This window comes from Pongo pygmaeus, chromosome 20, assembly GCF_028885625.2.
Source record: "Pongo pygmaeus isolate AG05252 chromosome 20, NHGRI_mPonPyg2-v2.0_pri, whole genome shotgun sequence".
Classification (NCBI taxonomy): Eukaryota; Metazoa; Chordata; class Mammalia; order Primates; family Hominidae; genus Pongo; species Pongo pygmaeus.
The window spans coordinates 40,233,279-40,372,335 of record NC_072393.2 but is presented as its reverse complement, the minus strand read 5'-3'; the positions used below and the strand labels follow the sequence as shown (position 1 = coordinate 40,372,335).

The 139,057-nt window shown below is 51.4% G+C and overlaps 4 protein-coding genes across 11 annotated transcripts; 1 reads left to right on the top strand and 3 right to left on the bottom strand.

Annotated features, from left to right (window-relative positions):
* Positions 1-20,771: 20,771 nt before the first annotated feature.
* HPN (hepsin) lies at positions 20,772-45,383 on the bottom strand. Of its 6 annotated transcripts, none has more exons than XM_054464722.2 (13): positions 45,218-45,378; positions 44,570-44,784; positions 37,842-37,943; positions 37,717-37,758; positions 27,557-27,686; positions 27,363-27,485; positions 27,190-27,230; positions 26,848-27,013; positions 26,547-26,737; positions 22,003-22,098; positions 21,667-21,809; positions 21,317-21,481; positions 20,772-21,096 (listed from the first exon to the last, which is right to left on the bottom strand). In XM_054464722.2, exons 2-13 carry the CDS (start codon positions 44,583-44,585, stop codon positions 21,058-21,060), a joined length of 1,254 nt encoding a protein of 417 aa, XP_054320697.1. In that variant the 5' UTR covers positions 44,586-44,784; positions 45,218-45,378; the 3' UTR covers positions 20,772-21,057. The 6 variants fall into 6 exon arrangements, with proteins under 6 accessions (XP_054320697.1, XP_054320700.1, XP_063514988.1 ...); XM_054464725.2 differs by having other exon boundaries at positions 44,570-44,639; XM_063658918.1 differs by having other exon boundaries at positions 20,774-21,035; positions 22,003-22,071; positions 44,570-44,639; positions 45,218-45,383.
* Positions 45,384-46,639: 1,256 nt separating this feature from the next.
* Positions 46,640-56,641, bottom strand: SCN1B (sodium voltage-gated channel beta subunit 1). The gene is made up of 6 exons (XM_054464719.2): positions 56,243-56,641; positions 54,410-54,576; positions 53,364-53,604; positions 47,834-47,975; positions 47,386-47,457; positions 46,640-47,295 (listed from the first exon to the last, which is right to left on the bottom strand). Exons 1-5 carry the CDS (start codon positions 56,280-56,282, stop codon positions 47,391-47,393), a joined length of 657 nt encoding a protein of 218 aa, XP_054320694.1. The 5' UTR covers positions 56,283-56,641; the 3' UTR covers positions 46,640-47,295; positions 47,386-47,390.
* A 3,939-nt stretch (positions 56,642-60,580) lies between these two features.
* On the bottom strand, positions 60,581-86,697 carry GRAMD1A (GRAM domain containing 1A). Of its 2 annotated transcripts, XM_054463253.2 has the most exons (19): positions 86,513-86,697; positions 77,722-77,932; positions 77,607-77,627; positions 77,078-77,162; positions 76,854-76,957; positions 76,670-76,765; positions 75,504-75,584; positions 73,690-73,802; positions 73,367-73,517; positions 72,670-72,868; positions 71,079-71,222; positions 67,706-67,824; positions 67,482-67,624; positions 65,427-65,530; positions 65,170-65,343; positions 64,996-65,083; positions 63,693-63,800; positions 63,489-63,609; positions 60,581-61,001 (listed from the first exon to the last, which is right to left on the bottom strand). In XM_054463253.2, exons 1-19 carry the CDS (start codon positions 86,518-86,520, stop codon positions 60,909-60,911), a joined length of 2,163 nt encoding a protein of 720 aa, XP_054319228.1. In that variant the 5' UTR covers positions 86,521-86,697; the 3' UTR covers positions 60,581-60,908. The 2 variants fall into 2 exon arrangements, with proteins under 2 accessions (XP_054319228.1, XP_054319229.1); XM_054463254.2 differs by lacking the exons at positions 77,607-77,627; positions 77,722-77,932; positions 86,513-86,697 and adding an exon at positions 77,449-77,573.
* Positions 86,698-126,105: 39,408 nt separating this feature from the next.
* ZNF792 (zinc finger protein 792) lies at positions 126,106-134,139 on the top strand. Of its 2 annotated transcripts, XM_054465628.2 has the most exons (4): positions 126,106-126,799; positions 129,434-129,560; positions 130,140-130,262; positions 130,926-134,139. In XM_054465628.2, the coding sequence occupies exons 1-4, from the start codon at positions 126,767-126,769 to the stop codon at positions 132,539-132,541; spliced, it is 1,899 nt and encodes a 632-aa protein (XP_054321603.2). In that variant the 5' UTR covers positions 126,106-126,766; the 3' UTR covers positions 132,542-134,139. The 2 variants fall into 2 exon arrangements, with proteins under 2 accessions (XP_054321603.2, XP_063513396.1); XM_063657326.1 differs by lacking the exon at positions 126,106-126,799 and having other exon boundaries at positions 129,445-129,560; positions 130,156-130,262.
* The last annotated feature ends 4,918 nt before the right edge of the window (positions 134,140-139,057 follow it).

The window sequence follows — 139,057 nt, the reverse complement described above, 5'->3', positions numbered from 1 at the left end:
TGGGGTTCCTAGAAATGACATGTCCCCAAAGCTGGTGCTTATCTGAGCCATGCCTGGGCTGTCCCTCCGCAAGTGGACCTGGGTCCCATTAACCTGGACGGACACCTCCGAGATGAGCGTGAGGGGGCTGCTGGATCTGTTCTCCTTTCCCAGCTGTACCCTGAAGAATGGCAGTGAGCTGGAGGAGCCACAGGATTCGGCAAAGACAGACACACAGGTACCCAAGAGCTCAACAGTTTTCCCATCAAAGGTGATGATGTGTGAGTGCCCAGCTGCTTAGCAGGTGCCAGGGGAGAGCGGGTGGCACCCAAAGACGCCCCTGAGGGTCCCACGTCTCTGCCCCGGCCCACAGGAGGAGGGGGAGCAGCACATGGTGTGGGTGGAAGCCTCGCCGTGGCAGAATTGCTCACAGTGCTCCCCAGCCCAGAATGCCTCCCCGGCCAGGTGGTACCTGCCCCCCATGGAGCAGCCGCACTGGATTGGGGGGACGCAGTCCATGCCACTGAGCACAAATCCTGGGTTACACAGGCAGCCATCCTGGCATGGTGTCAGACAGCTGTCGGGCAGGGCAGGCTCGGTGCAGGAGCTGGGACAGGAGAAGCCACACAGCTCATAGTGGCTATCGGGGGGACAGGTCAGCTCTGAAGGAACACAAGTCATTTAATGCAAGGATGTCAACTCACTGCCCCACGTTCAAATTATGTTCCCTGCTATCTCCCCAGAGCCCAGCTCACAGCAAACCTCAATGGATATTTGTTGGAAGAATTAATGAATGTGCCGAAGCCTTTTCTATAGCACATATTTGTTCAACTTTGGCATCCACTACATGCCAGGAACATCCCAGGGCCTGGGGACACAGCAATGACCAAGACAGAGATCCCTGACCTCATGAAACAGATGTTCTAGGGCAGACATTGACAAGCTTCACCCAGGGCCCAAAGCTGGCCCTCCACCTGTTTTGGCACAGCCTACAATCTGAATAGTCTTTACATGTTTAAGTGGTTAGAAAAAAAGAAACCAAAAGAGGAAATTTTGTGAGGTGTGAAAATCATGTAAAATTCAAATTCCGGTGTCTATAAATAATGTCTTCATAGAAGCCAGCTCGTCGGTTCGTGTATTGTCTGTGACTGTTCTTGTGTTACAACAGAAGCTTTGAGTAGTTGTGGCAGAGTGTGGCCCTGAGAGCCTAAAATATTCATTATCTGGCCTTTTATCATAAAAGTATGCTGACCTATTCTAGAGGGGGGAAATGGGCGACAAACTAGCAATAAATAAAAGATAATTTCGGATTGAGAAACTGGGTCAGATCTGTGTTACCCAGCTTTAGGTAGCGCAGAGTGGCCGAGCCCCATGGGCTGATTTGAGGACAGTGGCTAGGGAGGCCTCTCTGCAGAGGTGACATTGGAGCCGAGGCCTCAATAACGGAAGGAGCCAGCCGTGTGTACGTCTGGGAAAGAGCATTCTAGGTCGGGGGGAGAGCAGATGCAAAGACCCAGGGGTGGGAAGGCATCTGGCATGGTCCAGGGACAGCAGAGAGGCCAGTGTGGCTGGACCCTCAGTGTGGAGTGAGCTAGACAAAGCCAGTGTAGGAGGTGGCAGGGTGAGCAGGGAGAGGCCGCTGTGGGCGCCTCTTAGGAGGAGGCTTGGAAGTCAGCTTTCATCCCAGAGGCAAAAGTGGGACCCAGGGATGCTTTTAATCAGGAATCTGATGAGATCTGACCTATGCTTTTTCATTTTTTTTATTTTTTTGAGACAGAGTCTTGCTCTGTCACCCAGGCTGGAGTGTAGTGGCACCATCTTGGCTGACTGCAGCCTCCACCTCCACCTGGGTTCAAGCGATCCTCCTGCCGCAGCCGGCGCACACCACCACACCCAGCTAACTTTTTATTTTTATTTTTTGTATTTTCAGTAGAGACGAGGTTTCACCATGTTGGTCAGGCTGATCTTGAGCTCCTGACCTCAAGTGATCCACCCACTTCGGCCTCCCAAAGTACTGGAATTACAGGTGTGAGCCACTGTGCCCAGCCCTGACCTATGCTTTTAAATGCCTTATGGTAGGTTCTGGTGACACACTGGTGACCAAGAGAGACCCCATCCCCAACTCTTGTCTTTGAGGGTTTCACAGATCAGGGGAAAAACATACTGGAGGAGAAATTGCTGGGGAGGGTTTTGTGTGTGTGTGTGTGTGTGTGTGTGTGTGTGTGTGTGTGTGTGTGTGTATGTGCTGGCTGCGGGGGTGTCCCCCAGTCTCAAGATTAATAAAGTCAGAAAAGGAGAAATGTCCTGGGGTGGGACGTGGGAGATTTTCCAGCTCAAAGTTCATCTTGATTTGGGCACCCAGAGTCTGGGGGCTGTGGGAGACGCCTGCACCCTTCCTGGATGGATTTCCTGGATTCCCGCTGCCTGGAATGTCCCCCTAGCTCCCCCAGCCAGCTCAGCTCCCTTTACGACCCCCTTCAGTCTCCACTCCCAGGGCACCTCCCTGCACCCCAGGGAACCCTGACCCCCCCGTTTAATACTGCATGCCCCTTCTCCAGCACTCCCCAGCCCTGCCCCACCTGACTTGCTGTTTAATCACTTACTTATTGGCACTCTTTCTGTCTTCTCCACTGGAATGTCGCCTCCATGAGGGCAAGGTTTTGTCTGTTTGGGTCACTGCTGTGTCTGCAGTGCCTAGAATGCTGCCTGGCGCTTAGTAGGTGTTCAGTTAACCTTAGTCAAAGTGTGTGATGCCCCTGGGGCTTGTCTCTGGCTTTGGGAGGAGGGGTGGGCCAGGCAGGCCAGAGGCCAGAGCACCCACCACCAGTCCCCTGTGTTGGCCTTCAGAGCTTGCAATGGGCTGTTTCCTTTGGATAAAGAGAGGTTTTGTTTGCAGGATGCTGAACTTGCTTCCTGCTCTGAGAGGAGTGAGGAACTAGGGGCAGAGAAAAGGAGTTGCGCCTCGGGGTTCTGGAAGTTAGGGGCCCAGTCCTTCAGGATAAAGTCCTCACTTCTTGCCTGCCATTCAAGGTCCCACAGACACAGCCCAGGACCACGTCTCTCTCCAGGCTCCCCCACCTCTGGCTCAACTCTACACAGCTCTGAGTTTCTGAAAACCTTGTTCCTTCTCCCTAGAACATTTGGCTTCTCCTTGCTTACCTATTGGCTTTGACTTGTCATTCAGGCCTCAGCTCTCGTGGCCCTTCCTCTGGGAAACTTGGCCTGACTTTCCAGGCTGGGCCAGCCCCTCCCCTGCGCTCCCATGTGGTCCTACGCGTCCCTCATCTGAGCCCTGATCACTCTGCCGTGGCTACCCCACCACAGACCCGGCCACCCTGGCAGCGTGTGGGCCCTATGAGGTCAGAGACCCGGCACTTCTCAGTCCTGCCCTGGCCCCTACATCACCCAGGGCAAGATCAGGCCCGGGGGGACCCCTCCCTGCCACTCCCCAGCTGTGCGGCTCTGTGTCTGCTCTTCATCTGTGAAATGGTCCCATTGTCCCATTCACACCAAAGGGATAAAAAGATGGCTCAGGACCCATCTCAGCTGCCTGCTGGACTGGAGAGGGTGTGGGCAGGGCTGATCCCAGGCCCTCCCCAGGACAGGCTGACCCAGACTCTGGGACAAGGCCTGCCAACAGCAGAGCCCTGTGGTTTTGATCTCGGGACAGAGTGATGTTAACACAGGTTAAAAATCAATTTCAGGCTGAGCACGGTGGCTCACCAGCACTTTGGGAGGCAGAGGCAGGTGGATCACTTGAGGTCAGGAGTTCAAGACCAGCCTGGCCAACATGGCAAAATCCCATCTCTACTGAAAATACAGAAATTAGCTGGGCATGGTGGCGTGCTCCTGTACTCCCAGACACTTGGGAGTCTGAGGCATGAGAATTGCTTAAACTCGGGAGGTGAATTTTGCAGTGAGCCAAGATTACACCACTGTGCTCCAGTCTGCATGACAGAGTGAGGCTCCATCTCCCCCCCCTCAAAAAAAAAAACGATTTCATAATGACAGCTAATACTTGTAGAGCATTCACTATATTCACTATATTGCCAGCTACTGTTTATTTGTTTGGCTCTCACAACAACCCCACAAGAGAAGTGTTATTTTCACCATTCTTTCTCTTGTTAGAGGGGAAACTGAGGCACGGAGAGGTTAAGTGACTTCCCCAAGAGCATACAGCTGAAAGTGGTGGTACTGGCATCCTAACAAAGGCACCCTGACTTTGGGATCTGTGTTCTCAATCTCAATGCTATACAGATCACTGGGAGCATTCCCTGCTTTGAAAAACAAAATAGAATAGAAAAGAATGTAATGCAAAGTATTGAGTGCATTTTCCTATTTGGTGACACTTTGTGTGCTGTGTATGCATATATTGGTGTGGTCAGCTGAAGAACAGCCCCTCAAAGATGTCCACAGTCTAATTGCTGTATCCTGTGTTACGTTACATGGCAAAATTGACTTTGTAGATGTGATTAAGGTTCTAGACCTTGGGAAGGGAGAGATTAACCTGGATTATCTGGCTGGGCCCAGTGTAATCACGTGGGCTCTTAAAAGTGGAAGACAGAAGCCAGAGAGTCCGTCAGAAAGAGGCAGGGCATTTCGAAGCATGATGGGGACTTGACCTGCCATTAGTGGCCTTGAAAATGACAGAAGGGGCCATGAGCCAAGGAATGTGGGTGGCCTTCAGTCCTATAACCATCAGAAACTGAATTTGGCCAACAATTTAAATAATTAAGGAAACAGTTCTCCCCTAGGGCCTCCAGAAAGAAATGCACTCCTGCAGACACCTTGATTTTTAGGCCAGTGAGAACTGTGTTGGAATTGTAAGAAAAAATTTGACATAGCAAGACACCATCTGTACAAAACATTTTCAAAAAATTAGCTGGAGTTGGGCTGGGAGGGGTGGCTCATGCCTGTAATCCTAGCACTTTGGGAGGCCAAGGTGGGCAGGTCATGAGGTCAGGAGATCGAGACCATCTGGCTAACATGGTGAAACCCCATCTCTACTGAAAATACAAAATATTAGCCAGCCGTGGTGGCGGGTGCCTGTAGTCCCAGCTACTCGGGAGGCTGAGGCAGGAGAATTGCTTGAACCCAGGAGGTGGAGGTTGCAGTGAGCTGAGGTCGCTCCATTGCACTCCAGCCTGGGTGACAGAGTGAGACTCCATCTCAAAATAAATAAATAAATAAAAATTAGCTGGGTGCAGTGGCTCACACCTGTCGTCCCAGCACCTTGGGAGGCTGAGCAGGAGGATCGCTTGACACTAGGAGTTTGAGAACTGCTTGGGCAACATAGCAAGACTCTGTCTCTACAAAAAAAGTTTTAAAAATAGCCAGGTGTGGTGGTGTGTGCCTGTAGTCCCAGCTACTCAGGAGGCTGAGGCAGAAAGAGCACTTGAGCCAAGAGTTGGAGGCTGCAGTGAGCCATGATTGCACCACTGCACTGCAGCCTGGGTAACAGAGCGAGATCCTGTCTCAAAAAAAAAAAAAAAAAAAAAAGTGTTATTTTAAGCTGCTGAGTTTGTTGCAATTTGTTACAGCAGCAAGAGATAGAAAACTAATAGAATTAGATCCTGAAATGAACTATATTTTGTACTGTGGGTCTCCAACAAAAACGTTTGAAAGACTGCTTAATGCTCTTGACAAAGATCGCTTGGCAGCAGAACAAGGATGAGAGGCAGCAGACATTTGTCCTTTGGGCACCAGCCAGTACTAGTGCCCACTGCTAACCTCATCCCAACTTCTGCCTGGGCAGTCTCCCCAAGGGCAGAGCCCGCGGTCAGGCAGAAGTCAATCGGAGACTCACATTCCCCTGGCCACAGTGAGAGGTTCAAGAAGGAGTCAGTTGAAGCCACAGAGATGCAGTGCAAATCGTGCTGGAGCTTCTGAGACCCACGGAGCTCTCTTTCCTGCTGGGCTGAGGAACCTGAGTGGCTGCAAGGTGTGGAGCCACTGTGGTCAGGGTGAGCCTGTCTGGATGTGGAGCCAATCTGGTGGGAAGCATGAAACTGAGGCCAGTGATGTCGAGCGCCTCACTGGGCCAGGCCTGAAGTAGCAACTCTGAGATCATTAATTATGCAACCCCACAAAATGGGCGGAACTGGTTTTCTGGACCTGGCCAGCAGAACGTGCTGGCTGGCACGGAGAGGATGCCACTCACCGCAGTCCACCAGGTGTCTCCAGGGCTTCACTAGGAGGCCATGCCGCTGGCACTGCTGGGCATAGCTCCCCAGAGACTCGCACAGGATCTGCCGCGAACCCCTTGTGGCACAGAGGTCGTGGATGCAGTTCTCCATGTGGACTTGGGCCTGGGCCAGCTCATCACAGGCCTGGAAGGGCCCGTCATGGGCACCCAGCAGTCCACAGAAAGCCAGTGACTGGTACCGGCCCTCTTGGTCGTGGGGGCACAGAGGGGCGGTGCCCACGATAGAGCAGCTGGCTGGGGAATCCAGGTCCTTCAAGCTGAGTGCAAATGCCTCCGGGTCGGGCAGGAGGGAGCCATCGGGGCATGGAAGTCATCATGGGGGTCCCCGTTGAAGTCCCCACACAGGCTGCAGAGGGTGACAGCGTAGGTCGCAGGCACCATAATGGATACCTGGTGGCTCCAGTCGTAGGAAACCAAGAGGCCAGCATCAGTCTCCAGCATGGCCCCAGAATCACTGAAATAGACGTGCACTTGGCCGCCAGCCAGGCGTAGGGGCAGGTGGGCCTGGGTCCTGTTAACTTGGAGACACACCTGGGGCCCTGTCCACATCAAACACCACTAGGTGGGTCTGGGAATCCCTGAGAACCTTTGGGGTGAGGCTGTGTCCCCTCAAGTCTTCCTAGGATGTGACTTGGTCCTCCCCGGACTCCTGAGTCTAAGCCCACCCTTCTGGGGCCCGATCCCAGCCCCTGCCCAAGCTTACCTGTACCCTCCCGGGGGTCTGAGCCTCCATCATCACCTTCACCCCTTGCACGTCCACCTCGATCCACCGAGTCCCAGTCATGAGGGCCGTGGGGCTTAGGTACTCATTGTCCACCCACACTGTGAAAGCTGGTGCCCCCAGGCCGGCCTGACAGGTGCGGCTCAGCACATAGTGACGGGCACCCTGAGCTGTGAATTCAGACTGCGCTGTTGAAGGTGCGGTAGTGGGGGTCACCTGACGCCCACCTGCTACCTCTCCGGACCCCACAGTACCAGGCCCCAGTGAGCAGGAGGCAGGCCTCCCCATCCTCACACGCCTGGGGGCTGCAGTGGGGTGGCTGCCCAGCCTCCTTGCATTCACACAGCTCACGGCAGTTGGGGCTCAGCTCTTGTGGCCCTAGGTGCAGAATGTGGCCCTGCTGTGGGGTCGGGGCCTTGGCATGGGGTGAGTGTGATGGCGCAGGCTTCCAGCGAGAGGCATTCAGATAAAAATGCACTTGTCAGCAAGAAGGAGAAGATGCCATGAGGCTCCTAAACGTAGCTGGGACTACAGGTACAGGCCACCACACCTGGCTAATTTTAAAATTTTTGTAGAAATGGATTCTCACTATGTTGCCCAGGCTGGTCTGGAACTCCTAGACTCAAGCGATCCTCCCACCTCAGCCTCTCAAAGCACTGAGATTACAGACATGAGCCACCGCACCCGATCAGGCAAAATTCTTAAGAGGAAAAGTAGGAGCAGATTGGGGTGTTTCCAGCAGAAAGCCTGGGTGAGTGCCCAGGAATGGGGGAAGGTGGGGAGGAGAGGAGGGCAGGCTGAGCCCTGGGCACTGCAGTGTTTAGCGTGTGGACCGATGGGGAGGCACAGCTGGAGGAAAATGGGGAGAGTGTGGGGTCTTGCAAGTTGGGAATAGTGTCTCATGGAGAAGGGAGGGACAGGGCTGTGTCAGACATAACTGGCGGTCGATCAGGATGTGGCCTGAAGATTGACCACTGTCCTGGGGGGACCTCATCGAGAGTGGTTTTGGCTTCATGAAGTTGAAGGCGGAAAGAGCCTGACTAGAGAGGGTCCGAAAGAGAGAATGAAAAGAGAGGAACTGATAGCCCTCCGTGGTGATGTGTGCCTGTGGTCCCAGCTACTCAGGAGGCTGAGGTGGGAGGATCAATTGAGCCTTGGAGGTCAAGGCTGCAGTGAGCCATGACTGCACTACTGCATTCCATCCTGGGCCATGGAGTGAGACCCTGTCTCTCAAAGAAAGAAAAGAGAGGAATTGGAGGCAGTGAGCCTGACAACTCTTCTGTGTGCTTTTCTTGTACAGGGTATCTAAGAAACGAGGCAGTGGCTAGAGGCGGAGGAAGGACTGAGGAGAAAGGTTTTTGAAGATGGCACAAATTGTAGCCTATTGGAATGCAGTGAGAAGGATCTGGTAGAAAAGGGCAAATTGGCCAGGCACAGGGTCTCACGTCTGTAATCCCAACACTTTGGGAGGCCGAGGTGGGCAGATCACTTGAAGTCAGGAGTTTGAGACCAGCCTGGCCAACATGGTGAAACCCCGTCTCTACTAAAAATACAAAAATTATCCGGGCGTGGTGGCACACGCCTGTAATCCCAGCTACTTGGGAGGCCGAAGCAGGAGAACCGCTTGAACCTGGGAGGCGGAGGTTGCAGCAAACCGAGATTGCACGACTGCACTTCAGCAGAGTGAGACTCTGTCTCAAAAAAAAAAAAAAAAAAAAAAAGAGCAAATTGATGGTGAAGCTCATTGGATCTCAGCATGCATCAGAATCCCCAGAAGGGCTGGCAAAAACAGACTGCAGGCCGGGAGTGCTGGCCTGCACTCCCTGTAATCCCAGTATTCTGGGAAGCCAAGGCAGGCGGTTGCAGTGAGCCAAAATCGTGCCACTGCACTCCAGCCTGAGTGGCGGAGACCCTGTCTCAAAAAAAAAAAAAAAAAAAAAAAAAAATCCAGATTGCATGTCCCCACCCAGAGTGGTGGTCTGGGGTGGGACCCAAGAATTTGCATTTCAAACACATTCTTAGGTGCTACCGATGCTACTGGCCTAATAGCTGCACTTTGAGAAGCACGGATATAGAGGAGAGGAAGAGGAAGCATTGCTGGGAGATGCAGGAACTGTCACAGAGGTGGTCCAGCCAGGAAGGAGCACAGACCGCCCTCCATCATGGCAGCCTGGACTGTAGGGGGAGGGTTGGGGAGTGCCTGGCAGGTTCCAGCTGATGCTACCAGTGAAGTAGGAAGCGATCTCATGGGCTGAGAATGAGTTCCAGGGAGGAGGTTTGGTCTAAAGGGAGAGGAGACAGTGTGAACAGGTGGCCAGGGAGAGGAGGTGAGTGAGGGTGCCAGGGGGGTGGAAGGACGGGCCCTTCAAGTTCACAGCCACAGGTGCGACACCAGCCCAGGTGTGTTCTGCTGCCTACATGCAGGGGTGAGTGCAAGTGGAGAGGTGTGGTTCACCTGTGGGGTATTGGAGGAAGAGGCACAGGAGGAATGAGTGTAGACAAGCAGGGATTCAAGAGGGAGCCTGATGTCTCAGAAAGTAAGAAGTGGGGAAGCACCGTAGGCTCAGTAGGCTCAGCAGATGGGGCGGCCAGTGAGGTCAACCAGTCAGGAAACCAGAGGGTAGGGGGCAGAAACTGGGTCGTGTAACAGAGAAAGGTGGGGTCAAGGGGACAGGTGGCGCTGAGGCCCCGGAGGGCTGCATCGGTGGGCAATGCGAGGTCCATGGCTAGGATGAGAGCCCGGGACGCTCTGTCTGCCTGCGACCATCTGTCGGCCTCAGCGAGTCCAGCAAGTGCTTCTCCATCTGCTCGCCATGTGTCCTTCTGTCCATCCAGCCCCCTTCTGCCGTCTGTCTCGCCACCTGCTCTGGTCATCCCAACATCACTCTGTCTGTCTTTCCATCAACCTGTCCATCTGTCCAACCCTCCTATCTTCCTGTCCATCGGCCAGCTGGTCTGTCTTCTTGTCCATCTCTCTGCCTGTTATTCATTTTGTCTGTCTGTCTGCCTGCCCATCCATTTAACATTTGACTCTGCCCGCCAGTCTCTGTGGCAGTCTCTGGGGCTGTGGGTACTTAGTGTGTCTGCGACTCCACGGCTGTCCGGGTTCCATCCTCCAGCCCGGCTCCCAGCCCCACTCACCAGCACGTGTTCTATTGGGCTATGCGATCTCACTACCGCATCCCAGCCGTGGATGACCAGCTGCACCAGGGTCTCTGCCACCAGGCCTCCCCTCCTCAACTCCACCTCCACGTGGATGCCAGGAAGCAGGGCCAGGACGAAGTGGCAGGGCTGGAGCCGCAGCTGCCATCTGGACAGTGTGTGCAGGTGGCCCTGGGGACCCAGGTGGCAGGAGGGGCCATGAGGGGCCCGGCAGTGTGGGAAGGGGTGTGCAGGCATACCCTGCTGCCCCACCTGACAGCCCTTTGGCCAACACCACACCCAGCCTTCCTGCCCACAGTGGCAATGGTGGCTGCAGGCACTGCTGTTCCAAAAAGAGGCACCGAGGGGCAGGAACTGGGCTGTGGAGAGAGTGGGGCTGCGGTGGGGGTGTCTGGGGTTGAGGCTTGAACCTCAGGTCCTGCGGAAGGTGGGGACTGGGGGTTCTGACTCCCGGATCTTTTTTTTTTTTTTTTTTTTTTTAAATTTGAGACAGAGTTTCGCTCTTGTTGCCCAGGCTAGAGTGCAATGGCGTGACCTCGGCTCACCGCAACCTCTGCCTCCTGCGTTCAAGCAATTCTCCTGCCTCAGTCTCCCAGGTAGCTGAGATTACAGGCATGTGCCACCATGCCCGGCTAATTTTGTATTTTTAACAGAGATGGGGTTTCTCCATGTTGGTCAAGCCTCGAACCCCCGACCTGAGGTGATCTGCCTGCCTCAGCCTCCCAAAGTGCTGGGATTACAGGCATGAGCCACCCCGCCCGGCCTCTGATTCCTGGATCTAAGGATGGAATGGACTGAGGGCTGCCTGGACTCCTGGGTCTTGGAGGAGGAGAGGGTGGGGCCTGGGCTTCTTGGCTCTGTGGCTGGGCCCTGGGAGCAGGCAGGTCTGGGGCAGGTTCTCCACCCCTCACCATTGTAGGTGCAGCCGTTGGGGACTGCAAAGCTATTGATGCAGAAGGCCTAGTGCCTGGGGAAGCCCACATTGCTGGTGTCTGCCACATTCAGGATGCCTGAGGTCCTGGAGCCAGGAAGCGTGAAGTAGTCCCTCTGTCGGCCGCTGTTGAAGCCCGCCTGGGTGGCGTCATTTGGAACAGGGTCAGCCCAGCTGCGTCCTCACCCTCCCTGAGGACCCAGGGAAGCCCCTGTGGGTTCCCCACTCACCTGGGCCACAATGCCCCCCAGGCCATCATGGGGGCTCACACTGCTGGCCACCCCCATGGTCCACTGGATGTCCTTGTAGTGAAACAGCACCCAGGAGGGGCTGCTGCCCAGGGCCAGCACCACCTGGAAGGTGTTCACCTGCAGGGCAAGCGCCAGGAGCCAGGGTGTCGTGGGCTGGTCCAGGGGTATCCAGGGCCCCTCCTCACTGCCCAGTCCTCAACTGAGCTCCATCTGCACCACTAAGCTGGCTGCTTCCAGCTGTGCCACCTCCTGGGCCCCTGTCCATGCCACATCCCGGGCCCCTGTCCACGCCACCTCCCGGGCCCCTACCCATGCCACATCCCAGACCCCCATCCACGCCACCTCCCAGGCCCCCGTCCACACCATGTCCACAGCTGCCTCTGTTGGCACCTGTGCCAGCCTCCCTTTCGCATCCCCCAGTCTCAATTTTTCTGCTCTGCTGTCATCCCCTCTCTCTCTCCGTCTCTCTCTCCTTTTCCTATCCTCTGTCTCTCCATCTGATCATCTCACTCCTCTCGCTTGCTGTCTTGCCTCCTCTCTCTCGCCATTTCTCTCCCTGTTCGTGTCTTCCCTCCTCTTTCTCACTTGTTTTCTCTACCTCGCTGCATCTCCATGCTTCCCTCTGTCTCTCTCTCTCTTCTCTCCCCCTTTCTATCTCTCCCTCGTTCCCCCATCTCCGTCTCTCCTCTGTGGTGTCTCCTCCTTGCCCAGGAATCCAAGCCCTTCTTCTCAAGGGGTTGGGCCAAACAGCCTCAGCCTGGGCCCTTCTCTGCCACCCGCTTCCTCACCTGGGGATCAAGTGCCCCGTAAAAGGGAATTTGGTCCCACATGGCCGCCAGCAGGGCGCAAGGGGTGGGCGGGGCATGGGGGAAGGCCGGTCTTGGGCCACCTGCTGCAGCAGCTCTGGCTGGCAGCTCTGCCGGTACCAGACCCAGCCCCTGCTCAGCGTGGACCCATTGGCCCAGAACGGGACTGCAAAGGTCTGGCCCACCTCCCGGGGAAACGCCTCCGGTGTGAACAGAGCCACAGGCTCCCCGAAGGACACCAGCCCATTGGTGCAGAACTGGGGGAAGTGAGGAAGGACAAGACCAATGGGGGGTGTTGGCAGGGCGGGGGGCAGAAAAGGGACAGGGCCCACCCCAGGAAGACAGAGGACGAAGCCAGAAGGAGCCAGGAGCTATAGATATAGACAGGCTCCGAGTCAAGAGTGGGGTGGGGAGAAGGGAGAGAGCCCAGGGGCCGCACGGTCAGGGCCAGGGCACTCACATAGGCTGTCCTGTGTGTGGCCTCGAAGAGCATGAAGGGCTCCAGCAGCCGCAGCTCCTCGGAGAAGTCATCATCCTCTGCAGGGAGGGCCTGATCCCCATGCTCCAGCCCGTAGGGGTACAGGAGCGAGGCTGGGGACACGAGACCACTGAGGCTCCCCTCAGAGCCCCAGGGCAGGGCTGTGTCCCCTCAGTCCCCAAGAGAAAGTTCCAGGTCCCCTGAGGGACTCCAGGGTGGGGCCATGGCTCCTCAGACCCCTAGAGCCCTCCCTGCCTGTCCCCATGGCCCTGTCCTCTCTCCAGGTTAGGGAGCACGTCCATCCTCACCTCTGATCTCTTCGCTCCAAGTCACTTGGTTCTGTAGGACTGAGGGGAAGGATGTTAGCTAAGGGCTGGGGCCCACGTGCCACAGTCGACCCCCTTCCGGAGCCCCTACTCCTACTCACCCACCAGCAGAAGCCACAGCATCCCCGTGGTGGCTGCAGGTGCTGCGGGCCAGGCGGGCTTATACCAGGGCAGAGGTGGGGCCAGGGTGGGGACGGGGCAGCTGGAGCTCAGCTTCCATTGTTCGAGGGTCCGGGGGCCCGAGGCTGGGCCAGGTCTGGGGGTGGCGGGCAGGGCAAGGGAGGAAAGAGGGGATGGAAATCTTCCAGGGCTTTCCCAGGGGGCCGGGTTGCCAGACCCTGGAGGAACCCCCCACCCATTAGCAGGGCTGGGCACAAGTCAAGCAACCCACAGTGGGGAAGTTGAGCCACTGCTTGGTGAGGGGCCGCTGCTGACAGACAGCTGAACAAGCAGGGAGCCTCTTCCCATGGGGCCCTGCTGGTTCTCTTGGAGCAGGTTAGAGATGAGCGCACAGCGTCTGGGAACGGAGTGTGTGTGCATCAAGCAGGGCCAAGATGTGCGGCTGATGAGACTCATAGGCTGCAGGCCAGCCCCGGGGGCCCAGGGGTGGGCATCTGCAGGGCATGGCTGGGGCTGCCATGGTGGATACTCAAGGTCGGGCATTTAGGAGTGTTACTGGACCCAGAAGGGAAGATTCGCCTGGAGAGGTGAATGGGGAGAGGGGGAGGAGGAGCCTACAGGCAAGGGGGCTCGGTACTGTGCACCTGTGAGATTCACGGGCCACCCTGGTGGAGGAGGCTCAGAGTTAGGCACTGGTGACTCCATCTTCAAAGCAGTGTCCCAAAGGGGTGCTCCAGACCTTCAAACCCCAGACAGCCCTTCACCTGGTCAAACCAGATGGGACAGAGGGTCATCTGTGTTCCTGGACCAAACTGAGGATTAGGCTGCTATTTCTCATGGCCCAGTAATGAGATGCAGATGAACTGGGAGAAAAGGGAGTTTGTATTGTTTTTGTTTTTGGAGATGGAGTCTCGCCCTATTGCCCAGGCTGGAGTGCAATGGCGCTATCTCGGCTCACTGCAACCTCTGCCTCCCGGGTTCAAGCAATTCTCCTGCCTCAGCCTCCCAAGTAGTTGGGATTACCAGCACCCACCACCATGCCTGACTAATTTTTGTATTAGTAGTAGAGACAGAGTTTCTCCATGTTGGTCAGGCTGGTCTCGAACTCCTGACCTCAGGTGATCCGCCCACCTCGGCCTCCCAAAGTGCTGGGATTACAGGCATGAGCCACCACACCCGGCAAAAAGGGAGTTTTTATTTCTGTAACTGGTTACAGGGCAAAAGCCTGGAAATTGTCCCCAGACCAACTCAAAATTACAAAGTTTTCCAGAGCTTATATACCTTCTAAACTATATGTCTGCGTGTAAGTGTGCATTCATCTAAAGACGTAAGTGATCAACTTCTTGTAATCTATTACTAAGATCTGAGTCCTGATGACCTTCCTCTGGAGCCTCAGTAAATTTACTGAAGCTAAATGGGTCCAGGTGCTGGGGTGATTACCCTTATTTTGTTTCCTGCTAACTCATGGAGGTTTAGGGAGCTCCTTCAGACTCCCAATGAACTTGTTTGTGGAGGCCTGTGGAGTTTCTTCAGACCCCCAATTAAACTTGTTTAATCCTAAAAGGGTCCTGTTAAGAATTCCTTCTTTATCTTGTCATGCTTTAAAGCCCAGGAAAGGCCTGAGCAAAACTCTTGGTAGGCTTTTGTTACATTCCAGCTTTTGTATAGGGCACTGGCTCTATCAGCTTTTAATATTTAACTTAGCCACTCAGTCGGTGCTGAAACAGTTGTTATGGAGGCCTGCGTTAGTGAGACCTGGCCTGCCACACCTGGGCCCAGTCATGATTCGAAGGCTCCTTTTTGCACCACCAGTCCAAGGAGTGTTTGGGTTAAGGCATGCCATCTTTTTCCCCAGAACACCCCCAGCATCTGGACACATGTACTTCCCTAGGGGCCCAGGGACCCCCTACCACCCTGCCAGGGAGAAAGTGTCCGAACCTGCTCAACAGAGAAAGGCTGGGAATGAGAGCTCAGTGCCATATCCCGAGCTGTTCCAGCCCCGGGCCCCAGCGCCAGCCCTGCCCCTCGGATGTGGACCTTGGACAGGCTATGCAGCCCCTCTGTAGGACAGCAAACCCCACAGACCCTCCTTCCCAGCTTGCATGGGGATGAAACAAGTGTTTCCCAAAGGGCGGCACATGGGCTGCTGGCGGGAAACCCCGGGAGAGTACAGGATGGCAGTGAAGAAGGAATTGTTATTATTTCACTAGTATGTGTTTATTTAATACATTTGTTTTGATTTATATTGAAAAACATATATCTGCCACCACCACATCAAACCCACAGTTTCTTTTCTTTTTTTTTTTTTGAGACAGAGTCTCGCTCTGTCGCCCAGGCTGGAGTGCAGTGGCGCGAACTTGGCTCACTGCAAGCTCCGCCTCCCGGCTTCATGCCATTCTCCTGTCTCAGCCTCCCGAGTAGCTGGGACTACAGGTGACTGCCACCATGCCCGGCTAATTTTTTTGTATTTTTAATAGAGATGGGGTTTCACCGTGTTAGCCAGGATGGTCTTGATCTCCTGACCTCGTGATCCACCCGCCTCGGCCTCCCAAAGTGCTGGGATTACAGGCGTGAGCCACCGCACCCGGCCTCAAACCCACAGTTTCATAAACATTATTGTTAAAGTCAAGGCTGGCAGGGCACAGTGGCTCATGCCTGTAATCCTAGCACTTTGGGAGGCCAAGGCAGGTGGATCGCTTGAGCCCAGGAGTCTAAGACCAGCCTGGGCAGCATAGTGAGACCCCATCACTACCAAAAATACAAAAATTAGCCAGTCTCATAACTCGGTCTCAAAATAAATCAATAAAAATAATACATAAATAAAGTCAAGGCTAAGTTAAAAAAAAGACACACACACACAAAAGGTAAAGGGATACTTTGAATAAAATAATACAAGTAGCACCAGTGGTATTTGTTCATTGTCTGTTTGCCCCTAAGCTCCATAAGGGCAGGGATGTTGGTTTGTCCTGTCCCCTTTATTTCTCCAATTCCTAGAACAGTGTCTGGCACATAATAGGTGGTTAATAAATAGTATTTGAATGAATGAATAGCAAAAATTAAGACAGCCACCTTCAAACGTCTGAATTTGGGGAAATACTGAAGTAACATGCATAAAACTCTCAGTACAATACCTGTCACATAGGAAGTGCTCAAAAACATGCATGGATATGTTTATTAATATAAATTATTATTATTATTTAGAAGTGAAACAGGCATTGTGGCCAAATGCTGATTAGTGAAGTATTAAATTAAAGATTTGCCCAAAGCTGACTATCTCTTTCTTAGAATGAACTTCTGTAATGTAAGAACAAATGTGAAATTGTTTTAAAAAGTTATTACTATCATAATTTTATTATCCACAGTTTTAGCAGGGAAATATTTCAGGTTGAACACCTTACTGAGGGATCATTTCTCTGCTTTGTCAGCTGTTAATTTGCTCTGATAGTCCATAAGCTCCTAGGGCAGTTTTAAGATGTGGCCCCAAATTTTTTGATCTGCCTTCCACCACCAAAGGGTGGGGTCTCCATCTCCTCCTCTAGAGTCTGGACAGGTTTGTGATTGCTTCAGCTGACAGAGTGCAGCAGAAATGAGGCTGGGGTGTAAAGGGCAGTGTGTGCTGGAATGCTCACTCTGGAGCCATGAGCCACCACGTGAGAAGTTCAAATGTCCTTGGGTAGCCATATTGGAAGGAAGCCCAAGTTAGCCAGACAGACAATGAGCCCAGAGTACCAGCTGAGCCCAGCTTTTGAGTGATCCCAGCCCAGATACTAGACTTGTGAGTAAAGAGCCTTCTTTTGGGATACCGAGGCAGGAGGGTCACATGAGCCCAGGAGTTCAAGACCAGCCTGGGCAACCAGTCCCATCTCTACCAAAAAAAAAAAAAAATTAGTTGGGTATGGTGTCACACACCCGTAGTCCCAGTTACTTGGGAGGCTAAGTTGGGAGGATCGATTGAGCCCAGGTGGTAGAGGTTTTAGTGAGCCATGATCACGCCACTGCACTCCAGCCTGGGCAACAGAGTGGGACCCTGTTTCAAAACAAACAAAAGAAGCCTCCCTATTCCAGTCCCTGTTCCTTTAGGCTTTCTAGCTAAGGACCTGGTCATCATGGAGCAGAGACAAGCTGTGCCTGCTGTTCCCTGTCCAACTTTCTGAGCTGCAGAATCCATGAGCATTTACTGTACCCACTAGCTTTGGGTGGTTTGTCATGCAGCAAGAGCCAAAACAGCTCCTCGCTTCATAACTGCAGGATTGAAACAGTGTTACTTTTTATGCAGAAACTAAAGTCCATCTCCCTACTTATGCTGCTATCTGCATGTTCACAATAATTATTTCTGAATATAAAATGAATAGCCTTCACCATCATTGCTAATCATGGCTGTGATTTTATGTATGAAATAACTGTTGTGGCAGAGTAGCTGTACATTTCTCCTTCAACCCGGCTGGGAGAATGCCAACTTATAACCACATATGGAGCTATCTGTTCCAAGTAACATCCAGAAAGCTTTTCTATATTTGAAAAGGACTATGTAGATATAAATGCTAAATAGGAATGCAAAACTTGGCTTGGGTTCCTGATGTAGTTGCACTAATTCTGTAAGATGGGTCAAATATTTCTGATTCTGAGCGGCACCGCAATGACATGGAAGTCATTTTCATATTCAGCTTTTCTGAAGACTGAGACCCTGGCAGGACCTGAAAGCAACCTTGTGACTGTTATTATTCTTTTTAAATATCTTCCTGGCTCCTTGGGGTGAGTGGCAAGGTTGCTGGGAGCAGGAGGAGAAACTGAGGCTCACTGACCCCTGGCATAAAGGGAAACTACTGAATGGCTGTTGAGTGAATCACAATCTCCCCAGCCTCTCCACTCCTCCAACAAAGCAATGATGCAGACAGAACTCAGAATGGCTGTCAGAGACGTTTGAACCAGAGCAACTCCATCTTGAATAGGACCTGGGTAAAGTTAAGGCTGAGACCTGCTGGGCCACATTCCCGGTAAATTAAGGCATTCTAAGTCAGAGGATGAGATAGGAGGTCGGCACAAGATACAGGTCATAAAGACCCTTCTGATAAAACAGACTGCAGTAAAGAAGTCGGGAAAACCCACCAAAACCAAGATGGCCACGAAAGTGACCTTTGGTTGTCCTCACTGCTACACCCCCACCAGCGCTATGACAATTTACAAATGCCATGGCAACGTTGGGAAGTTACCCTATATGATCTAAAAAGGGGAGGCGTCAATAATCCACCCCTTGTTTAGCATAACTAAACAATAAATCAAGACTAAATCAAGAAATAACCATAACAATGGGCAACCAGCAACCCTCGGGGCTGCTCTGTCTATGGAGTAGCCATTCTTTTATTCCTTTACTTTCTTAATCAACTTGCTTTCACTTTACTCTGTGGACTTACCCTGAATTCTTTCTTGCATGAGATCCAAGAACCCCTGGGGTCTGGATTGGGACCCCTTTCCAGTAACATGGCCACCTGGTTTTTGTTTTCCCAGCAGGCTGCCTGTTGGCTTTTAATGACCAAATTTCCATCAGATCCCCTAGAATAAGGCCACATTCCCCCAGACTTCCCAGGGCAGGGCCATGCCTTCTTCAGTGCCCCTCACACCCGCCCTTCTCCTCACCAGAGCGAACTGTGTCCCTCCAGGACATGGTCACCTCGGTTCAGAACCCCCAGGGTGGACCACGTTCTCTCAGAGTCCCCAAACTTCCTAAAACACAGGTACAGTACATTTCTCAGCTGGCAATTACAAAGGAAAACTCAGTCACTCCCTGTTGTAACTCAATACGTTTCTAACAAAGCAAGCCGTAGGTCAGGTCTCAAATTACATCCCACATGCCATGGGTAGAACACCACAGCCAGAGGTAGACGTTTGGGGAAACTGCACTGAGGCTCTGCTAACACGATGTGGGCCTGGGGGCTCCTGACCAACAAAGCAGTGGTGGGGCTCAACCTCGCCAGGGGTGTGGGGATCGGGGAGTGACGCTGGGATCGTTTTCCAAATGCACAGTTTGTCAGTTTCTCAAAGGAGCTCTTGTAGATCGTCTACATTTTAGGAAGCTGGGCTGGGTGCAGTGGCTTAGGCTTGTAATCCCAGCACTTTGGGAGGCCAAGGTGGGCGGATTACCTGAGGTCAGGAGTTCGAGACCAGCCTGCCAACATGGTGAAACCCCGTCTCTACTAAAAATACAAAAATTAGCCGGGTGTGGCGTAAGACATCTGTAATCCCAGTGTCAGGCCTCTGAGCCCAAGCCTGCACGTATACATCCAGATGGCCTGAAGTAACTGAAGAATCACAAAAGAAGTGAAAATGGCCGGTTCCTGCCTTAACTGATGACATTACCTTGTGAAATTCCTTCTGCTGGCTCAGAAGCTCCCCCACTGAGCACCTTGTGACCCCCACCCCTGCCCGCCAGAGAACAACCCCCTTTGACTGTAATTTTCCACTACCTATCCAAATCCCATAAAACGGCCCCACCCCTCTCTCCCTTCACTGACTCTCTTTTCAGACTCAGCCCGCCTGCACCCAAGTGATTAAAAAGCTTTATTGCTCACACAAAGCCTGTTTGGTGGTCTCTTCACATGGATTCGCATGACACCCAGCACTTTGGGAGGCCGAGGCAGGTGGATCACCTGAGGTCAGGAGTTTGAGACCAGCCTGGCCAACCAACATGGTGACAGCCGGTCTCTACTAAAAATACAAAAATCAGCTGGGCGTGGTGGGGCACGCCTGTAATCCCAGCTACTCGGGAGGCCGAGGCAGGAGAATCGCTTGAACCCAGGAGGCAGAGGTTGCAGTGAGCTAAGATCACGCCACTGCACTCCAACCTGGGAGACAAGAATGAAACTCTGTCTCAAAAAAAAAAAAAAAAAAGGAAATTGCTTGGGAGCTGTGGTCCATGGGTAATGTATTATAATTGTTATTATTTAAAGTCATGGTGAACAGGCTCCCCCGCTGAGCCTTTCTTCAGCAGAACAGCAGGTTTTCAGCAACACGTGGCTGACTCCAGGCAGGAAACCCCTTAATGTGTCACAATGTTGGGGCAGCAGCGCCCCCTGGTGGCCATCGGGGCTGCATGAGGCTCTACAGAGGCTCTAGAGAAGGGGGTTCCCTCCCCAGAAGCTGCCCAGATGGAGAAAGGGGTGGCGGGGAGGGTCTCAGGCTGTGTTCCCAGCATCTCCCTGTCTCCACTTTACAGGACGCCGTTTTCCGTGTTGGTTCAAGGTAGATGTCTTTTTTGCTCACTGAGCATCTATTTCCACTTCTGGAAATAGCACCCTATTTCCTTTGGGACTCCCACACTCAGGTCACACGATTCTTGAAGGCCTAGCTCCTCCCACTCCACCCTGCTCCACCCCTACCCCATACATCCGGTGCACAGTGATTTGCCAAGGGATGAGGACGTGACCCAAATCTGTACAACGGGAGCTGGGCCTGGGGTTTTTTTTTTGTTGTTGCCTGGGACTTTTCCTGCAGTGATTGGGAAAGAGTTTGTGTGGAAGGGGACATCTCTCTCTCTGGTTGTAGGAGAGGCTGCTTGGAAATGAAGCTAACACAGAGTAACGCAGATTTGAGAGAGCAGCTGGATCCAGCTGTACCTGAAGCCAATTTGCTCCAGGAAAATTCCAGTGAAGTGAACCAATTAAAATCTTAAATCTCAAATCAGTGGGAACTGAGGGACCCACACTCTCTGTCTGATTTGTGCCAGGTCCTAATTCTTCTCTTCGCTCCTGCCAAAATGTCCTCATTGCTGTGTACATTGATAAGCTCAGAGGACGCATTAATCAAAACCATCTTTATTACTTAAAGAGCATCCCGTCATCAGGGGCACCTAGACAGGAGTCCCAGACAGCAGAACAATATTTACATGGGGGTCAGGAGGATGAGGTTGGGTGGTCTCGGGGCTGAGTGGGCCCGCCACTGTGGAAGAGAGGACCCTGGAGGGAGGGTGTCCTTGGACCTGTGGACCAGGCCCAAGAAGAAAAACGTCCCATCCTAGGCCTGGCATGGATCCCACCACCAAGATCACCTCGGGCCCTGGAGGCTGCGCAGCGAGAAGCCACCGGTCAGAGCTGGGTCACCATGCCGCTGGCTTCGGAGTGAGTCTGGGGAAAGACAGCTGGGGGCTCCCGAGGTCTGAGAGGCTTCCACGTCCCACCACTAGCTTCCCCTCCCCAGGAACCCTTCAAAGTCCATCTGTTTCCAAGGGGGGCCCTCTTCTAGGCCTGAGCGTAGGTCTCCTAAAACAAATCTCTGCCTCCCTTCCCCCATTAGAGGCCCAAACATCCCCACCCACCCTGGCTCCCATCTGGGCCCAACTTTCACCTTTATGGCCTGGAAGATCCACTCCCGGAAGTCACTGACTTTGGTGTAGACGCCTGGCTTCTGGGCCAGGGCACAGCCAGTGCCCCAGCTCACAATGCCACACAGCCGCCAACGTGGCGTCCGAGAGATGCTGTCCTCACACACAAAGGGACCACCGCTGTCGCCCTGGGAGGGGAGAGGGAGGTCTGGCTGGAGGCCAAGGTGGTTGGACAGGAGGCCCCCACCGGCATGACATGGGCTGTGGCCCCAGAGCCCTCAGGCTTTTAGATGGGGAGCCCGACCACCCACTCCCCTGTGTCTCCATCCCTGGGGCGGCAGCGGCCGGGGGCTGCCCCTACAGAGTCCCTCACCTGGCAGGCATCAATGCCACCCTCGGGGTAGCCGGCACAGAACATCTTGGGCTTGATCTGGTTTCCATAGAAGTCAGCGCCGTTGCAGACATCATTGCTGATTATGGGGACTCGAGCCTCCTGGAGTACCCCGGCCTGTTGGCCTGGGGGTGTGCGGGCAAGGCTGGCCAGAGCTGGGGGGTGTACACACCCCCCTTCCCTCCTGGTGCCCACCCCATTCCCCTCAGCATCCCTACTCCTCGTGGTCAAGACTCATCCAACCAGCCAGACTGCCCATCCCCAGCCCAGTTCAGAGTCTCCCAAACGGTGGCATCAGAGGCAGAGGACAGGACTCACCATAGTACTGCGTGTTGCCCCAGCCCGTCACGGTACAGATCTTGCCATCCACCAGGGCCTGGCCGGCAGCTGGGAGGCACACAGGCTGGATGTATTCTGTGAGAGACCATGCTGGTCCAGCCCCCGCTGGCCTGCCCCACCTGGTACAAACCTCTGTCCAGCTGCTACCATGGCCCCTAACACACTCTGCCCTCCGTTCTTTTAAAACAACCACAACAGGCCGGGCACAGTGGCTCATGCCTGTAATCCCAGCGCTTTGGGAGGCCGAGGCAGGAGGATCACTTGATGTCAGGAGTTTGAGACCAGTCTGGCCAACATGGCGAAACCTCATCTCTACTAAAAATACAAAAATTAGCCGGGCATGGTGGCACGCACCTGTAATCCCAGCTACTCGGGAGACTGAGGCAGGAGAATCACTTGAACCCAGGAGGTGGAGGTTGCAGTGAGCCGAGATCACGCCTTTGCACTCCAGCCTGGGTGACAGAGCAAGACTCTGTCTCAAAAACAAACAAACAAAAAAGCCACAACAGAAGTCGCCATGCACCGAGAGCTCATCGCATACTAGGCGCTTTCCTGCACCATTTTCTTTAATGTTTCATCAGCCCAGAGAGGTAGAGTCTACATTATTCCATTTTACAGAGGGGGAAAATGAGGCCAAGTCACGTGTCCAACGTTTCATAACAAGTATGTTTTAACACAGCTTGTTTTCATTTCTAAGCCTGCAGTGTCACCCAGGCCAGAGTGCAGTGGCAGGAACATGGCTCACTGCAGCCTCAACCTCCTGGGCTCAAGCAATCCTCCTGCCTCAGTCTCCCAAAGCACTGGTATTATAGGTGGCAGGCGCCTGTAATCCCAGCTACTCAGGAGGCTGAGGCAGGAGAATCACTTGAACCTGGAAGGCAGAGGTTGCAGGGAGCCGAGATTGCGCCGTTGCACTCCAGCCTGGGTTACAGAGCAAGACTCTGTCTCAAAAAAAAAAGAAAGAGAGAGAGAAGAAAGAAGGAGAGAGAGAGAGAAGAAATAAAGAGAGAGAGAGAGAAAGAAAGAAAGAGAGAGAGAGACACTCCTATCTTGAGACATTTGACTTCCACCTGGCAGAAAATCATAATAATACACACACAGGTCTACAGAGAGAATGGTAACCCTGAGATGTGGTGTCCTTTGTGCAGTGCACAACCTATGCAACGGTTCCTGGCAGCCCTGCCTGTTGCCTGCTGCCTGCTGCCCGCTGATGACATCACCTGCCTGAGTCTTAGAGCTCTCAGATGTAGAATGGAAATAATAATCACTTATCCCCAGAAGTTGTAGTGAGAAATTGGTGAGTCATTGAGTTGCATGCCAGGCAAACAGCAAATGTTCATATAACTAGTAAAAGTATTAAACAACAACAGTAGCAATTGCTGCTAACATTTACCAGTGTTCACTATGTGCTGGCAGTTCTCTAAGCTCTTTACTCATATTAACCCTTTTAATTGTCTCAATAAACCCTAGGAAGTCATTTTACAGATAAGGGAAACTGAGGCACGGTGAGGTGAAGCCATGTGTCCAAGATCACACAGTTGGCAAATACCTGAATCTGACCCCAAAGCCCATGCTGTGAGCCCCTCAGCCCTGTGTCTGAAACCCCAGCCGCTTCCACCTGTCTACCTGTCCTCAAAGATGCATCCTTACTCCAATATTAACTCTCTCACTCTTTTCACTAAGGAGAAGGGTGTGGCAATGATCTTGGCTCACTGCAACCTTCACCTCCTGGGTTCGAGTGATTCTCCTGCCTCTGCCTCCAGAGTAGCTGAGACTACAGGCGCCTGCCACTACACCTGGCTAATTTTTGTGTTTTTAGTAGAGATGGGGTTTCACCACGTTGGCCAGGCTGGTCTCGAACTCCTGACCTCAACTGATCTGCCCGCCTCAGCCTCTCAAAGTGCTGGGATTACAGGCGTGAGCCACCGTGTCAGGGCAGGGTTTGGTTTTAAAGAAAAGCATGTATCACTCCCTTCAATGGGAAACCAGTACCACAGATCATGAAAAATAAAATAAACATAAAAATAAACATAATGCGAACCCCAACATGGCCCTGGATTCTCCGTCACCACAGCGTGGGGGCCACAAGCACAGATCCCAGTGCCAGTCCACCTGGGCACAAATCTTTGCCGTTCACCAGCTGTACGAATTTGGGGCATTGTTTGCCTTCTTTGGGTTGGGACCTTTTCCCGGGTGGAAAACAGGATCTTAAGAGAATCCTCCTTACCAGGGTGTGCTGGGGTTGCTGTGAGAACTAAGTGAGTCCATACACAGGACATATTTGGAATGGTGCCTGGCACACAGGAGGCTGCATGCCAGCATTGGTGTTCACTGCTATGTTTACCAGATTATTTTACTGTGTTGAGTACACTCATCATGTACTCCCTTACTCCCTTTTACTACTTCATTATCATGAACTCGCTATACTTGAATACTCGATCACGAACTCGAATACTACTCGCTATTACTACTTCATGATCATCATTATCATCGTTATTATTATTATGTTTTGAGACAGGGTCTCGCTCTATCACCCAGGCTAGAATGCAGTGGTGCGATCATGGCTCACTGCAGCCTTGATCTCCTGGGTGATCAGGTGATTCTCCTGCCTCCGCCTCCCAAGTAGCTGGGACCACAGGCGTGCATCACCACGGCCAGTTAATTTTTTTTATTGTTTGTAGAGATGGGGTTTTGCCATGTTGCCCAGGCGAGTCTTGAACTCCTGAGCTCAAGCGATACCCCCGCCTTGACCTGGGATTACATGCCCAGCCTATTTTTATTATTATTATTACACTGTGGCCTGCTGAATCTGAAGCCCAGGGCCTGCTTTTAATCCAAAAGGAAGATGTATGTGTTGGAGAGGTGTTAAGGACACGTTGGCACCCAAGTGAGTCTCAGTAAGACCAAGGGAATACTCCAGGGAATTGCAGAGGGAATGACTCCTAACTTACTTTATAAATCTGATTCATTCATTTTTTTAACACATTTTCTTTTCATTTTATGAGTTTTTTGGTAACGGCTTGATTGAACTATTATTCACATATTACACAATTCCTTTTAAAGGCACAAGTCACTGGCTTTTTGTACAGTCACAGACAAGTGCAACCATCATCATGATCAACTTAGAATCTTTCATCACCTAGCCAAGAAACCCTGTGTCCTTCACCAGTCACCTCCCAATCTCCCATCCCCACCTCCCACCCTGCCACCATCAATCAACTTTCTATCTCTACTGATGTGCCTATTCTAGACATCTTTCTTTCCTTTTCTTTTCTTCTTTTCTTCCTTCCTTCCTTTCTTTTCTTTCTCTTTCTTTCTTTCTTCTTCTTTTTTTTAACAGACAAGGTTTTGCTCTGTTACCCAGGCTGGAGTGCAGTGGCACAATCCTAGCTCACTGCAGCCTCAAACTCCTGGGCTCAGGTGATCCTCCTGCCTTAGCCTCCTGAGTAACTGGAACTACAGGCATCCGCCACCACACCTAGCTCATTTTTTTAAGTGATGGGGTCTTGCTATGTTGCCTAGGCTGATCTTAAACTCCTGAGCACAAACAATCCCCCCATTGCAGCTGCCCAGAGTGCCGGGATTACAGGCATGAGCCACAATGCCCAGCCTTGGACATTTCATACAAGTGGCATCCTACAGTATGTGGCCTCTGCGGCTGGCTTGTCTCATTCAGCACTGTTCTCAAGTTTCATCCTTGTGGTAGCATGAATCAGCACCTCATTCATTTCTAAGGTCCAATATTCTCCCATTGTATGGATATACCACATTTTTTTTGTTATTTATTTATTTATTTTCGAGATGACAGAGCCTTGCTCTGTCAGCCAGGCTGGAGTGCAGTGGTGTGATCTCGGCTCACTGCAATCTCCACCTCCCGGGTTCAAGCGATTCTCCTGCCTCATCCTCCCGAGTACCTGGGATTACAGGCATATGCCACCACGCCAGGCTAATTTTTGTATTTTTAGTAGAGATGGAGTTTCACCATGTTGGCCAGGCTAATTTTTGTATTTTTAGTAGAGATGGAGTTTCACCATGTTGGTCAGGCTGGTTTCAAACTCCTGACCTCGTGATCCACCCACCTCGGCCTCCCAAAGATTACAGGCATGAGCCACCGCACCCGGCCAATATACCACATTTTCTTTATGCATATGTCCGATGAAACACTCTTGGGCTGTTTCCATCTTTGGGCTATTATGAATAATGCTGCTATGAACATTGATGTACGAGTTTTGGTGCAGACACAGCTTCCATTCATCTTAGGTATATATACCTCCTGTCCTGGGAGTGGAAGTGTTGGGTCCAACGGTAACTTTATGTATACTTCTTGGGGAAATGCTGGCAAGTTTTCCAAATTGGCTGCACTGATTGTTGATAGTTAAGGCCCACTTTGTGCTCCCTCGAGATCATTTCCCTTATTGCCAAGGATGCCTGAACCATAAGTTGATTGCCCTGTGCCCCTGGTCCCCTCCTCTGTCCTCCTGGCCTCAGGTCCTCAAGCCCCAAGGCTCAGCCCTTAGACTTACCTGTGAGGGGCAGGGGGCTGGAGAGGTGGACCAGGGCAATATCGTTGCTGTTCTCCTCGCTGTTGGGGTCCCGAAAGGGAAGATAGCCCCCATGGTAGACCACAGCCTGCACCGCCAGCTGCAGGCCGTGGGGAGAGGCCTGGGCCACGGCACCGGCAAACACTCGCCATCGGGACAGGACCCGGTTCCGCCTACCAGGGAAAGGGGTGGAGGGTCACCTGCCTGGGCACAATCCGCCCCCCTCCCCACCGTCTCTCCGCTCCTCTGCCTCCCTATCATCAGCGCCATGGGGGGCACTCACTCTGGGAAGCAGTGGGCGGCTGTCAGCACCCAGTCCCCGGAGAGCAGTGACCCCCCACAAAGGTGTGCTCCATCATAGCGAAGGCTGACTTGCCACGGCCACCGGCCCAAGCTGGTGTCCCGGCCTCCCACGATGCGGTCCACGGGCAGCTTCCTGCGGCCACAGTCTGTGGGACAGGGGTCAGCCGGGGCCGCGACAGGGGACTGGAGCCCAGGTCCCCAGAGCCCAGGCTTGGCCCTGCCCTAGGGGGTCTGAAAGTACACGGCCCCATCCTGGGGAGCTTGAGGGGATGTGGCCTCCCCAAGGGCCTAAAGGAAAGGGTTCTGAGTTTTAGGGTCTCACCTTGGCAGATGGTGGCCAAGAAACGGCCTCTGGGGCAATCACTGGGAGAGATGGGATTGGAGACACAGAAAGAAAGGAAATAGAGACCAGTTAAGACAGGTGGAAGGAAAACGGGGAGAGGGAGTGCCTTGGGGGTCTGAGGTGTTGCCCCACCTGCCTGCTGCCCTCCTCACCACACGGAGATGACCTCCAGCAGCCTCTGGGTGTGGGGCAGCCTCCCCTCGTCCACACAGAAGAAGCCCGACGTGCCGTTCGCGCCCGCCGTTCGCACGTCCAGCTCGGAGTGGGTCAGCGCCCTGGGCGGGGCAGGGGTTAGGCCTGCTCCCCAGCCCCTCCCGGCTCCCACCCCTCCGAGGGCCCCCAGTACCTGAGGAAGCCCATCTCCTCGCAGCTGAGTCCGGCTACCCTGGCGTTGGAGCGCGAGGAGCACAGCAGCCGCCACGTCCCTTCCGTCTTGTCAAAGACCATGAGCCGAGCGTCCGCAGAGCTGACCTGCACTGCAGGGCGACAGGGCCCGGGGCCGCCTGGGTCCCACAGCCAGGCTCCCCACGCGCTTCCCCAGCCAGAGCCCCTCCTGGCCTGTGCTCCAGCCATGTGGTCTAGACGTGAACCCCAGCCCATCGGAGGGTTGCAGCCCCCACATCTGCGATTGCATCTGGAATAATGACTCAAGGACTTTTTTTTTTTTTTTTTTTAAGACAGGGTCTCGCTCTGTTGCCCAGGCTGGAGTGTAGTGGTGTGATCTTGGCTCACTGTAGCCTTGACCTCCCAGACTCAAGAAATCCTCCTACCTCAACCTCCTGAGTAGCTGGGACCACAGGCGTGCACCACCACACCTGGCTAATTTTTGTATTTTTTTTTTTTGTAGAGACGGGTCTTGCCATGTTGCCCAGGCTGGTCTTGAACTCCTGGGCTCAAGCATTCTTCCTGCCTCAGCCTCCTAAAATGCTGGGATTACAGGTGGAATTACAGAGCACCATGGCACTCTGCCAGACTCAAGGACTCAGGTCGGACCAATCAACAGCAGCCTTGGGGCTGTGGCCGGCCCCTCGGCGAACCAGGGGAACTTCACTCTCCATTAGAAGTCCTAAGTTGGCTGCTCAGGAGCTGCAGGTCTGGAAGGTGACTTGGACATTCGGGAAGAAAAAAAACCATTTAACCAAGTTCCCAAGAGAATCCAGCACATGAGGCTGGATCTGTTAAGGGTCATCTTCACCCTCTTGAGGGAAAAAGTAAGCTAACGTGGAGGAGAGCCAAGAGATTTCCGACATTTTATTTTATTATTGTATTTTTTGTGGAGAAACTGAAGCTCTTTATTAGTACGTTTGTCATTTGTCTTTTTCCATTTGTCTTTGGCCACACCCTTAACTCATATAAAAAGACCTCTCACTTTATATGTACACAGACAGCATATGGAAAATAGAAGAACAAGTTTGTTGCCAGTTTGTAGATCATAGCCTGGTTTCTTCATATGAACTTTTCCATAGCTATATGGAGTATTATTATTATTATTATATAATATAATATTAATATATTATTATTATATCGAACAGATTAACTCTCCTTCCAGAGTGATTTCTATCTTTTAAAATATGTATTTATTTGGGAGGCCGAGATGGGTGGATCACAAGGTCAGGAGTTCAAGACCAGCCTGGCCAAGATGATGAAACCTCGTCTCTACGAAAACTACAAAAATTAGCCAGGCGTGGTGGCAGGTGCCTGTAATCCCAGCTACTCGGGAGGCTGAGGCAGGAGAATTGCTTGAACCTGGGCAGCAGAGGTTGCAGTAAGCCGAGATTGTGCCACTGCACTCCAGTTTGGGCGACAGAGTGAGACTCCATCTCAAAAAAATATATATATATGTATTTATTTTATTTTTATTTATTTATTTTTTTGAGACAGAGTCTCACTCTGTTGTCCAGGCTGGTGTGCAATGGTGCAATCTCAGCTCACTGCAACCTCTGCCTCCCGGGTTCAAGCGATTCTTCTGCCTCAGCCTCCCAAGTGGCTGGGATTACAGGCATGCACCACCATGCCCAGCTAATTTTTTTGTATTTTAAGTAGAGATGGGGTTTCACCATGTGGGCCAGGCTAGTCTCAAACTCCTGACCTCAGGTGATCTGCCTGCCTCAGCCTCCCAAAGTGCTGGGATTATAGGTGTGAGCCACTGCACCCAGCCTTAAAATATGTATTTATTTTAATTGACAAAATTATATACATTGATGGTGTACAAGATGATGTGAAATATGTATACGTTGTGGAACAGCTATATCAAGCTAATTAACACATGCACTACCCCTTTGTGTGTGGTGAGAACACTTAAAATATCTTTTAGCAATGTTCAAGTATATAATATATTGTTATTAACTATAATCACCATGTTGTTCAATATATCTCTTGAACTTATTTTTCCTGTCTAATGGAAATTTTGAATTATTTGTCCAACAAGACATTTATATGTTTAAATTAAATAATATTTAATCATTTTGGTATAAATACTTCTCATTTCTTAAACTTACCCTTCTATGTTTTATGAAAAATAACTTTAATAATATAGTATAAATAAACATCAATTTTTAATATCAGAATTCATTTCCCATCTGATAACTTTTTTTTTTTTTTTGAGACAGAGTCTCGCTCTGTCACCCAGGCTGGAATGCACTGGTGCAATCTTGGGTCACTGTAACCTCCGCCTCCCGGATTCAAGCCGTTCTCCTGCCTCAGCCTCCCGAGTAGCTGGAGCTACAGACATGTGCCACCACACCTGGCTAATTTTTTGTATTTTTAGTAGAGACGGGGTTTCGTCATGTTGGCCAGGCTGGTCTCGAACTCCTGACCTCAAGTGATCTGCCTGTCTTGGCCTCCTAAAGTGCTGGGATGACAGGTGTGAGCCACTGCACCTGGCCCCCATCTGATAACATTTTAAAGGGCCTTGATACAGCCAGGTTTGAAGAACCTCTGTGATTATTGGTTAAGCGAGTTAATCATATCCCCTTTTGTTTTTAGCCAGTTTATTTTTTCTTTTTGTTTTTTGTAGGCTGAAAACCTTTGACTAATACACCAGATTGCCAATCTTGACTATTGCCAGATTGATAATCAATATCCTACAGTCAGAAAGAAAAGAAGAAGAAAAGAAGGAAAGAAAGAAAGAAAACAATAATGATCTTTTATGAAGGACTTGTCAGAGCCTTGAATATGCTAAAGTGCATAATTCTCCAAGCAGAGGATGGAGTATTCATTCATTCACTCAGCAAGCGTTAACTGGACACATACTCCATGCCCAGTGAGGGGTGATGCTGGAGACACAGATGGCCGAGACAGTCCTGGGCTTTGCTTTTGGCAAACCACATTATGGGGGATAGGGAGACAGATGGCCATAAAATGTCACCCAGCCAAATACATCATTACAAATTGTGACATGGGGCAGGGCTGGGATATACGAGAAGGCTAGAGGGAGCTCACGGGAGACTGTTCATGTCTGGGGCTGGTTGGGGGGCAATTTGTGGTGAGAACGGATGTCCCCTGAAACCCCTCAGTCTGTTCCCCACACACCTCAGAGGAACCTGTTAACACCTAAGTCAGGTCACAGACCCTGGGGTATTGATTTCTATTTACCAAACACTTTGTACCTGCCAGGCTCTATTTTAGGCAGTGAACGAATCACCACTGCAATGAACAAATCAGACAAAAACCCCGACCTCTGTGGAGCTCAAAGCTCAGTAGGTGAGACAAATCGAGAAAGGGACAAATAAGTAGGATATATTATGTGTCACAAGATAGGAAGGGGCCACAGAGAAAAATAAAATGCCACCGAGGGAGGGGAGTGCTGGCGTGGAGGGTAGGGTGAGGTTGCACTCTTCAATCGCTGCAAGGAGAGCGTCCCTGGGAAGGTGGTGCAGGAACAAAGAACTGCAGGAGGTGAGAAAGTGTCAGGAGGTGTGTGAGATCAGCACGGAGACAGAGGGACTTGCAGGTGCAAAGATCCCAAGGCTGGTGTGGGGGACTGGGGGGAATGCTCCAGGAACAGTGGGAGGCCGGAGCAGAGTGAGCCAGGGAGGGGCAGATCAGATGGGAGCTAGAAATAGAGCAACATCAGGGCTTTGCTGGTACCTGGTGTGAGGTGCATCCAGGGGAGGGCCCTGACCTGACTCAGGTGGTCACCAGCTCCCTCTGGCTGCAAGTGGGGAACCAGCATGAGCCACTGTACCCGGCCCCCATCTGATAACATTTTAAAGCCTTTTGAGGCAGCCAGGTTTTAAGACCCTCCAGAGTTGCCGGTTAAGTGAGTGAGTCACATCCCCTTTGTGGGATATGATTAGGGGGCAGGGATGGGAGCAGGGAGGCCAGGGAGGAGGCTCTGGGATGTTCAGAGGGGAGGGGAAGGGGGCTGGAGCAGGGTGGGGGCAGTGGAGGGGGAGAAGAGTTCAGATTTTGGAGAGGTTCTGTAGGTGGAGCTGACAGGGTTTCCTGCAAGATCTGATTCATGGGTGACTGGAGGAACTGGGAGGGTAACCGAGGGGTTTGGCCTGAGCCTGAAAAGATGGGGCTGACAGAGATGGGGATGGAGGGAGCAGGTTCAGGGAGAGATCAGCTGTGAACCTCTTTGTCCTTTCCTTTCCTTCTCCCTGCCACCTTTTTTTTTTCTTTTTTGAGACAGGGTCTCGCTCCACCACCCAGGCTGGAGTGCAGTGGCACGATCATAGCTCATTGCAGCCTCAACCTCCCGGGCTCAAACGATCCTCCCGCCTCAACCTCCCAAGTAGCTAGGACCACAGGGGCATACCACCACACCCTGCTAATTTGTTTACTTTTTTATGTTAGGATAAAGCTGAGTGACAATAGCCAGGTTAGAACCCAGCAAAGCCTAAGCTAAAAACGCCTTTTAAATTTATTTTTTTCTGTAGAGACAGGGTATTGCTATATTGTCCAGGCTGGTCTCAAACTCCTGGCCTCAAGCAATCCTCCCACCTTGGCCTCCCAAAGTGCTGGGATGGCAGGTGTGAGCCACCGTGCCCAGCCTTTTTCTCCTTTTCTCAGGAGCCTCCTGCCTGGCCTGGGTTCTGAGAGTGCATTCTGGGAAACTGAGTCAAACGAAAACTTGCTTTTGCATCCTCTTAGAAGGAACCTGGTGAGGCCACACACCAGCTGAGGGGTCTTCCCACAGCCCCGCAGGTCAGCACAAGGAGAAGCAGGACTTCCAAGTAGAACTCTCCCCAGCTGAAGACCTACTGTGTGCCCGGGGCTAGGCTACCTCTGCCCCACCATCAACCAAGGCCTCGTCGCATGCCCCAGGAGCCACAAAGATCATCCCCAATTTCCAGACGGGGAACCTGAAGCTCAGAGACGTGGGGTGGCTTCCCCAACATCACCAAGTGCACGAAAAGCAGGGAGAGAGGATTCGAAATCAGGTCTGAGTGACTTCAAACCCCAAGCTTTTAACATTGCCTGGGACAGCCTCTCAAGAGGCTTCCCCTCTGGAGTGTTAAACAACAGCATAGTAATAATAGCACTGGCTATGTTTACTGGGGAGTGTCAGTGGGCTGGCCCCATGCTATGCATCCTATCCAGGTGGCTCTCTGAATCCCACAACCATCCTCGGAGATAGTGACCACTTCAGTTTTGTTTGTTTGTTTGTTTTTGAGACATAATCTCGCTCTGTTGCTCAGGCTGGAGTGCAGTGGCGTGATCTCGGCTCACTGCAACCTCTGCCTCCCGGGTTCAAGCGATCCTCCTGCCTCAGCCTCCCGAGTAGCTGGGACTACAGGCGCATGCTACCACGCCCGGCTAACTTTTGTGTTCGTAGTAGAAACAGGGTTTCACCATGTTGGCCAGGCTGGTCTCGAACTCCTGGCCTCAGGTGATCCACCTGACTCGGCCTCCCAAAGTGTTGGGATTACAGGCATGAGCCACCGTGCCCAGCCAATAGTGACCACTTCTATGCCCATCTTACAGATGGGAAAACTAAGCCTCAGAGGAATAAACCTGCCCAGGGGCACACGGCTAACCAGCAAAACCGGGACTTGAACCCAGACCTGCATATTCCCTGTTCCTTCTGTGGGTCTCATACAAACCCTTGCCTGTCTCCCTGCCTAATATATTCAGCTACGGCCAGCACTGAAAAGCCACCTGGCTGGCCTGCCTTAATGATGGCCTCCTGCTCTGGGGTTAGGGCAGGGAACGCCTGGCACCTCTGGCTGTGGGGTCCTCATCACCCCATGAATTCCAAGGCCAAGGCTCAGGGTTTGAAACACCAACTGGGGCGAGGAGGGGGGTGGATTCTTATTTTATTTTATTCTATTTTAAGTTTGTTTTGAGATGGAGTCTTGCTCTGTCTCCCAGGCTAGAGTGCAGTGGCACGATCTCAGCTCACTGCAACTTCTGCCTCCTGAGTTCAAGCGATTCTCATGCCTCAGCCTCCCAAATAGCTGGGATTACAGGCACCAGCCACCACGCCCGGCTAATTTTTGTATTTTTAGTAGAGATGGGGTTTTGCCATGTTGGCCAGGCTGGTCTCCTGACCTCAAGCGATCTGCCCATTTGGGCCTCCCAAAGTGCTGGGATTACAGGTGTGAGCCGCCGCACCGGCCTGGCCTGCCTTAATTACGGTCTCCTGCTCTGGGGTTGGCGCAGGGAATGCCTGGCACCTCTAGCTGGGGGGTCCTCATCACCCCCATGAAAGCCAAGTTTGGAGTTTGAAACACCAGCTGGGGCAGGGAGAGGGGTGGATTCTTATTTTAAAATGACTGTTAACTGCTCTGGAAATGTGATTTCCAGAAAGTGTGAGGTTTTAGGGGGGAAAAATCACTTTATAGATGTGTGTTGGGGGAGATGGGAGTGGGGAGAGAACATCAAATGTCCCCTCTGGCTATTTTTAAAGTCACACTCTCTGCTGCTGTTTCTCACTTTTAAATTCTTTATTCATGTTCCTATCATTTCAGGCAACACAAAAAGGATGTTCTGGGTCACCTGGTGTGCCTGCCAAGTTGTTGGATATATTTAGAAGTGTGAAAATCCCAGGAAAAAAAAAAGCGAGGTGGGGATACAAGCTTGGGGTTGTTTTTGTTTGTTTGTTTGTTTCATCATTTCCCTGAGTTGTTGAAAAACCCAAGTACCTCTGCAGGGCGGGGGCGTGGCGCTGGCCAGAGCCGGGTGTGAGTGGTGGCCTCACTCCTTTCCAGCTGGAGGCCCATGACTCTCTAGTTCATCTCAGTGTTTTGGCTTTGGGTGCATTCATAACTCAAGGATTTCCTGAGTACCTACTATGTGCCAGGCACCGTCTGACCACAAAAGGTCCCTGCCCTCCTGGAGTTCGCCAGGAGTAAATAATTCACAATGAGTGAGGAAGGTTTTACTGGGGTGGCAGGGACACCACCATAGGGTCTGGAAGTCCAGGAAGATCTTGCTCAAGAAATTTCAAGAAAGAATTTCAAGAGTGAGATACAAAAGCCAATGTCCATTGTGCTGGCTAAGAGACAAGTACTGCACAGCTTTTTTTAATTAATTAATTTTTTTTTTTTTTGAGACAGAGTCTTACTCTGTCGCCCAGGCTGGAGTGCAGTGGCGTGATCTCAGTTCACTGCAACCTGCAACCTGCGCCTCCTGGGTTCAAACAGTTCTCCTGCCTCAGCCTCCTGAGTAGCTGGGATTACAGGCGCCTGCCACCATGCCTGACCAATTTTTGTGTTTTTATTAGAGATGAGGTTTCACCATGTTGGCCAAGCTGGTCTCGAACTCCTGACCTCAGGTGATCTGCCCGCCTCGGCCTCCCAAAGTGCTGGGATTACAGGGGTGAGCCACCGCACCCCGTCCAAGTACTGCACAGATTTTTATCTCCTCTTATTCTCACTGATTCTTCTTACCCCCATCTCACAGATGAGGAAACTGAGGCTCGGAGAGGGTAGGGACTGGTGGGAGGCCCCACAGCTCAGAAGGAACTGTGCAGAACTGAAATCTGCCTCTAGGTGTGAGCTAGAAAGAAGTGGGTGAGTAGAGACTTCTGTGTGAGCAGGTCATTTGAGCGAGGGACTGGGCCCCGAGGGTGCTAGAAGCCAGTGTGAGGTGGGGGTGGAGAGGGGCATCCACACTAGGAGCCTTGGAGCCTGTGATGGGTTGGGATTTTATCTCAATGCCACGTGTTGTCACGGAGGGGCTTTTGGCAGGGGCGTGATCCCTTCGCTCTGTCTCTTATCTGATGTGTGGTCGGCCTCGGGCAAGTCAGTTTGTTTCACTGGGACTCAATTTCCCCCAAATGCAAAATGTTGGGATGTAACAGCCCTAACTTCATAGGCCTACTGGGTAAAGGCTGCCGCCAGGGCCTGGCATATGTTAGTCTTTACTATGGCAATGAATTCAGCTGTTCTTTTTTTTTTTTCTTTTAACAAGCAATCAAGTGTAGACATTATATACAGTTACTACGCAGGCTGCCTGGGTTCAAATCCCAGCCCTGACACTGACTAGCTCCATGACCCAGGGCAAGTCACTCAGCCTTTCTGTGCCTCAGCGTCCCCATAGGAAAATGGGTTGTGGTGGTGTGCACCTGTAATCCCTGCACTTTGGGAGGCTGATCTGAGAGGACTTCTTTGAGCTCAGGAGTTCAAGATCAGACTGGGCAACATAGCAAGATCCCATCTCTACTAAAAATTTAAAAAATGAGGTTGGGTGTGGTGGCTCATGCCTGTAGTCCCAGCACTTTGGGAGGCCGAGACGGGTTGATCACCTGAGGTCAGGAGTTTGAGACCATCCCGGCCAACATGGTGAAACCCCGTCTCTACTAAAAATACAAAAGTCAGCTGGGCATAGTGGCACATGACTGTAGTCCCAGCTACTCAGGAGGCTGAGGCAGGAGAATCGCTTGAACCTGGGAGATGGAGATTGCAGTGAGCCGAGATTGCACCACAGCACTCCTGCCTGGGCGACAGAGCGAGACTCCAGCTCAAAAAGATAAAAATAACAATAATTTTGTTATTGACAAAATAATTTTGTGTAGGCATGGTGGCATTAGCCTATAGTCCCAGCTACTCAGAAGGCTGAGATGGGAGGATTGCTTGAGCCCGGGAGATGTAGGTTACAATGAGCTAAGATCGTGCCACTGCACTCCAGCCTGGGCGACAGAGCAAGACCCTATCTCAAAAAAAAAAAAAAAAGAAAGAAAAAAAAGAAAATTAAAAAACAGGTTATTGTGAAGACTTAATGAGTTGATACCATAAGGTCCCAAGGCCTTGCCTGGTGCATACAAATGCTAAGTGCTGGTAATGATGATTAATGTTGATGTTGGCTTTTCTTGTCTGGATTTTCATTTCTGATTTTAGTGTGAACTGAATCCTTTATGGAATTAGATGAGGCTCACAGACATGAAAAATACATCCTACTACCCAACTTCCCCTTTTTTCCTGCTGTCCTGCATCAGGGAATGGCAGCTTGAAGTTGGCATTTGGGAAGATTCATTCATTCATCCCACAGTTAGTTTCTTTATCTATTTATTTGTGTGGCCATTCATTCCACATGCCTGCAGACACACTTACAGTGGATAAGTCTAAGAGCTGTTCCTGGCCCCTCGTTCCCCAGCTGCATGTCCTCTCTGGTCCTCATTTTGCACATCTGTAAAATGGAGCTAATACCAGGGACAGGCGCGGTGGCTCACGTCTGTAATCCCAGCACTTTGGGAGGCCGAGGCGGGTGGATCACAAGGTCAGGAGATCGAGACCGTCCTGGCCAACATGGTGAAACCCCATCTCTACTAAAAATACAAAAAATTAGCCGGGCATGGTGGCACACGCCTGTATTCCCAGGTACTTGGGAAGCTGAAGCAGGAGAATCGCTTGAACCTGGGAGGCGGAGGTTGCAGTGAGCTGAGACCGCACCATTGCACTCTAGCCTGGGTGACAGAGCAAGACTTTTTTTTTTTTTTAAACAAACAAACAAACAAAAAACTACCTCCTAGGAGAGTTAGAAGGGCCCACTGAATTTATACCATGCCTCCCCAAGATGTTTTCACCATGCCCCGCAGTAAGAAACACACTTTTATATCCTGATGTAGCCCATAGCTCTGTGGTCTGGGGCAAACTACCACATTGCTCAAAGCCTCAGTTTCCCCATCTGTAAAACAGGGAGAATAACAGTCCCACCCTCACAGTGTGGGGATGCAGTGGAATTACATGTATATGGATGCAAAAAACAAACAAACAAACAAAAATTAGCATAACCTTTAGTTACTGAGAGATGCACTGTGATAGTCTGTAATGTAATCTATTTCATACTTTAAAAAAAAGCATGGTTTTCCAACTCACTAATTTAATTTTATGAGGCACTCATGAGTAATACACTGGTGTCTGAAAAAGTCTGGGTTAGACATGTGGAGTGCTTAGAATAGTGCCTGGTACATAGCAGGCACTCGATACAAATGCACTATTATGATTAGCATTTCTGCATGCATTTGTACATTTATTCAACAAATACGCTTGTTGAGCTCCCGCCAGATACATGTGTCCTCCAGGGCTCCCCCAGAGGGTCCCAGCCTGCTCCACTCACCTGGGTACAGCGGCTCCTGGTCACTCCTGAGGAGAACAGCCACTGCAGAGAAGGGAGGGGTGAGGGCAGGCAGGCTGGAGGCTGCAGGGGCCAGGGGAGGTCAGAGGTACAGGAACCGCTCTCACCAATGGCCCAGGATGCCGCCCCGATGGCTGTCAGAAGTAGCAGGGTCCCCGCAGTGAGAGCTGCCACCTTGGGTCTGGAGCAGCATGGCACAGTCCGGCCACCTGCAACAGACACCATGCTGGGGCCACAGCCAGGCCTGTCCTCATTGCGGCAGGGTCTGGGCCCGAGGCCAGCTCTGCCCTGCCCCCAGGGCTAACTTAGTATGCCCAAGCATGCCCTCCCCAGGCCCAGTTTCCCGGGGCTGGCAGTTGACAGGGCTGTTCCTCCCCTGCCGTGTGAACAACCAGGTGCCCAGCTTCCCCAGGGTTCCAGCTGGGAGGGGGGCATGGCCGGGCCACCTGCCACGGTCTCCACCTCCACCCTGCACTTTCCTGGCACTTAGGGAATGTCTCCTCCCCAGTGACACTGTGCTTTTGTATTTCTGTCTTTGCTTTGGGCCATCTCTTCTTGGGACTGTGACCCCCAACCTTTGCCCTCTTGGTAGCTCTCTTCCCTGCCGCTGGCATTTCCTCGCTGCCTCAGTTGTTTCTGCTGTTCTAGACGCTTTGCCCCTAGATACCCCCTAAATCAGACCTCTCTCATGGTACCCAGTTGCAAGATCAAATTTGCCCCTCCACTTGAAAATCTGCCAGCCTCATTTTATTTTATGTATTAATTTTTTTAGCGACGTGGTCTTGCTGTGTTGCCCAGGCTGGTCTCAAACTCCTGGGCTGAAGCGATCTTCCTTCCTCAGCCTCCCAAAGGGCTGAGATTACAGGAGTGGGCCACTGCGTCTGGCCAGCCTCATTTAAAAATATTGACCCTACCCCTTCCTAGCTGGAACCTAAGGCAGGTGCCATCATATCTTTGAGCCTCAACTTTCTTATCTATTAAATGGGCATCCACTGAGCACCTACTTCTAAAAATAATAATTTAAAGTTATTTTCAAGAAGAAGAAGAATAGCTCAAATTGTATTGATGCCTCCTAGGTGCTAAGCACCGCTCTAAATACATTAGTTCACTTAGTCCTTATTTCAGTCCCACAACTATGATTCCTGTTTTTCGGATAGCTCAGAGAAGTGGGGTCACGTGCCCACAGTGACAGCCTGGAAGAGGCAGAGCAGCGTCCAGAACCCTGGGCAGGTTTGATGCCAGGTCCCCTGTGTACAGCCACGAAGCCATCCTGGCTCTCACTGTGCGGAAGTGCCTGGCACATAGGAAGTTCTCTATAAATGCTTTATAAATCATTAGAGCTGTGTGGGCCTGAGCAACTCCCCTCCCCTCTCTGAGCCTCAGCCTCAGTTTTTTTTTTCTTTTCTTTCTCTCTTTCTTTCTTTTTTTTTTTTTTTTTTGAGACAGGGTCTCACTGTGCTGCCCAGGCTGGAGTGCAGTGGCGCGATCATGGCACACTGCAGTCTCAAGCGCTCAGGCTCAGGTAATTCTGAGCCTCCTGAGTAGCTGGGATTATAGGCACACACCACCACACCTGGCTAATTTTTGTATTTTTTATAGAGACGGAGTTTGCCATGTTGGCCAGGCTGGTCGTGAACTCCTAGACTCAAGCTATCTGCTTGCCTCAGCCTCCCAAACAAAGTGTTGGGTTTGCAGGCGTGAGCCACCGCGCCTGACCCTCAGTTTTTTCATCAGCCTAAAGAAGCTTTATTTGTTTACCATCCTACTGAACATCCGCTGTGTGCCTAGCACCTTTCTAGGTTCTGGGAACATAACCCAAAGAAGACATAGAAGGTTACGGCTCTCAGGGGTTCACGTTCTCATGCGTGTAGGTGGGGAGTGGGAGACATTAACAAGTAAACAAGTAAATGAACCTGATAATTTCCAGATTGTGGCAGAGGCTGTGAAGAAAACCGTGCAGGCTGGGGCAGCAGGTGGGCTTCTGCAAGGGGATCAGGGATCACAGGGCCTCCCATAGAGGAGACTTCTAAGCTAAGCTCTGAAAGGTGAGGTGCCAGCCATGCACAGACCGCAAGGAAGGGCACTGTGGGCAGAGGGAACAGCACAGGCAAAGGCCTTGAGGCAAGAATAAGCAGGCTCTGTTATGTCAGAGGCTGGAGAGGCCATCGAGACGGCCAGATGGCTGGAGCTTGGGGGAGGTAGTGGAAACCAAGGCTGGGGCCAGCTGGGGAGGCCTGGTGACACAAGAAAAGGGATTTTATTCCCAGGGCAAAGAGGTCCTGGAGATTAAAAGTCAACTCCTAGCCGGGCTCGGTGGCTCACACCTGTAATCCCAGCACTTTGGGAGGCCGAGGCGGGCGGATCACGAGGTCAGGAGATCGAGACCATCCTGGCTAACACGGTGAAACCCTGTCTCTACTAAGAATATGAAAAATTAGCCAGGTGCAGTGGCAGGCACCTGTAGTCCCAGCTACTCGGGAGGCTGAGGCAGGAGAATGGCGTGAACCCAGGAGGCAGAGCTTGCAGTGAGCCAAGATCGCGCCACTGCACTTCAGCTTGGGCGACAGAGCGAGACTCCGTCTCAAAAAATAAATAAATAAATACATAAATAAATAAAAGCCAACCCCTTCACTAGGGATTATAAGAGGGCCAAAGAGTAAAGGCTGCTGAAAGCCTTCAGCTGGGCCTGGCTTGGGCTCAACTGCCCTTGGCAGCTGCAAAGCACCCCCAAGGCGGCAGGAGCTCCCAGCTCGCCCATCTGCACCCATGGCGGTGTGGCTGGTTAGCCCGGCACCAGGCCAGCACCCAGAACAGAGCAGGGAGTGGTCTAGGACCTTCCTGGTGTGGCCATTATCTGGGTGTCTTAAGAATTTGAGAGCTCAGACTGGGCAGGCACGGTGGCTCATGCCTGTAATCCCGGCCCTTTGGGAGGCTGAGGCAGGTGGATCACTTGAGGTCAGGAGCTCCAGACCAGCCTGGCCAACATGGTGAAACCCAATATCTACTAAAAATACAAAAATTAGCTGGGTGTGGTGGCGGGCACCTGTAGTCCCAGCTACTCGGGAAGCTGAGGCAGGAGAATCGCTTGAACCCGGGAGGTGGAGGTTGCAGTGAACCAAGATTGCACCACTGTACTCTAGCCTGGGCAACAGAGCGAGACTCTGTCTAAAAAAAAAAAAAAAAATTGAAAGCTCAGTGGCTCCCATCAAGGCATGAGGAAACACTCTCCTCCCCAAAAGAGGCCCCAGTGGGCCAGACCAGCCCAACTACTGCCGGCTGACCCCTGCCTGTCCTGCGAGGGGCTCTCAGGCCTGCCCCCCAACTCTGCCCAGGACCACTCTCCAGGTTCCAGCAGGAGGTCTTGGCTCCTGACAGCCACTGGGCTGGTCTTGCTTCCTTTGTTTTCAGCTGTGCCTGCCAGGGCTCTAGGCCACGCAGAATACAGCTTAGAGGCCTTGGCACATCTGGTGGGACAGGAAGCAATGCCACTATGTATGTGTCTCCTAGGGTGAGAGGAAGAACCTCCTTCCATGCTGTGTGGTTCAGAGGACTTCAGCGCCTCCAGTGGGACAGGAAGCATCTGCATCCTGGGGTTCCCCCAGTATGAGAGGTACCCTCCCTGCATGTCTCTATTGGGACAGGCAGCATCCTCATCTGGCCCGGGGTGTGGGACGCATCCTCATCCTCCCTGCGTGTCTCTACTGGGATAGGCAGCATGTCATCATCAATTCTTTGATCCCAGCAGCAGGGCCATGTCCCTTGGTAAGCCAGACCTCCCCCACCCCCATGTCTCCCTGAGACTCTCTGCCCCTGCTTCTCCAGGCCCCTCCGGATGCCTCGGGTCTTCTCATAGGTCAGTTCTTCCGCCTCCACCATTTGGGTGTGAAGACCCCCACACGTGACACCTTTGGCTCTCTGGCTCTGAAAATCCACTCAACTGGTGGCTCCGTGTCTCGGGCCTCATCTTACATGACTGCAGCTTCCTGAATAAATGCTCTCCTCTTTGGACTTCTGGAACACCACGCACACCTGATTTTCCTTCCCGTCTCTGAGGCTGCTGTCTCCACCCACCCTCTACCTACTCCGTAAAATCCGGAGTTTGTAGGGCTGGCCGCAGCCTCCCCCTACTCCTCCCTGCCCCTAAGTCTGTCTCACCCACCTCTGTGGACTCAGTTTCCCCTCTGTCCCCAGCCCTAGACCCTCTTCCAGGTCCCAGGTCAGGGCTCCTGCAGTCCTTTAAATACCTTTTAAATACCTTTCCCTGGGACCTCCTAGTCCCTTTGCCCCTACCAGGTCCCAGAATGGCCTCAATGTCTCCCCAAGTATATTCTTCCTCCCAGGTCCTGTCTCAGAGGCCCTCACTCCTAGGACCATCCCCATCTGCATAACATTCCCCTCCCCCCACAGCCTGCCAATCCTCCTGAGTGACTCTCCTTCCCCCGGTTCCTTCTTTCCCTCCATCTGCACCTTGCTCCGGCCCCATCCAACCGCTGGGCTCAGTCTCCCTTCTAGCGCACCCTCCACACGGAGGCTTGGGGAACCTACTGAGACACGAAATCCAACCTGTCCCCTCTTTACCTATAGAACCCTCTGTGACTCCCTAGTACCCCCCGGACAGCTTAAGTCCCTCAGCCTGGCATTTCCAGCCCCACTAGGGTATAAGCATGGCTTTTAGAGATTTGGGAGTATGTTTCCCCCCAATTCCCAGACAACCATGTGGGTCATTATCAGGCACCAGAGAGAGCTTCCAAAAAGCAACCCAAACAGTAGAACTTGTAAAATACAAGTTAGACAAGAGAAGCAGGGACTAACCACTGGCGCCACCTTGTGGAGAGACCTGGCACTGCGAGGAATTGGCCGGCTCTTCCCCAAAACAGTCCCACCCCTGCCTGGTCCAGCTTGCACACCTCTTCTCCCACCCAGCTCCACTTCCAACTTCACCTCCAGAAATACCACAACTGGCTATGTGCACACCAGCGCTGTGTCACCTTCCAGCTTCCCAGAGAAGAGCAAGAGCCTTGCTCTTCCCTCTGCCTGGCATCCTTGGAATTGCAACTCCAGTATCACCTCCTCCAATTCCAAGTTCCCAGGCAGCACCAAGAAGACAGCAGCAATAACAGTGACACCAACAACAGCAGCCGCTGCAGCCACAACGGCTCTCCAAATCACACACGGACGCACCGCCCTACCCTAACCCCGTCCAGTCCTGCACAGCATCCTTAAATCCTTGCAGCTGTTCACGAGGAAGGCCCCATCGCCATCACCCCCAGTTTACAGATGAGAAAAGGAGGCCCAAAGTCTGGCAGCCACCAAACCCGGGTCATCCGGCAAGTAAGCGCAGAATCGGAACCCTTCAGCATCTGTGTCCAGGTTCGACCCCCACACCCCTAGCCCTGACAGCAGGACTCCCCTCCGAGACCAGCCCGGAGCTGCCAGGGAGGCACCAGAGCCCACTTTGTGTCTGTTTCTCTTTGTACCCAGGCCATCTCTGTCCATCCGGGCATTTTCTGCTTTTCTTCCCTGGCTCATTCACCCTTGGGCCCAAGCCCTGGTGCTGTCCTTCCAGCAGCTCCAGGAAAGAGATTGTCCCCAAGGTGGACTCTGTCATCCACCTGCTAGGCTAGGGTGCAATGCCTTCTCCTGAGTAACTGGGAGCCTGGGTTCCTTCTGGACCGCAGCTGAATGATTTGGGGTCTGAATTGCCAGCTGTGCCGAGACCCAAGGAGGCCAGAGATCGGAACTAATCATTTCAGCCAACACGCTCAGTGCTTCCTGCCCATCCTGGCATTTCAGGCCTCGCCCCACGCTGTTGGACATGCACTGTCACCCTCTCCATTTCACAGATGAGAGAATGGAGGCCCAGGGAGAACACGCCATCTGTCCAGAGCCACACAGCTAGAAAGTGCTACTGCCCAGGAATGAGCCCGGCTAGCCTGGTTGCAGGAAGAAGAGAGGGAGTCAGCCCCAGCTAGGGGAAGGTAGAAAGAACAAGCCACCCCTCCATACGCCCCTCCAGCTGGGTATCATGTGTGAGAGGTAGAAAGGAAGCCAGGCTAGCCGGGGGCTGCCCAGAGACTCCCAAGGGCCAGCAACTCCATGATGCAGTCTCTCTCTATCATCCATATGGTGGTTTCTCTGCCGTCTCTCCCCTCTCCATCCATCCAGGCCCAGTCCAAAGTCCTCCCTCTGCTCTTTTGCCCACAGAGCCAGGAGGTGGAGGAATGTCTGGAATCGGTGGGGGTCCTGGGTCTCTGGGACTCTGAGTCTGCCAACCTTTGTCATGACAGCTCTGCTTGATGGCATGCGTCTTATATGCAGAGCCCCAGACCAGTGCCTGGTGTGTGTCATGCACTCAACAACCTCACAGAGGGAGGACTCGGATCCATGCTTGACCCAGAGGGAGACCAAAGCCCTGAGAATAATGTCACTTGCAGAAGATCACACAGCAAAAAAGGTGGCAAGAGCAAATTCAAATGCAAGCCTGTGTGTTTGACTTCAAAACTGTGTCCTTAACTATGACAGCTACAGCCTCCCTGCCTCAGCCCCAGTAGAGGACAAGTCCTGAGTCAGCTGAGAAATCACTGGGGGATGAGGGGAAACTGAGGCAGTGTGCCAGGAAGGTCATATAGGGTAGAAGAGAGGCTGGTGGTGGCACAGCTGCACAGAAAATGTGGTTAATAGTTAATCAGGTGCAGGAGGACTAAGAGGGGGTGGGGATGCATCTGGGAGGGGTGCCCAGAGAGATGGGGCTCCGAAGAGTAGAGGGTAGAGAAGAGAGCACAGAGGGTGGGGCGCCAGGCAGAGCCAAAGCTGGGGCTCAGGGAAGGGGACTCACCCTCCTTCTGCGCCATGTCACCGCCTCTTGTTAATGATTCCCTGGCTGACCTCCTGGGCCAGGGTGGGACCTGTGAGGAGATGGACGGGGAGGCAGGGCCTGGGGGAGCCCAGCCCAGCCCAGTCCTGGCGCCCCCAGTCCCAGGCGTCCATCCAGGCAGGCTGTAGGGACTGGGCCTTGGCCAGAGCACGCCGTGATCACGGACGCAGATTGGGCTGGGTTCAAGGATGGGGTCAGTGTCTGACCAGCAGCGGGGGGACGCCTGGATTTGCAGGGATGGGGACCCCCATGCCTGAACCCGGTGGAGCAGGGGACTGAGGATCCGGGTTTGAGGGAGGAGACAGCTGAGGACCTGAAATCATGTCTTGGGAAAGGAGGAATTTGGGGGCCAGGACTCCTTAGTATGAGGGAGGAGGGGCCTGAGGGCTGGAACTCCTGGGTCTGGGGAGGAAAGGACTGGGGTCCAACCGCTGAGTCTGAAGGAAGAGCAGGCCAGAACACCTAGGTGCTTGGGGGGACGTCATAGTGCCCCCTCTTCAGGTCCCCAGGAACCCCTCTATTAGGAGGTGGGCATTAGGCTGGGTGGGGGGATGAGGGAACCCCTGTCCTCAGGGCTGGAACTGTGAGTCTGGGGACCCTTGTCCTTACCCTGGGGTCCAGCAGGTGGGGGCGGAGCCTCGAGGTGGTGCCGGGGTCGGGTCAGTCTCCAGGCCTGGGCAGGAGCATGGTGGCCCCGCAGCAGCGGGCGGCCTGGAGGCAGAGGCGGTGGCGTGGGGCCTGCTAGGCCAGGCTGCCTCACCTGAGGAGGAGGGGGCTGGGCGAGGGGCGGGCGAAGGGGCGTGGAGGGGCGGACCATTCGATTGGCAGCGCTGGAGGCCACCTGGCTGATGGGGCCGGGCTTACGGGGGCTGGACCAGGCGGGCCCAGCTACGGGGCTCGCCTTGGACCTCCAGGGGGACCCAGGTGTGCCTGTCTGCGGGGATGTGGGAACAGGGACAGGCCTGGCTGGAGGCTGGGGGTTTAGGGAGAAAGTGCAGGCTGAAGGGTGGGGGTCTGACCAGAAGAGATCAGATGGAGGGCCCCAGTTGCCCTAAGCCCACTCCACCCTAGCCCAGTGACCCCTTCCCCCCGGCCCTTTCTGCGTCCTCCAGCCCCAGGTCCTGGCTGTGCCCGCCACTTGCTGCACCTCTGCCTAATTCCTGCCCAATTCCTGGGCCCCAACCCCAGCCCCAGCCTCTCCCGCCTGCCCTGCTCATCCTGCCCCGGCCCCTCCCCCGCTGGCTTCCTACAAGTCACGGGGCTGGTTTGCTTTGGCAGCCTCCGCCCGGCCGCGGTGACCTCTGGAGCCAGAAAGTCCTAGCACTAGATAGGGGGGATGGGGGGCTTGGCCCGGAAAACACAGCGCTAAGGGCAGAGGCCCAGGCCAAGTGGCCGGAAGCGTCCGCGGGCAGATAACACACTGTCCCGCCAGCAGCCAGGCGCGGTCTAGGTCAGACCCAGGGCCAGGTAAACACCAGACGTGCAGGGTCACCGCCAGACACCTGCCCGTGCTCAACCACACGCTGGACACAGTCGGCCTCGGCTGCTTGCCCCAGATAGGCCTCCCGCACAACCGGCTCCACCCGCTTACCCACACGTGCCCGCTGTGCCCAGCCAAACCCACCTCCACCGCACCCATTTCCTCCACTCAGCCCAGGGCCCCTCATTGGGACACGCTGGTTTAGCCTGGCTTCCTCTGTCTTTCCATCCATACCCGTCTCTCCTTCCCTCTCCTTCTCCCCAGCGCCCACCTCTCCAGAGACCCACACTGCTGGGCACATCGCACACCCCATGCCACCCCTGCACCCCAGCATCAGCCTCGATTCTCTTCCCTCCACGGCATGCCCCCCCTTCCTGGCTCCGTTCCACTCTCCCTCACCCCTGAGCGAATGGCTCCCCCAACCCCGACACAGATCAGGCACTAAGTGGCTTCACCTGTGGGCCCTCAGGTAGGGTCCCTGGAAAGCCGGCTCTAAGATTCGGGGACGGGAATGGGGGGAAGGTGACGGGGCTCAGAATCGAAACTATGCATCAAGTCCAAGAGTCTTTATTTCATGAACAAAACTACTTCTGTAAAGAGAGACGAGGCTGAATGGGCCCCTTTCTAGGGGGCCACAGTTCAAGGCTGGTGAGAGAGGGCGAGGTTGGGCCGGGGCAGGAGTGCATTACAGGGACGGGGGACCCCAGGTCCAGCCGGAGGAAGCGGAAGGGGAAATGATGCCGGGGAGGGGGAGTCGGAGTGGGTCCCAGATCCCCCTGCCCCAAACTGCTCCAGCCCATCATCGCGACCCCTGCCGCCAGGCAGGGGGGAGGCGGGGAGGGGCTGGCCCCAGAAGTGCGTGTCTGAAGGGGCCAATGTGTGCAAATCAGCAAGGAGGAGGGGTGCGGGGCCGCTGCCCCCACCTCACCGCCCCCCTCCCCAAACAGGCAGCAGAAGCAGGGTGGGGGCAGCGGCAGTATTGCTTTACCCATCATGCATGGCGGTGCGCGGCCGGCGGGGCAGGAGCTGGAGGAGGCGAAAGTGGGGGGTGCGAGCCAAGCCCCCCGCCCCCTCCCACCCCAGCGGCTCCGTCGGCAGGACTCTGAGGCTTTCTGGGGCCCAGGAGTGGCCACCCCCACACTGGGGGCAGGCGGTGCCTGGAGAGTCCCCATTAGGGCTGGCTCTTCCTTGAGGCGGGGCCCAGGGCCTGAAGGGGAGCAAGAGAGGGGGAATTAGGGACCTGGGGGACTTCGGCCCCTCCCAATCCCCTCCTCCTCTGCCCGCCCATCTGCCTTACCAGGGCTATTCGGCCACCTGGACGCCCGTACAGTTCTCTTTGCTTTCGGAGGTGATGGCCAGGTATTCCGAGCTGTGGGGGAAAGGCCAGGTATACAGTGACCCCATCATCAGACCGACCCAACCCCCAGGGGATGGGGGAAGATAGCGGTCTCCACCCCAGGTACACAGGGCTCCTTAGTTAGAGAGAGAAGGAGTCTATGGGTGGACTCCTCAGGGTCTTTGAGGAATCTGGCTGGGAGCCTGGGCTCCTGAGTTTGAGGGAGGAAGGGGCTGGGTCTGACAACCCCTATCCTGTGTCTGACAGGGAGCGCTCCCCTCTGGGTAGTACTGAGAGATGGCGCCCTGGGCCGCTCCGCTGCCTCCTCCCTGCCCGGGCTCCGGAGTTCCTCTCTGGCAAGTGTGACGGTGCCCTGGGTGCCCTCCCGCCTCCCAGCCACCCTACTCACGCGTTCTCTTGTGCAGCAGTCTCCGTGGCGGCAGCGATCTTCTTGTAGCAGTAAATCATCTCTGCCACGAGCCATATGGTCAACACCACAATGAGCACATACATCATGATCTCAGACACGATGGATGCCATGTCTCTGTTGGCTGCAGGGGCCAGGCAGGGTTAAGGGGGTGGCCCAGGCTGCATGACAGCCTGAGTGTGCTGTGAGCTTGCTGTGTGAACTTGGACAAGTGGCTCAACCTCCCTGGGCCTGGTGTATGCACTGTGATTATTAACACCCAGCCTTGGGTAGGCCTGGTGGGGGTCACCCTCAACCTGCCTCCCTGTGTAACTCGAGGGCACATCTGTGTCATTCTGGAGGCCCTCAGCACAGTTCCTAAAAGCCGTAGCTCTGCAACCAGAAGGCTCAGGTTCAAAGGCCGGCTCTGCCACTGGCCAGCTGTGTGACCTTGCGCAAGTGACTCAATGTCTCTAGGCCTCTGTTTCTTCAATTGTAAAATGAATACCTCCTTCATCAGAGTGCTGTGAGAATTAAATATGCTTTAAAATCCTTAGAATAGTGCTTGATCTATAAATAGCACTCAATGAAGATTCACTTTTATTAGTAGTAGTATTATTGTTATAACTGGGGCAGTAAAGCCTAACGGTTAACAGCCGGGGGCTCTAGGGCCAGACTGCCAGGGTTCGAATCCCGGCTCTGCCTCTTACTAGCTGTGTGACCTCAGGCAAAGGACTGCACCTCTCTGAGCCTCTGTAAAATGGAGATGGGAACACTCAGACCCTCTCACAGGGTTGCTGGAGAGGAAATGAGTTAACATCCGTAACATGCTTGGATGAGCACACAGCCAGCACTGCTGAAGTGTTGGCTATTTCCCGGAAACCCTACATCCTCTCTACAGCACTGGCCCTGCCAATTGCCAGCTTCTTCTCCTTGAGCCTAAATTTAAACTGTAAAGGGAACGCGTTCAGCCAGGGGACCAGAGTCAAAAGCCACTCTGGTGTCCTCGGCTGGATTTCCTAGGTGTCCATCCCACATCTCTGGCCCCCTCGTAGATGGCTGAGATCCCATTTTCCCTGCTGTCCTCAAATGGCCTCCCTCTGCTGTGAGTGGGGCACTTACTTTGGCTCCACCCTGTGCAGATGGCACCAGTGCTTTCTGGGCCAGAGTAAGGGAGGGAGTGGGGCCGGATGCTCCCCCTGCCTGCCCTGCCCCAGCTTCCCTGCTGGAGGAGCAGAGACAGGGTTTCCTTCTCATTCCTTCCTTCCTTCCTTCATTCATTCTTTTCAAGAGACTTTATTTTTTTAAGAGACAGGGTCTTGCTCTATTGCCCAGACTGGAGTGCAGTGATGCAATCATAGCTCACTGCAGCCTGGAACTCCTGAGCTCAAGCAATCCTCCTGCCTCAGCCTCCTGAGTAGCGGAGACTACAAGTGTGCACCACCAGGCCAGGTGAATTTTTTCCTTTTTTTTTTTGGTAGAGATGAGGTCTCGCTGTGTTGCCCAGGCTGGTCTTGAACTCCTGGCCTCAAGAAATCTTCCCACCTCTGCCTCCCAAAGTGCTGGGGTGACAGGCATGAACCACTGCACCTGGCCTCCACAGACATTACTAATGTGTCTCATGTAGAGGGCGCCTGCCGTCAGTCAAGCTCTGTGCTAAATTCTTTATCCAACCGTCTCCTTGATGCCTCAGAAAGCCTCAAGGACGAGCACATCCTGGCTGCCCATAGTGGCTGATCTCAGGAACCACTCTGAGCTGGATGCGCACCGGATAAAGCCCCGTCATCAGAATTCTTGCCCCCACTCCTGGAACTCAGTGCCCAAACGGATTTAGGTAACACGGCATCTCACAGGCAGCCCGCAGATCTGAAGGCCAGCCGCGACTCTGCAGGCCGGATTTCTCACCCGCCTCAGACGCTGCTGTGCCTTAAGGCATTTTCCACTCATGTTGTGTGGATCCAAAATAGTATTACTGTCCCCATGGGTCCCCATCTGCCTGCTCCTACCACAGGTGGGCAGCCCCCAGCAGCTTCCCAGCATCTTCTCCACCTCTTCCAGGTCAGTGAAGTTCTCACCACCATGACCTGTCGCCTCCACTTATGGAAATGGCATGGCTCATTCCTCAGGGGTCATTACCAGGAGGCAATATAGGTCGATGGGCAATACTGAAACTGCAGCGAGATGGTGGATAAAAATAATAAAAAGGTCGGTGTGGTGGTTCATACGTGTCATTCCAGCACTCTGGGAGGCCGAGGTGGGTGAATCACTGGAGGCCAGGAGTGCGAGACCAGCCTGGTCTACATAGTGAAACCCTGTCTCTACTAAAAATACAAAAGAATTAGCCGGGCGTGGTGGCAGGCGCCTGTAATCCCAGCTACTTCGGAGGCTGAGGCAGGAGAATCGCTTGAACCCGGGAGGTGGAGGCTGCAGTGAGCCAAGATCGTGCCACTGCACTCCAGCCTGGGCGACAGAGTGAGGGTCTAACTCAAAATAATAATAATAATAATAATAATAATAATAATATTAATAATAATAATAGGCCGGGCATGGTAACTCACGCCTGTAATCCCAGCACTTTGGGAGGCTGAGGTGGGTGGATCACCTGAGATCAGGAGCTCGAGACCAGCCTGGTCAACATGGTAAAACTCCGTCTCTACTACAAGTACAAAAATTAGTTGGGCATGGTGGTGTGCACCTGTAATCCCACCTACTTGGGAGGCTGAGGCAGAAGAATCGCTTGAGCCCGGGAAGTGCAGTGAGCCGACACTGTGCTACTGCACTCCAGCCTGCCTGGGTGACAGAGCGAGACTCCATTGCAAAAATAATAATAATAAGGAACGGCAGGCAGTGCTAACAAATACAGTAATACTGTGGTATTGGGGTAATGAAAAAATACAGTAGCACAGTGAGTCATGTTAAAAATACTATAGTATCAGGGGTAATGATGAATATAGTATAGTATAGAATGGAATATTTTTAAATGCTACAATAGGATTGATTTTAAAAATACTATAGCATAGCATGGTGGGTAATAAAAATACCCACCATGGTGGGGAATGTTAAAAATACTCTAGTATGATGGATTATAATAAAAATACTGTAGGCCAGGCACGGAGGCTCACTCCCGTAATCTCAGCACTTACGGTGGCTAAGGAGGGAAGATTGTTTGAGGCCAGGAGTTCCAGACCATCCTGGGCAACATAGCAAGATCCAGTCTCTACAAAAAAAAAAAAATAGCCGGGCATAGTGGCTCACACCTGTAGTCCCAGCTACTTGGGAGGCTCAAGCAGAAGGATCGCTGGATTTCGGGAGTTCAAGGCTGCAGTGGGCTATGATCACGCCACAGTATCCCAGCCTGGGCAACAGAGCAAGACTTGGTCTCTCTTTAACAAAAAACAAAAAACTGTTGTGTTTAGCAATATTATGATAGTATAATATGTTGTGTAATATAAAATATACTATAGTGGGTAATATAAAATACTGTAATATAGTGGGTAATGTTTAAAAGGCAATACTACATATGGTGGGTAAAAAACACTAGAACTGGGTGGATAGTGCAGAAAACACAAACTCTGCAGGGCCAACATAAGGAACTGCATACGATGGTAAATGCTGGTAAAAGCACAGGCTCTGGGATGTAGTGCGATACAGTGGACAATCCTAAAAAAGAGAGGCTCGGGCCACGCGCAGTGGCTCACGCCTGTAATCCCAGCACCTTGGGAGGCCAAGGCAGGTGGATCATTACCTAAGGTCAGGAGTTCGAGACCTGCCTGGCCAATGTGGGGAAACCCCATAATCTACTAAAAATATAAAAATTAGCTGGGCTTGATGGCACATGCCTGTAATCCCAGCTACTCAGGAGGCTGAAGCAGGAGAATCACTTGAACCCAGGAGGCGGAGGTTGCAGTGGGCCGAGATCACGCCATTGCACTCCAGCCTGGGCAACAAGAGCAAAACTCCATCTCAAAAAATAAAAATTTAAATTAAAAAAAAAAAAAAAGAGGCTCTACTGGGTCACGGCGTACAGAGGACACAACACCCTGGCCAATTGCCAAACAACAAGATGGAAAGAACCTGGGTGGCTGAACAGTGCCCTGGAGCCTCCCACCCTCTCCCCATCTCACCTCTGCAGATTTGCAAGAGCAATAACATAGGTTTTGTAAAGCCCCAGTACGGCGGGCATCTTTGTCACAGCAACTCCGCGGGCAGGGCTCCATCGTCCGTGTCTGCAGGTGACCCCCACCCCCCAGCATCGTGACAAACACCAGAGTGGCTCAGACATGCCTGCTGAATTGCATTCCGCTACACCAATTTGACAATAAACGTAAAAATGCTAATTATAAAAAGAAACCCACAGGCTCTGGCTGATTACAGAGTACAGTGAATCATGCCAAGAACAGAAACACAGTCACCCAAGCTCCTCTGGATTCAAGTCCAGCTCCCAATCACATGACCTTGGCCACATAACCTTCCCTCCCTGAGCCTTGGTTTTCTCATCTGTAAAATGGGGATAGGAAGAGCCCCTACCCCAGAGGGTGGGGAGAGGATTCACTAAGGGACTCCGTGTAAGGCACTGAGGCCAGCACCCATCTCACGGAAAAGACGGGCAGTGAGTGTTGCCTATGAGGATGTGTGTGCTGTGGCCCTGAGAGACCTTTCTGCCACGGCTTGTAGCTGCTTCAAAGCCTGGGCTGTCTCCCCAACTCTAAGCCAGTGGCCACAGGGCCCTGGACAATTGCAATTGATGCTGAGCAGAAGATGAATCAGAGAAGGGGTGGACCTCCCTCAAAAAAGGGGTCTAGGGTGGCTGAGGCAAAATGATGAGACATTCGAAAGTGCTGTAGACCCTTGCTGCTCAGAGGGTGGGCCCCATACCTGTGGCCCCTCACTGTCTCACCTGAGAGCTTTAGAAAGGACCCCTGGGCCCGCCCCAGAGGTGTTGAGTGAGACTCTGCAGGCCAGCGCAGCTCCCCTGGGGCAGGAGTGCAGAGGGGTGTGTGGAACTCTGCTCTAGGTGGCACGCTCTCTTGCCTCATCATGACAGAGGGCAGCATGGCTGAGCTGCTCAAACAGTAAGAACCGCCACCCTCGCCACCACCTGCACGGCTCTGCTGGAAGCCGGGCACATGCCTGCAGCTGCTCAATCCTCATGATCCCCATGATGGAAGAATGGCTCAAATCACACCCCAAGAAACACATCGGATTATTATCCTGGGCGAGCCCAGGACAACCCTTTGGCTCAGAGATAGAAGGCACCTGCCAGAGGTCATACAGCACAGGTGACAGAGCTGGGTTCTGTACCCGGAGCGTCTGTGGGGGAGAGGCATGCTTTGACCTCTCCGTGGGCTGGAGGGAAACAGAGGCCAGAGCTGGAGTGGGCGGGAGGGGCTGCTCCCCTCCCCTCCAGCCCGCTGCTGTGGGTGGTTGGCTGGCCAGGCACAGAGCCAGCCTGTCCTGTCCGCTACCTGCCATCTGTCCCTCCATCTGGCTCACCGGTGGGTGACGGTAAAGGGGCAGGCAGCGCCCGACTCACCTTTGTCCACTACCTCAATGTGGATCTTCTTGACGACGCTGGTGTTGTGCTCGTAGTTTTCGAAGAAGAGCAGGCGGTAGACGTGGCACTCGTAGTCGCCCGAGTGGTTGTAGGTGACGTTGGTGATGAAGATAGACAGATCCTGCAGGTCTTTGGTGCCCCGGCTGCCATTCCACACCACGCGGCCCTCGAAGCGCTCATCCTCCTCCAGCTGCAACACCTCATTCTCATAGCGCAGGATCTAGGGGTAGCCAGGGAGGGGAAGGTGTGTCACTGCCTGGGCCTCTCTTCCCTCACCTGACCCTGATTCTGTCCCCTGCCCTGAAACCCACAGACACAGATGGCACACAGATGGGCTCAGACGCCTTGACCTCAGGCAGGGAGGGCACAGGGGTGGGGGGCTAGGATCATGCCTGGAGTCATCCAGACCCCGCTTTTGCCTCTAGCCGAGATGCACACGCGCGCACACACGTTCCCCAGTCATCCTCCCAAGCCCCATCTGGCCTCTAGGCCATCATTCTCTGCAGTTCTTTCCCAGCCACCAGATACACTCCTCCAGCAGAGACAGGGCAGCCTGATTCCAGCAGCTGGAGACCCCAATTCTCCAGCACGTCATAGAAGTTTATGGTTCCCTCACCGATATGTAATGCAAAATACACACATATTTTAAAGGAGGTTAAAAAAAAAGTTCTGTCTTCCCTCCGTAGTGACTATCAGAGACATTGTTTGCTGGTGCCAAATAAGTCCATTGACATTTATTTCATGCCAACCATGTGCCAGGTGCGTCAATGCATTCAGTCCTCACACAAACCTTTGGGCTAGAGACCACCGCCACCCCGTCTTTACCGAGGAGGAAACTGACTTTCAGAGAGGTTCACTGACTTGGCCAAGGTCACCAGCTGGCCACTGGCGGAGCCAGAATCTGAATCCAGGTCAGCAATCACAGCATATTATTAAACAAATAAGCCCCCTCCCTGAGATCCAGCCCCACCGCCTCCCACTCGTGGACCCCTGCCCTCCCATGCCCGTGCCTGGCACCCGCACACCTTGACAAACTCCTCAGTGCCCTTCTGGCGGAAGGTCCACTCGGTGAAGGTCTCAGCGTTGGTCTCGCTGCGGCGCTTGCAGGAGATGCAAAGAATTTTGAAGGTCATCCCATACACGGCCTCGGTCTCCGAGTCCACCTCCACGCAGCCCCCACAGGCTGAGGACACTGTGGGGACAGCAGGCTCAGGTCAGGCAGAGGCACCCATTGCCCTAAGCAATGCCAGACCCCTCACAAACCATCTGTTCCCCCCTCAATGATTACCAGCAGATAGGACTGGATGCCAGGCTGAGCCCTGTCACTCACTGCGTGACCTCAGCAAGTCATTCATCTCTAAGTCTCAGTTTCCCTCTCTCTTGTTGAAAGAAATGGTCCTTTGCTTCCAGCAATGGCTGGGCCCATTTTCATACATTAGGCAGGGCCTTGTACATGGGAGGCCCCATAAGTGGGACCGTCAGCGTTGCCGGTAACCCAGACTTTTTGCTACCCGAGTGCCCCTTCCTCAGAAAGTCCCTTTTGCTGGAGGAACCCAAGCATCTAGGTGGTCGAACGAGAATTCCAGCTAAGTTAGAAGTTGAAGGTGGCAGTCATTTTCACCATTAAATCGCAAAACCAGCTAGCTCCAGGAGAAATGGGTTGGGAGAAAAGAAGGTCTGGGGGTGGGGGATTGTGGGGAGGTGGGCACTGAAACCGGGGCTGACCCACACTCAGCCCCTCTCCCCAGCCCCACAAGCCCCTGTGGGAGCCATACCCTCACCAGCCCCTCCTGCCTCCATCATCCCCTCTTCCCCAGGCTCCTCGCCTCTAGAGCTCTTCCCACCCCAACCCCATCCACTACTCAAAGCTCTCCTGAGCTCTCTCCTGCCCCAGGGCTTTTGCACCCCACTGAATTCCAGTCTTAGAATTCCTTCACACTCTTAGCTGGCACCTCCTTTCTGCCTCCCAGCACTCTGTAGCTAACGCTGTGTCTCTTCTGCTGCAGCCCTGTGCTGTCCTTGTCTCCTGATCCTCAGGACTTCTCATCCATCCGCCTCCCCTGCGGTCCCTTTCAGACTGCCTGAGGGCCTCTGTCTCAGTCCCTCCTATCTTTGTCCCTCTCAGGGGACTCTCTGAAGGTCCCTCCACTTTTTGTCTACTCTCTGGGCTCAGAAGGAGACCTCTCCTAATCTCTTTCCACCTTTCCACGTCTATCCCTTTTCAAACTCCATGCCAGATTCTCTCCCGGTGTTCACGGGCACCCCCATCTCCCTCTCTCTTCTCTCCATCTCCTTCTGTCTTTCTCAAGTTTCCCTTTCTCCATCGCGCTTAGTCTCTTAACTCTCTCTCTCTCTCTCTCCAACACCCCTCCCTCTGTCTCCGTCTCCCCCTGACTCCCATGTCCCCAGCCTCTCAGCGGACCACTCCGGTGCGCTCCGAGTCCTTCTCTGTCTCTCGCCCCCCTCCTCCCATCTTCATCTCTCCCTGTCCCTCCGTCTTTCCCGTCCCAGTCTCCGGGCGCCGCCTTCCCCCCACCCCCTCCCGCGGCTGTGGGTGTCACATTGCAGCCTGCGGGGCTCCGGGAGCAGCTGACTCCGCGTTTCCTCGCCCCCGGCTGGGCGCCTGCAGCCGCGAGGCCGTGCCACCCCGGCCCCTGCCCGCTGGAGCCCACCCTCACCTCCACTGCCCGCCCCAAGCCCGGCTCCCGCGCGCACAACTTCTGAAGCTGACTTGGCGGGGCCCGGGGATGGGCCGGGGGTGGCCCTCGCGCGGCTGCCCCGAGTCCCGAGCGCCACTCCCGCCGCCCCGCCAGTGCCCCCGCGGTGCCCCTGGCCGCGCGCGCCCCCCGCGCACTCACCGAGTGCCGCGCCGACCACTAAGGCCAGCAGCCTTCCCATGGCTGCGCGGCGCGTGCTGCGCCCCTCTCCCGGGCCGCCGGTATTAATAGCGGGGCGAGAGGCGGCGGGACCCGGCGGCGGTTAGAATGTCCCCGGGAGCGCGCGGGCGCAGCAGCTGCGGCTCTGGGACCGGCGAGGGGGGAGGAGGGGGGGCGCGGCCCCCCCGCTCCGGTTACCGCCGGGGGCCCAGCCCCGGGGCCCGGCGTCCGGGCATCCCCGCCGCGCGGGCGGCGGCCGCTGCTCGGGCTGCTGGGCTGGCGCGCGCAGCCGGGCACATCCGCTAGGTGCACCGACCCCGGTCCCGCTCCGGCTCGGGCGCGCTCGGGCGCGGACCGCGGTCTCCTGCGCACTGCAGCGGCGGCGGCGGCGGCGGCGGCGGCCTAGGGAGGGAGGAGGGAGGAGAGGGAGGGGGCGGGATGAATCACCGCGGGGGGAGGGCGCGGCCGCCCAGTCTTTGCCGCAGCGGCCCGGGAGGCGCCCGCTGCACCGGCCTCTCCGGGTGGCGCAGGGACCGCGACTTCTGGGAACGGGGAGGGTGGTCTGGGTGTCTCCGACCCCACTGGGGCTCTGAGGACCACCCCCCCCACCTTCCCAGGGAGTCTGGAAAGGTCACCCCAGAGTCACAGGAGGACTTAGAGCGCAGTTTGGGGGCCGGATTTCCGACTTCAAATGATGGAGGTCATCCTCGGGAGTTCGAGAGGGCGAACCTCCAAGTTATCTCCCCTGAGCCCTGATATCCAGGCCTGGGGGTCAACGTGCAGGGACCCCAAGTAGGCATTAGAGGAGGGTGGGGGGCCGTCAGGCTAGGACTACAGCTACAATCCAGACCTCACCCAAGCAGGCGGGGCATCCTGGAGAGAAGCAGCCCCGGGAATCTGGAGGTGCTGTTTCAGGAGGAGGACCCCTTTATGATCCCCTGCACCCCTTTATGTCCCTGATGTCACCTTCCACCCCTCTTTCCTCCCTCTCCACTCTGGCTGTTCAGGCCCTCCTGCTGTTCCCAACACAGGGAACCCATTCCTGCCTCAGGGCCTTGGCCCCTGCTCTCCCCCACTGCCCTGCCCCTCTCCCTGGGCCTCCATGGCTCCAATGTCACCTTCGTCAGGTCTTCTGTGTCCCTTCAGGGTACACTGCCTGCCCCGCTCCTAACTTGACCTCTTTTACTCTTGTTGAGTGTTTTCCACAGCAGCCTCACTACCTGACATTACGTTCTTCCTCTTTTTTTTTTTTTTTTTTTTCTTGAGACAGGGTCTGGCTCTGTCGCCCAGGCTGGAGTGCAGTGGCCGATGTCGTCTCACTGCAACCTCCGCCTCCCGGGTTCAAGCGATTCTCCTGCCGCAACCTCCCGAGTAGCTGGGAGTACGGGTGTGTACCATCATGCCTGGCTAATTTTTTTATTTCTTAGTAGAGACAGGGTTTCACCATGTTGACCATGCTGGGATTACAGGTGTGAGCCGCCCCCCGCCATCCCAGCACTTTGGGAGGCCAAGGGGGGCAGATCACCTGAGGGCAGGAGTTTGAGACCAGCCTGGCCAGCATGGTGAAACCCCGTCTCTACTAAAAATACAAAAAAATTAGCCGGGAGTGATGGTGGGCGCCTATAATCCCAGTTACTCGGGAGGCTGAGGAAGAAGAATCGCTTGAACCCGGGAGGCAGAGGTTGCAGTAAGCCAAGATCGGGTCACTGCACTCCAGCCTGGGCAACAAGAGTGAAACTCTGTCTCAAAAAAAAAAGGCCGGGCGCAGTGGCTCACGCTTGTAATTCCAGCATTCTGGGAGGCGGAGGTGGGCGGATCACGAGGTCAAGAGATCGAGACCATCCTGGCCAACATGGTGAAACCCCATCTCTACTAAAAATACAAAAATTAGCTGGGCGTGGTGGCGCATGCCTGTAGTCCCAGCTACTCGGGAGGCTGAGGCAGGAGAATCGCTTGAACCGGGGAGGCAGAGGTGGCAGTGAGCCGAGATCACGCCACTGCACTCCAGCCTGGTGACAAGAGACTCCATGTAAAAAAAAAAAAATCTCCCAGGTGAGGATACTGTCTTGGGTACCACCATGTCTCTTGCAACTTGAACTGTTCCTGGCACATTGCAGGTACTCAATCAATATTTGTCAAACAAATAAATGAATGCCAATGTTCACTAAGTCCTTGGGATTTGCGGAACCCACTTCTACTGCCCCAAACCTTCAGCAAGTTCTATTATCCCCATTTTACAGATGAAGAAACTGAGGCTGGGAGAGGGCCATGCCCTTGCCCAGAGTCACGTAGCTGGCCTAGGATGGATATGGAATCCTGCCCCAGCAGTGGTGAGTGGCCTGTCCCACCAGTAGGTTCTGCCAAATGGAGAGAATGGAGGTGGGAGTTCTGGGCTGTCAGGACCAGGGTGGGAGTGAGACTCTCGGCTGAAGGGTCACTACCCAGATCCTAGCCTCCAATTCCGGGTGGCATAAGGTCTCAGAATCCCCCTGGCCCAGCCCTGCCAGGCAAGAGGAGCCAGGGTGTGGGGCAGGACCATGGCAGAGGGGCAGGGAGCCAGGGACATCCGACACCTCTGTGGTCTAGACTTTTACGCCAGCACCTCCTGAGCTGTGAAATTCCCCTGCAGAGAATAACCCTCTTGCTGTTCCGGGCCCTTCCACTGGTGGGGGATGGTAGGTGAAGGCACAGTGAGGTCAGGCCTCAGCACTGGACAGGAGGCACCTCACAGCCCTATAAGCTATGTTCAGTGAGCACCTACTATGTATGGGCTTGGTGCTGTTCTAAGCATTCTAAGCACTTTACTAACATTAGCTCATTTAATTCTTCCTATAGGTGATATTATTATTATACCCATGTTACAGATATAGAAGACTGAGGCTCAGCATGGGTACCTTGCCATGATCACACAGCTAGAGGATAGGAGAGGCTGGCTCTGCCTCCTATGCCACTCCTGATCCACTCTCCAATCCCTCCTCCAGTCCCCTGCTCCAAGCCATCAGTTAGGATGATTCTTACAGCCGGGGGTGTGACATGCCAAAGGTGTCGCTACCCCACACACTCCCTCTGGAACCAGGACAAGGTTTGCGTGAGGTGGACCTGGGTTCTTTCTGGACCAGGGACTTTGCCTCCAAGCTCATTTCCTCATTTGTAAAACAGGAATCCAACCAACACAGCCTGAATGGGCTGTGGTGGGATCCTGAGGGGGTTAGGACCTTGCATGTAAATGTGGAGACCCCAGGGGTCAGGCCTGGAGTCTGCCTCCCTGCTGGGTTGCCTCAGGCGTGTACATCTTTGTCTCCACCTCATGGAATCACTGTGAGAATAAAATGAACATCAGATCTTGGCACAGAGCTGGGTACGTACGTACTTGGTACTCACTACACGAGTTACTTTTTTCCCTCTATTTTTATGCAATAAGTGTAACATTTATTGAATACTTACTCCATTCCATCTGTGCCAGGCCCTATTATAAGTAGCCACATTTATGAACTCCTTGAACCTATAATACTGGTTCTCAAAGTGTGGTCTGGGGCTGGGCGTGGTGGCTCACGCCTGAAATCCCAACACTTTGGGAAGTTGAGGCGGGAGGATCGCTTAAGGCCAGGAGTTCAAGACCGGCCTGGGCAACATAGTGAGATCCCATCTCCAAAAAGAAATAAAAAATCAGCCGGGCGTGGTGGCTTACACCTGTAGTCCCAGCTACTCAGAAGGCTGAGGTGGGAGGATGGCTTGAGCACAGGAGGTTGAAGCTGCTGTGAGCCATGTTTGTGCCACTGCACTCCAGCCTGGGCGAGAGACCCTAACTTAACAAACAAAAAAACAAAGTGTCGTCTGGGATGGCACCATGAGCATCTCCTGGGAACTCGTTATAAAGGCAGAATCCCAGCCCTGCCCCAGACCTACTGAACCAGAAATTTGGAGGGAGGGACCCACAGTCTGTTTTTCATCAAGCCCTCCAGGAGATTCTAATGCAGTTCAAGTTTGAGAACCACTCCCTTCTAACAACCCTGAGAGACAGCTACTGCCATTCTACCCATTGCACAGGAAAGGGCACTGGAGCTCCAGGGGGTTGACCTGCTGCAGTTACACCACTGCTAGGAAGCAGGATTTGAATTCCGGCTACCAGAGTCTGTCCCCGGAGTTCCTGCGTTGACCTCAGATGATGTAAAGCTTGTGTAAGATGCTGGGGGAATTCCAGATCGTTTCAGTGACTATGGCCCCAGAACACAGACAGAGGTCCCCTCCCCACCATGGCAGGATCTGAGTGCAACAGGAGGCTCCCACCCACTCCCAGGGCCCCACAGGCACAGCCACAGCCACTTCTGACCCTTTATTGGGGCACTGTCAGCCCCAAATAAATATAATACATTAAACCCAGAGCTGAGGGAATCGTGCACCCCAGGAGGTGCCCCCCACAACCTCAGCCAGGCAAAATAAGTTAGTGGGGGGCCTGCCAGAGGCCGGGCCAGCTCCCTGGTCTAAAGTGCATCTCGGTTCTGTGGCCCCCACGTCTGCACAGCCCCTGGCTGGGCCGTCGGGAGGGGCGGGTGGGAGATGCCTGGCGCTCACACCGTGCCAGCAGTGGCCGCCGAGGCTCTGTGTGTCCATCTGTCCATGTGGGGGAACAGCTGCGTGGCCAGGGTCCTCAGGAAAAGCTGTCATCGGGCCGGGGCTGGGTGTCAAAGGGAGGGTCTGAGACTGTGATGCCTTGGTGCAGCTTCTCCAGCGAGAACTTCATCTGCGGGGAGGAGGTGAGCAGGGTCGGGGGTGAACGCTGGAGGCTGGGGGGTGATGTCGCCCACCCCCATCCCGCCACTGAGAAACTGAGGACGGTCTAGAGGCCATACTGCCCCACCCCAGGGTCCCTTGGTGAAAAGAACATAGCCACGCTGCACCCAGTTTAACTTCTCAGAGGCAGCAGAGGAAGGGGCTTAGTGTGTGCCTGGGACCCTGATGGCCTGGGTTCAAATCCTGGCTCTGCTGCTTGTTACCTCAGTTAACCTCAGGCAAGTCCCGTAACCACCCTGAGCCAAAATCCCCTCATTTGAAATACGGGTCTATAACACATCTGCTCCACAGGATTATTTCAGGGTTCTGAAGAGCACTGAGAACCCGGTGTACACTAAGTGCTCAGCACATGTCAGCTGTCACCATTACCCACTCTGTGACCTCGGGGAAGCTCCTGAGCTCCTCGAACCTCTGGATGCCTCATATCGCCTACCTATGTATAAAACCGGGATAACGGCCGGGCGCAGTGCCTCATGCCTGTAATCTCAGCACTTTGGGAGGCTGAGACTGGTGGATCACTTAAAGTCAGGAGTTCAAGACCAGCCTAGCCAACATGGTGAAACCCCATCTCTACTAAAAATACAAAAATTAGCCAGGCGTGGTGGCGGGTGCCTGTAATCCCAGCTACTTGGGAAGCTGAGGCACGAGAATCGCTTTAACCTGGAAGGCAGAGGTCACACCACTGCACGGCAGCCTGGGTGACAGATCGAGACTGTCTCAAAAAAACTGGGATAACAAGAGCATCTTCCTCAGAGGCTGCCTGTGGGGATAAAGCAGTCATGCTTAAAACTCAGAATAGCCCATCTGCAGGTAAGTGCTCAGTCTACATCTACTGTGAGCACCAATCTGTGACGTCAACTCTGCACCCTTGGCAGTTTGAGAGAGAAGAAAATGATAAAAATTTAACTCAGGGCCAGGCGTGGTGGATCACACCTGCAATCCCAGGACTTTGGGAGGATTGCCTGAGGCCAGGAGTTTGAGACCAGCCTGGGCAACATGGTGAGAGACTCTGGTCTCTACAAAAAATTTTAAAATTGGCCAGAAGTGGTGGTGCATGCCTATAGTCCCAGCTACTCAGGAGGCTGAGGCAGGAGGATCACTTGAGCCAGGAATTCGAGGCAGCGATGAGCCATGATCGTGCCACTGCACTCCAGCCTGGGCAACAGAGTGAGATCCTGTCTCAAAAGAATAAAATAAAATAACGCAGGATGGGGGGGCTTGCCCGCCCTCTCTATGAGCGATGGGGCCTCAGCCTTCATCCCCTCCCCACCCCGTCCTGCCCTGCCCTTTCCCGTGTGAGCCTCTCTCAAGCTTCATTGCAGGGGGGAATGAGACCCCTAAAGATGAGCCTTCTGATATGGAAGGGTCTGACGAGACAAGATTTTCACCGTCACCCACAACTTCAGCTCTGATGGCCTTGGAAATGCAGGCAATGCCAGACTCCCTGTTTCCCATCCGCTTTCCCCCTCGACACCTTCCCCAGTGCCTAACACTTGCTCTGACCCACCGCAACTGCTGGCCTGACACTTGTTCTGACCCACCGCAACTGCTGGCCTGACACTTGCTCTGACCCACTGCAATTGCTGGCCTGAGTCTGCTGGGGCCTGAGGGCATTGCCGTGTGATGACATCACATTTATTGGGCATCTGCTTTGTCCCTGGCACTAGGCTCACACTCAGGACAGCCAGCCCACATCCAGTGTTTCCTGTGGGCCTGGCACCACTCCCAGTGTCAACTTGTCTCATCCTCACAATAGTCTTTGAGGTAGCATCAGTCATTATCCGGTGCACAGAGGAGGCCACGGCCACCATGGCAAAATCACTTGCACGAGGTCACACACTGGAATTGGAACCTGGTTGACTGAGTAGACACTGTCCCTGAACTACACTGGATGTCTGGGTCCACTCCGTTTTGGAGATGAGACCTCAGGTCCTTTGGAGTCTCTCCCCTTCAGACCATGTGACCCCTTAGTTACCCCAGACGGGGGTAGCGAGTAGAGGGACCACATCTGGCCTGCCCTGGCTGCTGTGATGTGTCAGGGGTGGGCCTGGGACCCCAGCAGCCAATCAGAGTAAGCTCCGTGGTCCCCTGTGGGGGGAAAAGGGTGGCCTCCAATGAAGCCAACCCTGGAGATGGGCACAGGGCAGAGTGGGCACGAGAGACTGACTCTTACTGCCACTGAGTGACCGAACCCGGCCGTGCCTAACGTGAGACGCCTCTGGACTTTTCTCCAGGACGTGAGCCAATCAGTTCTTTCTTCCATCCATGCTTCCATGCTTTCCCATGCAATGCTGTGGGGTGGGGACTCTGAGTGGCTTCCTCATTTTACAGAGGACACTGAGACTCGGAGAGGGAAAGTGCCTGCCGCATGGTGGAGAATCAACACAGGACCCTGCAGCCCTGCAGCTCCGAGCCCTGCCCGAGCGGCGCCTCCTACCTCATCCAGGAGCTCCACGGAGGCCCGCAGGATCTGCCTCCACTTGTGCACCTCCACGCTGTGGAATTGCTTCTGCAGCGCCAGGATCTCGGCCCACTCTGTGGCCGTCTGGGGGAACTTGCTGTGGGGATGCCGGGCCTGAGCAGGGCCTTGGCCTCCCCCGGTGTGCCCAAGCTCCCCCATTTCCCCAGGCTACCCACTCACCCCTTGGCCAGGGCCAGGCTGTGCCAGGACTCAAAGGTGTGGGCTGTCCTTTCCAGGGACCAGAGGCGGTAGAAGAGCAGGACATTGAGGGCGATGAGGATGATAAGGCTGGGGACAGGGGTCAGAGGTCAGGATTCCTGGGGTCTAGATGCTCTGAACCCCCCCATGCAACTACACCTTGTAGGGACACCTCTATCCCCCATTGCAGAGGAGGAGAATGAGGCTCAGAGAGGGTGAGAGACATGCCAAGGGTTGCACAGTCCATAGCAGGAAAGTCAGGGTTCAAATCCAGGTCTGTCTGATGCCCATACCCTTGACTGCCATGCCAGGCCACCTCCCTGGGGGAGCTGGGGGGCGTGGGGTGAGGAGAAGAGGCTGCAGCAGGGGTGGGGCGCAGGGAGGGGAGGGCAGGGGTAGGACTCAGGACCCTACCTCACACAGATCCTGCAGCAGCAGCAGTGAGGGGAGACAGAGAGATGAGCGCCGCCTGGCCTGCCCCCGCCACCCCCAGCCCTCCTCACCCTGGGCAGCTTTTGGCTGAGTGCACCACACCCCCTCACTGGATGAGAGCTGAGAGCTGAGGCTCAGAGGCTGAGCATGTAGCTGGCCTGACCCTCACCTCCCAGGGTCTGCTCAACCCCGGGATCCTGCTTCTGTTTCCTCCAGCATCCTGCCCGCCAACTCCTGCAGGCTTCTGGGCAAGAGTGTGGGTTCTCCCTGCCCAAGCCCTTAGCCTACGCGGTCTCCACTCTCTCAGGACGCCCATCCTGACCGCCCCCTGTGGCCTGGGAGGAAGCCGCCGCTGGCCTCCCAGGGCTTCCCCACTCCCGGCCCCGACCCCTCTGCCCATACCTCCCCCATCCCAGCCCGGATCACTCTGGTCTGGTGTGAGGTCTATCTTTTCCTCAAGGTCACTGCTGCATCCTCAGCATCGCCCAGCTTAGGGGTGGGCACTGAGAACATAACGTGCATAAATAACCTCACTTGTTAGGCACACCTCTCCCTGTGCACCTAATTCCAGAATCGTTGTGTGCCTGCTCCTCCAGAAAGCCCCCCTTGATCCTTGGGTGAGGTCAGGCCCCTCTGATCTCCCATAGCCCCCCGGGCTCTGCTGTTCTAGCAGGGAAGGCTTCTCCATGACAAACCGGCACATCCCAAACGTCGCCTCGTCTCATCCTTGCTGTGAGCAAACCCACGCTCCCACTTAAGCAGAGAGCTCAAAGAGGCCACACACTTGCCCAAGGTCACACAGCCAGGAGGCAGGTTCAGGCCTGTGTGGCCACTGCTCCTGTCTCTTACTCACACAATGCTGATGAGAACCAGGGCACTGGGGATGCCTGCCCCGGGGCCCTGGTCCACAGACGGTTCGGAGAAGCGGGAGCTGAGGGAGCCTGCAGGAGAGCGGCTTGGAGTCAGATGGCCTGGTCCAGGACCCCCGATCCTCCGCCTACCCCAACCCGGCCCCAACGGAACGCACCCGAGGTGTGCATGCCGGCCCGGGCACAGGGGTCAGGATCTGGGTGCTGGGGCCCGTCCCCGTGAGCCCGCCAGCTCAGGGGCCGCTTCCGCCGCCGCAGGCCGGATAGCAAGCCCCGGGCATCCTTCCCGCCTTCCTCCAGAGACAGCTTCTCAGCCTTGGCAAGCTCTCGCTCTGCATAAGACAGGGGGCTCTGGATGTCCATACCTGGCCAGGCCATCCCCCAACCCGTGCCCCGGCCGGCCTTCTGTCCCTACCCAGATGGTGGAAATAGTCTTCAATGCCGCTCCACGAGTTCTTCTCAATGAGCGACTTCACCAGGCTCCACGGCTGCTTTCGGTAGCGGATCTCAGAGGATACTCTGGCATTGGGAGATCAGGGAAAGGAGGTAAGCGTCTGACTCCAGCCCTGGCTGCCCAGTCCCCCAAGCTGAATTCTTTCCTTCCCCTAATTCAGAGAGGGCCTCTTGTCACTCACAGACAAAACAGATGGGTTCCCTACCCCCCATGGCTTTCCTGGATACCCCATACACCACCCTGCCCAGCCCAAATGCCAGCCAACTCAGCCCTCGGTCCTTCTCCACCCATTCCCACTACCTGGGCAATGCTCCCGGCGGCCTGAGCCTGGTCTACTCACAGACTGACATCTTAGCCAGACCATGCCCCTGAACCTCTTCCATTCAGCTGCTGCACCCCAGCTCCATATGGGCTCAGCTCAACATAGACAGCTCAGTCCCAAACTGACCTCCTGGTCTTTCCCCAAACCCATTCCTCCCTGCCACCCCCATCTGGGTCAAGGGCAGCTCCGACGTTGTAGTGATTTGGGCCAAATGCCTCGGGGTACTCCTTGAGCTCTCTTTCCCTCATCGCCACATCCAATCTCTCAGCAAATCCTGTCAGTTAAACCTACAAAATCTCTCCAGAATCTAAACTCTTCCCCCTCCATTTCCCCACCCTGATTCAGCCTCCGTCCCCTCCAGCCTGGATGTCCCAGCAGCCTCCTCCCTGGCCTCCCTGCTCCTGTACCTGTCTTTGCAGTCTGTTCCCACCAGAACAGAGGGAGCTAGAAGGAGCCTGGGACCACCTGAGTCAGGTCAGTGCCCTCCTGGCGCAGAGCCCTGGCCTGGTTGCACCTCACTCTAGGTAAAGTCAAGTTTTCACCATGAAGACTGGTTCACCTTTTTTTTGAGACACGGTCTTGCTCTGTCGCCCAGGCTGAAGTGCAACGGTGTGATCATGGCTCACTGAAATCTCCACCATGTCTGGCTAATTTTTTTAACTTGTTTTTTGTTTGTTTGTTTGTTTTTTTGAGACAGAGTTTCCCTCTGTCACCCAGGCTGAAGTGCAGTGGCCCGATCTCGGCTCACTGCAACCTCCACCTCCTAGGTTCAAGTAATTCTTGTGCCTCAGCCTCCCAAGTAGTAGGGATTACAGACGTGCACCACCACCCCCTACTAATTTTTGTATTTTTAGTAGAGATGGGGTTTCACCATATTGGCCAGGCTGGTCTCAAACTCCTGACCTCAAGTGATCCGCCCACCTCAGCCTCCCAAATTGCTGGGATTACAGGCGTAAGCCACTGCGCCTGGCCCCTGGCTAATTAAAAAAAAATTTTTTTGTAGAGACAGGGCCTCCGTACATTACCCAGGCTACTCTTAAACTCCTGGGCTCAAGTGATACTCCTGCCTCAGCCTCCCAAAGTGCTGGGATTACAGGTGTGAGCCACTGCGCCGGGCCCCGGTTCACCACTTTAACCTCAGCTCCTACTCACTCAATCTTACTCCACTCCAGCCATTGCCCACGCCCCTGCCTCAGGGCCTTTGCACCTGCTGTCCCAAATGAGTTGCTCTCAGCTCCTTCAGGTTCTTGGTGAAACATTTCTTTCCCAGCGGGCCCTTCCCTGACCAGCGTGTCGGGTGTAAAAGCCTCCACGCCCCGCTTCTTTAGCCTGCCGTGTTTTCCTCATTTTTCTCCATAGGCCTCACTGCCAGTGAATGTTCTGCAGATTTTCCTGATTATTTCTCTATTGTCCAGTTCCCCACTAGAATATGAGCTCCCTGAGAGAGGTGATATTGCCTGGCTTTGCTGTATCCTCAGAGTCTTGAGGCTCAAACACCCTCTGTAGATGGGAGGAGCCATCCTAGGGCCACTCTTCCTCTACCCTCCACTATTCGGAGGACAAGGGCCTCAGGAACCCCGCTCTTCTGTTCCTCCACCAGGGTGGGAACCAAAGCTCTGCTGTTGACTTGAGGAGTGGACAGGAGGCCCTGGGGCCAACAGGGCATTGGATGGAGGGGCCCAGCCGCCACTCACCGGAGCCGCGCCTTGTTCCGGGCCAGACCCAGGATGCAGTAGCGGTGGGCAGTGTAGAAGTAGTCCTGGTAGGGGATGCCCTGCGTCAGCACCTCGGAGTCCACCACACACCCGCCGGCCTGGGGGCCGCGCCGGAACAGCGTCTGCAGGGACAGAGCCGGAGGAGTCAGGGCCACCCCACTCACCCAGCTGCCCCACCCACCCGGCTGCCCCACCTGGCCCACCTGTGTCTCCACCACGGAGGCGCTCTTGGGGCCCAGTGGGTTGCTGATGGGGATGGTATACGTCAGCACCCGGCGCTGGTGGCACTTGCTGTCCCCGCTCCAGGGGCTCAGGGTCACGTCTAGGGGAGGGAGGAGCAGCATGAGGAGGCCACACCCCAGTCCTTTGCCCACAGGCCGCAGGAGACTCAGCCTTCTGGGAGGTCTCTCTGGGGACTTGTCCCAATCCCCACCACTCCTCTGTGTCCCCACCTTCCTTCCAGGAGCCTAAAACCTTAGCTGTTGGGATAGGGCCATCTCATCCACTGCTACAGCCTCAGTTTCCCCCTCTGCCCCCATCCTGGCTTCTGCCCTGAGCATTGGACCTGTAATCTTTTGAACACCTTCCCCTGGAAGGTCCCTGGACCCCTCGAACCCACCGAGCTCCACACAGCCTCAGCATCTCCCCAAACCTGCTGCATCTCCCAGGCCCCCACTCAGGGGTGGCCCAGGGTCCTCCAGGCTCGCACTGGAGCGGTAGGCCTTGCCCTGGACACCCCCTAGTCAGACCCCTAGATGGTTACCTACACTGTGTGTTCACCAAACTTCCTGAGCGTCACTCCTGGTTCAGCCCATCTTTGCCTGCCCAGTGCCCCTCCCAGCCTTCCCTTGAGTGTCTGGCCTCAGTCTCCCCATCTGGTCCAGGGGCATCATGTTAAAGCCAAGCCTGACTCTATCCCTTCTCTGCCTAGAACACTCCATGGCTCCCCAGTACCGCTAGAACAGAGTCTGAATTTGGTATAGTTTGGATATTTGTCCCCACCCAAATCTCATGTTGAATTGTAATCCCCAATGCTGCAGGTAGGGCCTGGCGAGAGGTGTTTGGATCATGGGGGTGGATCCCTCATGGTTTGCTGCTGTCTTCATGATAGTGAGTTCTTCCGAGATCTGGTCATTTAATTGTGTGGCACCTCCCCTCCACTCTCTCTCACTTGCTCCCCCTTTGCTTTCCACCATGATCAAAAGCTCCCTGAGGCAGCCGGGCACGGTGGCTCACGCCTGTAATCCCAGCACTTTGGGAAATTTGGGAGGCCGAGGCAGGAGGATCACCTGAGGTCAAGAGTTTGAAACCAGCCTGGCCAACATGGTGAAACCCCGTCTCTACTAAAAATACAAAAATTAGCCGGGCGTGGTGGTGGGCGCCTGTAATCCCGGCTACTCAGGAGGATGAGGCAGGAGAATGGCTTGAACGCAGGAGGCAGAGGCTACAGTGACCCAAGACTGTGCCACTGCATTCCAGCTGGGGCGACAGCAAGACCCCGACTCAAAAATAAATAAATAAATAAATAAATACGTGTTAATGATCACAAATTTAATGTCCACTCTGTCAGGCCTATGCAGGGCTTGGAGGCCGGTGGGAGACCAGAATAGATGAACTCCCGTCCTTAGCACCCAGAATCTCTTGAGAACAACAGGAAATATCTATAAATAAAAACCACACACTACCGGCATGGCGTGAGTTAAGGGCAGAGGCTGTTGAGTATCTGGGGATATCTGGGATCTGAGGAAGGTAAGGGAAGGCTGCCAGGAGGATGTGAAATCAAAACCAAGGCCTGAAGGAGGAACTGAGGAAGGAAGGGGGTGGGGGCGGAGGAGCCCAGGAGGCCGCGTGGTACCAGTAAAGGCCCTGAGGCTGGAGGCCAATATTGACAGAAGTCCCCTGAGGCTGGGATGGGGCAGCCAGGTATGGAGAGGGGGCAGCCACAGCGCTGGGTGAGGCTGAAGGGTTGACATGGGACCAGCCAAGGAACTTGGGAGGCTACGAAAGAGACTCAAGCAGGGGAGAAACATGTCAGATGGGAGTTTCTGTTTCTTTTTCTGTATTGATGAGACATGTAGTATCCCCTGCAGTCAGGAAGATGGTGCCTGGTGTTGGGGGGCTACAAGGCCCCCAAAACTATGCTTATGTCCTAAAAGGGCTGGCGTGTCAGGCTGAGGAGCTCTGTATTAGGCCATTCTTACATTACTATAAATACCTGAGGCTCAGTAACTTATAAAGAAAAGAGGTTTAATGGGTTCGCAGTTCCACAGGCTGTACAGGAAGCATGATGCCAGCGTCTGCTCGGCTTCTGGGGAGCCCTCAGGAGCTTTTTTTTTTTTTTTTTTTTAATGGAGTCTCTCTCTGTCACCCAGGCTGAAGTGCAGTGGCATGATCTTGGCTCACTGCAACCTCCACCTCCTGGGTTGAAGCAATTCTCTCACTTGAGCCTCCAGAGTAGCTGGGATTACAGGTGTTCAGCATCATGCTCAGCTAATTTTTTTTTTTAATTTTTGTAAAGACTGAGTCTCATTATGTTGCCCAGGCCGGTCTCCAACTTCTGGGTTGACATGATCTTCCCACCTCGGCCCTCCTCCCGCCTTTTTTTTTTTTTTTTTTTTTTTGAGACAGAGTCTCGCTCTGTCGCCCAGGCTGGAGTGCAACGGCACGATCTTAGCTCACTGCAACCTCTGCCTCCCGAGTTCAAGTGATTCTCCTGCCTTAGCCTCCTGAGTAGCTGGGATTACAGGTGCTTGCCACCATGCCTGGTGTATTTTTAGTGGAGATGGGGTTTCGCCATGTTGGCCAGGCTGGTCTCAAACTCCTGACCTCAGGTGATCCATCTGCCACTCCTGACCTCAGGTGATCCATCTGCCTCGGCCTCCCAAAGCGCTGGGATTATAAGCATGAGCCACTGTGCCCAGCACCCCACCCCCCGCCCCTGTTTTTTTGAGACAGAGTTTCGCTGTGTCGCCCAGGCTGGAGTGCAGTGTGATCTCAGCTCACTGCAACCTCCGCCTCCGAGGTTCAAGCAATTCTCCCACTTCAGCCTCCCAAGTAGCTGGGACTATAGGCGTGCGCCACCACCCCTAGCTGATTTTTGTTATTTTTAGTAGAGATGAGGTTTCACCATGTTGCCCTGGCTGGTCTCGCACTCCTGACCTCGAGTGATCTGCCCACCTCAGCCTCCCAAAGTGTTGGGATTACAGGTGTGAGCCACCGCACCCAGCCCCACCTCAGCCTCTTAACTTGTATTTATTAAACACTTCCTATATGGCATTGCTCTAAGCACTTTTCTAGTATGAACTCACTTAGTTCTCATGATAACCAATAAGCCAGGTACTATTATCATACCCCCATTATACAGAAGGAGAAACTGAGGCACAGAGAGTCTCAGAACTCCACCCAAGCCTACACAGCTAGTAAGAGGCAGAACTGCTTCTGGTCTGACAGACATTGCTTTTCACCACCCCGCCCTGCCCCACTGGCTAGCAGTGCCGTCCCCTGTCCTGGGCTACCCTTCCTCACCCCTCTCCTGCACCTGGGTAACCTCAGCCTCTCCTTCATGTGCCCGCTGACCTGTGAACTTGCACTGCTGTAGGAAGCCCTGGAGGAAGGGCGAGTCCGAGAAGAGCATCTGCTGGAGCCGCTCAGCGCCCACATGGAAGACAGAGTTGATGAGGAGGCGGCCGGAGAGGTCGGGAAGCAGGGCAGCCAAGTCCGCTGGAGACAGAGGAGAGCCGAGGATGATGACTGCCTCCACTCCTCCCTCCCTCCCTCTGCGGGCCACGCCTCCCCACTCCCAGGCCTTGTAGTGTGCATGGGCGGACCCAACCTCCTGGAGCAGAGCAGGACACTGACACAGAGCCCTCCTGTGACTCAGGGATGGGTTGAGGGTGGGCATGTGCTCCAGGCCCAGACAGACAGAACCACTGTGCTTGGTTCTGGGCGGAGAACACACCTAGGCCCTGAGATTTAAATCACAGGGATTCATTACCAGATAGCACGCGCTCCTGGGAGCATCAACCTAGGAGCACAGCAATTGGTTCAGGGGTGAGTGGGCGGCCCAGGTCTATCCGATCAACCACAGTGATTGGTTCAGGGGCAGGCACGCCCTCAAGTTGGCCCAATCAGAGCCAACCCGAGTGTCCGCTGTAGACACTAGGAAAAATAGGCTGCTCTCTCTCACTGGACTGGTCTGGGGCAGGGCTGAGGCCATCTCTGCCCCGTAAGAGACATGAGTAGAGGCTAGCTGAAAATTAGTGGAGAGAGAAAATGAATATAATAATGATAATAGAAATACTAATAGTCAATGCTTACTAACTGGCCCAAGTGCTTCAGATGTATGAAATCACTTAATTCTCTCCCTTTGTTCGTTTTAGAGACAGGGTCTCGCTCTGTTGCTCAGGCTGGAGTGCAGTGGTGCAATCATAGCTCACTGCAGCCTCCAACTCCTGGGCTCAAGCGGTCCTCCTGCCTCAGCCTCCCTAGTAGCTAAGACTACACAGGGTGCATGACACCATGCCTGGCTAATTTTTAAATTTTTTGTAAAGACAGGGGTCTCACTATGTTGCCCAGGCTTGTCTCAAACTCTTGGCCTCATGGGATCCTCTTGCCTTGGTCTACCAAGCAGCTGGGACTATAGGTGTGCACCACCACACCTAGTTTTTTTCCTTTTTTTTTTCTTTTTTGTACAAAACGGGTCTTGCTTTGCTGCCCAGGCTGTTCTCCAACTCTTGGCCTCAAGCAATCCTTCCTACCTTGGCCTCCCAAAGTGCTGGGATTACAGGTGTGAGCCATCACACCCGGCCTCATTTATAGTCTCTTAACAACAATCCTATGAAGTGGGTATTATCATTGTTAACCCCATTTTCAGAGGAGGAAAGCAAAGCTCAGAGAAGTTACATAATTAGCCCACGTGACATGGTCAGGAAGTGGTGTGACCAGGTTGTTGAACCCCAGCAAGCTGCCTTCAGTCTGTGCTCGTGTTCACCCTGCCATGCTGCCTTCAAAACAGAGTAAAGACAGAGATTTCTAGCAACAGCGCCTGAACGCCATCCCCGCCTGCCCCTGGATTCTCAGTGCTGTGGGCGAATCCATCCCCTCTTGCTTAAGACTGAGCGAGGCTTACAAGTACCGGAGGCAAATGAATTGTGCCCGCCTGCCTCACCTTCCTCCCCAGTGGATGAAGAGGAGTTACTTGTGTCTGTCAGTAGCTCCTCGCTGGGCAGCAGATCCAAGGGGCCCAGGGTGGTGGGCCCGTCAGGCTGGGTGGGCTCTGTGCTCAGGGGTTCAGCCACTGGGGTCACTGTCTGGCTGGAGGAGGCGTCTGGCTGGCTGTCTACCTGCTCCTCCTTGTCCTCCTCTGCCTGTGGAGAAAGGCCCGATGCAGCCTTGGCCACCTCCATCCCAGTCCCAGGGCTCCCAAGTCCTCACTTGTCACAAGGATTCCAGAGCCTGTGCAGACCCTGGGTGGTGTGTGCACCGAGGGTTCACGGCTGAGCTGCGAGCAGCCTGGGGCCACCCAGATGAGGGCCCCTCTCAGCCCCTGCCAGGCTTGTCTCAGATGCCCGAGCCATAAGCTTTCTTACCCGTCCTGTCCATTTGTCTGTCTGCTGCTTCATCTATCCACCCATCTCCCACCCCTTCTGTCTCTCATCCTTGCTGTCTGTCACCTCTCTTCCCTGTCTCTCTTTCCCTATCTGTCGCATGTCCGTCTTTCCCTCCCCGTCCTGTTCCTCCATCCAGGCCTCCCCTGTCCCCCTATCCATTCCCCTCCAAATCTGTCAGGCTGTTCTCCCACTGCACCCCCAGCCCTCCTCTCTCTTCCTATCAGTATCCCACCCCTCTTCCACCCCACCACTCACCCCATGGTCTGCGTCGCTGCTGGCTCGGGAAAGGTTGGGTGTGACGCGGCCACGGCGTGAACCCACTGGGCTTGGCTCCTGGCTGCGGTCAGCTGCCCCCGAGGAGGTGATGTCGCTCAGGGCGATCACATCTCCCACTTCCTTGGGGGTCCTGTGGGGAAGGGGAGGAAGCAGGACTGCTGTGTCCTTGAGACCCCACACACCCTCCTGAATCCTCCAGACTTCATACAACCACCTCAGGCCCCCCAGCACTCCAGGAACTCTGCACGCCGACCGTCCTGTTCTCCCCCAAACCCTTCAACCTCCTTTGACCTCCAACTCACCCCAGACCGTTCAGCTGCAAGGGGCAGACATAGTCCTCATCCTCACTGGTGAGGCCCAGCTCTGAGCCATAGCACTGATGCACCAGATGCCAGAGCTCGCGGGGACTCAGCGTCTGGGGAGGTGGTACCTGGGGTTGGCCTCCATCTCACCCCAGCCAGAACCCGGCCCGCCAGATTCCCCACCAGCCCTCGGCCTCTGCAGTTCCCCTGACTTCCACAAGGAGGCAGCCACGATCTCCCGCACCAGACCTGGCCCCAGCACGTGGGAAATCCCCTGCTACAGCCCCTCCGGGGCCTGAGCCCAGGACTCAAACCTCCCACTTCCCAAGTCCCCACAATAGTCTGGCCAGAGAATGTTCCCATTTTTTTTTTTTTTTTTACAACTTTTTTTGTTTGTTTTTTGGAGATGGAGTCTGGCTCTGTCGCTCAGGCTGGAGTGCAGTGGTGTGATCTCAGCTCACTGCAACCTCTCCCTCCTGGGTTCAAGCGATTCTCCTATCTCAGCTTCCCAAGGAGCTGGGATTACAGATGCGTGCTACCACGCCCAGCTAATTTTTGCAATTTTAGTAGAGACGGGGTTTCACCATGTTGGCCAGGCTGGTCTTGAACTCCTGACCTCGTGGGCACCACGATCCGCCCGTCTCAGCCTACCAAAGTGCTGGGATTACAGGCATGAGCCACCGTGCCCAGCCATGAATGTTCCCATCTTTACAGAGAATACGGAGGCCCAGGAAGGGGAAGTCATGTAGGGAAAGTCATGTGTTCAAGGTCACCAAGTGACTTGGTCAAGCCCTGCCAGACTCCAGGGCTGAGTCTCCCACGCCTATGCCATCGTGGCCCCCCGAATCTTGTCCCAGGTGTCCTCGGGAGCCTTGAGCTTTCAGCCACCCACGGCCAGAGTGGCTGAATGACAGTGATGACAGATAACAGTAAGTGATGATAGCAGCAGACATTTGCCACCTTGTCAACTAGGTGCATTCTTCTAACCACTTTACAGATGTGCTCACTCACTGTATCTTCAAAACCGTCTGGAAAGTAGGTGCTAACCTCATCATCCTTTTAAGACAATGGTGCTGAGAAGTGCAAGGTGACATGCCAAGGTCCAGCCAGGAAGTAGCAGTGCTGAGATGTGACCCCAGGGGAGCTGGTCTACAGCCGGGGGGCAGAGGGGGTGGCGAGGGAGCTAACCACTGGGCTACTCTGCTCATAAGAGCTGACATGACTGAGTACTTATTCTGGGCAAAATTCTGGGTGCTGTGAAGTGGTGATGGCTCCCATTTGACAGATGGGGTTCAATCACTTGCCCCAGGGGATGGGGCTGGAATCCTGGGGCTCTGCCTTGTTCTCCTTAGGGCCTGACTGTGCGCTGACCCTCTCTCAGGATGCTGAATGGGACCCCTCAGCACTCCTGCCTGCTCCAGGGACATCGGAGCCTCTGAGAAGGCAGCACGTGAGTGCTGCTCAGCCGGAGGATGGGGCTGGGGCTGTCTGAGGTGCTGTGGGCCAGCCATAGCCGGTATCCTGTGATGACCACCCAACCTCTATCCACGCTCCCCCACTGCCAGTGGAACCTGGATTTCCTTCAGGGTGAAAATCATCCCCAGCCCCAGGGAAGAATTACGACGGTTTACACCAATTCACGTCCCTTTGCCAGAGACTCAGCTGCAGGGTCAGGTGGGGCCCCGGGAGGAGCTGCAGGAGCACTGGGCCTGGTGCCCATGGAGAAGAGCCAGGGCTGCCTCCAGCTCCGCAAGTTCTGGGGTCCCTGGCTCCATGGTCCCCCTGGGAACCCTCCATGCCTCACCCAGGCCCACCTTTTCAAGCAGTGCATTCTGCCAGAGGCGGAAGATGAGGAGGAAGCAGCGGTCACGGGCCCCAAAGGAAGTGAAGAAATGCTGTCAGGGAGAGAGAGAGAGAGAGGTGTGAGCAGGTTGGGGAGCGACCAGGACAGAGGCGGGGAAGCGCCACCCTCATCTGCGCTGATGCCACATTTTTGGCCCCATGAATCCACTAATTCACCCCTGCATTAGTTCCACAAAACGTCTTTCCTGCGCTGGACAATGCCAGAATCACTGGGATGGGGAGACGGCCCCTGGCCTTGTCCTTGGAGCTCCCAGTCCAGGGAGGGGACAGATGCATCTCTAGACAGGGTCAGCCCAGAGGGGCTGGGATGTGATGGGGGAAGCCCAGGGAACTTGCCCAGCCTCCTTTGCCACTAAGAATGGTCGGTTAATCCTTTTTTTTTTTTTTTTTTTTTCAAGACAGGGTCTGGCTTTGTCACCCAGGCTGGAGTGCAGTGGCATGATCACAGCTCACTGCAGCCTCAATCTCCTGGGCTCAAGCCATCCTCCAGTCTCAGCCTCCTGAGTGAGTAGCTGGGACTACAGGTGCGTGCCACCACACCTGGTTAATTTTTTGCTTTTTTAAGAGACAGGGTCTCACTATGTTGCCCAGGCTAGCCTCGGCCTCTTGGGCTTAAGCAATCTTCCCGCCTCAGCCTCCCCAAAATGCTAGGATTACAGGCATGAGCCACTGCACCTGGCCAGATCCACTTTTAACCAACAAAACACAAAAAGAAGTCTGCTGGGAAGTGTCCCCCACACCTGTCCCTTCTTGTTGGACCACTGGTGAGAAAGCCATCTTGCAACCAACGGACATGAGGCCACAATGACAGAGATAGGACACAGCATCGGGGAGACTTACAAAGGGAGGGGCGGCTGAGGTGCCACATACATGGAAGAGTTTTACTATTTCTGCTGTTCCTGAGCAGCTGTGTGAGGTAACAGGTTGCAGGGAAAGAGAGGAGAGACTGGTGCGGGGATCAGGTCAGGGGTGATGGGTGCCTGGGCCAGGAGAACAGAAAGAAGGGGACAGCTCGGAGAGAACTCAGGGTGCAGAACAAACGGGGCTTTGCATGGTTGGGGGAGGCGGCCTGCTGAGAGGGGGGACCGCGTGGTCCCGTCACCGGGTCCTCCGTCACCTTCTCGCTCTCCGTGCAGATCTGGATGGCGTTGGGGATCAGCTTGGCCGTCTTTTCCTTCTTCAGACATGTCACTTCCTTCAGCTGGATGGAGATCTGAGGACAGCAGGAGGGTCAATAGGAGTGGGGTGGGGCCTGGCCATGGGGGCCCCTGCCCCTGCACACCGCTCCGCTGTGGGCTCACTGTGGTCTCCCAGCGGAAGATGTTGCTGTAGAAGCAGATCCAGTTCTCAGAGAGGTAGAGGCGGCCCTGGAGCAGGATCTCACGCTGCAGGGCGCAGGAGTAATCTGAGAGTGGCCGGGAAGAGACCAAAGGACACCCAAGTCACGAGGCTCAGCCGGCGCCCGCAGGCTGGTGGGGAGTCGCGGGGCTGGGCTAGGAGCTGGGACTGGGGGTCCGGGACTCACCCACAATGAGGCGTTCTGCTTCGGGAAGTTTGCTGAACAGTTTCCGGAAGTCCTCATTACGCTGCTTGTAAGTGGGGCTCAGCATCTGAGGAAGTTTGGGAGGTGAGAATCTGGATGGGGGTTCACACTCCCAATTCTGCCCCACAAAGCTCCTGGAACCCCCTCAGTCTCTTAAGTCCCTGACAGATTCCAATGCACACAACACACCAGTAGCCACAATGACAGCTGCCATTTACAGATTTCTTATGTAAGCCCGGCCCTGTACCAAGCACCCACCAGCATCACTGACTCATTCAATGTTCCCTTCAGCCTTGTAAGGTGGGGCTGTTTCTCAAGGACAGAGAGAGGCCCAGAGAGGTTAAGTAACTCACCCAAGGTCACACAGCACATAAATAATAGCACAGAAGGTGACCCTAGGTCTGCACCCACTCCATCTCAGCATGCACTCCTTGATTGTTGCAGCCTGGGGCTCCTGGCTCAGCACCCTGTCCTCCCAGCCCTCCAGCAAGCCCCTTGCCCAGACACTTACACTGTACCAGCTCTGCATCTTCTGCAAAGAAAAGGAGAGGAGTCAGGATGAGCCCCTAGATCACCGGCCAGCACCCCCCCAGCCCTCTCCCCACCCCACCTGGGCTTGCACCAACCTTGCTGTTGCGGATGAAGTTCCGGCTGCCTAGGCTCTGGGTGCTGGGGGTCCCAGGCACCCCACCCTTCTCTGAGGAGCTATCTGATCCCTTCTCCACCATGGTGCCTGGTTCTGGCTCAGGTGGGGGCCGGCTTGGGGGCAGGAGCTGCAGCCGTTTCCGGAGCGATGGGGAGCTGCTTGGCGTGCTCCGGCCAGAGTGGGGTGTGGTGCTGGGGGCAGGAAGAGGAAGAGAAGTGTTAACTGGAAAAAAACAGGCTGGGATTCAGGGATAGGCCTATTTTCAGAGGCCCACCCATTGATCCCTGAATACACACCCATCCACCCAGCCATCCTGTTCCTCTTCCCAGCAGTGAGACTCAGAACATGCTCCTTAACGTCTCTGTGCTACGGTTACTTCATCAGTAATCCGGGGATAATAAATACATGTCCTCATCTGGTTGTTTTGGGGCTTAAACAAAGCAGGACATGTAAAGCACTTCCTTTATCTTACTTTATTTTATTTATTTATTTTTTGCGACAGTCTTGCTCTGTTGCCCAGGCTGGAGTCAGTGGCATGATCTCGGCTCACTGCAAACTCTGCCTCCTGGGTTCGACTGATTCTCCTTCCTCAGCCTCCCAAGTAGCTGGGACTACAGGTTCCTGCCACCACACATGGATAACTTTTATATTTTTAGTAGATGGGGTTTCACCATGTTGGCCGGGCTGGTCTCGAACTCTTGACCTCATGATCTGCCCACCTTGGCCTCCCAAGTGCTGGGATTACAGGTGGGAGCCACCGTGCCCAGCCTACTTTTAATTTTTTTGAGACGGGGTCTTCCTAAGTTGCCCAAGCTGGTCTCAAAATCCTGGCCTCAAGCGATCCTCTGGCCTCAGCCTCCCAAAATGCTGGGATTACAGGCATGAGCCACCAAGCCCAGCCCATGTAAAGTAATTTTAACAGAGCATGGCACATAGCGAGCTCTCAACGACACCTGCTATGTTTTATTTTATTTTATTTTATTTTAAGATGGAATCTCTCGCTCTGTCGCCCAGGCTGGAGTGCAGTGGTGTGATCTCAGCTCACTATAACTTTCGCCTCCTGGGTTCAAGAGATTCTCCTGCCTCAACCTCCTGAGTAGCTGGGATTACAGGATCCCACTACCATGCCTCGCTAATTTTTGTATTTTTTGTAGAGACGGGGGTTCACTATGTTGGCCAGGCTGGTCTCGAACCCCTGACCTCAAGTGATCTGCCTACCTCAGCCTCCCAAAATGCTGGGATTACAGGTGTGAGCCATCACGCCTGGCCTATACCTGCTATTTTTTAAATTAACTTACTAATTCATACAACAAATATTTATTGAACAGCGACTTTTCACTCAGTTGTTGGAGCTAAAACGCTAAGCATCTTTCTTAATTTCTTTATTTTCTTCATCTCTCATTTCAAAATCTATTTCCATTATTTATTTTTATTTTTAGAGTTAGGGTCTCACTCTGTCACCCAGGCTGGAGTGCAGTGGCACAATCACGGCTCACTGCAGCCTCGAGCTCCCAGGCTTAAGTGATCCTCCTGCCTCAGCCTCCCGGGTAGCTGGGACTATAGGTACACACCACTGTTATCAGCTTTTTTATTTTAAAAAAATTTTTGTACAGATGGGGTCTAGCTATGTTGCCCAGGCTGTTCTCAAACTCCTGACCTCAAGTGATCCTCCCACCTTGGACACTACCAAAGTGCTGGTATTACAGGTGTGAGCCACTGCACCCAGCTCTATTTCTATTATTTTTATTTTTTTGAGATGGGGTCTCACTCTGTCGCCCAGGCTGCAGTGCAATGGCATGATCTCGACTCACTGCAACCTCCACCTCCCAGGTTCAAGCGATTCTTCCGCCCTAGCCCCCCCAGTAGCTGGGATTATAGGCACCCGCCATCACGCCCTGCTAATTTTTGCATTTTTTTATAGAGATGGGGTTTCACCATGTTGGCCAGGTTGGTCTTGAACTCCTTCCTGACCTCAGGTGATCCGCCCACCTTGGCCTCCCAAAATTCTGGGATTATAGGCATGGGCCACCACACCCAGCATCCATTATTTTTATTATACCCATTTCTCCCTGCTCCAGCCTCCATCACCTCCAGCCTGGACACCCCAGCAGCCTCTTCACTGGTGTCCTACAACCAGAGGGGGCCTGTGACCGTCTGAGTCAGGTCTGAGCCCTGCCGTGGGTGCACCTCACTCCAGGTAGAAGCAAAGACCTCACCTTGCTGTGGCGATTTGGCCCTGGAACCTCGCTGACCTCATGTCCTCCCTCCACCCTGGCCATCCCAGCCTGCTTTTGTCCCTAAGCTCTCCAACCTCATTCCCATGCCAAGGCCTCCACACTTGTAGTCCCTCCGCCTGAATGTCCTTCCATGGCCCCGGCATCACCAGCTCTGTCCCCTTCAGCTCAAATGCTCTCCTTCCCCGTCATCCAGCCTAAGGCAGGCACCTCTGTCGCCACACCCCAGGCTATCTGGAGTGTCCTGCTTGTTTACTGTCTACCCAGACTGTCACCTTCAGGTCTTGGTTACCACCGGGTCCCTAGAGCCCAAAACTCTAGGCACATAGGGAATGCTCAATAACCACCAGAGGCTAAATGAATAATCTGCACGCTGGCTGGAGCTGGCATCAGTAGAGCCCGCAGGACACGGCCCCTGCCCTTGGGGAATGAGCCTTCTGGTGGGGAGGCAGACACTGAACAAACAGGACACTCCCAACTTGACTGTGCAAACACGAACTGTAATAAGGACTGTGGGGATGGCGTCGGGAACTTTAAAAGGACGTTCTTTGTTGACTCCTTATCAGGAACTATGTCAAGCTCTCCGTATGATTAACTGTATTATTTCTCAAGCCGGTGCCTTTGATACGATTAACCATCCCTGCTTTACAGAGGAGGAAACTAGCTCAAAGCAGCAAACCACTTGCCATAGGATACAGGCCTGGTTTATTTCTTTTTTATTTCTTTTTTGGAGACAAAGAGTCATGCTGTCGCCCAGGCTGGAGTGCAGTGGCACTATCTCAGCTCAATGCAACCTGCCCTCCCAGGTGCAAGTGATTCTCCTGCCTCAGCCTCCCGAGTAGCTGGGATTACAGGCACCCACCACCATGCCCAGCTAATTTTTTGTATTTTAGTAGAGACAGGGTTCCACCATGTTGCCCAGGCTGGTCTCAAACTCCTGAGCTCAGGTAATCCACCTGCCTCAGCCTCCCAAAGTGCTAGGAGATTACAGGTGTGAACCACTGCACCTGGCCATGGGCTTGGTTTATTTCAAGGCAGGATTCCCATTTGGGGGCCTTGATGTATTCTGGGGTGCAGGTGGGATTCCCTCCACCACCTGGGGCAACTCAAAGTTGTCTCTCTTACCTCCAAGCCTTAACATATGCCATTCTGTCTGTCCAGATCATAGTTCTTTACCTAGCAAATCCTTATTTGTCCTTCAGGACTTTGGCTCATGCGTGACCCCACAGTCCCCTGGGCAGCTCCCATCCTGGACTACTCTGGGCCATCACTGTCTGATGACAGGTCCAAGTCCCTCACAGGTCTGTGGGTCACTGCTCTGTCCCCAGCACGAGGGACAGGATGCAGGGTAGGCATTCATGTAACACTTGTAAAATAAATTTGTGGAATAAAATACATGAATAAAATAATTAAACAGCCAGTGGCCCAGGCCACTGCTTTTCCCCTGGGCCATCCCAGCAGCCTCCTCCCTGGTCTCCTTGTTCCCATCCCTGCCCACACCTGTAGTGGGAGGGAGCCTGGGATCACCTGAGTCTATCAGGGCCCTCCTGGCTAGTCCCTCTCTGCCCTCATCAGCCCTGCGCTCCCTCTCCCAGCTCCTGCCTTGGTCGGTGCCTCTGCTCAAAATGCCGTTCCTCCCAGACATCCACATCCACAGGACTCCCCCACCTCCCTCAGGTCTCTGCTCAGTGGACACCTTCCCTATCTCCCTATTTAACACCCCCTACCCCGCCCTCCCAATCCCCCTCCCTGCTCTCTTTCTGCGAAGCACGTCTCCCTGCTGCCTCCCGGGACCTTCAGTATTTCCCCCTAGTTCTTATCCTTCTCTCCCCACCCCCACCCCCCACCCACGATATGAGTGTCCCCATCACCTAGAGCAGGGCCTGGCGCACAGGAGGTGCTCCGTGAGCACATACTGTTGGGGATGGCCTGGGTGATTGGCCCTCCTCCCCTGCCCCTCATAGAACTTGGGTTCCAGCAGGTGCACGACTCCTTGGACCCTGCAGGTCCCCAGGGCAGCAGCCTGGAGTGTGGGCCCCACAGTCCAAGGAGCTTCCAGTCAAGTGCAGCCGCGTCCTTTCCATGTGATCCTGAGCCAGTGTCTGAACCCTCCTGTGCCTCAGTTTCCTCTTGGGTATGATGGGAATTAGTGCCCACCTCCTAGGGTTGGAGGTGAGGTGAGATCCACAAAGCCCAGTACCTGGAGGGCACCTGGTTTAACTACGCTGCTTTCCCTCCCGCAGGGACTGGCGGACTAAAATGGAGTGTACAGCCCGGCTGCCAGCCCAGTGAACCACTGTCCATGATGCTCTGCTGACCCTGACAGGGACCTCACAAGCACTACGCCTGATGTTAGGAGCCTCCATGACTGACCCTCAACTCCAGCCTTTCACCTCTAAATACCCTGCACCCGCCACAAGGAAGTGAGCAAAGCCCATACAAGCCCCTGCCTGAAGGGACCTGATGCTGAAACAGGGAAACATAGACCGTCAGTAAGAAAACAAGTGAGCAGGGATGGCGACCTCAGACACTGGTGAACGCCATAAAGCAATGCTGCTCAGTATGGGCCCCAGAGAGCAGCAGACAGGACTTGGAAAGTGTTCAAAAGGCAGAGTCCAGGACCCACTCCCAACCTTCTGAATCAGAACTGGGGTGGGGCCAGAGATTCCAATGCACATTCAAGTTTGAGGACCACAGAGATAAGGGATGGGACAACTAGGGTGGCAGAGATGCTTTTTAAAGTTTTTTTAGAGACACGGTCACACTCTGTCACCAAGGCTGTGATACAGTGGCGAAATCATGGTTAACTGCAGCTCCGAACTCCTGGGCTGTAGCAATTCTCAATCCTCAGCCTCCCAGGTCACTCCAGGCCCGAACTCTCGGGCTCAAGCGATCCTCCAGCCTTAGCTTCCTTGGTAGCTGGGACTACAGTCTCACATCACCATGTCTAGCTGATTTTTATAGTTTTTTTTTGTAGAGATGGGGTCTTGCTATGTTGCCCAGGCTGGTCTCAAACTCCTGACCTCAAGTGATCCTCCCACCTTGGCCTCCCAAAGTGCTGGGATTACAGGCATGAGCCACTGTGCCCAACCAATTTCTTTAGTAAGAGTCAGCAAAAGCCTGCCTGAACAAAGCCCACTTGTTCACCTGAGGACAAAGAACAGATGTGGCAAAGGCTGGGAGAAGACTGTTCCAGGTGGAGAACATCAAGCTCAGGGACAGGACTGAGCCTGGCATGTCTGAGCATGAGTGAGGTGGCCAGTGGGGCTGGAGGAGTAGTGGAGGTGCACAGGCCTGGTGACCCTAGTCAGGAGTTTGGCTTCACCCAGACGGCACTGGTGAGCAGGGAGGGACTCCTAAGCAGCAGGGACCACATCCTCCCCTGCCTGCTTTTCTCAGCCCTCTAGCCTGAAACACAGACCTGCCCTACTTTCCCACAGCCACAGATCTAGGGGCAGGGCCTGGGGGCAGGAATCCTGAAGAGAGGTTCAAGGCACACAGGCAGGGCAGGGACCACGCCCCCAGTTTTTGCTCCAGGGCTGGGCAAAGAGGAAGTACTCAAGGGCGGGCCCTGCGGCTGCCCAACCAGCTAGCTGAAGGCAGAGTGAAGGGAGGAGCCTGGGGGACTGTTATAGGGGTGAGGAGACTTGGAAGGGATGTTGTTTTGCTTCCGCAGACACCTGACCTCCAACTTCCCAGGCCCCCATGGACCCAGAGCTGCCTCTAGTCAGAAAAGGGTGGATGCATCCACAGGTGTGCATAAAAGGGAAACTCAATGATTGTCACACAGTAGGTGTCAGGGGTAAACTGCATTTCCCTACAATTGCAAGGAGTCTTTCCTCTCTCTCTCTCATATGCTCGCGCACACATACGCGCGCACACACACGCACAGAGCAACAGCATCACAGGTATGCTACAGAGAGCCAGAGAGTAATTACACACACACACACACACACACCCCTGCAGCATTGCTAGTCTGCTACAGTCACATGGCAATTTCCCAGAAAAGTTATCCAGACACATGCATGTGTGCACATAGACACAGAGCTGCAGAGGGTCACAGAAACATACAGCGACCCACAGAAAGTCCCGGATAAATTATATTCACACACATAGCCACGAGGAAGTCTCAGAAAAGAGCCAAAGACAGCCATACAGTGAAAGACTGGTCCCGAAAGACCCCAGGGGACACACACATAATCCCAGGTAAATCAGGTCCCACGGTCGGCCAACACATCCCCACCGAGTTGTTCCTGTGCCCGCACTGGGCTCACTGTCTGGCAGGGAAGACAGAGCAAAGGCTACTTCTAAAGTGGCAAGGGGCTGGTCGCAGTGGCTGACGCCTGAAATCCCAGCACTTTGGAAGGCTGAGGCGGGTGGATCACCTGAGGTCAGGAGTTTGAGACCAGCCTGGCCAACATGGTGAAACCCCATCTCTACTAAAAATACAAAAATTAGCCAGGTGTGGTGGCACGCACCTGTAATCCCAGCTACTCGGGAGGCTGAGGCAGAAGAATCGCTTGAACCCAGGAGGCGGAGGTTGCAGTGAGACAAGATCGTGCCACTGCACTCCACCCTGGGCGACAGAGCGAGGCTGCATCTAAAAAAAAGAGAAAAAGGAAAAGAAAAAATAAAGTGGCAAGGGGTGGAGGTGTCAGTGGCTGTTGCTGGTGGAGAGCCCTGATGCTCACACAGTCAAGCAGGACTTGGGAATAACGCAGCCGAGCGGGGTGTGGATCTCGAGGACACAGTGGCCAGGTAGTGGAATAATGCGTGGCACATGCTATACTAACTGTAACAGGTGGACAACATCAGTTATCATTATTGCCTCCAAAGTGCCCTGGGTACTCCCAGGGTCTTAGAAGGGAGGGTTCCAAGCCCACAGAGAACCACAAGGGGTCTCACACTGTTCACACACACACAAAACCACAGAGGGTCTCAGCTGTACACAGAGAGGCCTAGGCACCACTCAATACTGTCACAAAGGAATACACAAGGGAATGTTCACACAAAGATGGAATCAGATTAAATTACAGCCACACTCACAGAGCCCCAGACACACAACAATGTCACAAATGTAACTTACATTGGCACACAGAGCTAAATGAGAGTTTCAAGCCAGGCGCAGTGGCTTAAGCCTGTAATCTCAGCACTTTGGGAGGCCGAGGTGGGTGGATCACCTGAGGTCAGGAGTTCGAGATCAGCCTGGTCAACATGGTGAAACCCCATCTCTACTAAAAATACAAAACTTAGCCAGGCGTGGTGGCGCACTCCTGTAATCCCAGCTACTTGGGAGGCTGAGGCAGGAGAATTGCTTGAACCTAGGAGGAGGAGGTTGCAGTGGGCTGAGATCTTGCCACTGCACTCCAGCCTGGGTGACAGAGCCAGACTCTATTTCAAAAAAAAAAAAAAAAGAAGAGCGTTTCAGAGCTAAATTACATGCATATGCAGGCACAGAGGGTCATGGTAGAACCCAGAGCCCCAGGCACACTTGTACACACACCACTAAGTCACAATGGGACGCACACTGGTAACTTACAGCGACACTTGGAGCCACAGATAGAATTAATGGTAAAACACACACAGCCCAAGAAGGATCAGAGCTGCTACACACAGTAACTCCAGACACACGTACACACACTCCAACGTCACACTTAGACACACAGGGGTAATTTATATTGGCACAGGGAGCTACAGATGGAATGAAACACACAACACGCACACAACCAGCTGCTCACAGCCACAGACTTGGAGCCCCAGACACACATAGATAACTTACAGTAACACACAGAGCCGCGGTCAGAATTAATGGTTAAGTTACACGCAGGAACCCTATCAGAGGCCCAAAGCTGCTGCAGGCTAGCAGCCCCAGACACACGTACACACACTTGCAAGACAATTCACAGTCGGAAGCACATGCGCCCACCTGGACCGGAAAGGGAGTAAGAAGTCAATTCCGAGCACACAGGACCCCCCCGCCCTCCAAGATCTCAAGCACGCGGTCCTGGAGAGACGCAGGAAGCCCCCACCCCCGGCAGCCCCGAGACCCGCAACAGCCAAGGACGGTGGGAGGGGGCCCAGCCAGGAGGGGCTGGCTACTCTCGGCGCGCCCAGGGCTCCGCGGCCTGTGGGTCTGGGCTGGTCCCGATCCTGTCTCCATCCCAGGCCGGAGCCCCAATTCGGCCTCGCGCTCACCCCTGGCTTACCAGGTAGGGGGGTGCCAGGCCTGAGGGCCCTCCCCGCCAGATGAGCTCGCGGGCCCCCAGCCAAACCCCGCAACCCAGTGCGTCGCGGGCCGGCAGTGGCGACCCAGACCTCGGGCCCTGCCCTGCGTCCGCGCCCCACCCCCCAGCTGCACCCCTCGCCCGGGGGCCCCCTGCTCCGCCCCCACCCCGATCGCCCCGGCCAGGGCCACATGCAGAGGCCCCCCACCTCTGCAGCGGCCGCGCCGCCCCCTCCCCAAGCCCGCGGCGCCGCCTCCCTCCGGTGGCCTCCCCCGCGAGCCCGGTCCCTGAGCTTTAGTCGCCCGGTCCTTACTCGAACATGGATGCGGCGCGGCGGGCGCGCCCCGGGCGCAGGGCAGGGCAGGGCAGGGCTGGGCTGCGCGGGGCTGGACTGCGCTGGGCGTCCCCGCAGGGCACTGGCCTGGCCTTCCGCGGCCGCCGCCCCCACCCAACCCAGCCGCCCGCACAAAAGGCCGGAGCCGCCGGAGGCCGCCGCGGCGTCAGCGACACCCCCTTCCTTCCCCCGCCCCGCCGCGTCACGGCGCCGCCCCCCGCCCGGGAGGGAAGGCGGGGAGGGGCCGCAGAGGCCTAGAAGGAGGGAGAAGCCGGGGAGAGAGGGACTGGACAGAGAAGGGAAAACAGAGGGGCAGAGAGACAGAGAAAGAAACAAAGAGACTTTATTAAAACCAAACATCGTGGAGGCAGCTGCCAGACCGCAGGTTGGGGAGCCCCCTCCCCTAGTACCTAGAAAAGGGTCCCTAGCAACTACTATGCCCCTGGCCAGAAGCTCCTAGACTTCCCAGGGAGGAACCTGAGAGCCGGAGCGAAGGTGGGGGAGGACTGGAGATGCTGGGAAACCGAGGTGTGTGTATGGGGGAGAGGCCCGAAGCTGGCGGGAAGGGGTGGGGCCGGTTGGCCGCCTCCTCCTTCCCTCTCCCAGGCTCTGAGCCCGGGTTCCTGGTCCCAGGAGGTCCCGTGCCTCCGTTTCTAGGGACTTCCCAGTCTTGGTCAGCCAGGCCAAGTACCAAGTCAGAATCCAGCCTCCCTGGCTCTTATCTGTGCTGAGAACTTGCGCTCATCACCCCAGTGCTGGGAGTCCCACTAACTCAGTGGTAAGGGCTTTTCCCGGGGACAGCGCAGGAACGAGCAAAACCAGTCCTTTTACGGAAGGAGAAGCCCGGCCTCTAAGATGGGAAGTGACTTGTTGGGGTCACCCGGTAGGGAAGCGGCAGAGTTGGATTCGATCCTGCTCTGACGCCATAACCTGCGTCCCCCACGTCTGCAAGAGGTCAGAGTCAGGTGGTGTCCTGGACTCCTGGCCCAACCCCACAGAAATGCGAGTCCCACCTCACAGCTCCGGGGCTGCGGCTTCCCAGCGCTCTCCAGGGTACGCTGTCCCCGCCTCTTTTGAAAAAACTCCCTTCCCATCCCTCTCCATCAACCATTCCCCTCCTCCTGCAAAAGAAGCCCACCTGACTTCTCCATTTTGATGAATGGCAGGCCCAGAACTTCAGAGTCTTTTCTGACCCTCTCTTTTCCTTCCTCTTTTCCACATCCAATCTATCACAAACTCTGTGGGCTCCACGTATAAAATCAAATCGCTCCAGATTCTAAACTCTTCTTCCTCCGCTGCCCACGCCCTGGCCCAGCCTCCATCCTCTCCTGCCTGGATATCCCAGCAGTCTCCTGCCTGATCTCCCTACTCCCATCTCTGCCCCTACTGTCTGTTCTCACCTGCAGCCAGAGAGAGCCTGGGACCACCTGAGTCAGTTAACTACTCTCCTGGCTCAGAGCCCTGCCCCAGCTGTACCTCACTCCAGGTAAAAGCAAAGTCCTCACCTTGGCACCCAAGGCCCCTGTCAGCTCTCCGACTTCAGCTCCTCATCTCCCTCTGGCTCACACCCTCCATCCAGCCTTCCCGCTGTTCTTCTAACTCACCAGGCACCTTCCTGCCTCCTACCCCAAGACCTTTGCACTGGCTATTCCCTCTGCACGGACAGCACCCCCCTCTTGCTGTGCCCTACCTCTCGTGCTACCCCCCACCTCTAAAATCCCCATCCGCCCTCTGACATTTGCTGCCTGCCACCGGCCAATGTAAGAGATGCCCTCCTCCCACCACCTTCCTCTGTCCAACTGATCTCTTTAGATTTCTCTTCGGTCTGTTTCTTCTAGTGTAATGCTTTTACTTTTTTAATTAAATAATATTTATTTCAGGTTGGGCGCGTTGGCTCACGCCTGTAATCCCAGCACTTTGGGAGGCCAAGGAGGGTGGATCACCTATCAGGAGTTTGAGACCAGCCTGGCCAACAGAGTGAAACCCCATCTCTACCAAAAATACAAAAAAAAATTAGCCAGGTGTAGTGGCTTGCACCTGTAATCCCAGCTACCCAGGAGGCTGAGGCAGGAGAATTGCTTGAACCCAGGAGGTGGAAGTTGCAGTGAGCCAGGATCACACCACTGCGCTGCAGCCTGGACAACAGAGCAAGACTCCATCTCAAAAAAAAAAAAAAGGAAAAAAATATAACGGTCCTCTATGTCCCCTGTACCTATATAGAATAGATGTGGACATTTTGCCATTTTGCTTCAGGTCCTTTTTTTAAAAGAAAGAAATGATTACACTTAAAACCAAAGGCCTGGCTCCCCATCCCTCCTTTCCCTTCCCGTGCCCCCTAAGGAGCCTTCTGCCTGCTGTGCAGTTGGTGTGTTTCCTTCCTGTGCTTTTTTTTTTTTTTTTTTTGAGACAAGGTCTTGCTCTGTCGGCTCAGGCTGGAGTGGTGCAGTGGCTCGATCTTGGCTCACTGCAGCCTCCACCTCCTCGGTTCAAGCAATTCTCTTGCCCCAGCTTCCTGAATAGCTGGGATTACAGGCATGTGCTACCATGCCTAGCTAATTTTTGTATTTTTAGTAGAGATGGGGTTTCACTGTGTTGGTCAGGCTGGTCTTGAACTCCTGACCTCAGGTGATCTGCCTGCCTCGGCCTCCCAAAGTGCTGGGATTACAGGCATGAGCCAGCACACCTGGACCCTGTGTACTTTTCTGTCCTTTTTCTACATCAGGAGGCATCCACCAACACTATCACCTATTATCCAGTATCTTTTTTAAAAGATACACAATTAGGCTCCCTCTGTTTCATTTGCAACTTGCTGTCCCCCATCATCATTGTTTCTGCGATTTCTCCACATCCATGCACAAAGCTCTGCTTCATAAACTTTAACTCTTATCAAGTGTACCTTGTTAGAAGAAACCACAGTGGCTACTTGTTCTATTCAGGGTCGGTAGAGTTCTTTCCTCTTCCCCCTATGGCCCTGAACCTCCCATTTCCTGTCTCCTTGTACCAGAGAGAGTGTTTCTTTGCAGAAGTGTTGTTTAAACTTTCTTTTTTCTTTGTTTTTCTTCTTCTTCTTCTTTTTTTTTTGGCCTGTGATCTACAGCAGGAAATACCTTTCACATGGGCTTCCAGCACGCACTTAGAAATACACATAATGCCACAGAAGTTGTAAGAAACCACACTTACCATCATTAGGCCTCATGCATGGTGTTATTTGCAATTCTATTTTATTTTGATTTGGATAAAGAAGTGCTGATTGTGGCCGGGTGCTGCATTTCACAATCCCAGCACCTTAGGAGGCCGAGGAGGGTGCATCACCTGAGCTCAGGAGTTCAAGACCAGCCTGGGCAACATGGTCAGACCTTGTCTCTACTAAAAATACAAAAAAATAGACGGGTGTGGTGGTGCACATTTGTGGTCCCAGCTACTGGGTGGAGGGGGGAGCAGTGGAAGTTGCAGTGAGCCAAGATCGTGCCACTGCACTTCAGCCTGGGTGACAGAGAGAGATGCTGTCTCAAAAAGAAAAAAACAAAAAACAAAAAACAAGGGCTGATTACAATTCACTATATTAGTTTTATGGCCCTTAAATGGGTCTTGACCTACAGTTTGAAAAACACTGGGTGGGGTCCCTCTCCACCCATCCACTCTTTTTTTTTTTCTTCTTGAGACAGAGTCTTGCTCTGTCATGCAGGCTGGAGCAGTGGCGCAATCTCGGCTCAGTGCAACCTCCGCCTACCAGGTTCAAGCGAACCGCCTGCCCCAGCCTCCTGAATGGCTTGGATTACAGGCATCCACCACCATCGCTGGCTAATTTTGTATTTTTAGTTGAGATGGGGTTTTACCATGTTGGCCAGGCTGGTCTTGAACTGTCGACCTCAGGTGATCCACCAGCTTCATCCTCCCAAAGTGCTGGGATTACAGGCGTGAGCCACCGTGCCCAGCTTCCCCTCCACTCTTAGTAGACAGAACTCAGCTGAGCTCACTCATAGCTGGTTGTCCCAATGCACACCCTCAGTTTTTACCTTTTGTTTGTGCATCTATTTCGTGGCTTTGAGTCAGCCCTCTGTGGGGCTAAGTTTGCGCTTTGACCCGCAGCCACAAGGAACCCATCCTTGACAGAGAGAACCCTCCCTAGACAGAGAGACCCTCTTTCCTGTCCCACTGCCCAGGTCTGACCTGTCCTGGGACAGACTCTGCGGGTCTGGCATCCTCAGCTGCTCCCGGCGTCGGGGGGTCGGGGTGCAGGCAGGGGACTCCCCATCACTGGATGGCGTTATGTGAATGATGGGCACCTTCAGGAGCTTCCAGGACTCAGAGGCCAGGCCCTGGGCCCTATCACCCTGTGGCTGCTGCTTCCGCTGCCCAGCTGGGAGGTCAGGCGAGCCCTGGGGACTGCCCTGTGCCAACAGGGTCTCCCAAGGCATCAGGGGCAGGACCTCATCCATGGAGAGGGTCTGGAACAGCGGTGTGGTCTCTGGGAAAGAGAAAAGAGAGGTGAGGGGTAGAGCTCCTGCTTAAGCCCCCTTACCACCTTCCCCCGTGGTTCCACTAAGAGAAATGAGCTATGATTAAGAGCACATTTGGGGGCCAGGCGCGGTGGCTCATGCCTGTAATCCCAGCTCTCTGGGAGGCTGAGGCAGAAGGATCACTTGAAGCCAGGAGTTTGAGACCAGTCTGGGCAGCATAGTAAGACCCTATCTCTACAAAAAGTTAAAAATTAGCTAAGCATGGTGGCATGTCCCTATAGCCCTGGCTACTCGGGAGGCCGAGGCAGTAGGATCACATGAGAATCCCGGAATTTGAGGCTGCAGTGAGCTATGATTGTGCCATTGCACTCTAGCCTGGGCAACAGAGCGAGACCGTGTCTCAGGAAAAAAAAAAAAAAAAAAAAAAAAGCATGATCTGGGAGTCAGAGAGATCTGGGTGGGATTACCACCCCTGCTAACCTCATTCCCTTATGACCCCAAGCCTGTTTCCTCTTTTGGAAACTTGAGATCCTGATAGGACCCCGTAGGGTGGCCAGGCAGTATCTGGAGGGCTCTGACATGCACGGCACTAGGCCAAGGCCCCAACACAGTAAGTGCTCAGTTAATCCCATTTGCCTGTAGCTGGAGCTGAGGTTTACTGAACCACATAGCTCCTATCTCATCTGTGGGAGGCCTGGGCTATTTTTTTCGGAAAGCCCTGGGTGTTCTCTGTACCCACTCCTGCCCTGTGTCCCTTCCACGCAAAGGGCCAGGAAGGAGCCAGGCCTCAGTGGGCACCAGAGGCCCGGGCCTGGGTAACCGCTGGCCGGACAGACAGAGAGGCCGAATCGGGATTCCCCTTCCCTGTTTGCTTAGCAGTCGCCCCTCCCAAGACAAACAAAGGGAGGTGGCCAGCTGGGGCCTTCTGGGCCTGGGAGGAAGCCAGGCCAGTTTCTACGCTGCGGCTGTGATGTTAGAGGCTGCCTGGGTCTGGGGAGGCCAGACTGCAGTCTCTCTGTCCTCAAGACAGGGGTTTCTTGGCACCCACCTGTTCAGGGAATAGGGAAGGGAGGACCTTCGGGAACCAGAAAGGGTTTCCCCTGTTTTGGAAAAGACCTTGACCCTATAGGCCAGGCTTGGATCTTCCCAGGCACCCGAGTACCCCAGTACCCCTACCTTATGGGGTCCTCCTCCTTCTGTCCACACAGGGTTCAGACTTGCAGGGAAAGGGCGGTAGACCAGGCACTTCCTTTCCCCTAGGAGTCGTAGCTGGGCCAGAGAGTCATGACCTTGCAGGCTGGAACAGTCATGACCATGTCCGGCTGGAGTCGTGTTACTCTCCGGCCAGCTGCTCCTGGGAGAAAGGACAGAGTGGGGATGGAGGTGGGGGTGCTCATACCAAGGAGAAGGCAGAAGGAATCCCTCTCATCCTTCTGTTCTTGGCTGCACAGGAAGGAAAGGCTACCTACCCCAGGCCTCTCGTGGTCCATTGCTCGTGTTGGTCTGTGGCCAGCCACAGTGTAGCACCTCCGACTACATCGGAGTGCAAGTCCCTAGACAGAGAGGCCCCCTTTCCCATCCCACCGCCGAGGTCTGACCTGTCTCAGGACAGACTCTGCAGGTCTGGAGTCCTCAGCCGCTGCAAGCATCGTAGGGGCATCCCCCAACTCCAACTCCCCAAGAATGCTCCTCCAAGTTCAGAAAACACCCCCAGGTGGCCAAATCCAAATTCTAGTCCTCGTCTTCCCCAACTGCTCTTAGAAGCCCTGACCCTGGGAGATGCTTCTTCCTCTTGGAAGGCTCCCTTGGCCACTGTGATGTCACAGTTTCCTCTTCTCCCACCTCATGCAGCTCCATCTCATTTCGTGCACAACTCCTGCCCCTCTCCCTGGTCCGTAAAAGCTGGCATTCCCCAAGGCTGAGGTCTGGGAACTTTTCTCTTACTTTTCCAGTTTCTTTTTTTTTCTTTTCTTTTCTTTTTTTTGGGGGTGGGGGGCGGATGGAGTCTCGCTCTGTTGCCCGGCTGGAGTGCAATGGCACGATCTCAGCTCACTGCAACCTCTACTGCCCGGGTTCAAGCAATTCTCTGGCTTCAGTCTCCCAAGTAGTTGGAATTACAGGCATGCATCACCATGCCCGGCTAATTTTTTTAGTAGAAACGGGGTTTCACCATGTTGGCCAGGCTGGTCCCAAACTCCTGACCTCAAGTGATCCTCCCACCTCGGCCTCCAAAAGTGGTGGGATTACAGGCATGAGTCACCGTGCCAGTTTTATTATATGAGAATTGACATACACCCGTAGATGTGGGTTATAATGTATAACAATAAAATGTTATAAGATATAGGGTGTATAACAATAAAACGACCCCCTAACTCCATCTACCAACTCAGTTTAAGAACCAGCACATCACCAGGGAGTACCCTGTGACTGCCTTGGGCCGCTCCCCATTCCACTTTTGTCTTCCTTTCAAAAGTCTCTGTTGCCCTTTGTTTGATAGTTATCATTCCCTTACATTTTTATTTTTTTATTTAATTTTATTATTTATTTATTAGAGACAGGGTTTCACTCTCCCAGGCTGCCATCATACTCATTGTAGCCTCCAACTCCTGGACTCAAGCAATCCTCCTGCCTCAGCCTCCTGAGTAGCTGGGACTACAGGTGTATACCACCACACTTGGCCAATTTTTAAATTTTTGGTAGAGATGAGGTCTCCCTATATTGCCCAGGCTGGTCTTCAACTCCTGGGCTCAAGTGATTCTCCTGCTTCAGCTTCCCCAAGTGATGAGATTACAGGCACACACTACCACATGTGGCTAATTTTTAAATTTTTTTGCAGAGGTGGGGTTTTGCCATGTTGCTGAGGCTGCTCTTGAACTCCTTGGCTCAAGGGATTCTCCTACCTTAGCCTCCCAAAGTGCTAGGATTACAGGCATGCATTACCACACCTGGCTACTTTTTTTTCCTTTTTTTTTTATAGAGATGGGGTTTTGCCTTATTGCCCAGGCTCATCTTAAACTCCTGGGCTCAAGTGATCCTCCTGCCTCAGCCTCCCAAAGTGCTGAGATTACAGGCGTGAGCCACCATGCCCAGCCCAGTCCCTTACATTTTTAATAGTTATTATCATATTGGTATGCATCTCTAAACAATACGATTTTTAGTTTAGTTTTTTTTTTTTTTTTGAGACGCAGTCTCGCTCTGTCACCCAGGCTGGAGTGCAGTGGCGAGATCTCGGCTCACTGCAAGCTCCGCCTCCCGGGTTCACGCCATTCTTCTGCCTCAGCCTTCCAAGTAGCTGGGACCACAGGCGCCCGCCATCACGCCTGGCTAATTTTTTGTATTTTTAGTAGAGACGGGGTTTCACCGTGTTAGCCAGGATGGTCTCGATCTCCTGACCTCATGATCTGCCCCTCTCGGCCTCCCAAAGTACTGGGATTACAGGCGTGAGTCACTGCGCCCAGCCTTAAACAATATGATTTTTAGTTTTCCTTGCTTTTGAGCATTTATTTATTTATTTATTTAAGACAGAGTTTCACTCTTGTTGCCCAGGCTGGAGTACAATGGTGTGATCTTGGCTCACTGAAACCTCCGCCTCCCGGGTTCAAGTGATTCTCCTGCCTCAGCCTCCTGAGTAGCTGGGATTAAAGGCATGCACCACCACGCCCGGCTAATGTTGTACTTTTAGAAGAGACGGGGTTTCTCCATGTTGATTAGGCTGGTCTCAAACTCTTGACCTTAGGTGATCTGCCAACCATGACCTCTCAAAGTGCTGGGATTACAGGCATGAGTCACTGCACCTAGCTGAGCTTCTAAAAATAAAATCATAACGTGTCATCTTCTGTGACTTAGTTTTCTCACTCACATTATTCCTAAGATTCATCCACATGGCTGCAGGTTAACTATACTTCATCAATTTTTGCTGGTTGTATTAGTCCATTTTCACACTGTTATAAAGACATACCACAGACTGGGTAATTTATTTAAAAAAAAAAAAAAAGAGGTTTAATTGACTCACAGTTCCCCATGGCTGGGGAGACCTCAGGAAACTTACAGTCATGGCGGAAGTGGAAGTGGAAGGAGGCACGTCTTACACGGTGGCAGGTGAGAGACAGTGCATGTTAGCACAGAAAAAACTACCATTTTTAATACCATCAGGTCTCGGGAGAATTCACTCACTATCACGGGAACAGCATAGAGGAAACTGCCCCCATAATCTAATCTTTTCCCACCAGGTCTCTCCCTAAGCACCTGGGAATTACAATTCAGTAGGAGATTTGGGTGGGGTCACAAAGCCTAACCATATCACAGGTGCATGATATTCCATTGTGGAAACACATCACAGTTCATTTATCCATTTTGCCTGCCTGTGGACACTGGGTTGTTTCTAGTTTCGTGCTATGAGGAACGGAGCTGTCATGAATGCTCCTGGGTAAGCCAGGGGCCCACCAATAGTCCAGCCACCCCTTCCTTGTGTGTGGGTCTGTCTCTGAGTGCCCAGGTTGATTCTGTGGATCTACCGTCTAGCCCTAACCCTATAAAGTGTTGCTTATAGCCAGGTGTGGTGGCTCACGCCTGTAAACCCAGCACTTTGGGAGGCCAAGGTAGGAGGATCACTTGAGGCCAGGAGTTCAAGAACAGCCTGGGCAACATGGAGAAAGTCCATCTCTACAAAATTAAAAAAAATTAGCACGGCATGGTGGCGAATGCCTGTGGTCCCAGCTACTTGGGAGGCTGAGGTGGGAGGATTGCTTGAGGCCAGGGTTTGAGGCTGCAGTGAGCTGTGTTCCCACCACTGCACTCCAGCCTGGGTGACAGAGCAAGACTGTCTTTAAAAAAAAAAAGACTTTGTTTCAATTACTTAGCTCTATAGTACCTCTTGATATTGGATAAAGTAAGTGTTCTTGTGTTGTTCTTCTTACACAGAGTCAGCTAGTCAAGCTCCAAAGCCAGGAAAATCGACAGTGAGAATTTGATTGTTATGCTATAACCAACAATTGATATCTTTACAATACCGGGTTTTCCAAAGTGACTACGTGGCGTCACTCTCCAAGTATTTAGGTATGTTTTAATGTCACTCTGTGTGTTCAGGTATTTTTTAAAATTGTGGGGCCAGGTGTGTTGGCTCACACCTGTAATCCCAGCACTTTGGAAAGCTGAGGTGGGAGGATGGCTTGAGGCCAGTTCAAGACCAGCCTGGAAAACATAGCAAGACCCCGTTTAAAAAAAAATACAAACAATTAGCTGGGTATAGTTGCACACACCTGCAGTCCCAGCTGCTCCAGAGGCTGAAGTGGGAGGAGTAACTGAGCCCGGGAGGTAGAGGCTGCAGTGAGCTATGATCAGGCCACTGCACTCCAGCCTGGGTGACAGTGAGACACTGCCTCAAAAAACAAAACAAAACAAAACAAAGCAAAAACACGCAAAAAAAACCTGTGGTAAAATATACACGTGACAAAATTTACCATCGTAACCATTCTTAAATGTGCAGTTCAGTAGTACTTAGTACATTCACACTGTTGTGTAAACATTAAAGTTTTTTTTTTTTTTTTTTTTTTTGAGATGGAGTCTCACTCTGTCGCCCAGGCTGGAGTGCAGTGGCGTGATCTCGGCTCACTGCAAGCTCCGCCTCTCGGGTTCACACCATTTTCCTGCCTCAGCCTCCTGAGTAGCTGGGACTACAGGCTCCCGCCACCATGCCTGGCTAATTTTTTGTATTTTTAGTAGAGACGGGGTTTCACCGTGTTAGGCAGGATGGTATCGATCTCCTGACCTCGTGATCTGCCTGCTTTAGCCTCCCAAAGTGCTGGGATTACAGGTGTGAGCCACCGTGCCCAGCCTAATTTAGGCAATTTTTAAAGTAAAGGGTTTTTTTTTTTTTTTTGGTGGGGGGTGCTGGTCATGGTGGTTGACACCTGTAATCCTAGGACTTTGGGAGGCTGAGGTCAGAGGACTGCTTGAGCCCAGGAGTTCGAGACCAGCCTGGGCAAGATGGTGAGATCCCATCTCTATTTCTTTTTTTAAGTTTTTCTTGTAAAGTTCTTTCATATCTTGTGTGAAGACACATAAGTGTCCATCAGCAATTTTTTCTTTGTTGCTTCATGTTTTTTAAAACCTTTTTATGACAGGTGATACACACAGAAAAGGGACTAAAATATCAATGCACAGCTTAATATGTAATTATAAAGTATACACCTTGCAACCGCCACTGAGATCAAGAAAAAGCATGTGGTCAGCACCCTTAGACACAAGTGTCTTCCCACCAAACACTCTTCCCCTTGAAGACAAGCACAGCCCTCTCCCCTTCCTTTGCTTTTTTTGGGGGGTGGGTGGGCAGAGACTAGCTCTATCACCCAGGTCGGAGTGCAGTGGCACAATCTCGGTTCACTGCAACCTCCATCTCCCAGGTTCAAGCGATTCTCCTGCCTCAGCCTCCTGAGTAGCTGAGATTACAGTGCACGCCACCACGCCCGGCTAATTGTTGTATTTTTAGTAGAGACGGGGGTTTCACCATGTTGGCCAGGCTGGTCTCGAACTCCTGGCCTCAAGGGATCCACCTGCCTTGGCCTTCCAAAGTGCTGAGATTACAGGCATCAGCCACTGCGCCTGGCCCCTTTGCTTTTCTTTAGAGTTTTACTACTTGAGTGCATATTCCCAAAAGCTCTAGTTTTTCCAGTTTCTGAACATCATACAAATAGAGCAATACACTTAGAATTCTTTTGTTTAGGCTTCTTCTTTTTCCTTTTTTTGTTTTTTGAAACAGGGTTTTGCCCTGTTGCTCAGGCCGGAGTGCAGTGGCACAATCACAGCTCACTGCAGCCTTGAACTCCTGCACTCAAGCAATCCTCCGACCTAAGCCTCTCAAGTATCTGGTGTGCTTCTACACCTGCCTAATTTTTGTATTTTTTTAAAAGACAGGGTCTCGCTATGTTGCCCAGGCTGGTCTCGAACTCCTGGGCTCAAGCAATCCTCCCACCTCAGCCTCCCAAAGATTACTGGTGTGAGCCACTGTGCCCAGCCCAGCTGCTCTGATTTACCATTATGGTTGTGAATCATCCGCCTTATTGTGTATGGCTAAACTTTGTTCATTTTTACCATTGTGTAGCATTTCATCTATGAAATAAATTGTGAATAAATACCACTATTTACTTAATAATTTAACATTGATGGATATTTGAGGACTTCCCGTTTTGGACTAGGTTCATTGTGGCGTTATTCACCATAGCCAAGACCCAGAAACACCTTAAGTGTCCATCAGTGATGAATACATAAAGATACTTGGTATACAATACAACAGAATACTATACAGCCTTCAAAGGAGGAGACCCTGCCATTTGGATGAATCTGGAGGACTTTATGCTAAGTGAACTAAGCCAGACACAGAAGGACAAATACTGCATGATCTCATTTATATGTGGAACCTGAAAAAAACTCAAATACATAGAAACAGACAATAGAATGGTGGTTACCAGGCTCTGTGCTGTGGCCCACGCCTGTCACAGTGGCGCAATCTCAGCTCACTGCAGCCTCTGCCTCGCGGGTTCAAGTGATTCTCCTGTCTCAGCCTCCCAAGTAGCTGGGATTACAGGCGTGCACCACCACACATAGCTAATTTTTGTATTTTTGGCAGAGACGGGCTTTCACCATGTTGGCCAGGCTACTCTGGAACTCCTGACCTCAAGTGATCCACCCGCCTCAGCCTCCCAAAGTGCCAGGATTACAGGCGTGTGCCACTGCACTGAGCCAGAAATGAAATCTCAAGCAGACCAGGGCTACCTAACAACACCCCCATGTTTTCTCATCCAAAGAGCCCTGTGGATTGAAACCATCGCCCTCCTATTCTATTGTCTCTGCCTTTCTCATATTCAGAGGAATAACAGGGTCAGGGGACTGCCCACTGAATTCCAGCTGGGGTGGGTTGGTGAGTTGGATGGTCCAGATCTTGTGCTGTTTCTATAGCATTTTTCCACAAGAAGAGCTGAGGCACAGATAAGTTGTGTGCAGGCCTGAACATCTCCCACTCCCACGCAGGTACTCAACACAGTGTGGGCTTGCGTATTTCTGACACACAATAAGGAATAACGTGATATTTGCACTCCCCAGATAAATGAAGATTTGTTGACTGTATCTGTCTGTTTCCAATGAACTATGACTTCTGGTTTTCCCCTAAATATGCCCACTTGGGTGTGGTAAGTTTTGACATCTTACCAAATCTCGCCCACATTCTCTGTAAGGCCTAATGTTTCTTCCCTACGTGTGACTGGTTTTGACCGAATCCCTTCCCATATTTTCCACTCCGGAAAATCCCTAACCTTTGATGTCCTACCCTCAATCCTTTGATCACAGCCTGGGTGTTCTCCCTTTGGGCTAGATGGAGCCCCGTTTCTGTAAAACTGATGCGCTCCTATGCACTAACGAGGTGTCCATGACGCAAGCTGCACAGGTCCCTCCCCACCACCCCAAGTGATGCTGGGGCCTCTGTTTCTCATGAACTTCTGCTTTGTCTTTCGGACATCTTGGATCAAAGTGCTTCTGTTCTCTCGGCAAAGACACCCAGTCCAAGGCCATTTCCTGCCCTTAAACTTGGGGCTATTCGGGGAGGAAGCTTGGTGTATCTTGAATTATCCAAGGAGCTAGCATCTTGACAGTAACAGGACAGGAGGGATGAGAATGGATTTTTTTTTTTTTTTTTTTTTTTGCATTTTATGAACCAGAGCATTAAAGTTTGGGCCTCCCAAGGGTTCCTTTCCTCTGCCCAGCTTCCTCCCTAGTACCTCTTCCCTGTTTTGACTTCTCATTTTATATACTTTATTCCCACCGTGAACACCCTGAGGGGCCCAGGATGTATTCTAAGAAAGGATGCCCGTTCTGCTTCTGAAAACCTAGAGCAGCAAATATTTCTGACCATTTGAGTTCATTTTTGCAAGATGTCAGACCAAATGTAACATTTTCTGTAGAAAATATCTGTTTTGGAAGGATCTTTAACATCCAATGGAAATTCCATCTCATATTTCTTCTTCTTCTTCTTCTTCTTCTTCTTCTTATTATTATTATTATTGAGACAGAGTCTCGCTCTGTTGCCCAGGATGGAATGCAGTGGCGCAATCTCAGCTCACTGCAAGCTCCACCTCCTGGGTTCAAGAGATTCTCCTACATCAGTCTCCCGAGTAGCTGGGATTACAGGCATGCGCCACCACGCCTGGCTAATTTTTGTATTTTTAGTAGAGATGGGGTTTCACCATGTTGGTCAGGCTGGTCTCGGACTCCTGACCTAAAGTGATCCACCCACCTTGGCCTCCCAAAGTGCTGGGATCACAGGCGTGAGCCACTGTGCCTGGCCGTCCATCCCATATTTCACCAAGACTGGGAACTCTTCAAGGAAACTCCAAGATAGTGGAGGCTCGGTTTCTGCAGTGATGGAGGGGGTGGGGGTGGCTGTGATAAACTGCAATGGTTTTCTGGGCTCTCCCCTCTCCCACTGACATACACATAGTCAGCTGCTCTTCTAGAGAATAGGAATTAAGCCTCAGACACTTAGACATGGTGCCTCTAGTCAGTGAGCGTACAGCCCTCATCTGGAAAGCATGGAAAACCCCCACCTCAAGGAAATCCCCCATCTCCAGGGGTTTTGAGAGAATCTAACGAAATAAGTAAGAGCCTGAACTGGAGCACACACCCAGTGCCCACTCACTGTTTTAGCTATTGTTAAATGTTCCTGAAAGGGTCGATTTCAACGACCACATCATACGAGATGCTGGAATGGCTTCCGCCTATCATCTCTGCACTTTGGGAGGCAGAAGCGGGAGGATTGCTTGAGCCCAGGAGTTTGAGACTAGCCTGGACAACATAACAAGACCTCATCTTCACCAAAAAATAGAAAAATTAGCCAAGCTGATGGCACATGCCTGTGGACCCATCTACTTGGGAGGCTGAGGCAGACAGATTGCTTGAGCCCATGAAGGCAAGGTTGCAGTAAGCACTGATCACACCACTGCACTCCAACCTGTCTCCAGACTAAAAAAAAAAAAAAGCTGGAAACCAGATTCTGGGGGAATACAGCTACGAGAAATGTAAGAATTCTCAAATGCTTGTCTCTTCCCCATGTTGGTTTTGTTTAGCTCTGGGTGTTTTCCCACACCACTTATTAAGAAAGTTGTTAAAGGCTGGGCGCGGTGGCTCATGCCTGTAATCCCAGCACTTTGGGAGGCTAAGGCGGGTGGATCACTTGAGGCCAGGAGTTCAAGACCAGCCTGGCCAACATGTGAAACCCCCTCTCTACTAAAAATACAAAAAATTAGCTGGGTGTGATGGCATGCACCTGTAGTCCCAGCTACTCAGGAGGCTGAGACAGGAGAATCGCTTGAACCCAGGAGATGGAGGTTGCAGTGAGCTGAGATCGCACCACTACACTCCAGCCTGGGTGACAGAGCAAGACTGTCTGGAAAAAAAAAAAAAAAGAAAGAAAGAGAGAGAGAAAGAAAGAAAGAAAAAGAAAGAGAAAGAAAGAAAGTTGTTAAAATGAGAAGTTGATGCACGCCTGTTTGCAAAGGGAGAAATTGGAACAATTCCATTTTGCTCAGCAGTCAGGTTTGTGAGAGGAACCCTCCTATCAGGGCAGGTTTAGTTTAATAAGGTTAATTTTTGTTTCCTGTGTTTTTTTTTTTTTTTTTTTTTTTTTTTGGTATTGGCATTATACATTTTTTTCTTAAAAAAAAATCCTTGAAAATTCAAGTATAGCTAATATTAACAGAAAACAGCCAGTCTTGCACCTGTGAACCTGCAAAAAGGCAGGGCAGGAGGAGGGGAACTGGCCACCCTAGCAGAGGACGCTCAGGCTGCATAAGGAACAGATGCTTCTGGCGGGGACACAGGGCTCTCAGAGTGGCCCACACTGTGACAGGTAAGATTTGCAGACACACATCGACAAGGACATTGGGGTCACTCTCCACACTTCTGTACACCATGCAAAACATCCGTTCCCAGAGAAGGAAGAAAAAGTTAGCCAGGCTTGGGAAAATCTATAATCCAAACACTTTTTAAAATTTCCACTGGAGTGTTGTGCACATCACAAACAAATATAAATGGGTATTAATAAAGTGAACTTTTGTATTATTAATTTCCTTTGGCTGCCGTCACAAATGATCCCAAACTTTGTGGCTTGAAACAACAGAATTATTATCTCAGTGTTCTAGAGACCAGAAGGCCAAAGTCAAGGTGTCAGCCACGCCATGCTCCCTCTGAAGGCTCTAATCCTTCCCTGCCTCTTCCAGCTTCTGTTGGCTCTAAACAGTCCTTAGCTTGGGGCTGCATAACCCTCATCTTCGCCTCTGTCTCCACATGGCCTTCTCCTACTCCCTGTGTCTCTTACAAGGACCCTTGTCATTGGATTTACAGCCCACTCAGATAATACAAGCTGATCTTATCTTGAGATCCTTAATTTAATTACATGTACAAGCTGTGTGCGGTGGCTCACACCCACAATCCCAGCATTTTGGGAGGCCGAGGTGGGCAGATCACCTGAGGTCAGGAATTGGAGACTAGCCTGGCCAACATGGTGAAGGCTGGCCAACATGGTGAAATCCCATCTCTAAAAAAAAAAAAAAAAAAAAAAAAAAAAAAATTAGCTGGGTGTGGTGGTGCATGCCTGTAATCCCAGCTACCTGGGAGGCTAAGGCAGGAGAATTGCTTGAACTCAGGAGGCAGAGGTTGCAGTGAGCCGAGATTGCACCACCACACTCCAGCCTGGGCAACAGAGTGAGACTCCATCTCAAAAAAAAAAAAAATTACATGTACAAAGACTCCTTTTCCAAGTAAAGTCACTGTCACAGGTTCTGAGGGTTGGGAAGTGGACATATCTTTTGGGGGGCTGTTATACTACTTACTGCAACACTCAGGTAAAAAGACCACAAATGTCCATTAAAGGTCCTGAATAAGAATGATCATTCCAGCTTTATCCATAACAGCCAAAACCTTGAAACAACCCTAATGTCCATCAACTAGAGAATGAATAAATAAATTGTGATATATTCATACAGTGGAATACTACATGGCAACGAAAATGAGCAAACTATTGCCACAAGTATCAGCATGAATGCATCTCCATTAATATAAAGTTCAAGAACAGGCAAAACTAATCCATGGTGATGGAGGTCAGAATAGTGCTTACCCTCTGGGGATAATGACTAGGAGGGCACGAGGGATCTTCTGAAGTGTTGGAAGTATTCCATATGTATTTTTTATTCTTTTAGAGACAGCGTCTTGCTCTGTAGCCCAGGCTGGAGTGAAGTGACACAATCATAGCTCACTGTAACCCCAACCTCCCGGACTCAACTGATCCTCTCATTTCAGCCTCCCGAGTAGCTGGGACTACAGGTATTTGCTACCGCATCTGGCTAATATTTTTACTTTTTATTTTTTGTAGAGATGGGGTCTCGCTATGTTGCCTAGGCTGGTCTCAAATACCTGGCCACAAGTGATCCTCCTGCTTTGGTCTCCCAAAATGCTGGGATTACAGGTGTGAGCCATTTGCTTCCAGCCAGTATTCTATATTTTCATCTGAGTGGCAGTGGAAGTCATACGAAAAATTAATTATACCATGCATTTAAGATTTACATGCTTTACTGCATGTATGTTATAAAATTTAACTTGTCATTAAAATTTTATGTATTTTAAACTCAATTACATGTACAATTTCGTGTATAAAAACTCAATTAGTTTAAGATAAATAAAGTTTTAATGACAAGTTGCAATCTATCATCATTGTTAAAACTATTTTCACAGGCTTATTGAAGTATAACTGATATACGATACACTGCACATATTTAAATTATACAATTTTGATCTTTGATATTGACATTTGTATATATCCATGAAATCACCACCACAATCAAGCTAACCAACATCACCCACAAAAGTCTCTTCCTGCCCTTCTCCATATTCCCCATGCTCCCTACAACATTAAAATTATACTAAAATTTTCTAAAAAATAAAAATAAATAAATACCTGGTTGATCTTGCTAGTAGCAAAAAGAATCACAAGCAAAATTACTGCAGTATGCCATCTTTCAGGAATTACACCAGACCAGCAAGGAGGATTCAGAAACATAAATGCACTCTGCACTTCTGGCATAACTAGGGGGTATCTGAAAGGTCAGAGGAGGAAGAGCTACCAACACAGGAAAAGTCAAGTGAGTCCAGGAGGAAGCCAAGGAGTGCCCATGGTTCTGATCTTAGACTAAGCCTACAAGGCACAAGAGGCTCATTGTGATGGGCAAACCAGCAGTCACCTGTTTGGAACACAAAGAGTGAGAGATACAGCTTGGCTGCTGGAACCTTCCTGGCACTTGCTGCCATTGATGTCTGGGGCCAGGGAAGCAGTGCTGGAGGAGGGATCAACACACAGTTGTCTGGACAGGATGCTGCCTGCTTGCCAGGAGGAGGCGGGGCTGAGCTGCTGCACTGTAAGTGGCTTTCCGGCTGCTGTTCTTGGCCAGCTGGGGCAAAGGAAGTTTAAGCAACTCACACATACACATATTCCTCTAAATTAGCAATGTTCTTGGAAACCGGAGATGCTTCCTGCTAGGCAGAAACAAAAGCCTCCCCCTACTCTACACAAATGTCTTCAATTACTTGTCACAGGAAGAGTTCCCTCCAAGTCAAAGGTAGCTAAAAGAGAAATGCGTGACCGGCAGATATAGGGTTAGGAACCTGATGTCTGCAACTCACTTTAGACACATAGAAAAGTCATATAGAGCAAGTAGAGTGAAATGTTAAGGGCATAGGTGGTATGTATACAGATATTTGCTGTATAGTTCTTTCAACTTTTCTGTGTTTGGAAAGTTTCATTAAAAAGATAGAGAAGAAAGGGTATACAAAGAAACTGAACAAAGTTATCAAAAGAAAAAGGATAAAAGCAACATTAAAAAAAATTCAGAGGCCAGGCACAGTGGCTCACACCTGTAATCCCAGCACTTTGGGAGGCCAGGGCGGGTGGATCACTTGAGGTCAGGAGTTCGAGACTAGCCTGGCCAACATGGTGAAACCCCGTCTCTACCAAAAATACAAAAATTAGCCAGGTGTGGTGGTGCATGCCTGTAATCCCAGCTGCTCAGAAGGCTGAAGAACAAGAAGGGCTTGAACCCAGGAGGTGGAGGTTGCAGTCAGCCAAGGTCATGCCACTGTACTGCAGCCAGGGTGACAGAGCAAGACTCTATCTCAAAAAAAAAAATCAGATGAAGAATATGCCACTGAAAAATGCTGGTAGTCTAGGAAGCCCAACAAATCCAAAGAATAAATAAATAGAATGAAATAGATAAAAAAGGAATAAAATAAATAAAATTAAACATTAATCCAATTCACTTTTTTTTTTTTTTGAGATGGATTCTCACTCTGTCTCGCCCAGGCTGGAGTGCAGTGGCGTGATCTTGGCTCACTGCAGCCTCCGCCTCCTGGGTTCAGGTGATTCTCCTGTCTCAGCCTCCTGAGTAGCTGGGACTACAGGCATGTGCCACCACACCCGGCTAATTTTTGTATTTTTAGTAGAGACAGGGTTTCACCATGTTGGCCAGACTGGTCTCAAACTTCTGACCTCAGGTGATCCACCTGCCTCAGCCTCCCAAAGTGTTGGGATTACAGGCATGAGCCACCACACCTGGCCTCAATTCACTTTTTAAAAGAATAATTTAAAAAGCATACCTAGAAATCACAGAATACCAAAGACAATGACATAATCTTAAAAGTGGCTGGAAATAAAGGATGGATTACATATATGAAAACAAAATTAGACTTTCTACTGATTTCTCAATAGCAAAAATGGGAACGAGAAGACAATGGAACAATACCTTTGATGTGCTGGGAGAAAACACACGCCAATCTAGAGCTGCAGGCCCAAGAATTGTTCAAGGATGAAGATGAACTGAATACACTTTCAGAGAAAAACTGAAATATTCTGTTACGAACATATCCCCCTAAAGGAAATTCTTAAAAAATTAGGTCAGAAGAAAGAAAAGCAACATCAGAGGGAAAATGTGAGCTGTAAGATGGAATAACAAGCAATGAAAATGATAAATATGTGGGCAAATCTAAATGGACAGTGATTGTTTTAGTCCATTTTTTGTTGGTATAACAGAATATACCACTATAAATTACAGACTGGGTAATTTATAGTGAACAGAAATTTATTTAGCTCATGGTTCTGGAGGCTGGGAAGTCCAATACCAAGCAGGTGGCATCTGGTTGGCTTTGGGGGAGGGGCTAGTGCTGCATCATAATATGATGGAAAAGCAGAAGAGAAGCAGGTGTGTGTCAAAGGGGAAAAACTTAAGGGGAACCTCACTTTATAACAGCCTGCCCTTGCAATAACCAATCCAGTCCCAAAAGAGTGAGAACTCACTGCCTCCAGCATTAACCCAGTCTCGAGAGAATGGCATCAGTCTCTCTTAATGACCAAATCACCTCTTCAAAGTCCCGTCACCCAACACCACCCCACTGGGGACCAAAGTGGGAGGATCTCTTAAGGCCAGGAGTTTGAGATCAGCCTGGGCAACATAGTGAAACCCTATCTCTATTAAAAAATTAACAGGGCATGGTGGTACAAGTGGTACAAGCCTGCCTGCAGTCCTAGCTACTTGGGAAGCTGAGGCAGGAGGATTGCTTGAGCCCAGGAGTTTGAGGCTGCAGTGGGCTATGATAGTGCCACTGCACTCCAGCCTGAGTGACAGAGCGAGAATTTGTCTCTCTCTTTTTTTTTTTTTTTTTTTTTTGAGACAGAATCTCCCTCTGACGCCCAGGCTGGAGTGCAGTGGCTCAATCTCGGCTCACTGCAAGCTCCGCCTCCCGGGTTCACGCCATCCTCCTGCCTCAGCCTTCCGAGTAGCTGGGACCACAGGCGCCCACCACCATGCCCGGCTAATTTTTTGTATTTTTAGTAGAGACGGGGTTTCACCGCGTTAGCCAGGATGGTCTCGATCTCCTGACCTTGTGATCTGCCTGCCTCGGCCTCCCAAAGTGCTGGGATTACAGGCATGAGCCACCGTGCCCAGCTGCTGAGAATTTGTCTCTAAAAAACAACAATGACAAACTAAAAGGAAAACTTCTGGAAAGTAGAATAAAAGACAAAAGTGGATAATAAGAGAAAATATAAGAAAATTAGAGGATAAATTCAGAAATTCCAAAAAAGAGAAAACAGAAACTCCAGTAGTGAAGAAAGTATTAAAGAAATGTCCCCACAACTGAAAGAAATTTGAAGAGCCTGCAGAGTGCTCCACAATTGTTAAAATATGGTAATAATATTTCAGAACATCAGTTCTAAAGGTTTCCAGAGAGGCAAAAAAAAAAGCCAAACAGATCACAGTCAAAGGATCATAGGTGGGAGGACATTGGACACTCTGGGGAAAAAATGCTATTTAACCTAGACTTTTATCAAATTATCAGTCAAGTGGAAACAGGGTTAGACATTTTCACACAAACAACGTCTCAAAAAATTTCCTCCCAAACAATCTTTCTCAGGAAGCTCCTGGAAGATATTTCACCCTAAACAAGGGAGTAAACCAGGAAAGAGAAAATGGAGGACCAACATGACTAGATGGTGAAGTGAAGTCCCAGCAGGAGGATCATGCAGCTGACTTAAAGAAAGTATAGATTGGAGCAGGACAGAGATTGGAGTTTAACTTATTCAAAGCGGGGAAAAGGACAAATCTTAACTACAGTTGTAAAGAAAAGCAAAAAGTTTGCATGAGAAAGAAATGTAAGGCCAGCACATGACATAGCTCATTTCTAACATTTTCCTGATCACCATAACATAATCACTGAACTTAATAAAAATCATGACATGACAATTCTGGGAGGATGGAGGGAGGCGAAGGAAATATGTGTGTGGGAGAGGAGTGAAAAGAGCAAATTCATCATCTTCTAGTAAAAAGTAAGTTGATAATATACAGCACTCAAATTCAAGACTGTATATAAACCAGCTATTTATAAACATGGAGCCGGGCACAGTGGCTCATGCCTGCAATTCCAGAACTTTGGGAGGCTCAGGTGGGCAGATCACTTGAGGTCAGGAGTTTGAGACAAGCCTGGCCAACATGGTGAAACCCTGTCTCTACTAAAAATACAAAAATTAGCCTGGTGTGGCGGTGCATGCCTGTAATCCCAGTTACTTGAGAGGCTGAGGCTGGAGAATCGCTTGAACCCGGGTGGCAGAGGTTGCAGTGAGTGGAGATGGCACCGCTGCCCTACAGCCTGGGCAACAGAGTGAGACTCCAACTCAAAAAAAAAAAGGAGATGAAAATAGAACTATTCACTAAAAGAGAGAGTGGCTAATTCTGGAGAGGGGGATGGGTTGGGAAGGCATGGGGTAGAGCAGAGAGCTGCTGGGTTTAGAAATCCTGTTGAATTCTTTGACTTTTTCTATTGTGTATTTATATGACTGATTAGAATTAAAATTTTTAAAGTTTGCAACTGGTAGGGCCAAGAATTTTGAGTTTAAGAATCCCAAACTGATGGAAATACTTATAATACACACAAAAATTTTTGTTTACGGGTGGCCTAGGCAGTATAGTTTGCAATGAGGACAAAGAAAAAAAATGCGTTTTGTTTGATATTTACAGGATATTATTAATGAGACATTATAATTAATTGTTTTATTTTCCCCACTGCTGACATGCCTGTGTGAATATGCTAAGCTAGTGGTTTGATAACTTATTTGTAATGCACTTTCAGAGCATTGTAAACACCTAATAAACACATGTGGAATAAAGGTGTTTCAAAACGATAAGTAACAAAAAAGAGATGCATTTTATTGTATATAAACTATCCTTCAACAATACTGATTAAAATGCAAAAGAGCTATTAGAATATGCAAATTGTTCAGCAACATAAAGCAATAATAGAAGAGCCAAAAGATGAAAATGATTGATTACGGGATGTGGATGCAAGGCAGAGGACAGTTATTTATTTATATGTCTTTTATTGTTTGTTTGTTTATTTATTTGTTGTGACAGGGTCTTGCTCTGTCACCCAGGCTGGAGTGCAGTGATGCCATCCCAGCTCACTGCAGCCTCGGTCTTCCACGCCCAAGCCATCCTCCCACCCCAGCCTCCTGAGTAGCTGGGACTACAGGCACATGCCACCATGCCTGGCTCATTTTTGTATTGTTTGTAGGCATGGAGTCTCACCATCTTGCCCAGGCTGGTCTCAAAACCCTGGGTTCATTCTGTCTCCCAAAGTGCTGGAATTATAGATGGGAGCCACTGGACCCAGCCATGTCTTTTAATGCTGCATGATATTTAAATGTTAAATATGTATATTTTAACACTACTTCATATGTACTCACTACATAAGGTAAGTACAGTTATAAAGTAAATAAAGGCTGGGCGCGGTGGCTCATGCTGTAATCCTAGCACTTTGGGAGGCCGGTCAGGAGTTCAAGACCAGCCTGGCCAACATGGGAAAACCCCATCTCTACTAAAAATACAAAAATTAGCTGGGCGTGGTGGCGCATGCCTGAAATCCTAGCTACTCGGGTGGCTGAGGCAGGAGAATCACTTGAACCTGGGAGGCGGAGCTTGCAATGAGCCAAGATGGCGCCACTGCACTCCAGCCTGGGCAACAGAGGGAGACTTAGTCTCAAAAAAAAAAAAAAAAAAAAGAAATACAGCACATATATAGTTATGCATTTTATATATATATATGTGTGTGTGTGTGTCTGTGTGTGTGTGTATGTATTTATGCTGGGTCTAGAATTTGAAAGGCACCTGAAAATACAATGCTTAATTTTTCACTTATTTTGCGATTAGAACGAAGACAATGCATAGTGGATGACGTTACTGCCATTCTATTCTATCACTATCTATGCGCCATGTCCATATGGTCATGAACTGCCACTGGGTGAAGGCAGATCTCGGAGTCTGTTTGTTATATGCAGGGACTCAATGACACTCACTGGCTGCAGTATACCCATGAGGTAGGAGGCGGGCTCAACTCCAGAGGTGAGGCTCAGACAACTGACCAAACTGAGAACTAGCTAAAACAGGGATGGGAGGGAAGCAGTTTTCCACAAGACACGACCACCAGTGCGCCATGTCAGTTTACCATTGCCATGGCAACATCCGAGAGTCACCATCCCTTTCCATGGCAATGATATAACGACCCCAAAGCTACTACCCCTTCCCTAGAAATGTCTGCATAAACCGCCCCTTAATCTACATGCAATTAAATGTGAGCATAAATCTGACTGCAGAACTGCTCTGAGCTGCTGCTGTCTGCCTACAGGACCGGGTAGTCCTGCTCTGCAGGAGCAGTCATGGAGCTGTAACACGGCTTCTTCAATGAGCCTCTTTTCTTCTCCCCTACCACTGGCCCATACTGACTCACCCTTGAATTCTTTCTTGAGCAAAGCCAAGAACCCTCACATGCTAAGCCCCAGTTTGGGGGTCACCTGTCCTGAATCAGGTTGGGAGAACCTGAAGATTCCTCCAGAAAGAAATATGTAAACTGGACGGTGCTCTCCTCATCATGCTGAGAGCTCTCTCTCCCCTGGTGCTTGGCTCCTGGCCACCTCTGCCTCCAGCCAGACTAGGTGCTCCCAGCCAGACCTGATCCTCAGCAATTTTGACCAAAGATGACTCTTGGTACTGAAAGGCCACCAGGGTCTGCTCTTCCACACACCTAAAGTTGAGGCAGTGAGAAGGGAATGCAACTGGGAGTGAGGTCCCATTGTCAGGGTCCTTTCCAACCTCGTCATCTTGGCATCCAGGGGTTCCGTGTTGACCCTACCCTAGCTAAACACCCAGCCAAATATCCCCCTGCTCTTCAGGGTGCTCCCTCAGCTCCACTCACTCTGTCTCTCACACACCACCAGAAGGTACCCCTTAAAACCTGTGCGATCCACCTGCCTGCAATACTCTTCTTTCCTCTACAAATCCACCCGCTTTCCAAAGTCCAGTTTCAGGCCCTTGTCTTTCTTCCTGGAACAAAGTGCTCATTTGAGGTTTTGAATAGCTGGAGCACTTCTGCTTCGTGCAGACCTTTTGGTGCACCTAGTGAACATCAACTGTGTTTTAACACCCAGTTTAGCAGCAACTTCCATTGTAAATACTTCAGCAATAATTCTCTCCAAGAATTCTTTTTCTCCTTGGTTCCCAATGAGATAGGTTTTTTCCATTATAGTAATTAACGCTTTGAATCATAATAAAGTGTTTACCACCATTTGGAATCCCTTGGTAGAATAAGAGTTCCCCAGGGAAAAGTACTTGGAATTAATCACATAGCATTGATGCCATAAAAGCTTGCTGAATTAAGACATTCCTGTGTATGGCTTGGCATTGTGGCTCACACCTGTAATCCCAGCACTTTGGGAGGCTGAGATGGGAGGCTCACTTGAGGCCAGGAGTTCAAGACCAGCCTGGGCAACATAGCAAGACCTGTCTCTAGCAAAAAATAAAAGAAAAAAAATTAGCCAGACATAGTGGTGTGCACCTGTGGTCTCAGCTAATGGGGAAGCTGAGGCGGGATGATCGCTTGAGCTCAGTAGGTCGAGTTTATGGTGAGCTATGAGTACCACTATATAGTGAGTGCCACTGCACTCCAGTCTGGGAAGCAGAGTGAGACCCTGTCTCAAAAAAACAACAACAATAACAACAAATGCTCCTGTATTTTTCTCTCACTCTCCTATTCATCCTTCAGCACCCAGTTTAACCACCACCTCCTCTAGAAAGCCTTTCTGATTGCCTAGAGCAAGGTGGGTTCTGCCATGAGATATGTTGGCATCTGGCTTCTTTGTATGGATTATGAAAGTCACCATTTACCTGGGCAATTATTTGTTAAGCACCCATCTCTTTCCCTCCACTGTGCACACCATCAGGACAGGGGCAGACTGTGACCTTGTCATAAGAGTTCCAGTGCACCAGCCCAATGTTTGGCACAAGGCTGGTGCTCAGTGAATTGCTTGTGACATGGAAGAATTAAAGTGTGTGAATCTTACATACCCAATGACACTTTGCTTCCCACAGCTAAATGTATTAGCACAGAGTAAATTTATTTTTTAATTTTATTACGAAAAATTTAAACATTCTCAAAAGTAGAGAGAGAAGCATAATGAGCTGCCACGTGTCCATCATCCATCTGTGACAATTATCAATATTCTTGCCAATCTTCTGATGCAGTTTTTTAAAATCAATTTATTGAGGTATAATTTACACAAACAATGTACTCATTTTGAGTGTATACTTCAATGGCTTCTAGCAAATGTGTGCATCCATAGTCCCCAAAAGTTTCCCTGTGGCAAAGAATTGGGTGATTTTTTGTTTTTTTGAGATAAGATCTTGCACTGTCACCCAGAGTGGAGTGCAGTGGTTCGATCATAACTCACTGCAGCCTCCACCTCCTGGGCTCAAGTGATCCTCCTGCCTTGGCCTCCCAAAGTGCTAGGATTACAGGTATGAGCCACCACATCCAGCCTGGCACGAAGTTTTGTGAATACAAATTCTTTTTTTTTTTTTTTTTTTGAGACAGAATTTTGCTCTTGTTGCCCGGTTGAAGTGCAATGGTGTGATCTCGGCTCACTGCAACATCTGCCTCCCGGGTTCAAGCGATTCTCTGCCTCAGCCTTCCAAGTTGCTGGGATTACAGGTGCCCGCCACCACACCTGGCTAATTTTTTGGATTTTTAGTACAGATGGGGTTTCGCCATGTCGGTCAGGCTGGTCTCGAACTCCTGACCTCAGGTGATCCACCAGCCTCGGCCTCCCAAAGTGCTGGGATTACAGGCATGAGCCACCGTGCCGGGCTGTGAATACAAATTCTTAATAAATGTTTGTTACTTTGTTCGCATGTGATCCAAGATGAGTTGAAGGAAGGGGCTCGGGACTTGAAGAAGCAGGTGAGTTTAAAGACTCTGGGGGTCACGTGAAGGGAAAGATTTGGGCTTTTACAGCCTCTTCATTTCCCTGAGACCCAACCCCAAATTGGCCCCAACTTATTCAGTCAGAATATTCTTTATCAACACCATCATGAAAGTTTCTTCCCTTGTAACCTGAGAATGGAAAAGCCAAGTTTCCATTTCCTTCATGGTGGGATGCAGTCCATGAAGCTCTCCAGCCTGTGACCCCTTTCTAAGCCTTCCCATTGCCAATCAAATGCCCACTAGGGGTAGCCTCTTCCTCTACCATCACCTGCCCCTCATAAGATCCTAAGTATGGACCCAGAGCCCATATACAAGGCCTACTCCACTGTGGACTGCAGACCCTGGTTCTCAGTCCAAGGGGCAGAAGGGGTTGAGCTGGAACCATGCCCCTTGGCCACGGAACCAACCTGGATGAGCCCTGCAGACCCTGGGAGCCAGCTCTCAGGGAAGAAAGTGGAGGAGGGTGGGAGTACGGCAATGGGGAGAAGGGCAGGGGGAGCTGGCCAGTGCAGGGTGGGCCTGGGGTATGGAGCCTCAGAACATTCTGATGAAGCAGTGTTATAGGACCAACAGGCTCACACACCCACTGTGCAGTGACAGACCATTCCACTGAGACAGCAGGGTTGGCAGCAGAGAAAGAGTTTCATGATCACAGGGCGCCAAGTGAGGACATGAGAGGAAACCCGCAAATCCGTCTCCCCAAGGAGTTCTGGGCTGGCGATTTTAAGGGGATCATGGAAGGACGAGGAGCTGGAGAATTGGGGTGGTTGATTGCTTCAGGTTAGGGGGTTGAAATCAGGGTGTGAAAACTGCATTCTTTAGTGAGTCAGCAGCTCCTGTGGGTTCCTTCAGACCAAATGGCATCAGTGGTTTCATCAGTATACAGAACCTGAAAAAATATCTCAAATGGAAAACTTAACATTTCTTTTGTTTGTTTGTTTGTTTGAGGCAGAGTTTTGCTCTTGGCACTTAGGCTGGAGTGCAGTGGCACCATCTTGGCTCACTGCAACCTCTGCCTCCTGGGTTCAAGCGATTCTCCTGCCTCAGCCTCCTGAGTGGCTGGGATTACAGGCACCTGCCACCATGCCCGGCTAATTTTTGTATTTTCAGTAGAGACGGGGTTTCACCATGTTGGCCAGGCTTGTTGCGAACTCCTGACCAAGAGATCCACACACCTCGGCCTCCCAAAGTGCTGGGATTACAGGCGTGAGCCACTGCACCCGGCCAAAACTTAACATTTCATAACGTTCAAGTTCTTATCTCTAGAGCAGTTAAGGGGAACTATCATCTTGGAACAGGTCTGTGTGATTCTAGAAAAACAGGCACCAAACCACTGTGAGGAAGGGCAGGTCAGAGAGCAGGATGACCTCATGATGAATGCTGAATGTGCTGCAAGCTTGATTTATTTTCATTTCTCCCCCTCCCTTCTTCCCTGATTAATTTAATAAAGTGAATATGGTTTCAGCAGAAACACTGGTGGTGGAGGAAGGGCATGCCACTCACATCCTTCCTGCACCTCATTTGTTTCAGGGAGGAGCATTGTTTGGGGACCCCAGAAGGAGAAGGGTTTCTGATCCCAGAGGAATAAGGACACTTTATAGAAAAAAAGGCAGGGAGCCGGGGAGGCCTTTACTGAAAGTCAGTATCCAAAGGCTCGCTGAATTCTTCCAAGAACGTTTCAGCCCTTTTTTTTTTTTTTTTTTTTTTTGCGACGGAGTCTCACTCTGTCACCCCGGCTGGAGTGCAGTGGCACAATCTTGGCTCACTGCAACCTCCACCTCCTGGGTTCAAGCAATTCTCCTGCCTCAGCCTCCCGAGTAGCTAAGATTACAGGCCTGCACCACCATGCCTGGCTAATGTTTATATTTTTAGTAGAGATAGGGTTTCCCCATGTTGGCCAGGCTGGTCTCAAACTCCTGACCTCAGGTGATCCATCCGCCTCAGCCTCCCAAAGTGCTGGGTTTACAGGTGTGAGCCACTGCACCCAGCCATGTTTCAGCGTTTCAATTGAGCAGGGAATACATCCTCAAGAGGAGCAGAGAATACATCCTCAAGAGGAGCAGGAAAAGGGAAGAAGATGCAGGAAAGTTGGCCATTATTTGAGAAGATAAAACCCACTCTCTGTGGTGCTGATAGTATTTCTTTGTGCACCATCGTTCACAGCTCTTAGTCCAGAGATTACAACCGCGCCCACCACACCACCTGCAGACTGGCTCCAGATTAATTTCCTGGGTCAGCTTCCTCCCTTGCTCACATTTAACTTTGCAAATCCCCTTCATTCATTATTCATTCATTCCACAAATATTTGTCAAAGGTGCGAGAGATACAATGGGAAATAAGTTTCTTGCATTCAAGAAGTTTATAATGTGATGAAATCATTGTCTTTGCTAGCATATATTAAGAATTTACACCTGGTGAATCTTCCTTCAAAAATGAGAAATCAAGTACGTCAATGGACATTTGGTGGGAGATTAACAGAGAATTCCAGAATGACTAAACAAACCCACAATTTTGGGGAGGAGAACAGAAAGAAAGAATGAAGACGAAATCCCCCAGAAATGCTCTCAACAGTGAAGAAGGAGAGGTCAAAAGCTGGGTATTGCTACATCCTGGAAACAGCACATAGGAAATTAGGAAATTTAGGAAGGTGATTTCTTGTTCTAATGCTGCCTGATTCGTGCAAATTCCGGCATATCTATTTACGCCTCTGTCACTCAGTTTTCGTCATCTGTACAGATAACCTACTCTAATCTAATGCAGATGGGTGTTATATAAATGCAACAGTGCACCTAAGAGTGCGTTGGGAACCATGAAGTTCTATATAAATAGGAAAGAATACACTTTTTTAGAGTCCCTCCTAACATCGCTGATCTCTGTCTTCCAGGCACCTTCTTTCCTGGAGCACAACTCACCAATTCCACCATCAGCTGGTTTCTTCCTAGGTCACAAAAGCAATTGCGAACGGGGCTCCATTGAGGGGGGACCCAACTCATTACTTCTCTCGGGGGGCCCTCAATGGAGTTAGAAAGGCGAGACCAGCAAACACTTACAGGAAACTGCCGTGAGCCCCATCACTGAGCATGGGTAGCGGTGGGTGAGCTAGAATTTGCTATCTGAGCAGTTGGTGTTTGACTTGAGTCTTTGAAGCACCTGGAAAATAAGATCACACGTCCTTGGTGTTCCATGTTTGCCCTGACCGCACCATTATCTGAAGGCCGCTGAGGTCTGAGGTCTTGCATTCCAGGAGACCCTTGAGGGTCAGGGCTTTATGTGTTTCTCCTGTGCCTACACACACAGGTGGCGTGGAGTTGTTTCGTGGCACAATTGCATTCGTACACAAGGTTCTTACAGTGTGCAATGACCCAGGCTTGCAGCCCTTCTCAACCTTAACTGTACAGTAGAATCCCCAGGGAAACTTTTAACAATCCGGGCAGCAGGCTGCACCCCAGACCAATGCAATCAAAATCTCTGGGGGTAGTCCCTTGCATCAGGGATTTTAAAAGTTCCTCCAGGCCAGGCACGGTGGCTCACGCCTGTAATCCCAGCACTTTGGGACGCTGAGCTGGGCAGATCACATGAGGTGAGGAGTTTGAGACCAGCCTGGTCAACATGGTGAAACCCCATCTCTACAAAAATACAAAAATTAGCTGGGCATAATGGCGAGAGCCTGTAATCCCACCTACTCTGGAGGCTGAGGCGGGAGAATCGCTTGAACCCCAGAGGCGGAGGTTGCAGTGAACTGAGATCGTGCCGTTGCACTCCAGCCTGGGTGACAGAGGGAGACTCCATCTCAAACACACACACACGAGGGAGACTCCATCTCAAACACACACACACACACACACACACACACACACACACACACACACACACAGTTCCTCTGGTGGTTTTAACATGCAGCCAAGGTAGAGAACCACTGAGTTACAGCCTGGCCCTCAAGGGTGTACATGAATTGCCTGGGTGAGGGGGTTGATAAAAATGCAGATTTTGATTAAGCTGGTCTGGTTTTAAGTCCTGAGGTTCTGCTTTTCAAACAAGTTCCCAGAAGCTGCTGCCGCTGGTGGCCGGACCGCATTTTGACAGAAAGGGGCTGGAGCACAAGCAAAGTTCCCTGGGACCGGGATTGTGGTTCTAGTGCCCTCTGGTGGTCAGGACCTCCCTAGCAGCGCCCCGCAGAGAAGAACTGATGATAGAAGCCCTGGCTAACAGAATTTCTGGCGGACACCTGGATTTCAGCCTTGTAATAACCGGAGCAGAACCCAGCCAAGCCTGCTTGGACTCCTGACCTACAAAACTGTGAGATAATAAACGGGTGTTGTTTGAAGCTGCTAAATTTATGGTAATTTGGTGTGCAGCAATAGGCAAGAACAAGCTTCATCGTAACAGGCCGGCTGAGAAGCCCAAACCCACAGGCTCGACCCAGTGACCTTGCACAACGTCTCTTTTCTAGTTCAGGCTGGTGGATTCATTCCCAACCTCCTGCTCTCATGGGAGACGAGGTGGAAAGGATTGTACTTCTTGCTGCCTTACTTTTTCATGACTGCTGACTTCTTTTCATCCTACGATGCTTGTTGTCACTGACACCCGTGAAAGCTCAGGGGTGGGATGGTGGTGGGGTTGTTTGCTCTCTGTGGCTGATTGTATTTTCCAAAGGTGAATGCACGGATATATCCCATGCCACATGCCCTCCTTACAATGACCTTGATGACTTGATCTCCTTCATGGAGACATGGGATTTATGTTCCCATCCCTTCAATCTAGCAGGCCTGAGACTGTGGCAGGAGTGACCCCAGGTGACTTTGAAGGCTAAGTCATAAAAGGGGATAACTTCTGCCTGGCTCTCTCTTTCTCAGGGTGCTCATCCTCGGAACCCAGGCTCCATGCTGTGAGGAAGCCCAAGCAGATGCACAGAAAAGCCACCTATAGGTATCCTGGTCACAGCCCCATCTGAGAGCCAGCATCAATTGCCAGACTTATAAGTGAGAGAGCTTTCAGAAGGTTCCAGCCCCCTGTCTTCAAGTGGCCCAGCTGATGCTGAGTGAAGCAGACATGAGCCCCAGTGAGTCCTATCCAAGTTGTGGATTTGTGAGCAGAATAAACATTGTTTTGATTCTGGAGCAGTGGCTCATGCCTGCAATCCCAGCACTTTGGTAGGCTGGGGTGGGATGAATGCTTGGGGCCAGGAGTTTGAGACCAGCCTGGGCAACATGGCAAAACCCTGTCTCTACAAAAAATAAAAAAATTAACTGGGTGTGTTGGTGTGAGCCTGTGGTCTTAGCTACTAGGGAGGCTGAGGCAGGAGAATTGCTTGAACCCGGGAGGTCAAAGCTTCAGTGAACAGTGATTGCACCACTGCACTCCAGCCTGGGTGATAGACCCAGACTCTGTCTCAAAAAACAAACAAACAAAAAACCCCAAACCAAAAAAACCCCACATCGCTCTAAGCCACGAAACTTTGGGATGATTGTGATGCAGCAAAAGAAAACTAGAACACTGTCAGGTTTTTCCCGAGAACAAAACACTGAATTTGACCCCGTGTAGGGGTTGGGGTGAGGAACCTTTGGTTTTGATAAATTACAGGTGAATTACCTGTTTTCTATTAATTACTATTTTTTGTTTTGTTGAGATGGAGTCTCACTCTGTTGCTCAGGCTGGAGTGCAGTGGCACGATCGTGGTTCGCTGCAATCTCTGCCTCCTGAGTTCAAGTGATTCTGCTGCCTCAGCCTCCTGAGTAGCTGGGAGTACAGGCGCCCACCACCACGCCTAGCTAATATTTTGGATTTTTAGTAGAGACGGGGTTTCACTATGTTGGCCGGGCTGGTCTGCAACTCCTGACCTCAGGTGATCTGCCTGCCTCGGCCTCCCAAAGTGCTGGGATTACAGATGTGAGCCACTGCGCCCAGCCCATTAATTACTATTTTTAAAAGGCAGTCTCATGAGAAACTAAGCACAGTGCTTATAAACCATTAGGAACTCCCCAGAAAGTTTTTGGAATATTAGCATTTTTATAACTTTTTTTCTTTGCCACTTACTTCACTTAAAAGATTCTCTCTTTAAATAGTTCTCAAGGACAGTCCAGACCCGGGGGAAGGGTAGTTTGAGATATTTTTCTCCTGGGACCTCTCCACTTAGGAGTCTGGTGTTAGGCAGACTTCTAAGAGGGCCTCCAACAACCTCCACCTCCTGTTTTGGGTGCCCTTGTGTCATTTTCTTCCCTTGAGTGTGGGCCCGGCTTTATGACTTTGCTTCTAACCCAAAGAATACGGCAAAGGTGGTGGGAGGTGGCTTCTATGATGAGATTACAAAAGATTGTGACTTCTGTCTTATGGCAAACTCAACTGCCTTCTTGGGTTGCGTGCTTTAATGAAGCAAGCTCTCCGTTCTGCAAGGCCCAAGAGGGAAGGAATTGAAAGCAGCTTCAGGCCAAAAGCCAGGGAAGAACTGAGGCCCTCAGTCCCACAGGTTGTATGAAGTGAATGAACTTGGAAGTGACCCCTTTCCAGTTGAGCCATGAGATGAGATATTCGTCCTGGCTGGCACCTTGATTGCATTCTTGGGAGAGAACATGAAACAGGGAACCCAGCAGAGCCATGCCTGGGTTCCAGACCCACAGAAACGAATAGATAATAAAAGGGTGTTGTTTTAAGCCTCTGCATTTTTGGATAATTTGTTGTGCAGCAGTAGGTAACTACCACACTGACCCTCCTCTGGCTCCTGCAAATCATTTCTGTGTCCGAATCCCATGCTGCTACCATGCTCAGGCTAATCCGCACCCACCCTCCCCACACACACCAGGCGTTTCAGCTGAGCGCATCTCCATGAAGCATGCATTTCAGTTACACCCAGCCTGGGTGTCTGTACCTGCATTTGCTAAAACTGTGTCAGAACACTCGACCTCATTCCTCACCCCTTTGTGTTGGGAGCAGGCCCCCCAAAATCTGGCCATAAACTGGCCCCCAAACTGGCCATAAACAAAATCTCTACAGCATGGTGACATGTTCATGATGGCCATGACGCCCACGCTGAAAGGTTGTGGGTTTACCGGAATGAGAGCAAGGAACACCTGGCCCACCCAGGGTGGAAAACCGCTTAAAGGCATTCTTAAACCACAAACAATAGCATGAGCGATTTGTGCCTTAAGGACATGCTCCTGCTGCAGATAACTAGCCAGACCCATCCCTTTATTTCGGCCATCCCTTTGTTTCCCGTAAGGAATACTTTTAGTTAATCTATAATCTATAGAAACAATGCTTATCACTGGCTTGCTGTTAATAAATATGTGGGTAAATCTCTGTTCAAGGCTCTCAGCTCTGAAGGCTATGAGAACCCTGATTTCCCACTCCACACCTCTATATTTCTGTGTGTGTGTGTCTTTAATTCCTCTAGCACTGCTGGGTTAGGGTCTCCCCGACAGAGCTGGTCTTGGCACTTTGTATCTTCTCTCCCAGAGCCTGTGTCCAATTCCGTCTGAAGCAGGGAAAGCTTCAGCCACATTGTCCACCTGATATAATTTGGATATTTGTCCCCTCCAAATCCCAGGTTAAAATTTGATCCCCAGTGTCGGAGGTGGGGCCTGGTGGGAGGTGTTTTGTTCTTGGGAGCAGATCCCTCATGAATGTGTTGATGCTGACCCCACAGTAATAATAGTTCTCCCTTGCTTCCTGCCATGTAGTCTCTACACACCAGGTCCCCTTCACCTGCCATCATGAATGGAAGCTTCCTGAGGCCTCATCAGAAGCTGATGCTGACGTCATGTTTCCTGTACAGCCTGTAGAACCTTGAGCCAAATGAACCTCTTTTCTTTTCCAGATAAAAATAAATTAGTGGCTGGGCACAGTGGCTCACTCCTGTAATGCCAGCACTTTGGGGGCTGAGGCAGGCAGATCACTTGAGGTCAGGAGTTAGAGACCAGCCTGGTCAACATGGTGAAACCCTGTCTCTACTAAAAATACAAAAAATAGCCAGGTATGGTGGCGCGCATCTGTAGTCTCAGCTACTTGGGAGACTAAGGCAGTAGAATTGCTTGAATCCAGGAGATGGAGATTGCAGTGAGCCAAGATTGCACCACTGCACTCCAGCCTGGGTAACAAAGCCAGACCCTGTCTCAAAAATAAATAAATAAATAAATAAGCTGGGTGTGGTGGCACATTCCTGTGGTCCCACCTACTCAGGAGGCTGAGGCGGGAGGATCACTTGAGTCTGGGAGGTCAAAATGGCAGTGAGCTATGATCATGCCACAGCACTCCAAAGTGGGCTTTAGAGCAAGACCCTGTCCCAAAGAAATAAATCAATAAAAATAAAAATAAAATTACCATATGACCCAGGAATCCCACTACTGAGTATACATCCCAAGGAGTTGAAATTGGTATGTCAAAAAGATATCTGCACTGCCATATTTATTGCAGCACTATTCACAATAGTCAAGCGACTGAAGTGCCCATCAACAGATAAATGGATTTGTACAATATGGTAGAGATACACAACTGAATACTATTCAGTCATAAAAGAGAAGAAAATCCTGTCAACTGGGACAACAAGGTTAAATGGGAGGACATTATATTAAGTGAAATAAGTCAGGCACAGAGGACAAATACTACATAATCCCACTCATATACGGAAACTAAAAAAGTTGTCTCATAGAAATACAGTGAAATGTTGGTTACCAGAGGCTGAGGTTGCCAGGTGGTGGGAGTGGGGCAATGCTGGTCAAAGGATATAAAATTTCAGGTAGCTAGGAGGAATAAGTTCAAAAGATCTATTGTACAACCTGGTGACTGTAGTTATGTTGTATTCTTGACAAGTGCTTAAAGAGTAGATTTTAAGTCTTCTCAACACAAAAAAGATAACTAAGGCTGGTGCCATGGTTCACACCAGCAATCACAGCACTTTGGGAAACGAAGGCAAGGAGGAATGCTTGAGCCCAGGAGTTTGAGACCAGCCTGGGCAACACGGTGAAACCCCATCTCTGCAGAAGATACAAAAAACTGGCTGGGTGTTGTGGTGCATGTCTGTAGTCTTAACTACTCGGGAGGCTGAAGTGGGAGGATGGCTTGAGCCCAAGAGGTCAAGGCTGCTGTGAGCCATGATAGTGCCACTGTACTCCAGCCTGGGTGAGAGAATGAGACCCTGTCTCAAAACAAAACAATGTGAAGTGATGCATATGTTAATGAACTTGATTTAGTCATTCTGAAGCAGGATATTTCCCTGACCCTTTCTTGGATGGGAACTAAAGTGCACGGGCGCTGGCAGGGACGAACTCCACTCATTTGTTGTTCCACCCCTCATGGGAGGGGGAGCGCAGGTGAGTGAGTGCAGGAGACGGGGTGAGTGCTTTTGGGTGCTGGCAAGAGCGAATTCCATACTGGCCCCATGGCAGCGTCTAGGGGAAGGTGTCTGTGACCCCTGAAGCCCCTGAGGAAGTGCTACAGTGCCCTTTTAGCTTTGCCATCCATGCATAGCTTAAGTGTTAACAGCTCAGTGGAGGGTCATTGTGACAGCCTTTTGCACCCACACTCATGGCACCCAAGTTTTTGTCTGGCATCCAGGAGGAATGAGGTCACACAAACAAATTGAAGATGGTAAATGCAGGGGATTTTATTGCCAGTGAAAGTGGCTCTCAGCAGGAAGAGGAGCGGAAAAGGGGATGGAGCAGGAAGGTAATCGTCCCCTGAAGTTTGGCCATCCCTGGCCATCCTCTCCAAAGCTATGCTGTCAAGCTGTCCTTTTGAAGTCAGGCTGCTTCTCTCCAACATCCAACCATAGTCTCCAATGTCCAGCTGCTTTTCTTCTCTCTGCCAGCTGAGCCTGGGGTTTTTATGGGCATAGGATGGGCAGCAGGGTGAGCCATGGGTGGTTTTGGAAAAGGCAACATTTGAGTGGGAAAATAGGGATGTAAGTTCTCACTTTGGGCCGTGGTATCAAGCTTTTCAGCTTGATGGACCTGGCCTCTTCTGCCCAGAATTTCCCTTCCTTCTGTCCCTATCAATTCCACAATGTATCTATATTTCAAAACATCATGTTGCATACAATAATTATATATGATTTTATCAATTTAGAAAAACAAAAAAAATGCAGCTATAAGAAAATAATAAGATAAAATCAAGTAGGCAAATATTACTATGGTGTGCTTTCATGTAAAAATCATAACTATTCCCTCTGAGGCGGTACTTGCTGAGTTAGAGTCATTGTATATTTTGACAATATCCAAAAGACTGCACAGAAGTGTCTCTTCTCTGCCGCCCCACAGCAGTGTTTGTAAGACTCTTGTGATGATGATGTTGGTAATGACAATAGCTTTTATGCTATTGAATGAATTCCTGAGAATTCTGCTAGCCAGCAGGAATTCTGTCCTGGGCCCTGTTATCTACCATTGTAACCACCCAATAGGTCCTTCTTACCTGCTACAAAAAGACCTTGGCATTGCAGTAAACAGTGTTTAATTGGCACAGGGCCAGCCATGCCATGGGAGAAATAGAGTTATTACTCAACTTGATCTCCCTGAAAATTCAGTGATCAGAGGTTTTCAGGGATAATTTGGTGGGTGGGGGGGCCAGGTAGTGGGGAGTGCTGATTAGTTGGGTTAGAGATGAAATCACAGGGAGAAATCAAAGTTGTCTAACTGCACTGAGTAAATTCCTGGGTGGGGACCACAGGACCAGATGACCCAGTTTATCAATCTGGGTGGCACTAGCTGATCCATTGAGAGCTGGGTCTGAAAAATATCTCGAGCACCAATCTTAGGTTTTACAATAGTGACGTTATGCCCAGGAGCAAATGGGAAGGTTTAGAATCTTGTGACCCCTGGCCGCTGGCTGCATGACTCCTAAACCATACTTTCTAATCTTGTGGCTTTTGTTAATCCTGCAAAGGCAGTCTGGTCCCCAGGCAAGAAGAGGGTTTGTTTCAGGAAAGGGTTGGGTTTTTTTGTTTGTTTGTTTTTGTTTTTGAGACGGAGTCTCACTCTGTTGCCCGGGCTGGAGGCGATCTCAGCTCACTGCAAGCTCCATCTCCTGGGGTTCATGCCATTCTCCTGCCTCAGCCTCCTGAGTAGCTGGGACTACAGGCGCCTGCCACCACGCCTGGCTAATTTTTTGTATTTTTAGTAGAGATGGGGTTTCACCGTGTTAGCCAGAATGGCCTCGATCTCTTGAATTCGTGATCTGCCTGCCTTGGCCTGCCAAAGTGCTGGGATTACAGGGGTGAACCACCACGCCCGGCCTAGAGGGAAAGGGCTGTTATCTTTGTTTCAAAGTTAAACTATAAACTAAGTTTCTCCCAAAGTTAGTTAGGCCTATGCTCAGGAATGAACAAGGACAGCTTGGAGGTTAGAAGCAAGATGGAGTCGGTTAGGTCAGATCTCTCACTGTCATAATTTTCTCAGTTATAATTTTTACAAAGGTGGTTTCACCATGTGACATGTAGTATCGGGGGAACCCACCCCTGATAATTCAATGTGGGTTCTTTTCTATTTTCCCTAAGTGTCGGCCAGTCTGAGAAATAAAGGGAAAGGGTACAAAAGAGAGAAATTTTAAAGCTGGGTGTCTGGGGGAGACATCACATGTCAGCAGGTTCCGTGATGCCCCCGAGCCGTAAAACCAGCAAGTTTTTATTGGCAATTTTCAAAGGGGAGGGAGTGTACGAATAGGGTGTGGATCACAGAGATCACGTGCTTTAAGGGCAACAAAAGATCACAAGGCAGAAGGTCAGGGTGAGGTCACAAGGTCAAGGCAAAACTAGAATCACTCATGAGCTTCCATGTCCCGCTGTGCACGCATTGTCATTTATAAACATCTTAACAGGGTTCAAGAGCAGAGAACTGGTCTGGTCTGGTCTGACTAGAATTTGCCAGGCTGGAATTTCCTAATCCTAGCAAGCCTGGGGGCACTGCAGGAGACTAGGGTGTGTTTCATCCCTATCTACATCTGCATAAGGCAGACACTCCCAGGGCAGCCATTTTAGAGGCCCTGCCCTGGGAATGCATTATTTTCCCAGGGCTGTTAATTATTAATATTCCTTACTGGGGAAAGAATTCAGCGATATTTCTCTTACCTGTTTTCGGTAATAGGAGAAATATGGCTCTGTCCTGCCCATCCCACAGGCAGCCAGACTTTAAGGTTATCTCCCTTGTTCCCTGAAAATCGCTGTTATCCTGTTCTTAAGGTGCCCAGATTTCATATTGTTCAAACACACATGCCCTACAGACAATTTGCGCAGTTAACGCAATCATCACAGGGTCCTGAGGTGACGTACATCCTCAGCTTACAAAGATGACGGGATTAAGAGATTAAAGTAAAGTCAGGCATAGGAAATCACAAGAGTATTGATTGGGGAAGTGATACATGTCCATGAAATCTTCACAATTTATGTTCAGAGATTGCAGTAAAGACAGGCATAAGAAATTATAAAAGTATTAATTTGGGGAACTAATAAATGTCCATGAAATCTTCACAATTATGTTCTTCTGTCACGGCTTCAACAGGAGCCTCCGTTCGGGGTCCCTGACTTCCTGCAACAATGTAGTGTTATTTTTCCCATTTTATTTACTGGATTTCAATGAGAGTCCCTGCTGTAAAGTTGGAGCCAGCATTGGAGTCCCCAGAGGGCTTGTTAAAACAGAGAAGGAGGCCTGGCACCTTGGCTCACGCCTGCAATTCCCAACACTTCGGGAGGCCGAGGTGAGAGGATCGCTTGAGCTCAGGAGTTTGAGACCAGCCTAGGCAACACAGGGAGATCCAGTCTCTACAAAAAATTTTAAAATTAGCTGTGTATGATGGTGCACGCCTGTATCCCATCTACCTGGTAGGCTGAGGCAGGAGGATAGCTTGAGCCCGAGATGGAGGCTGCAGTGAGCTATGATCAGGCCACTGCACTCCAGCCTGGACAACAGAACGATACCCATCCCCCACCTCCCCCTCCCTAAAAAGTAGAGAAGGCTGAATCCCATCCCCAGAATTTCTGAGTCCTTAGATTTAAGTTGTTGCATTTTCAGAACTTGCATTTTCAGCCAGTCCCCAGGTGATGCTGATGTTGCTGGTTTGAGAAGCCCTGAATCAGAGCGACATTTAATATTACAATGCAAAGACCCCGCCCATTGGGTACTATCCCCATTTTCCAGTGTGAATTTAGGTCCCTTAGGGGTGAAGCGGCTGGCCGATGCCCACACGCGCAGGAAGAGCACTGGGCCTCTCCTCCTGGACCTCCGAGGGTGGGCGGGGTTTAGCGCGGACGGCCGCAGGCTCGGGAGCGGCCCCTTTAAGGGGAAGGCCTGAGGGCTGCAGGCTGCGGCGGTGGAGCCCCGACGAGATCCGCTCTCCTTCCCGTCCTGGACCCCCAGCCTGACGAGAGGCTGGGCAGAAACTCGCGATCCCTAGGCCCTGCCTGTGCACCAGCGGCTGGCGCCAGGCCAGTGACAGTACGGGAGATGGCGACTCTCCCGGCCGCCTCGGTGGGGGCCGGAACTTCCTGCACTGCAGCCTCGCAGGTCATTTCCCGGCGGGGAGGCTGAGTCCCCAGGAGCTGGGGACCCCGGGTTGGGGGCGGGGCGGGTGGGGCTGCGCCCGTGAAGCTGCCGCGCCGGCTTTCCCGGACCGCGCGGGGGACAGTGAGGCCGGGACCCCCTCCGCGCCTTTGCACCAGCCGTGACCCCTTGCAACTGGGGTACCCGGCGGGGCTGCGCGCTCTCAGCGCCGCCAGAGCCTGCGCCCCGGGCCCCGTGCGCATTTTGCACGGGGGAGACTGAGGCTAGGAGTGCGACCCTCAGCCCGGGGTCACACCTCGCCTGGGGCACGGCCAGGTGGGTGGTAGCCTCAGCCTGCGAGACCCCCTCCCCCCGCCCCGTGGTCGCCTCACCGTGGGGCCCTGCTCTGACCACAGACTCCGATGGCGGCGGCGGCGCTGCGGGACCCCGCGCAGGTGAGTGCTTGGACGTTAGGCCCTTCGCTGTCAGCCCCCCATGCTTCTGTTCCCGGTGTTGAGACGCAAAAGATGGCTTTGTTCTAGGACTTTTCGCCTTTCCCATTTCCTTGCTTTTGAGTCAGGGGACCCTGGAAGGGAGTCGCTCCCAGCTAGGATCCTGAATCAGGTCAGGGTTTATATAAAGTGGCTTCCGTTGCTGAAATGTAATGGGATGAAGGGAGAAAGGGCTTTGTAGGCACAGGAACCAGCATGCGCAAAAGCTTGGGGGGTGGGGTGGGGCACAGTGTGGAGACTGAGTTGGGAGTGTTCAAGGAACCCCACCCAGGTCACTGTTATTAATATTATGTCTGCTGGAACCAGAGAGCAGGTGGGCTGAAGACAGCCCAGAACGGCAGGCTGGAGAGCTGGGCCTCTGTTCTGAGGGTGTTGGAAGGTTTAGGGCAGAGGAGGAAGATGCTGTGACTCAGGTCTTAACAGGCTCCCTGTGGATGCACAGTGGAGAACTGAATGTGGACTGAGCCGCAAGCAGGGATGCCAAGGAGTAGCCTAACGGAATAGCCCAGGCCAGTGCTGCTGCTGGCCGGACCAGAGTGGGGACTGGAGGTAGAGGAAGTGATTGGGAACTTGATGTCTTTTAAGTCAAGCTGACCAAATTTTCCGATGTGGAGGGTGAGAAAGAGGAGGGAAGAATCCATGGTTTTTGGTTTGATGAATCCAGCTTTATGAACTGAGAAGTTGGTTGTAGGAGGAATTTTCCATGGAAGCAGTAGAAGTTAGGTTTTGGCCAGGTTGAGCCTGTGATGTCCCAGAGACCCCCAAATGGAGTTGAAGAGTGGGCAGCTAAACACACAGTTAGAGTGTTCTGAGGGAGTTGTTAAGGTTATGAGAGACTGGATATTCATTTGAACAATGGCCAGATCATGTATACAAAAAGAATTCTGCCCCAGAACCTGCCCAGGAAACCAACCCCCTTATCTACAATAAACAACCCATACAGCAGGAAGCCAGCCTGCTGTCTGTCAGACCCACAGGAAGCCAGATTGCTATCTGGACTGACAATCCAGGAAGTTAAAACAATAACTTCTGTAATGAGCAGTCCCAAATGGCCAAGGTTTGATTAATAACAGACAGCTTTCCTAATTTTTGCTCCTGCTTCTGATTTAAGAACAACCAGAGAAAGGCAGATATGCACCCTAACCAATCACATAGGATGCCCATTTCTAGTTCACCCACCTACGAACAGGAGCCTCCAACCAGGGCACGCCTGAAGCCTTCCTTTTCTTTTGCTATAAAACTCTCCCACTCCCGGCTTGCATTGAGTCTCTCTTGCTATAGTGAGCTTTGAGTAAGTAGCCTTGGCTTTTCTCATTTCATTGGTCTTTGTTTATTTCAACAGTTAGAAACATCCAAAATGTGACATCTGGTGTGTGGACGGGAGCGTAGCTGTGTGTCAGATTTAGGAGGTGAAACTTCAGGTCATGGTGACAATGATGTTAAAAAAAAAAGAGGAAGGTGGGGCTGGAAAACTGAGAGCAGGGTTCTTGCTTGGGGACTGTGGCTTGTTTGGCATCATAAAGACAGGTGAGGAACAGTAGTGGTCATGGTGGGCTATGTGGGTGTATCAGAGGGTCTGGCAGGTGGCCAGATCATCCCAAAGAGTGTAGACATGAATGAGATGGATGCTGAGGCTTAGCAGTAGAGTAGGTAATATTGCAGTGAGGCCTGGGCTGGTGCTTACACACTCACCTATGTTCTCACCAGGCTTTTGTGGTGACCTTTGATAGGGTTTGTCCTCAGGCTGGGGAATTAGCTTGGGGCAAGAGGGGTCAGCTGGCAGAGTTGCTGGCCTTAGGTGGGTGGGGGTAGGATGGCCAGAGGGATTGGGGTTGGCTTTTTTTTTTTTTTTTTTTAATGAGTGTGAGTGATGACAGGGTCAGAATGTGCAACAAAGAAGGCCAAGGGTAAGTGACACCCATGTGTGCCGTGGGTGGCTTAGGTTGAAGCCAGGCCAGGGGAGGTAGGGGGCTCCAAGGCAAGGGTGGAACGCTCCCTCTCCCCCTTACCTGGGTGTTGCCCTTGGCAGTGGAGGCCATCAAAGGTCTGGGGCAGGCTGGGATGGTGGTTGTGTTTGCCAGGCACTCTCTGGATGCCATGTGCAGAGTGACACATGGGAGCCCATGGAGATGGCTAGGATAGGGGCCAGGATGGGGAGAGGGTAGCAGTGGCAGTGGGAGGCCGTGGTGAAGGTCTGGAGCTGTGAGGGTGGTGCAGTCCAAAGAGTGAAATGCACGTGGGAGGGAGTGTGAGCTGTTCACCCCAGGGCTCTGGACTGGGGTTTAAAGGAGAAGCCCACATTTGTGTCTGAGAAGCATGACGTTGGTGACACTAGGGGAAGAGGCTGGCAGAAGAGGGAGCTGGGCCCTGGACTTTAGGCCCAGAGCTTAGAGAGTACCTCTCTGCGCCCTGCCTGTTGCTGCTGCGGGCTGACACAGTGGTCACATGAGGCGCCCACAGAACCAGGGCCTGCTACCTCCTGGAGCTGTGGAGCTGGGGAGGAGAGTGAGCAGGGGATGGGTAGGGAGTCCCAAGGACAGAGACTGATCATGGAACGAACTGTCCCCATCATGGCAGGGCTGCGTGACCTTTGAGGACGTGACCATTTACTTCTCCCAGGAGGAGTGGGTGCTCCTCGATGAGGCTCAGAGACTCCTGTACTGCGATGTGATGCTGGAAAACTTTGCACTTATAGCCTCGCTGGGTAAGGCTGTCACCCCTACCCCGGTGTCCTGAGCTCCTCTCTGCCTGTCCCCTTTGCCCAAGAAACAGCTCTTTCCTTCCCACAGCCAGACCGCTGGCACTTCCATCCCCACTTGCCTGTCCCCTTTGCCCAAGAAACAGCTCTTTCCTTCCCACAGCCAGACCGCTGGCACTTCCATCCCCACTTTCCTGGTAAGTGTGTTGTGGCTTCTGGGGCTGAGCTACGTGCATTGTTCCCTCCTCTCCCTCGGCGGCCCCCACACCTGCTGCCTGAAGCCTTGCAGGAAAGCTCCAGGCATGAGGGGTCTTGCGGTTAGCTGCATGACTCCCTCTGACTTGGCCATTCCCTCCTGGGTGATTATCCAGATCTGACAGTTCTGTGGTTTAGATTCTGTGCCTTTCCTCTTGCTAATATTTCCTAAGCCTGACTGTGCCAGGAATTCCAATCACTGATGTGGTTACTGCTTGCCGTGACCACCCAATGTCCCTGTGTCATACGGAGTTTCCTGTCCTGTAGTCTATCATGGGGTAGTTCAACTGGGCAGGTGCTGGCCACTGATCCATTCTGTCTTTCCCTTAGGACTTATATCTTTCAGGTCCCACATCGTTTCCCAGTTGGAGATGGGGAAAGAGCCCTGGGTGCCTGACAGTGTGGATATGACTTCAGCCATGGCCAGAGGGGCTTATGGCAGGCCTGGCTCTGGTAAGCAGCGATGGGAGCTAGGGGAGGATGTGACATCACCACTGTGTTTACATCATACCAGCATCTTCTCTCGTATTCATCATCATTTGATACCAATGCCAGTAGCCAGACCACGTCTCTGCTTTTCCTTCCCCATGCTTGACACATTATCTACTTGTCATTACTATTCTGAGTTGGGCCCCTTGGCTGTGCCCCACTTTTCTGGCCTCCGTTTCTCTCTTTCAGCTTCCTCTGTGGCACTTTCCAACACCGGCCTACACTTAATATGTTGTGAGATACGTGCTTTTCCTTGATGTGCTTGAACACCAGCTACTCAGTTGCAGGTTTTGCTGGGTCTAGATCTTCTCACTGCATAGCCCTCACAGGTTACCAGCAGCCCAAGCCCTGCCAAAAGGCCTTTAAAGAGAAGTGAGTGGGAGACCCTGCCTCTCTGCCCAATACTGTCCCCCATCCTTGTGTCCCTGGTCCTGATAAGGCCTCCTGTATTTTGTGACCTGGCTAGGCACAGTATGGCAGAGCAGATTATTCCTTACCCTGACCTGAGCCTTCTTGTGTTGCCAACAATTCCATGGGCTTATTCTAGGGTCAGCCAAGCATAGGTGATGGGGCTCTTTCCTTCTATTAAAATTTATATGAACTTCACCAGCATTTCTTTGCTTTCAGATTTTTGCCATGGAACAGAGGGCAAGGACTTACCTTCTGAGCATAATGTTTCTGTAGAAGGAGTGGCACAGGACAGGAGTCCCGAGGCAACTCTGTGCCCCCAGAAGACCTGCCCCTGTGACATATGTGGCCTACGTTTGAAAGACATTTTGCATTTGGCTGAACACCAGACAACACATCCCAGGCAGAAACCATTTGTGTGTGAGGCATATGTGAAAGCCTCTGAGTTCAGTGCAAACCTTCCCCAGAAACAGGTGCAACAGAACGTACACAACCCTATCAGAAGGGAGGAGGGCCAGGTTTCCCCTGTAAAGACCTGCGGAGACCACACATCAGATCAGCTTTCCACCTGCAGGGAGGGTGGGAAGGACTTTGTGGCCACAGCAGGGTTTCTGCAGCATGAGATCGCTCCCAGCAATGGGGAGCCGCACAAGGCCACCGAAGGTGTGGTGGATTTTCACATTGCACTAAGGCATAACAAGTGCTGTGAATCTAGGGATGCCTTCAATGACAAATCCACTCTTGTTCAGCACCAGAGAATCCACAGCAGAGAAAGGCCTTATGAATGCAGCAAATGTGGAATCTTCTTCAGTTACGCCGCTGACCTCACTCAACACCAGAAAGTTCACAATAGAGGAAAACCGTATGAGTGCTGTGAATGTGGGAAATTCTTCAGCCAGCACTCCAGCCTTGTTAAACATCGCAGGGTTCACACTGGTGAAAGCCCTCACGTGTGTGGTGACTGTGGGAAATTCTTCAGCCGAAGCTCCAACCTCATTCAGCATAAGAGGGTTCACACTGGTGAAAAGCCATATGAGTGCAGCGACTGTGGGAAGTTCTTCAGCCAGCGTTCCAACCTTATTCATCATAAGAGGGTTCATACGGGCAGAAGTGCCCATGAGTGCAGTGAATGTGGGAAATCTTTCAACTGCAACTCCAGCCTAATTAAACATTGGAGAGTTCACACTGGAGAAAGACCTTACAAGTGTAACGAATGTGGGAAATTCTTCAGCCACATCGCCAGCCTCATTCAACATCAGATAGTTCACACTGGCGAGCGGCCTCACGGGTGCGGCGAGTGTGGGAAAGCCTTCAGCCGAAGCTCTGACCTCATGAAACATCAGCGAGTTCACACTGGTGAGCGGCCTTATGAATGCAATGAATGTGGGAAGTTATTTAGCCAGAGCTCCAGCCTCAATAGCCACCGGAGACTTCACACTGGCGAACGGCCTTACCAGTGCAGTGAATGTGGGAAATTCTTTAACCAAAGCTCCAGCCTCAATAACCACCGGAGACTTCACACCGGCGAGCGGCCTTATGAGTGCAGCGAATGTGGGAAAACCTTCAGGCAGAGGTCCAATCTGAGGCAGCACCTAAAAGTTCACAAACCAGATAGGCCCTATGAATGCAGCGAATGTGGGAAAGCCTTCAACCAAAGGCCTACCCTCATTCGGCATCAGAAGATTCACACCAGAGAAAGGAGCATGGAGAATGTGCTCCTTCCCTGTTCACAGCACACACCAGAGATAAGCTCTGAGAACAGATCTTATGAGGGCGTTGTCAACTACAAGCTGAAACTTGTTTATCCAAGTACCCACCCTGGGGAGTTTCCCTAGGAATGCTAGCTGTGTTGGAAGCTTTCTGGAGACAAGTTAAATTATCTTACCGTGGATTTTATCAGCGTTTTTTCACTGCTGGGGTTGTGATAGAAGCCATGTCAGCACCACACACTGCAGCTCTCCAAAGAGTGTGTCCACCACTCCACTGTGCTCAGGGAAGGCAGACCTCTCCTCTCTCTTTCCAATCCCTAAAGGGAATTAGGAGTAGTCTGAAGTCATGGGACGATGTCACTCCTGCCCTGTATGGCTGGTTTAGCTGTGGACATGACCAACTTTTGGCTGTGAAGACCTGAGTAGGGTTTTGCCAACAGCTTGTTCTAGAGAAGGTTTCCCTTTTTCTGGGACATTGTGGGTCTCATGTTATGCCTGTGAAGGATTTGTCCAGCCTTCATGTTACTCTGCAGAACAACTTATCTCCTGTGCATTGCCCTGGTTCATGCGATGATAACGGCCTTATGATAAAGCCGCCTTTAATCTTCCATGTTCTGATCACTGTGTAGGGTCGTTCAAGAACAGGGTTAAGATCTACCAAACTGAAGGGGTCTCCAGATTATCTTGGAGTGGACAGGAGGATGGCAGAGAACAACTGTCAATCCAGATTTGACCTCATTTGCATTGCCACCAAGGCCTCCTAGGAAAAATTGTAGGAATTTATGGGTATAATATTGTCTGAATGGCATGAATTTTTACCCTGAGGAGGGGGCAGTTGTGACAACCTCCAGTGCATGTGGGAACAGCATGAATTGGGTCCCTTATTCCCAGGGGGTGCCCTATATTCCCCAACACTGTAAAGCAGATGCTGTTTAGCACCTGCCAAGGAGCCATATGCCCTGAAGTTCAGCATTAGGCAGGTATCTCTTAACTGTAAGACATACCAGGCCCAGCTGGGACCATAATTTGTACAGAAACAACTGGACGTGATTAATAGGGAGTAGGCGAGATTATAGCAAACCAGCAGAAATGGACCTGTGCTAAAGGTGCATCTGTGAATGCTCCCTTGAATGTGACTGTGCACGATTCAGGGTTTGCAGAAGTTCTCAGGACCTCAGACCTCTGTCCTATGACTAATGTTACTGGCAGAGCAAATAATCTAAAGGTTTTGGTTTTGTGGATTACCATCTCTGTGCTGTGCATCTCAAGGCCAGTGCTGTGCTAGTAGGAAAATAGGGACTGAGAAAAAGCAGATCCTATACTGTAGGGACTGTAGTATCTATGACATAGCCAGTCATTCTTTGCTCCCAAGGCAAGAAGAAAGAGATGGCAGAGTCAATATAGGGTTGCCAAATTGGATTTCTAAAATGAATGGGAGGTTGGATTTTTATGTGCAACGGTTTCTTTTAATGCTTTGTTGATATGTAATTGTCATGCAATAATTATTCATATTTGGTAAGTTTTGTACATACATTATGTACACTCAGGGAACCAATACCATAATCATGATAATGAACGTATCCATCACCTGCAAAGCTACCTCATGCCCCTTGACAGTCCCTCCTTGCCTTCCCCAGGAAACCGTTGATTTACATTTTTTACTTTAGATTTGTTTGCCTTTTCTAGAATTAACACAATTGGAATCATAAAGTATTTATACTCTCTTTTGGTCTGGTTTCTTTCATGCAGCATAATTATCTTGAGAATCATCCATCCTGTGTGCATATATAGTTCATTCCTTTTACTACTGAGTAGTGCTATACTGGGTGAGTGCACCATAGTTTTTTATGGTTTATTTAAAAATGTTAAAATCTGATGAAATATACTTAACATCAAATTTACTATCCTAACCATTTTTAGTGTATACTTCAATGGTATTAAGTAGATTCGTATTGTTATGCAACCATCACCACCATTTGTCTCCAGAACTCTTCAATCTTGCAAAACTGAAATTCTGTACCTGTCAAGCAATAATTTCCCATTTTCCCTTCTCCAGCCCCTCAAAACCACCATTCTACTTTCTGTCTGTATGAATCTGACCACTCTAGGTACCTCATATAAGTAGAATAATAAGTATTTGTCTTTTTATGGCCAGCTTATTTCACACTTAGCATAATATCCTCAAGGTTCATCAATGTTGGAGCATATGTCAGAATTTCCTTTTTAGGGGATTAGTATTTCCTTGTATGTGCTGCATTTTGCTTATCTATCACGTGTCAATGGATGCTTGGGTTGCCTCCACCTTTTGCCTATTGCGAGTAATGCTGCTCCAAACATGAGTGCACAACAAATATCTCTTCAAGACCCTACTTTCAACTCTGTTGGGTATATGCTCAGAAGTAGAATTACTAGATGATATAGTAAATCTATTTTTAGTTTTTTGAGGACCTGACATACACTGTTTTCCACAGAGCTGCACCCTTTCACATTCTTACCAACAATAAACAAAGTTTTAAATTTTTCAGGGCCGGGTGCGGTGGCTCACGCCTGTAATCCCAACACTTTGGGAGGCTGAGGCGGGCGGGGTCATGAGGTCAGGAGATCGAGACCATCCTGGTTAACATGGTGAAACCCCGTCTCTTCTAAAAATACAAAAAATTAGCTGGGCGTGGTGGTGGGCACCTGTAGTCTCAGCTGCTCGGGAGGCTGAGGCAGGAGAATGGCGTGAACCCAGAAGGTGGAGCTTGCAGTGAGTCGAGATCGTGCCACTGCACTGCAGCCTGGGCAGCAGAGCAAGACTCCATCTCAAAAAAAAAAACCAAATTGTTTTTCTACATCCTCACCAGCACTTGTTTTTGTTTTTTTTTGGTGGTAGCCATTCTAATGGGTGTGAAGTAGTATCTCATTTGATATGCTTTCCCTAATGATTTGTGACTTTAAGTATCATTTCATGTGCTTACTGGCCATTTATCTTTGGAGAAATTTCTATTCAAGTATTTTCTCCATTTTTTTTTTCACTCATCCCTCCTTATCTCCAATTTTTTTTTTTTTTTTTTTTTCTGAGACAGAGTCTCGCTCTGTTGCCGAGGCTGGAGTGCAGTGGCACAATCTCGGCTCACTGCAAGCTCCGCCTCCTGGGTTCATGCCATTCTCCTGCCTCAGCCTCCCAAGTAGCAGGGACTACAGGCGTCTGCCACCACGCCCGGCTAATTTTTTGTATTTTTGGTAGAGACGGGGTTTCACTGTGTTAGCCAGGATGGTCTCGATCTCCTGACCTCGCGATCCACCCACCTCGGCCTCCCAAAGTGCTGGGATTACAGGCATGAGCCACTGTGCCCGGCTTCTTATCTCCATTTTTGAATTGAGTTATTTTGTTGTTGAGTTTTACAACTTTTCTGTATATTCTGGGTACTAATCCCTTATCAGATATTTTCTCCCATTCTGTGGACCTTTTTACTCTGTTCACAGTGTCCTTTGATCAGAAAATTTTAAATTTTCATGAGGTTCAATTTGTCTATGTTTTCTTTTGGTGTCTTTGCCTTTGGTGTCATATCTAAGGAACCATGCCACCTATGTCTCTAAGAGTTTTTATAGTTTTAGCTCCTACGTCTAGGTCTTTGATTCATTTTGAGTCACTTTTTGGAGTTAATTTTTGTATATGGTGTTAGGTAAGGGTCCAGCTTCATTGTTTTGCGTGTGGATATCCCATTTTCCTAACACCATTTGTTCAAAAGACTGTCTTTTCCCCATTGGTTGGTCTTGGCACCCCTGTCAAAAATCATTTGAGCATGTATGTGAGGGTTTACTTCTGAGCTCCATTGTATTCTATTGGTGTGTATGTCTGTCCTTACACCAGTTTCATGCTGTTTTGATTACTGTAGCTTTGTAGTAAGCTTTAAAATTAGGAAGTGTGAGACCTTCAACTTTGTTCTTTTGCAATATTCTTTTGGCTGTTCAGGATCCCTTGAGATTCCATATTAATTTTAGAATGGATCTTTATATTTCTGCACAAGATATTATTGGGATTTTAGTAGGGATTCCACTAAATCTATAGATCAATTTGGGTGTTATTGACATCTTAATAATATTAAGTTACTCAGTCTGTGAATATGGAATTTCATTCCATTTATTTATGTCTTTGTTTTCTTTCAGGAGTGTTTTGTAGTTTCATTGTACAAGTTTTCACCTTCTTGGTTAATTCCTAAGCATTCTATTACTTTTGATGCTAATGTAAATGGAACTGTTTTCATGATTTCCTTTTCAGATTGTTCATTGCTAGTGTATGGAAATGTAAGTCATTTTTCTGTGTTGATTTTTTTTATCCTGCTAGTTTGCTGAATTCATTTATTAATTTTAACAGTCTTTGTGTGTGTGTGTGTGTGAAAACTTTAGAATTATCTACATATAATATCACCTGTGATCAGAAATAATTTTACTTCTTCCTTTCCAATTTGGTTGCCTTTTACTTCTTTTCTTCCGTAATTACTTTGGCTAGGACTTCCAGTACCATGTTGAACAGAAACAGAGAAAGAGGACATCTTTGCCTTGTTCCTGATCAGAAAGCTTTTGGTTTTTCACCATTGAGAATGATGTTAGCTATGGGTTTTTTATATATGGCTTTTATTACGTTGACGTAGTTTCCTTTTATTTCATTTTTTGAGTTTTTTTTACATGAAATGGTATTGAATTTTTGTCAAATGCTTTTTCTGCATCAAAAGAGGTGATTGGTTTTTTTTCCTTTATTCTGTTAATATGGAATAGTATATTGATTGTTTTTCATGCATTGAACCATCCTTGCATTCTAGGAATAAATCCCACTTGGACATGGTGTATAATCCTTTTAACATGATGCTTAATTTGGCTTGCTAATATTTGATTGAGGATTTTGGCATCAGTGTTCATAAGGGATATTGGTCTGTAGTTTTCTTATGTTTGTCTGGCTTTGGCATCAGGGCAATTCTGGCTTCATAAAATGAGTTAGCAAGTGTTCTCTCCTTCAGTTTTTTGGAAAAGTTTAAGAAGGATTGGTGTTAGTTCTTTAAGTGTATAGTAGTATTCACCAGATAAGCTGTCAGGTCAGGGCTTTTGTGTTGTTCTTGTTGAGAGGTTTTTGATTCTCTATCTTTACTGTTGATAGGCCTATTCAAACTTTTCTTTTTTCTTTTCTTTTTCTTCTTCCTCTTCTTATTCTTCTTCCTATTCCTCTCCTTCCTCTTCCTCTTCTTCTTCATCATCGAGAGAGAGAGTGAGAAAGAGAGAGAAAGAGTCTCGCTTTGTCACCCAGGCTGGAGTGCAGTGGCATGATCATGGCTCACTGCAGCCTCAACCTGCTGGGCTCAGCAATCCTCCCACTTCAGCTTCCTGAGTAGCTGGGACTACAGGCATGCATCATCATATCCAGCTAATTTTTATTTTTATAGAGACAGGGTCTCTCTATGTTGCCCAGGCCAGTTTCAAACTCCTAGGCTTAAGCATCCTCCTGCCTTGGTCTCCCAAAGTGCTAGGATCACTGGCATGAGCCATGGTACTCAGCCTTTTAGTTTTTCATGATTCAGTCTTGGTAGATTTTGTGTTTCACAGAATATATCCATTCTAGGTCAACCAATTTGTTGGCATACAATTGTTCATAGCTCTCTTGTAATTTTTCTTATTTATATAGACTCTATCATAGTGTCTTTATTTTAATTTCTAATTTTATTAATTTGAATCTTCTGTCTTTTTTTTTAGTCATTTCTAACTAAAGTTTTGTTAATCCTTTCTAACAACCAACTTTTGGTTTTGTTGATTTTCTCTGTTGCTTTTATATTCTCTAGTTATCTTTGCTCTAATCTTTATTATTTCCTTCCTCCTGCTAACTTTTTGGCTTAGTGTTTTTTTTTGTTTGTTTTTGAGACAGAGCTTTGCTCTTTTGCCAGGCTGGCGTGCAGTGGCACGATCTTAGCTCACTGCAACCTCCGCCTGCCAGGTTCAAGCAATTCTCCTGCCTCAGCCTCCTGAGTAGCTGGGATTACAGGTGCGTGCCACCACGCCCGGCTAATTTTTGTATTTTTAGTAGAGACAGGGTTTCACCATGTTGGTCAGGCTGGTCTCGAACTCCTGACCTCATGATCTGCCCACCTTGGCCTTCCAAAGTGCTGGGATTACAGGCATGAGCCACTGCGCCTGGCTGGTTGTTCTTAAGTTTCTTAAGTTATAAAGTTTTTTTAAGTTTTTTTAAGTTGTAAATTTAGATTTTTGATTTGAGATCTTTCTTCTGTTTTAATATAATCTTTATAGCTATAAATTTCCTACTTAGGCACTGCTTTTGTTGTATCCTACAAGTTTTTGTATATTGTTTTCATTTTCTTTCATCTCTATTTTATAATTTCCTTTGTGATTTCTTTGATATAATCATTATTTAAGAGTGTCATTTACTTTCTACAAATTTGTGAATTTTCAAGTTTTCCTAACTTTATCCTCTTGTGATCAGGGAAGATATTTTATATGATGTATATCTTTTTAAATCTATTGATCCTTAATTTATGGCCTAACATGGTCTATTTTGGAGAATATCCCATGTGCAAGTGTATTCTGTTGTTATCGTGTATTCTATATATTTTCTGTTAGATCTAATTAGCTTATTATATTGTTCAAGCCCTCTAT

Excerpts from the sequence above, each read along its gene's own strand:
- GRAMD1A (XM_054463253.2), bottom strand. Across the intron at positions 77,163-77,606 it reads AGATGCAGAGCTGGTACAGT|ATGCTGAGCCCCACTTACAA; the intron begins GTAAGTGTCTGG and ends AAACTTCCTCAG. Across the intron at positions 76,958-77,077 it reads AGCAGAACGCCTCATTGTGG|ATTACTCCTGCGCCCTGCAG; the intron begins GTGAGTCCCGGA and ends GGCCACTCTCAG.
- SCN1B (XM_054464719.2), bottom strand. The coding sequence starts at position 56,282 with ATGGGAAGGCTGCTGGCCTTAGTGGTCGGCGCGGCACTCG. Across the intron at positions 53,605-54,409 it reads GCACTGAGGAGTTTGTCAAG|ATCCTGCGCTATGAGAATGA; the intron begins GTGTGCGGGTGC and ends GGCTACCCCTAG. Across the intron at positions 47,976-53,363 it reads CATTGAGGTAGTGGACAAAG|CCAACAGAGACATGGCATCC; the intron begins GTGAGTCGGGCG and ends TGGCCCCTGCAG.
- ZNF792 (XM_054465628.2), top strand. The coding sequence starts at position 126,767 with ATGGCGGCGGCGGCGCTGCGGGACCCCGCGCAG. Across the intron at positions 129,561-130,139 it reads TGCACTTATAGCCTCGCTGG|GACTTATATCTTTCAGGTCC; the intron begins GTAAGGCTGTCA and ends TCTTTCCCTTAG. Across the intron at positions 130,263-130,925 it reads TTATGGCAGGCCTGGCTCTG|ATTTTTGCCATGGAACAGAG; the intron begins GTAAGCAGCGAT and ends CTTTGCTTTCAG.
- HPN (XM_054464720.2), bottom strand. Across the intron at positions 27,687-37,716 it reads CCAGGAGCCGCTGTACCCAG|TGCAGGTCAGCTCTGCGGAC; the intron begins GTGAGTGGAGCA and ends GTCGCCCTGCAG. Across the intron at positions 22,099-26,546 it reads CAGCCCCCTGCCCCTCACAG|AATACATCCAGCCTGTGTGC; the intron begins GTAAGTCTAAGG and ends GGTCTCTCACAG.